Source organism: Lissotriton vulgaris, chromosome 11 (assembly GCF_964263255.1).
Source record: "Lissotriton vulgaris chromosome 11, aLisVul1.2, whole genome shotgun sequence".
In the NCBI taxonomy this organism is placed as follows: Eukaryota; Metazoa; Chordata; class Amphibia; order Caudata; family Salamandridae; genus Lissotriton; species Lissotriton vulgaris.
The window spans coordinates 475,404,807-475,548,985 of NC_141699.1; positions in this window are offsets into that span (position 1 = coordinate 475,404,807).

A 144,179-nucleotide genomic window follows, 5' to 3' on the forward strand; every position below is an offset into this window, starting at 1 on the left:
GTTTAGTGGAAAAGATTTGGTCTATAGTGTGTCCTCTGATATGCGTAGCAGAAAAAAGAAAAGGCGTGAGGGCAAGTAGATTCATGACATCACACAATTTTACCGAGTCTGCATCCTCCTCTACATCCATATGAATGTTGAAGTCGCCAAGGAGCAGACAATGTTTGTATTTTAAAGAAAAAGGAGAAATGACGCTATGAAGATCTTCGAAGAAAGTGCCGCTAGAGCCCGGTGGTCTGTAGACCAGAAGACCAGCACAGAAATGGTGAGGTGAAAGAGAAAGAAGGAAAGCAAGTGTTTCCGGTCCCGATACCTCATCTGTAGGAATGATGGAACAGGAGTAGCGTGCGTCTACCACAATCGCTATTCCTCCTCCCCTGCCCATGGCCCGGTCCTTCCTGAAAATAAGATAATTTGGGGGAATGGCGACTGATACATCAGGGACAGAGGAATCGCCCAGCCATGCCTCAGTCCAGAACATACACGTGGGTTTTCGCTCTGTGATCAAATTAAAAAGATCAGGAGCATGTTTGCTCATCCAACGTGCGTTAAGTAGCAAACAGGGGAAATCTAAGCGCTTGGCTGTACCTAGCATCGTGGTAGTAGGCGGCTCTAAAGTGAAAGGAATTCTGGAGACGGAGCTAGAGAATGTTACCGGAGGTTTCCAGCCACAGCGTGTGCAGGCAGCAAGGCTGGCCGCGTCATTGTTGATGTCAGGGATGAGAGGGCAGCGACAGCAATCTCCTCTTTCCAAAGATCTAAGAAAGCCTGTATTGTAGCAAATCACCTGAGGAGTGAGGCCCCTAGCATTAGAACCAGCAGCGATGCCGGCGCCGGAAGCCTCCGGGACGCTGACGGGCGCAGATGGGCTTGCCTCTGGCTGCGCGCTTGCTTTGCCAAGTTTAAATAGGCAAGCAGGTACGGTAAACCCCAATCGAACACTAGCCCACCTTCCAGTAAAATGCCCTCTAGAAAGCCCGAGGTCCCCCACGCCCCAGATGGCGATGCAGTGGAACCCGGGGAGGATAAGAGTCTCACTCAAGTAGCGAGTGAAATGGCAAAATGTTTAAAGTGCGGGTAAGCAGAGTACGAAAACCTATACTAAGTGCAAATGAGCAAAAAAATATAACACACAACAACAAAATACAATTACAATTTTTAAAAGAGAGAACACAGCTCAGAAAAAGGCTAAAATCAACAATGTTAAAAGCAAGAGAAAGGTGTCAGTGCAAATATTGAACAGGGTCTTACACACAGCCTACTATTTCACTTGCGCGCTTGCTTTGCAGAGTTTAAATAGGCAGATTAGGCAAGCAGGTGCGGTAAACCCCCATTCGAACACTAGCCCACCTTCCAGTAAAACGCCCTCTAGAAAGCCCGAGGTCAACCACACCCACGATGGCGATGCGGTGGTACCCGGGTGTCGTGATCGTGACGAGCTGGAAGGCTCGAGTAAGGAAATATCGCGGCAGCACTACATCTCCCAGAAAGCTCCAGGGCGAGACGAAACAGTCTCCGCCCCCAGAGAGAGTATAAAAACACTTCCGTCACAATCCCAAATTGCTTGTCAATCCTTCCGGTTACCTGATCGTGTATGGACCTAGCCTTCGGAGAACTGTGAATGCGCGGACGCTTGCCTTCCCGCTTTGGACGCCGAGAGCAACGGGTGCGCGGACGCTTGCCTTCCCGCTTTGGACGCCGAGAGCAACGGGTGCGCGGACGCTTGCCTTCCCGCTTTGGACGCCGATATACTTTGGATATTCTCGTAAGTAGAGATCTGGTCTCCTTATTATTTAGCACGGCCGTGCTGTCTGAGAGTAGGTAATTGATGCCACCGAGTATTGTCTGGTATATCTCTCTTCACCTCTCTCTTCCGAACGATATCCTTTTCGATAGTGACTATAACTACTCGAAGGGGAAATCGCCTTTCTACACCGTTTGTGTAGCTAACTGTGACTTAAACAGAACCCGTTTACAGCTTGAGTCCGAGTCCTCGTCATTTCCCGACTTTGGGGACGAATCAAGCGGTAATCAACCGTAAGTGAATCCTTGTTTATACTTGTATATGTTTGCTTGTATCCCTTATCCTCAGAGCACTACTAACCCGTGTTCTTGCATTTACAGACATTGTTGTGCCTTGAAGTCCTCCGTTGCCATAGACCAGATCTTGAGGGGTGTCTTCACAACAACCTTCCCGGCTCAACTCCCCTTCCCTTTACCTGGAGGACTACCTGTCTCCGGTGCGTACCTCCACCGGAGAGGGTCAGTGTTATCGGGTATAGGGAAGACTATCTTCTCTCCGTGGTCCCTGCTGGCTAGACCCCTAAAGGTTAGTGGCTTGTGTTTTGTTCTCTTGGGTTGTTTATCTGCCGCTAACCTTGACAGATTGACAAGCCCAAGGAAAAAGACCAGCCTGGGCCATGGATACTAATGCTGCCTTGACCTCGTTGCTTGAGGGATTTAGTGTACTCCAACAAGAAGTACATGCTTCCCGAGTGGAAAATCAAGAGCTCAGAAAAGACATGAATACCATGCGTAGAGAAGTCGCTGGTATGTCCCGCAGAAATCCCGGGGGTGGGTCATATATTAGAGAAGCTACGCTTCCTCCTCCTGGGCAAACCCTATCCCAGCCATCGACCCCAATAGCTTCAGGGGGGGGGTTCTTTAATCCCCATGCCGTACCTTCATCCTCCACAGACCACAATCCTACAGTGCACATCATCCAGAATACAGGAATACCTTTGGCTGCCCCAGAGAGGTTTTACGGAGATCCTAAGAAGTTTGAGACCTTTTTAAACCAGTGTCGTCTCCACTTCTTATGCAAACCAGCCGTGTTTCAAGATGATGCCGCAAAGACCGCATTTATGATGTCTTACATGGGAGGGAATGCGGCGAGCTGGACTATTCCGTTGATGGAAAAGAACGATCCCGTTCTACATCGATTCCCAGACTTTTGTACAGCCTTAAGGAAACTCTTTGATCGCAAAACTCATATGTTGTCGTTAGACAAAGAACTCCTGACGTTGCGACAAGGGTCACAAGATCTACTGGCGTACATCACCTCATTTAATCGACTCTTAGCCGAAACTGACTGGCCGCAAGAAAAAAGGACCTCGTTGTTCTACCAGGGCCTTCGGAGCGAACTGAAAGATGTCCTGTCACAGGTAGTCCAATTACCCGCTACATGCGAAGAACTCATCGACCTCACTGTACAATTGGACCATCGGCTCCTGGAGAGGAAAGGAGATCGAAACAGAGGTGATGGACGCGGATGGTATCCGAGATTCAAGCTCCCCTCCGAAGATCACACCAAAAGCGCCGATAACGTGGAACCCATGCAGATTGGGGGTATTCGAGGTCCTCTAACGTCTGAGGAAAGAGAGCGACGAAGAAAGATGAAACTATGTATGTATTGTGGGAAAGGGGGCCATTTTGTACGAGAATGTCGAGCCCGGACCCCACTTACGGACAAAACCCTGGGACCAAAGACTACTGCAGCCAGTGGATCCCGTGAGACGGCGGAAAACTAGAACGTCCAACCCCGACTGAGATCTCTGGGATGGACCAACAACCAACAAGGATCTCCAACTTACTCGCCAATACGATGATGCCTGCTGTGGCACACATGAATTTGCCTATCTCTCTGTGGACTACCCAAGATAACTACATTCGGATGGATGCATTATTGGATTCCGGGGCCACAGGAAACTACATGGATATTGACTACGCCGATTCCTTGGGGATACCATGGGAAAAGAAGACAGAACCTGAACAAGTAAAGGCAGTGGATGGCTCCATTTTGTCTTCTGGGCCGGTGGTTAAACATACTCTCCCTTTGAGAATGCAGCACGGAGAACATAGGGAGTTTATACAATTCGATTTGATAGCCGCTCCTCAGTTTCGTATGATCCTAGGCATGCCCTGGCTTACGTTACATGATCCAGTAGTGTGTTGGTCAGCTCGTACCGTCACCTTAAACTCCCCCTATTGCATGGAACATTGCTATACCCCTGTCGAAGAAGAAGACCATGAAGAACGACCCAGTCTTAGACACTTGGCTGTGGCTTGCTCAGAAACACCTCTCTGCAGTACGACAAAACTACCAGAAATATATAACGAATATCGTTCTCTGTTCGACAAACACAAGGCCACCGGGTTGCCCCCGCACAGGGTATATGATTGTTGCATCGAACTCCTCCCCGGTGCCTCTATTCCTTGTAGCAGGGTGTATGCCCTGACGGAACATGAAAACATCTATTTACAGAACTACATTGAGGAGAATCTTGCTAAAGGATTCATCAGTCATTCCACTTCCCCTGCTTCGTCTCCCCTCTTCTTCATCCCGAAGAAAGACTGCGCAGAATTACGTCCCTGCATCGACTACAGAGCACTGAACAATATCACAGTGAAAAATAGATATCCCCTTCCCTTGATTCCTGTCATGATGGACCAAATAAAGGGAGCTCGTTACTTCACCAAATTAGATCTGAGAGGGGCCTACCATCTGGTGAGGGTGAAAAAGGGGGATGAATGGAAGACCGCGTTCCGCACGAAGTTCGGCCTATTTGAATACAGCCATGCGGCCTTCCAATTCTTTATGGACGAGGTGCTCAGGGGCCTACTGGATACCATCTGTATGGTATACATAGATGATATCCTGATATATTCCAGTACTCTCCAGGAACACGAACACCATGTCAAAGAAGTGTTGAGTCGTCTACACCAAAACCAGTTGTTCGCAAAACTAGAAAAATGCCTCTTCCATGCCACAGAAGTCTCATTTTTGGGGTATGTGATAAACGCCAATGGGTTTCAGATGGAGAGTGGAAAGGTGGAAGCCATCACAAGTTGGAAAACTCCTCAAGACGTGAAGTCGGTGCAAAGCTTCCTTGGTTTTGCAAATTATTACCGGCGTTTCATCAAAGACTTTTCTAAAATCATCCACCCCATTTCCCATCTATTAAAGAAAAACGTTCCCTTCAAGTGGGGAGAGGAGGCAGAACACTCTTTCTGCATTCTAAAGGATAGCTTTACCAAGGCCCCTATCTTGAGACATCCTGATGCACAACTTCCTTTCATCTTAGAAACAGATGCTTCGCAGTACGCATTGGGAGGGGTACTTTCGCAACGCCACCCGGAAACGGGACAAATCCATCCAGTAGCATTCTACTCCAAAAAACTCAGTCCAAGCGAAATCAACTATTCGATCACTGACAAAGAGTTGTTGGCAATTAAGAGAGGGTGTGAGGAATGGAGACATTACCTACTGGGGGCACGACATACCATCGAGATCTACACGGACCATCGGAACTTACTGTTCTTAAAGACTGCAAAAGCACTGACCCCCAGGCAGTTGAGATGGACTCTATTCTTCTCAGATTATGATTTCGTCATCAAATATCGGCCAGGCCCACAAAACGGAAAAGCCGATGCCCTCTCAAGGAATCAAGACACGCAAGAACCCCTTTTAGACATTTCTGTGGAACCAACAACCATCCTTCCTGAGAAATTCTTCCCAGAAAACACCATCGCCTTGCTCACATCTAGTGATTTCCTCGAGGATACCAGAGTGGCAGTAACAGAGATCGATGTCCAGGCTTGGTTAACGGAAGATCCTCAAATGAGAACACAAAAAGACGACCTCCTGTACTACCGACATGCCTTATATGTGCCGGACCCTGGGTTGCAAATGCAGGTGCTCAATTGGGCACATGACTCTGTGTTGGGGGGACATTGGGGAGTGTATAAAACTATAGCTACCATAGAACGTTCATTTTGGTGGCCGACCTTACGAAACGATGTTAAGAAATACATACGGAACTGTTCAGTATGCACGCAAGGAAAAGCAAAACACAACAAACCTTCGGGGCTGTTACGCTCCATTCCCATTCCTCCTGCACCCTGGCATACGGTCTCGATGGATTTTATAGTCGAGATGCCCTTATGTCAGGGAAAAACTACGGTACTGGTGATAGTAGATCACTTGACTAAAATGGGACACTTTGTACCGCTGGAGGGTCTGCCAACATCAGCCGAACTAGCCATGATTATCTTGCAGCACCTCATCCGAGCCCATGGCATCCCCAGAGTATTCATCACCGACAGAGGGTCTCAGTTTACTTCACGTTTTTGGAAGGCCCTTTGCGATTCCTTGGCCATAGACGCAAGACTCTCCACGAGTTATCACCCTCAGACAGATGGCAAGACAGAAAGGCTCAACCACACTCTCGAACAATACCTACGTTGTTTTACATTGCAGAACTCAACGGATTGGGTTACCCTCTTGTGGTTAGCTGAATTCACCTACAACAACTCTGACCACACTACACTGGGATGTTCTCCCTTTTTCTGTCTGCTTGGGTATCATCCGAACATTCTCCCCTTCGAATGGCCTGTTACGACCAATCTACCCAGCATCCAGGAACATCATGCTCATCTCCAGGCCATTCAAATTGACGCTAAACATCACTTGGCTGAAGCTCAAGCGACGCAGAAGCGGTATGCCGACAAGAAACGCACTCCTGAACCGGTCTACAAGGTGGGGGATAAGGTATGGCTTTCCACAAAAAACATTCATCTCCGGGGAATTAACAAACTCAAACCTAGATATATAGGTCCCTATAGTGTTGAGAAGGTTATCAACCCTGTGGCCTTAAAACTATCCATTCCCCAGAACTGGAGGATACATCCGGTGTTTCACGTCTCACTACTCCTACCCTGTCATCTGGACACTAGATTGCCCGTCCATCCTGCCCCAGTATTGGTAGAAGGTCTGGAGGAGTATGAGGTGGAAGAGTTGTTGGATTCTCGGATCCATAGGGGTAGAGTGCAGTATCTGGTGAGCTGGAAGGGATTTGGGGTAGAGGAGAGAACATGGGAACCAGAGCAGAATTTGCACTGCCCTGACTTGATCTCGCAATTTCATCAGCTGTATCCAGGAAAACCGGGTCGACCGCCGGGTCGGCGATCCTCGAGAGGGGGTTCTGTTGTGATCGTGACGAGCTGGAAGGCTCGAGTAAGGAAATATCGCGGCAGCACTACATCTCCCAGAAAGCTCCAGGGCGAGACGAAACAGTCTCCGCCCCCAGAGAGAGTATAAAAACACTTCCGTCACAATCCCAAATTGCTTGTCAATCCTTCCGGTTACCTGATCGTGTATGGACCTAGCCTTCGGAGAACTGTGAATGCGCGGACGCTTGCCTTCCCGCTTTGGACGCCGAGAGCAACGGGTGCGCGGACGCTTGCCTTCCCGCTTTGGACGCCGATATACTTTGGATATTCTCGTAAGTAGAGATCTGGTCTCCTTATTATTTAGCACGGCCGTGCTGTCTGAGAGTAGGTAATTGATGCCACCGAGTATTGTCTGGTATATCTCTCTTCACCTCTCTCTTCCGAACGATATCCTTTTCGATAGTGACTATAACTACTCGAAGGGGAAATCGCCTTTCTACACCGTTTGTGTAGCTAACTGTGACTTAAACAGAACCCGTTTACAGCTTGAGTCCGAGTCCTCGTCATTTCCCGACTTTGGGGACGAATCAAGCGGTAATCAACCGTAAGTGAATCCTTGTTTATACTTGTATATGTTTGCTTGTATCCCTTATCCTCAGAGCACTACTAACCCGTGTTCTTGCATTTACAGACATTGTTGTGCCTTGAAGTCCTCCGTTGCCATAGACCAGATCTTGAGGGGTGTCTTCACAACAACCTTCCCGGCTCAACTCCCCTTCCCTTTACCTGGAGGACTACCTGTCTCCGGTGCGTACCTCCACCGGAGAGGGTCAGTGTTATCGGGTATAGGGAAGACTATCTTCTCTCCGTGGTCCCTGCTGGCTAGACCCCTAAAGGTTAGTGGCTTGTGTTTTGTTCTCTTGTGTTGTTTATCTGCCGCTAACCTTGACACCGGGGAGGATAAGAGTCTCGCTCAAGTAGAGAGTGAAATGGCAACATTTTTAAAGTGCGGGTAAGCGGAGTACGAAAAGCTATACTAAGTGCAAATGAGCAAAAAATATAAATACAATTACAATTTTTAAAAGAGAGAACACGGCTCAGAAAAAGGCTAAAATCAACAATGTTAAAAGCAAGAGAAAGGTGTCAGTGCAAATATCGAACGGGCTCTCACACAACAGTCTACAAGTTTTTATTGTTTGATTAGTTAAAACCATTACAAACCCCCCTCATAGAAAAATGGAATAAATCTGCATAGGTGAATAGCATTATAATGCAATAATACAAAAAGTACATGGCAATAAAATTCAATTATTAAAAGTATTACTTTAAAGATTTTAAAACTCGAGTATAAAAAACATTTTTTAAAAATATACCCCTTAAAAAGGGTGTGGGGGTGATTTAACATGAATTTGTATTTAGTCTTCATCAGCTTGCAATAGGAGACTATTGACAAGTTTCATGAATTTAACTCCTCGGCAAGCCAGGATACACGACGAGCCCTCCAACCAGTGTATAACTGCTTGTCTGCTGGACCGGATGTTCAGTTTATTAAAGATGGTTTTCAGATACTGTCTCCTTTGGATTTGGATGGCTGGACAGGCGCATAGTGGATGGATTAATGTTTCTTTTTTAAATCCACATAGCCGACAGGATTCTGAATTGAAAGCTGCTTTCCATGAGGGGTATAGGTCCTTAGAGTCATGCACGCCCATTCTAAACTTTAAGAAGCTCGTTTTTCGATAAGAGCTGAAATGGGCAGATAAATAAGCTTGTGGCTTTGCGAACCTGTATGAATTTATAACTCTCCATCCATGCCGCCTCTTGAGAGGTGCCATTTTGTCCTCCAGTAGAGATTTCTTTTTGGCTGCGACATTTATTATTTTGTTGAAAGTTCCTCTATCCATCCCTTTGTTAGTTCCATCTTAACCAGAGAGATGCTGGAGACCAAATTCCAGTCTGACCTGGGCGGGCGAGGCACATTTCAGCAGATCAAAAACAGCTTTGTACATTTTTGACTGCAACTCGTTCTGTAGGTGCGAGTCTTTGCCACACCAAGGGACCAAGCCATAGGACAAACTGGGTTGGATTTGGGCTGCCATTACTTTTAGCAAGTGGGAATAGTTCGGGCAGTCCATTTTTTTACGTATTAATCTATAAGCATAGGTCAGTGATTGTGCCTTAGCTTTGAGTGCCAATTTATGTTCTTTATGACTTGTACCCTGCCCGATTGTTACGCCCAAGTATTTGTATGAACTTTTCTCTTCAACATTAGCCCCATTGACCATCCATTCGAACTTTAATTTTTTGCTATCAACTCGGCGGACGATTTTTGTTTTCTCTTTATTTAGCTCCAGCTGTTCCTTGTCCAAGTAGGATGCCAGATTATTTATTGATCTCTGTAACCCAAATGGGGTTTGGTTCAGCAAGACTATGTCGTCCGCCTATTGTAGGATTGCAACCAGTTCGTTAGCTAATTTCGGGGGGTGACAGTCTGGTTTTTCTATGTATGGAGCTATGTCAGATAAGTACAGGTTGAAATGGCTGGGGGCCAGGACTCAGCCTTGTTTCAGGCCGCTTTGTGTGTAGATACTTGCGGTGGTACTGAACCCATTTCCCAGCTTGACTCTTGCCCAGGTGTCAGTATACAAAGAGATAATAGAATTAAGCAGTATGTTCGGCAAGCCCCATCTGTTGAGTTTTTTCCATAGATGACTCCTGCTCACTCTGTCGAATGCGGATTTGATGTCCACAAAGCAGGCGAACAGGCGGAGTTTCCCTTTTTGAGCTTTTTGAGTGCTAGAGTGGCAAGGTTGGATAGAGTACCCATGCCTTGCCTAAATCCTGTCTGGAATTTGGGAATGATGTTTTTTTCCTCCATCCAACCTTGCAACTAGATTAGCAGGCACAAAGCATACAGTTTTGCTTCAACGTCAATCAGTGAGATTAGTCTATAGTTTCCCGACTTACGATGATCTCCCTTTTTAAAAATGGGGTGGATGATGGTCACCCTCCAGGAAGCCGGGATATTGGACTGCATATAAATCTCATTGAAGACTGGGGTGAGGATGGAAGACCACAGTTTTGGTTTATTCTTCAAAATTGCTTTCAGTATACCGTTTGGCCTGGCCACTCCCTTAGACTTTAGTTTCACTATGAGGCCAGTTAGCTCCTTCACGTTTGTCAGGGAGTTTGGCTCGTTGATAAGTGAATTTGATTGAGATGTGATGCCTTTTGCCAAGGCCGGAGTAGATGAGGCTTGGATTTCCTTCTGTTCGTGGTCTGGCCCATGAAGTAATTGTACGGGACCTGTCGCAGATTTGTTAAAGAGGGTTTTCACGTGTGCAATCCATATATCAGCACCAATTCCTGCCTCTTGCTGAAGTATTGGTCCGGATGTTAATGTATTTACTATGCCCCAGAAATTGCTACTGTTGGATTTTTTACTGCCATATAATAGTTGCAGCCAGATGGACCCTTTATGCGCTGTTTTTGCTCTTTCCAGGATCCTCCTGTACATGCACCTTAATACGTGCAACTTTGTTTTTTCTTGTTTTGGACCCTTTTTTCCTGATCGAGATAGATGTTGCACTTCTCTCGCGATCTCTCTTTTTTGCATTCTGAGGTCTTGATTGAACCACGGATCCCTTTGGGTAACTTTTGTTAAAATCCATCCTGTGGAAACTGAAAAATTGAAGACCAAAAACTCGGCCAGTCGCTCCCAGAGGCTTACGTGATCGTGCTCTAGTACTGGGCATTGGTTTTCTTGGAAAGCCTTACCTTTCTCCTGAATGGATTGGGGGGCCACTCCTTGCCATTTCAGCTTACGAAGATTGAACGTTTCAGGTGGCTGCATGATGGTATTGCACTTTTGGGCGATTTTTGTTTTGTTCTTCAAGTTCAGAGTCAACGGGAGGTGGTCACTTTCGGTTCGTGGGATAATTCTAAAATTGTTAATTTGTGAAAGCAGGTTATTGCTGATAATTATGAAGTCTATTGTTGAGGCGACTTTTCCACTCAGATATGTTGCGGCGGCAGGCAAATCCCCCGGAGCTTTACGGTTCATGATTGTCATGTCGAGGGCTGCTAGTTTACACACAAGCTCGGTAGCACCCTGGGAGGATTTACTATTTCTTCCCCGTTAGATCGTTAGAAGGTTGCTGTTCAAGTCGCCTAAAATCACTATTTAGGTATTCACGTGGCTTTTCTGCAATGATTTTAATAACTTTATTAGGGTTAGATGTTTGCCGTTCTGCTTTTTTTCTCTCCGGATGGATGTAAACGTTGATTAATAGAAGTTGTCTGGTTGATTCCTTGCTGCTTACCTTGATCACTTTGATCCAGTTTGCCCCCGTGTCTAGTTCTTCCGTTGCCCAGTTCAATTTTTGAGTGATGAAGATTGATAAGCCCCCTCTCGGATGGCCGTAATTTGAATGTCTTTCTGCCAGGCAGTGATGGTCAATGAAACCAGGAATTGAGCTTGCCCCCATGTTCCAAGTTTCTTGGAGCAGGATTATTTGTTGTTGCATAAGGAATGATACGGTTTCATGGTCTTGTCCCATGTTCCTGAAGCCCTGCACATTCCACGAACAGAGCGAGATGTTGGCTATTTGGGCATCTTCCGTTGCTAATGTTATACTTTTTCTTACTTGGTTAGGAATGCTTATTGTTCAGCGTTCTTGGGATCTAGGACCAGTCCTTGAGTTCCAATAGGCTTCCCCGGTATTACCAGGATATTCGATTTTGGGGTGCCTATTCTTGAAGAGGGAGGTACCGGTGAATTGGAACACACACCATGTAATCATGTGGGCTGGTGTTTTCCTGGGCTTTTCACTTCGTTTGGTTTTTTAAGAAAGGGCTGTGGAGGGGAGGAGGCAAGATGGCGACCGGGTCGGACGTGTAGTCCCTCGGCTCCGAGGACCATCTCCTTCTTTGTGACTATCCTGCCGGCGATCCTGCATTAAGGAGGCACATTGCGGAAGCCGATATTCTCCGACGGCCTGCGGGGAAATCTTGAGGCTTGCGCTTCCTTGCAAGCGGGTGAAACGTCTGACTGAAGTTTGTGGCCCGCAGCGGCCCTGAGACCGGGGCCTCGAGTGGACGCCGGGGCCGGCTGCGGGGCGAACAACATTGGGCGTCAGCAGCTGTGTGGAACCGGTCGGATCATTTCTACGAGACGCGGCCGAATCTGGAACGCGCGCCCCACTGGACTGCAGGTACAGAGTTGAATGTGCCTGGCGATTTGTCTGGAGGTATTGCACGAATGCAGGAACCTGTACTGTGGGCTGCCGAGAGACTGCCTGATCACTGCCCCGCTAATAGCGGGAGGTTCCCGAATTCTCCACCCCTTCGACATCGAGCAGGGCGGCTTGTTTAAGGGACAATGCCTACGGCCACTTCTCGGATCTGTTTGCCGCTCTTTCCTAAAGCGTAGACCTGATGCCCATTGTGAGCAGCTTGGCCCGACTAGGAGTGTTTCCATTGGAGACAGCGAAGCGCATAATGGAGTGCAGCCTTGAGGAGCCTGGGCCATGGAGTGGTCGCGGACGTGTGGTGCAAGGGGACATGATCAGAAGGGAGCGTGGAAGTGATCAGGGCTATGGCGATCTATTGGCGGCTATTGTCTCCCTTCATCACGATATGGTGTACTCTGTGCGAACCCTGATCAGCAAGGTGGACGATATAATATGTGCACAGGGATGCTTGAAAATGGCCGACTCGCCGGACCACAGTGGTATTCCTTGTTCCACGTCTGTCTATGACAAAATGGCGGCCTCACGCAACAGTGACGGCTCTGAGACTTCAGGCCCCGAGGCTGCTCTTGCTGCGGATGATGTTTGCCCGGGCCGAAGTGAAAACCACGGACTGCAATCACGACAGGAGTTTTCTCCCCATGCCATGCTCCCCACTACCCGGGGATCATTCCAGAAGGGGCTGGACATTGAGACTTTCCTCCCTGGCTCGGTTTCGCTCTATACTATGAGGGTGGTGTACTCTTGGCCCAGCATGGGATCATTGGACCTGCGTGTACATGATATGGTTGAGTGCTTGAATCAAAGTGCCCCTTTTGGACTACAGTTCACGCCTTCCTGGGTTACCTTTGTTAGTAGTGGTGGGAAAGAGAAGACGGGACAGGGATGAACGCTTCTTATCGCAGACTGGTAGTTTCCTTGTTGCTGACCGAAACAGATGTGGGGCGTGCTGATTTCTTGGATAACGCAATGTGCCGACTTCGTGCTTTGTAAATTGTTTGTTAGTAATGCTATTTGTCACCGGACTGTACATTTTGTGCTAATATCGAAACTATGGGAGGATGATGCCGGGGGACTGGTTGTGGGCTCCTCCCCGCTTCTCATTACTTCATTATAGTTATAGGTTAGGACCCTTTTCTTACTTTCTATATTTCGGGACTCCTTTTAGTGGGGCGACAGGCACACTGCTAGGGGGGGTAGGCCGTAGCCAGCTGCAGGGGTGCAGGGTGGGGGGTGGGAGGTAGGGTTTTTGTTTATTTCTTTTTTGTTCTATGGGCCTTCTATCGCTTTTTCTTTTTCTTCTGGGTTCAAATGTTTTTCTTTAGTGTGGAAAGTGGTGATTCTGGTACTTTTAGTGCATTGTATGCTTGTCTCTCCTGATCCTATAATGCCGGAACCATTGTGCTGTCCTACGATATCCTGACACCGTTTATCCTTCAGAACTTAACTTTGAAAACTAGACCTCAGTACCTCTGTAATAGATTCTTTGCGCATTGCCGTATTGCCGTGTATTACATTTGTGAGCCTTCGGGCGTTTTGTTTTGGCTATGTGTACGACTTACTATCAATAAAGGTCTTCCAAAAATAAAAATAAAAATAAAAGAAAGGGGTGTGGATACCTTGGGCGTTGTTGTGCCTTTAGCCTGATGCCCCATGCTCCAAATCTTCCACTCATAGCTACTATTTTGTCCACCAAGTCCTTGGACGACCAAGTTGTCAGAGACTCCTCCACTCCCCTGCCAGTTGTTTCCTTAAATTCCACCAAAGTTAGGTCACAGGAACTGATTCCTTTTAATTCGGGGATTTTGTAAAAGAGCCTCAAAAGGTTTCCCCTATTTAATATATCTTGGGTGCCTTTTGATGAATATTCGGCATGAAAGACAGTTTCAGTTCACACTCATCTGATTCTACTTGTTTTTTGTATGAAGAGGGTACGAGTTCCTTTCTTCCACCTTTTGGTGTTGAGATTAATGGGATGTTTTGACCACTTTCTTGTTCACACTCGGCCATGTATGTGGTTGGCACCTCTAACCGGGCGTTAGGTGTTCACAATGATATTTGGGCCACTTTCCCTGTTCGTGGCTCTACTTGAACCTGGTTAAGGAGCTTACTGTGGCGATCCTTTCCCCTGATTGTCACGGCGATAAATTTGGGGAGGTTTTCAGGGTTGAATGACGTTGGGACATCCAACATATTTACTGAAGGTTGAATATACTTTTCTATGTCAGGCCCCTTGTTTGTTGCTGGTTGTTAAAATGCACATGGTTTTATACTTGCGCCATTGCTGCTCTGTGTGCTTCTGTTTCCCACTGTTTGCCTGTTTTTCTGTGTTCTGCTTCACCCTCTTCAGTTTTTTTACCTTGTTGCTGCACGGGTGGGGTTGCATTTTCGATGACTTTGTCCTCTAGAGGTTTGGCAGGAAGTTTGAGGTTTGGCGATATGTCTAAGGCCCTGATTCTTTGAGAAGGAGAACTGAATAGATTGGGCTTGGTCACTTTCAAGGGTTCCTGCCTCGGGCAAGCGGGGGGAGTGTTTTTTTCTTTTCCCTGGGTGTTTTTGCTGCAAAAAGTGGAAGAGATAACTTTTACTTGGAGTTTCTGTGGGAGCCAGAGGCTCAATGGTGATTACTGTGGCGATGAAGACAAGGACTCGGAGTAATGAAGATTACCGGTAAGTATCAAGGGCATTCCCATATCTGTCCACTACCATATCGTCAATATTTTCTGGGCTGCGATAATTTAAGTAACTCAATACACCCAATACCATAGATGTATTTACCAAGCACAATTTAGACCCTCAGTACGACTGTCCTATTAAATTCTGGTATATTCGGTAGTTCCTGCTTAAATCTAGCAGGGAACAAATTCCAAGTAATTACTGGGACAGAAGGATTTTGGTGCAGTAAACATCAAACTCCGTTTATTTTGCCCTATATGTTATGGTGTACTGTTTGTTCGAGAGTGATAGTTATCGAATCTGAGATTGAGCCACTCACAATAGCTGAATGGTTAATATTAATTACACTGATTCTGCTCGTCCCAAGATCATACTATTTACGTGATGTGGCGCCTACTCATATTAGCATTCCTAAGCACTTTTCTATATCCATGATCCCCTTAGCTGAACTACCCCCAGTCTTATAATTTTAATTCCAACCCTTCTACTTCCTGAGCAGTAAAAAACACTTTTAACAGATTGCTTTATGGAAGACCTCTCGGAAGGGAGAGAGGCAGGGACGCATGTACAAGGATGAGAATGGAAGAATCAGAGTAACAAAGTTTGCTGGTAAGTAATCTAGATACTGCTTCATCAGCTGCTTCCTCGTCCTATTCCCTAGTGCCTGAGGATATACACAAGTAGTATTCATTCATCAAAGGCTGAATAACTAATCCCAAAAGACATACTGTGGTATGCTGTTTTATGATTATCTAGGGCAGAATATAGAAAGTAGGAATTAGAACAGATAAAGTAGAATATTGAATGTAGTGGAGAAGCTAAGTGATGTTGGTAGCAGGCAGTTGCTCCTGATTCCTGATGGGTGGGGTGCCTTAATAAATAATGATCTTTTACTCACCGTAACCTGGAACTCGCCAGGGTTATTACTTCTTTACACTGATGACGAGCGAGGGATGTCAAAAGAACTGAAGTTCTCTTCAGGATCGGGAAGGTTTGGTCGGGAAGTTGGTTTTCCCTAACGTCATGGATAAGTACAAAGCATTGGCATTTGTGGAAGTTTCGATGTGGTACTGTCGTTGGGGGTGAAAGTGTGGAGCAGAAGATTTTAAAGAAAAACACAGTCTGTGATAATAAGTATGAGCAGACAGCACTGTGCCCATAATTCATCAGCGGTGCGGACAGGGAGATTTCCAGGGAAAGCACATGAGGCAGTTTGCCTCCATTTTGCATGATTATGTTGTGCTGACTCCATTGCTATCATAGAGATGCTGTGGTCTTCAAAGAAGAAAACAAGGGAGATTTTCCAGAGAAAGCACGCACAATTTTGTGTGTGCCGCCATTTTAGGTGGTTGGGTCCTCTGACACACCAGTGCTGTAAATGTATGGTACTAAAAGCATGTAAATAATGAATAAAGAAATTGCAATGGGTGCACATCGGGAGAGAACACGTTTTTGTCAGGCACACATCCCAAGTGAACACATTTTGTCTGTCACAGTGTCAGGCATGCCTCATTTTCAGAGTGTGCTTGTTGGTCCTACGGGCAGGCACACCTTGCTTTGGGCTAAGCAGTGCATTTAATAAGGTGTGTGCTTTGACAGTTAAGGTGACAGACACACCTGTTGGCAGTGGAGATTTAACTATAATCTGAGTGGTGTGGAAGTTGTGTGCACTTCGGCTGGAGCGTACTCTGCCTGTTATGGTGACAGGCACACCTGTGGAGTCAGAGAACAGAGTGAAACGTACTTTGCCTGTTACAGTGACGGGCATATCTGTGGAGATTGAGTCCAGATTCTTGTTTGAAGGAACTTTGTGCATATCAAGAGTGAAACTGTCTTTTTTGTTGGAAATTATACAAGACTTCTGGATGTATGTATAACATTGACAGGCACACTATATTATATAAGCCTTAACATCAATGTAAAGGTTTTGTTTAGGAGACCTAACATCACTAATAATAAAGTATTTAATTAGTTAATCGGTATCTTGCTAGGCTCAAAGGTTGAATATTAATGTAAAGTAAATAACTGTTTAGTAACAGAAGTAATTTTGGTATGAAAGTACAGAGCATATACTTCCAATATATAGATTTATTTTCGTAGGGCTAATGTAGAAGGTAATGCTATCAGCTCTCTTTCTGAGTAGCCCAGGAGAACCGATTGTAAGATGGAGCAAATGTAAAAAAATGCTTGGGCATTATGTGAAGGTGTGCGGAAACACTTTAATTGAGGAACACAAATGTGCTTTGTTGATACATTGTCATGATGGGGAAGGACTATATACGTTTTAGAGAATTTATCAGAAATAAATGATGAAGAACAAACAGATCTGCATGAGTATGAAATGGGTATATTGACACTACTTATCACACACTAGTACCATTCTTGAGAGATACCATTTTAGTCTGAGAAAGCAGGGCAGGGATGGATCTATTAAATAATTTGTAACAGCTTTCATGAAATTGACATCTACAAGTAAAGTTTGGGGGTCCACTGAAGAATGATAACAGACCAACTAGTGTTACGGTGCAGAAGTGATAACAATCATGGAATTGCTTTGGTTCAAGGATGAGCTACCCTTAGAGGAGGTCATATTAGTGGCAGAGAGAGTTGGACACATGATGAACTGTGTCTCTGAACTAACAGTTGAAAAGAGTAAAGTGTAAGAGTCAGTGCCACCAGAAAAATTAGATGAGATTGTCTGTGAGGTGAAAAGCAAACTTTGAGAAGATTGTGTGAAATTAATGGGGGGTGCTATAGCTGTGGCAGGAGTGGTAACAACGTTTATACAAAAAATTGCTCAGCTGTGAATGTGGTGTATCATAGCTGTGGGAAAAGAGGACATTTTATAAATTGTTGAAAGTTTACCTTCGGGAAGGATCAAGGTAAAGAGGTTAAAACTATCACACGCGAAGTAGTGTTTCAGATCAAGGATGCTGAGAAGGAGCATCTGAGTGGTATGGTGAAAATTGATGGATTGAATATGACATTTGATTCATCTTCCCACTTAGGGGCGATTCCGATTCGGTAAAATCCCGTACGAATAGCCGTACGGATCATTTTTCCCGTACTAATCGTATCCTCGAACGTCCACATACGTACGAAAGTAGTACGATGCGTACCCAAAGCAGTTCTCCGTCCGAATCGTACCAAAGCCCGTATGACTCAACAATCCATACGAATCGCATTCGGAACGCGCAGTACGCAATGTCCATACGGATTGAAGCATCATTTTCCGACCCAGCAAGTACGATTCGTCCAATCAATAATCCTTACGACTTTTTTTCAGAGAGCTCAAAATGTCTGGAAAAGCAGAATTCGACTTGAAGTGCGTGCAAAACAGACCCCCGGTATGGTTCATACACCCCATGATCGTAGGGGTACGGTTCTTACACCCCATGATCGTAGGTGTATGAACCGTACCCCATGATCGTAGGTGTACAAACCGTACCCCTACGATCATGGGGTGTACGAATCATACCTCATGATCGAAGGTGTACAAACCATACCCCTATGATCATGGGGTGTACGAACCGTACCCTATGTGATTGTTTGGCTCTCTGTATGAATTGCTCATACGCAACGTTTACCGTATGAATGGTGTACTCATTCCCGGTCCGAATCATACTTGTCGGGTTGTACGGCATGTTTACGATTCGTAAGGTTCACTTTCAGGGTCCATATCGTATGGATTTTTTCTTGCTTTTCATACGGTTCGCAACGATTCGGATGTATTTTTTTACTACGGATCGTACTACGCAATTCAGATGGATTTCTACGATTCATATGGAAACGGCTACGAATTCGAATCGTCGTACGGATTTGCTTCTCGAATCCGACTCGACCCCTTAACACCTTGGGTGCTAAAACTATTTCCCTCCTGTGCTGAGATTTACGGAATCCCATGGTTCATGACGAGCTCAGCTCGTCATGAGCACACGAGAGGCGTACCTCATGACGAGCTGAGGTCGTCATGAGCATCGAAGGGGTTAATGATTATTTCAAATGATATGTACAGGCAATGGTTTGAAGGGAAAAAAAAGTTACAATTGACAAATGGATTTACAGGAGGATATGGGGGACAACCAAGTAGTATGTGTAGTTATTTAAATGAATGCATTGAACTGAAGGACAGATATATTCTTGGAATTTTTTATGTCTCGAATAAAGGAGATCATTTATTTGAGTTGTCTCATTAGTGTTTACTTGGGGTACCACTCAATCCTAATGCTGAGCCTCAGATACATATAGAAGAAGTGGAATCACGTACAGTGAATTTTTTGTTAGAATTTGAACACTTGTTTAGAAAAGAATTAGGATGCTTGAATGGGTACAAGCATCAAAAAAGATTGAAAAAAGGGGCTGTACTGATAGTAGCTAATTTGAGACATATTTTGGTGATAGTTCAGAAGAAAGTTGAGCAAGAACTAAATACATTAATTGATCAAAAAATAATAACACCCATTGAAGCAACTGAATGCTTGACTCCAATAGATGTAGCTAAGAAGAGTAATGGTGATATTAGTCTTTGTGTGGATTTAACAACATTAACCAAAGAGGTCACTGTTGACAAATGTCCACTACTGAATATTGATGAAATTGCATTGACACTGTTAATGCAAGATAAATTACAACTCTGGATCTTACTTCAGTGTATCATCAGGTGGAATTGGTTCAAACATCTCAAGAACTAACATCATTTAGTACACCAATGGGAGCATTTAAATTTAGGTGTATGCCTTTTGGACTGGTGTCAGCAACATCCTTTTTTCAGAGGGTGTTGGCAACAGTCCTTAAAGGAATAAAGGGTGAGAAATGTTATCAGGGTAACCTATGGGTGTATGGCAATAACATTTCTGAACATAATGTGAGGGTAAGGCAAGCATTACAGAGGCTTGTTCAGGCTGGAAGTAAATTATTTAGGCCATTTAATTTCAGGAGAAGATGTATCATCTAAAAAGGAGCTCGTGGACATTATTGTAAGGTTGACAAACCCCATTTCAAAAGAAGAAGTTTGATCTTTCCTTGGGATGGAATAGTAGTATCACTGACATAATATCGAACACAAAAATATAGACTTTCCAAAATATCGATAACAAAAGATAGAATGCAAACATATTGAATTCCAATCTACAAACAGGTAAGTACAAAAATATTGAATCAAACATATCGTTGTAAAAAATATAGTTAGTCAAAATACCGAATTTTTTTAAATGTCTTAAAAGTAAGTTAAAATTAATGAAATAACAAATACAATTAACTAAATCATACTTAAAAATACTTAAATAACCTTAAAATTATTAAATATTTAATTTAAGTTATTAAAAAACATACAATTTTATTGTTTAATACATATATATATTAACGCATTAATAATAAAAAATATGCAATATTTTTACCGTAGGATAGCGGGAGGGTAAAATTTACTATTACCACTCCAGTGAATGCAACAGTAGGGAAAGCATTGGATAGCGGGAGGGTAAAAATTTACTATTCCCACTCCAGAGAGTGCAACAGTAGGGAAAGCGTTGGATAGCAGGAGGATAAAAATTACTATTCCCACTCCAGAGAGTGCAACAGTAGGGAAAGCGTTGGATAGCGTAGGGGTAAAAATTACTATTCCCACTCCAGAGAGTGCAAGATTGGGGAAAGCGTTGGATAGCGTAGGCGTAAAAATTACTTTTCCCACTCCAGAGAGTACAACAGTATGGAAAGCGTTGGATAGCGTAGGGGTAAAAAATACTATTCCCACTCCAGAGAGTGCAACAATACGGAAAGTGTTGGATAGTGTAGGGGTAAAAATTACTATTCCCACTCAATAGAGTGCAACAGTAGGGAAAGCAATGGATAGCGTAGGGGTAAAAAAAAACTATTCCCACTCCAGAGAGTGCAATAGTAGGGAAAGCGTTGGATAGCGGGAGGGTAAAAATTACAATTCCCACTCCAGAGAGTCCAAATGTAGGGAAAGCGTTGGATAGAGTAGGGGTAAAAATTACTATTCCCACTCTAGTGAGTTTAACAGTAGGGAAAGTAATGATTTAATATATTAATAAAAATAAATTATGTATCAATACCAATGAAAAATTAATTAAAATGAATTACCAATTTAATGTTATGTAATAATTAAATAATTAGAAATACAAATAAATATTAGTTATTTAAATTAATTACCTATTTATAATTAATCAACTAATTATTTTCAATAACAAAAACGAAGAAATAATAACAATTAATACTAATTAATAATAAATTAACAGTAAATTAATTATCATTACACAAAACTTATTTTTAATATGTAATTAATTACAAATAAATCACTTCCCACCCTATTCCCCTATAAACCCACAATCCGCTACAGAAAATAAATTAATACAATTATGGTAATTGTCAATTAATCAATTAATACAAATAAATGACCAATTAATAAAAATTAATTTCCTTTTTTTTAAAAAAAATGTATTCCACAGTTGGAGCAAATTGACAACACTGGGAAAAAAGAATTTAACATATCATTTAGTTATGAGTCAACAGAAGTCACACTTATAACACATCGCTATTTCATGTCTCTAAATATTCAATAATTACCCCCCAAATCAACATGCAAAGTCTCTGTTTTTTTACCCCTTTTATAGCATAGAAACTCCATTCTAATTCATATAAATTATATAATTTGGCACGCCAAAATTCAAATGCTGGAGCTTCCACTTGTAACCAATCTGATGCGATACACAAACGTGCAGCAGTCATCGCAAATAAAAAATGCCGATATTTATATAAAGGAGTTCCATTTCCCACATTTTGCCCTACACCTAATAACATAAGTGCTGGGGAAATCTTGACAGTAGTATGCATAATCATAGTAAGAAACTTTTCTATGTTAGACAAAAATTGATGTAGTCAACTAAAAAATATATGCAAGCTATCGGCACTATCACTCCCACATCGAAAACATTTACCATCATATTGTGGCCCCCATTTAATCATCGACTCTGGAGTATAATGTAGTCTAAATACGGTTTTGAAGAATTGAGCTTTTAAATTAGAGGACAGATAAGCTTCTTTAGACATCATAATCGCATCTTCTATTGACAAATCCGGTTCCCCCAGCTGAGTCTGCCAATATGTGTTATGTTTCTGTAAATCGTCGGGTCTATAGTCCATCAATATGTTATATAAAGTACCAATTTTTTCCGAGACCGGATAGCCTCGACTAGGGCATTAGAGACTAGTTGAATAGGCTTTCGGGTTAAAAAATCCCGAACTTGAAGGTATTTAAAAAAGAAAGTATTGGTCAATTGGTATTTTAGTACCAAATTTTCATATGTTAATATGAGCCCAGTTGGTTCAAACAAATCCCCAGTTTGTGTAATGCCCTTATACGACCAATCTCTTGCCACCCGATCCCAAAATATAAAGGGAAGTATTTTATCTGCATTAAAGGGTTTATAATATGCAATCTTTCCTAGCTTTATTATTCTGGATACCTTCCTCCAAACTTGAAAAGCTGATTCCAAAACTTTAAATCGGGTTCTTTTATAGTAGTTACCTTCAATTTTTTTAAATAAACAGCTCCTGGCTTGATTCCCTAGTAGTAAATAATATATAGATGGTGCTTTATCCACTTCCTCTACCTGCTCCCCAGTAAATGGCAGGCGCAATCTTTGCAAAAAGCATACATAAAAATATAACAAAAAGTCAGGAATAGCTCGACCTCCTCTGTCAACAGGAAGTGTCATCAGTCTCATCGCCCGGCGAGATTTCCCCGAAGCCCAAAAAAATCTCGCACACAGAGATTGTAGTTGTTGCAAGTAGTTTAAAGAAATCTCAAGAGGGATGGCTCTAAATAAATATAATGCTTTTGATAAAATACTCATCTTAATGATATTACCTCTTCCAATTATTGTTAACTGAAGACGTCCCCATCTATCTAAAGATTTTTTTATATGTTGTAGTGTGGTAGCCCAGTTAACATCTACTATACCTTGCATAGATATCTTAATTTTTATACCCAAGTATGTTACTTCCGAAACAACTCTAGGATCCGTAATTTGTATGTTGTCAGTACATAAAACTTGAGTTTTTGAGGAATTTAATTTGTATCCTGAGACTGTACCGAATTCATAGGCCGCCGTTCTATCTCTACTAAAACCTCAACCGGATTCACTGTCGCAACCGCAATATCATCCGCATATGTGAATACTCAGTGCAAAATATTTTGCACATTGAATGGTTTGATGTACGGACTGTTAGATAGTTTATTTAAAAAGGGATTTATAAATAAGGAAAAGAGCAATGGGGAACAAGGACATCCTTGCCTAGTCCCTCTTGTATTTTTAATCATTGATGATTTCATACCCATACCGTCTATTCATGAGTTTGGAGCAGAGTATAACACCTGAATTGCTGTTAAAAATTTAGCTCCAAACCCTGCTCTATGCATAACCTCCCATAAATAGTGCCACTCTACGCGATCAAACGCTTTCTCAGCGTCTAATAAAATAAGTCCTCGTTCTCGTTTTTCTGCTTGAGCTATATCAAATAAAGTGCTGGCTTTATTTATGTGTATAACAGTTCCTCTATTAGGAATGAATCCGTGTTGTTTTAATGAGACTAACAGAGTAATAACTTTGGAAATGCGATTAGCTAGAATTTTAAAATAAAGTTTACTATCACAGTTGAGTAAAGAAATTGGGTGATATGAACCAGGCATCTCTGGGGGCTTACCCTTTTTAATAAAAACAACAATGGTGACGTCATCCCATGATTTCGGTGCCTGGCCGAGTTGTGCTGCTCTAAAAGTGTCCAGCATAATATATTTTAGTTGGCCAAAAAAGAGTTTATAAACTTCTCCTGGAATATAGTCCGGGCCAGCAGCCTTCCCATTCGCCAAGCTTTTTATGGCGAGTTCTAATTCTTCCATAGTGAAAGAGCTATCCAACCATTCCTTATCACTTTCACTAAGTTGTTTAAAACTCCCTAGGTCTGGTAATAAATCTACTCCCGCAGCTTGCTGCTGCGTATATAGTTCTGTATAAAAATGGTGCAGAATATCAAGTATTTTCTCTGGGTCATGATGTAAGTTACCATTCTGCTCTTTTAAATTAACAACAGATCTTAAAGTTTCCTGCATCTTTAGTCGTAAAGCCAAGGATCTCCCGATTGCCTCCCCATACTCATGAGATTGTCGTTTATGTACCAAATGTTTTCTAGCAATCTCACTGCTCCAGATCCCCGATATCTTGGCGCGCCATCGGGCCACTATGTCCTCAGATTCTACAATGTTAACTTGATTATTCGTTTTTTGAATTTCCTTTATTAAATTCTCTTCTGCGATCTTTAATGCAGTGTAAAGATCTCGTATATTTCCCCTTCACTCTTTCTGATGAAAGTTCCCAAAACTCAGAACCTCGCCTCTGAGGCATGCTTTAAATGTCTCCCATACAATATCAACACTGGCAGAATGCAAGTTAAAATTGATGAATTCCATTATCCAGTTCGACATATGATTTTTAAATTGGTCGTCTAAGCATAGTTTTCTATCAAAGGTGAAGCCTCTACTTATATGATTAATCTTTAAATTAGGTATTTCTATTAAAATTGGAGCATGATCAGATAATATTCTGGGAAATAGTTGTACACTAGCCCTGATTAATAACGACAGAGGAGCAAAAAAATAATCTAGTCGGGCCATTTTCTGGTGGGGAAACGAATAATAAGTGTATCCCGGAAATGTTGGATAAAGATTACTCCAGGTATTAACTAAACCATGATCTGTTACAAGGCTATGGAGAGCTTTAAACACCCGGGGTTTACGTCCATTATAATTTTCAGGCGCTCCTATTAACTCCCGTGTATTCAAATTAATATTCATATCACCACATACTATTAAACGTGAAGCCCAAGTTGCCAGTTCAATATTCAACCCCTCCAAGACCTCCGCTTCATCCAAATTTGATCCATAAATTGAACATAGGGTAAATTGAGAGCCACCAATCTTTAATTCAGCAATAAACCATCTTCCCAATTTGTCAGTTAGGCTACAAGCAATTGTGCAAAATCGTGGTTTAGATAATATCATTACTCCCAGCGTCATAGTTGTTTGTTGTGAAGCGGCAATAAATGAATATCCTAAATCTGCTACTAAAAATCTATTGGACCAGGGTAAATGTGTCTCCTGGAGACATAAAATATCTAGTTGTATATACTGAACTTCTGATGCAACCCTCTTCCCTTTATTAAGACCTGACATGTTTAAGGAGCTAATTTTAATATTACGTGACATCATGATGTGTCATTCCATTCAAGTTGACAATACACAAATTACACATCCTTCCCGAGTATTCTGAGCCATTTATAATTGAGTTACAAATATTTTTTTTTGTTGTCTCTTGTATCCACCGTGGTTTTTACCCCTTTTATTCCCAACCAAACTACTCACACCTTCCTAACCCCCCCACCCTGAACACACTCCCCCCATCCCAAATCCCCCCTTCCCCCCCTTTACCGAGGCGATAGGACTCATGGTCCTGTGGATGAAAAGCTTCCCAAAACCCCCTGCCACTTAAAAAACAGTTAACAATAAATTAAAAATTCAATACCAATAAATAAATAAAAATGATTTACTTAATTACAATTAAATTACTTCCCACCCCATTCCCCTATAAACCCACAACCCACTATGAAAAATACATTAATAAAATTACCATAACTATCAATTAATCAAATAATAAAAATGAATTGCCAGTTAAAAATTAATTAACAATAAATTCAAAATAAATACCAATAAATAAATAAAAATATTAAATTCATTACAATTAAATTACTTCCCACCCTATTCCCCTATAAACCCACAATCCGCTACAGAACTAAAACACAAAATTAAATTAAAAATAATTAGTAATTTCTAAAAATGTATATTTAATTTAATATAATTAAATACTTCCCACCCTATTCCCCTATAAACCCACAACCCGCTACAGAATTAAATTACGCAAAAATAAATAACATAAAATTGATTACTTAAAATAAATTTAAAAAATAATATACACTTTTCACACATATACTAACATACAAAACATTTTAAAAACTCGATATTATTAAAAAATCGATATATTTTAATACCTATATCATATACTTCGATATTTTGACTTTCTATATTTTGTAAATCGATATTATATTACTTACCTTCAATTCGATATTTTTCACCACTATATTGTGTCCATTCGATATTTTGTCCATTCTATATTTTTTCTTCAATATTATGGCTATTCCATATTTTGAATTCGATATCATGTCTGGTTACCGGGAGAGTGCTATGGTAAATTCATAAAAAATGTGGCTGAGGAATCTGAACATTTGAGAGGTCTGGTAGAAAGAAATAAGGAATTTGTCTGGATTTTTGATTATCAAAAAGAATTTGATCATCTAAAAGATGAGTTAAGGAAGGCTCCTAATTTGCAAGCATATAGTGCAGGAGAAGAAACATTTATAGAAACATTTATAGGCATGGATGAGAGTTACAAAGGACTTGGTGCAATCTTGAAGCAAAGGAAAGATAGAAAGGAATGGTTGATTGCGTGTGCATCCAGATAATTACGGGGGCAAATAAAGCTATTCTGTGAGGGAGGCCTTGGCTACTTTTTGGTTGTTAAATAAGTTACAAAATCTTGTTTTGGGCACAAAATGTAATGTTTGCACAGATCATAAGTCGTTCCCGAAAAAAGGATTGGAATTGATATAATCTTGAATCAGATGATGGGTGATAGAGTTATAGGATATTGAATTTGATGTAGAACATGTACTGGATGTAAACAATTTATCAGCTAATTGCTTATCTAGATTGGTGTCTACACAGATGCAGATGAAGATTATTTGGAAGATAGTGTTAATGTATGTGAAATAACATTAGGACAGAACAGAATTGAAGGGAAGAGTGAGGGAAAGATGAAGAGTTAACTGAAATTATGAAGGTAATCCACTCTGATGAATTTAAAGGACTATCTTAATCTTGGTTTTCCATGAAATATGAGTTAACAATTGACAGAGGCTTACTGTTGAGAGGAACAAGGTTGATTCCTCCCTTAAATTCTTGGAAAGGGATAATAACTGAAGCACATCAGGTACATGTAGGAATTGTAAAAACAAAAGGAAGGCAGGGAACAAATATCTGGTGGCCAGGAATGGATTTAAGCGCTGAACTTGAAGAAAGATACTGTGTTAATTGTAAAAGTTGTGACAAAGTATTGACACATCAACAGATGCCTTTGGTGTTTCATTTGATTACCATATCATCCATCTCATGAAGTTTCAGTTGACATAGTTGACATAGTTGGTCCTTTGAGAGGAGAACAAAGTACACTGAACTCAATAGTACTGATGGATTTGTATTCTCCATGTGTGGAAGTCATGGATGTGCAAGATGTATTCATTACATTTACAGGAGAAATATTGAAATGGGAGAGTTATCCTTTCTCGCTTCTCTCTGATAATGGTCCTCAATTTATTTAAAAAACAATGGAGGAATTTTTAAGCTCCTGTTGTTTTGTGCATCGGAAATGCTCTATTTATCACCCAGGAGTGAATGGAGGTTTGGTGAGATTTAACAAAGTAACCAAAGAAAAGATACAACTATCCAGAGTGAATAGTTTGAATCGGAGAGATGAGTTACAAAACAGAACATCATATGGCACCACACACATCTACACGAAAGTCGCCTTTTGAGTTATTTGAAGGTAGAGCTCCTAACACTATTTTGTCTGTCTGGATAGGATGGATTGGATAAAGGGGTAAAGAACAATGGTGTTGGTGATTGGAGAGAAAGCGAACTGAGGTTGCAGAAAAAAAGGAAGGAGTATTTTGATAATAAGATAACTGTAAGAAAGAATACTGTACAAATAGGGGATTGGGTAAAGATAAGAGCACCAGTAGGTTGCATGCATTGGCCAAACTTCACATGACCATTTTGCTTAGTGATGTGATTATTGAGGGAAAAAGGAGGATCACAATGTCAAACTACAAAATAAGAAGTTAGAGCAAGTAAGCAAAACTGTCTCAGAGGAAAAAGAAACAGTAAGGAGGAGAAGTTTTCATAAATGTAAATATCCTAGCTATCTCAAAGAGTATATTAGTGATTTCCAAAAGTAATCTTAGGGTTGAAATGTTATTTCTTTTCTGTATATTAATAAAGTGAGTTTCTCTATTTTAAATTTAGTTAGGTATCTCTTTTATTTTAGATGTGTTAATATTTATTATTGTTCTATTTTTATTTTACTTTTATTGTTATTAATGGGGAAAAAAGTGCTGTATGCTGTTCTATGATTATCTAGGGTAGAATATAGAAAGTAGGAATTAGAATCGAGACTGTAGACTGTTGAGTGTAGTGGAGCAGCTAAGCCAGGGTTGGAGTAGGCTGTTGCTCCTGATTCCTGATGGCTGAGGTTAAGACACTTATCTTTTACTTACCGTAACCTGGAACTAAAAATGATTATTACTTTGTTACACATACCACAGAAAAATATGGTACTGCTGTTATCAAGAATCTTCATTATAACACTGCAAAAATGCATTCCAACTAAAACAGAAATTACGAGATAGCCACCATTGAATAAACTGTTGTGCCAAGTAAATAGATTAGTTTGCAGTGCTACAAATATCAATGGTGGAAACACTGCTCTTCCCATGATGCACACATCCCTCTGGAAGAGGGAGACTGAACTCTTACAGGACAATCACTGCCTGATTTCCGATATGCTCATGAGATTACTAATTGAATCCAATGAGTCATAACTTGATTTACAGCCACTCTTACGTGTGCCAAAAGTAATGAACAAAGTGACAGCCTGTATCATGCAAACCTGTGTAAGTAAATGGAGCTGTCCTTACCACATCCAATTGGTTAAGTTTAGCATCTGATTCTGCAGTGGAATTCGGACATGACACTGACCTGAAAGAAATACCTTTTTCTGTCAATGGAAATCCAAATTGATTTTATAGACAAACCTGGGCCCTAATTTCAGAATAATCCTGTCACCAAACATTCTTAAATACAGATGACACAAAGAAAAGAGCTCCACTCACCAATCCCTTTTGCCGTGGTGACAGACACTAAAAAGAAAGCTTTACGTTCAAAACATTTTCTGTGGCCTCATCCTAAGGCTGAAATGGTGTTTTCTATAAAAAGGTTGAAACCGCTTGAAATAATATGGTCCTTTAGAGTCAATTGCCATCAGGTCTCCCCAGGAAGCCCTTAAAGCCCTAATCACTGGCCAGTGCAGTTGCAACAATGGAAGGTACAGATGTTTTTCAATAATGATGAAATGAAATGAATGAAACTTATATAGCGCACGACTTACCCTGGGGCATCTCAGCGCTTGCTTAGGGAACCCGTCCTGGTATTCCCCTGTGGGATAACCCTGGCAGGGTATCTACAAGGTGAAAGCCAGGCATCCCACCGCGAGGGGCCGTTGTGGAGATTAAGCAAGCTATTGCCCAGAGTCGCAGAGTGTGAACCCGTGAGTTGAGAAGGCACCGGAGGGAGAATTATCGAGTCCATGGAATTTTGAGCCCAAGACCCGCCGAGGCGGGGAATTGAACCCTGGTCCCGGGCCGAATTCAAGCTCCAGGTCTGCCGCCTCTAACCCCTGAGCCACACTTCTCCACTCCACATAATGCCCGGTAAACACAGGAAAATATTATCAGGAGGACAGTTAACCAACGAAAAATGTTTTGCCTGACACCATTGGCTAAAAGAAGCTCAATGGTGATTGCAGGATTTCTCTTCTAGAAATTTGAACAGAAAGAGAGACTGGTAAAGAGAGGCCCAAATTTAAAACCCCACTCCTCTCAGTCACACTACAGATTGCAGTGGGCAGTAGGTTTCTAGAGGACAAACCAGCTGACATAATAAAACAGAGATTAAAGGAAGAAATCATTCTGTTATTATTGATAGAAGATGAAGCAGAGAACATAATTTTGTCCTTGTGCAGTACGTCTGCCAGAAGCACCACTGTGCTCTAGCTCGACTGATGCTTAAAGGAACTGCAATAAAACAATCAAGGAAAAGTGATTTTGCCATGTACGAAAATATTTTGCAAATATTATCAAGTCACACTTACAATGTGCCCTGTAACTACACAAGGCAACATGCCTAATACATAAAAAGTAACATACTTTGGGTCTGATTCACAAAGGTAACTTACACGTTTGAGTAAGTTTCACTTTTCAATAGGTTTATTCCTTTTCATATTTACTTGCTACTTTTTTTTAGTAGTAACTTTCACTCGGAGCTTGCGCAGAACTACATATGTTCAACCACTATAGGTGGTAGGGACCCTCCCATTGAAAATATTGGAGATAGGGACTTAAAATAAAACCCCATTGGAAATCATGTAAATTATTTGCATTATTGAAAATAGTTAAAAATCTAAATAAATATACATTTCAATTTTAAATTTTTTCTTTATTATAAAATATTTCAATAACCTATTTTGAATGTACATGAATAATGTAACTGTGTATTTTATTATAAAAATTACTAAACAATGTTTGATTACCTCTATACATCACTTTCAATACTTATTAATACTCAGTCTAAAAAAATCCTTAATGCCCCTTCCTGAGTCCAGTTCTGGGTTCATGTGGTTGAATCGAGGCTCTGCTTCCACACATCACAACCCACTACTCTTCAGTGATACATGCTCCTCTTAGTCATTGGCCCATTGTCTTCACCACAGCCTCACAGGGTTGTGGAAGTTATGCACTGGATGATGGCCCGCCAAGCCACAACACTGTATATGTGACCGCCCATTTCTGGTTAGGGTGATGCACCAGGATTACAGCCCTACATTTTCATGGTAGCCCCCAGTACCGGGGCCGCAAACAGCAGCACTCGGACAAATTGCCTGATTGGTGTTATGGTCCTCAATGCAACCCAAATCTCACACTCTGCTTCAGCGATCCACCCTACACGATCCCCACTGTACTTCGATCCCTCCAGGCACTCTCCTCCTCTTCCCAAGATTCTCCGGTCTTGCCAGGCAAGTAGACACTTTTGCTCCAGGTTTCAGGATGAGATGCCATGCAGCAGGGAGACTAGTAGAGTTTGTTCCCTAGTCCTGGACACAACACGCAGAAGTTGTGTTGAGTTTTTCCATGCTGAGGGCAGTTTTGGAAGACTCATGTTACTCTTTTACAATCTGTTTCTAGATATAGATGTGATAAAGTGTCCTTGAGGTTCATGCTATGGGGGTTCCCACTTTGAAGTGCCCACTACTCTGTCCTGTCCTTTGTCCCGGAAGCAGTCTGTCACAGCAAGAGCAACTCCACTTGTGGTAGACCAACAACACAGGCTATGGGGTGTACAGAGGATCACACCTGGATGTCAGCTGTTCTGCCATATGCGTTTCAAAAGGTTACTAAGGACCTCAGCCTCATTCTTTATGATTCCCTTATGAGTCCTATTTTCTTCCTGAGATGTGCCCAGGCCCCACTGGTGAGTGACTTTTTCAGAATAAAAAAAACACTTTTGAAGTGCACAAGCAAGCCTGGCTCTCTCTTCCTCCAATGTGTGTTTCTCACCCAGCTCCCAGGAATTCAGGAAATCCACAAACCTGTCTGGGAAAGCTCCTCAAAATTCACGTGCCTTGCTCAAGACCCTGGGCTTCCAATTTGGATTCCAGAGGCCTAAATTTCCTGTACCACTCACAGGCACACATACATCACACTATGCACAGTTAATGTAAATGTGATTTATAAAGTGCAAGCTCATGCCCTAGTGCATCTTTGCGCTGTTGAAGTCTGATTTTAGGCTGCAGCAATGCAATTGTCAGGTCAAGCAGGCACACACATATGTTCTACTCCTGTGTGAAAAGCCAGGTCTTTAAGGCTGTTCTGGAGGAGAGTGGAGAGGGGGCAGCTTTTAGTGTCAATAGGAGACTCTTCCAGATCATGGCAGTGGCATTAAAAAACCTCTTTCCATCCCAGGTAGCTTTCCTAAATGGGGGGATAATCAGATTCCTGGCATAGCCTGATCGAAGTCTCCTTGCTGGAATGTACCATTTATGTTTCTTCCTAAATTGAGCTGGCCCGAGTCCGTGCAGTGATTTAAATGCCAGACAGAGAGCCTTGACACTATAACGTTGCTTGACTGGCAACCAGTGTAATTTCCTAATGACTCCTCTGTCCGACTCCTATTTCCGAATTTTAAAAAGGAAACAAGCAACAGTGTTTTGCAATGTCTGAAGCCTCTTAAGGAGACCCTTTGCAAGAGTAAGATAAAGACTATTGCAGTAATCAATCCTTGTAAGAACCAATGCCATTGATACTATTTTCAGAAGCTCGGGGGCAGACATTTTTCTATCTTTTTTATAAGCCTTAAAGAGACCGATGTTATTTTGTTAACTTGGTCCTTAAACTTCAATACTTTGTCTACTAGGAAGCCTACGTTTTTTACTTTATTTGAGGGTGCAGGTAGTGAGTCCAGCTCTTGTGGCCACCAGTCCAGTGTCCAGAAAGACAGATTGTTGCCGAAGATGATGACCTCAGTTTTTTTGGCATTCAGTTTAGGGCAATTGCAATCCATCCAGTTGCTCACCTTACTCATCCATGAGCTGAATGCCGCACCCTGATTGCTTTCAGGATTTGCCAGTGATACCACAATGTGGGTGTCATCAGCATACAATGCCAAGGAGAAACCAGACTTTTTGATAGTTGGCGTAAGTGGGGTAGCATAAGGGTTAAACAGAGTTGGGCTCAATGCCGAGCCCTGGGGAACTCCGCATGGCAGGGAGAAAGACCTAGAGACAAACCTGCCTATTATTACAATCTTCTGTCTTTTTTCCAAGAAAGATTGCAGGAGGTCCAATGCTGTTCCCTCTATCCCCAGACTATGCATACGGTCAGCCAAGATCTCATGGCTGACCGTATCAAAAGCTGTGGAAAGATCCAGCAGGATCAACACTGCTGCCCCCCCCCCCCGCCCCCTCCCCTGTCGAGAGCTTCTTGTATGTCCCTTGGTGCTACCACCAGGGCAGACTCTGTGCTAAGGTTTTCCCGGAAACCATGGTGTGTATCATCCAGCAGAGAATTTTCCTCTAAGTATTCTGAAAGTTGTTCATTCATTATTTTTTCGATCAACTTCTCGGCAAAAGGGAGTTTCTTTAAAGGATGATAGTTATTTGGATCTTTGGTGTTCAGATTGTCTTTTTTAGATAGGGGGAAAATTGATGCCAGTTTCCACTGAGACTAAAAAAACCCTTCTGTAAACATATTGTCAAATATCTGCCCTAGGTATTGTGCTACTTGAGCAGTTGATCATGTGCATATTAGTAGGAGGGCAAAGGCCTTGAGGCGCACCTGATTTGATAAGTGGAATTAACTCTGTGAGCTGTTCTTCTGAAGAAATATTTAAACTGGAGAAAAATCTATTTTTTTGGGTGGGCCAGTGAGGACATGTTCATCCTGATGGTTAGCTGCTCTATTTGAAGGTTTTTCTTGGAAAAAAACAGCCAGTGTATCACAAAACTCTTGATATATTACAGCATGATTTGGGCTGGCTGGTGTTACCAATTACTTTATTACTGAGAAAAGGGTCTTCTTTGCATCGCAGGTGGCTTTTATCTGCCCTGAGTAATATGTAGTCTTAGCTGCTACAATACTTTTTTGTATTTGGATAGGTTAGTTTTGTCAATATATCTTTCTCCTCTACCTCATACCTCATAGTTTTTCCTCCAATTTTGTTCTTGTCTACGATAGTCCTGTCTTGATAGCCTAAGGTTTTCATTATACCAGGTCTGGGATATTTTCTTAACTGTGTTTGTTTGAATTCTTGGAGCTTCTTCATCCAGTGCAGAGTTGAGCCAGAGTTTTCAATGCTATGCTCCAGGTTATCCCCCGGTTGCCAAGGGCCCGGGGGCATGGCTGCTCCCAGTCGACCAGCAGCATTTTATGCCAGCCCCTGCTTAAGGTGTGTTAAGTAGTGTATCTAGACATGAAAGATTTCTTGGTCTTCTATCTGCCACTTGACCACCCAGTGGTCTGACTAAGTCAGGGGGAGAGATGTGAGTATCGTAATGCCAGAATAATTGGAGAAGATCACGTCTAGCATGTGTCCTGCCCTATGCTTTTGACCTTAGGTAATTAGGGACAGTCCAAACGTGTTCATTGTACCAATTGGTTTCAGTGAGTCTGGGTCTATTTCTTTTTCCAGGTGAAAATTAAAATCTCCCAACCCCCATGAGTTCTCGTTCATTATAGAGGATTCCATCATCATAATAAGCTTATCCGCAAAACCACACCTCGGTCCCGGGGGGGCGATAGACATGCACTCCCTTGATTGCCAGGGGGTCTGTTGGCTGCACAGAAAAGGCTAAGGCCTCAAAGCCGGGAGTGGTTAGGGGCTTGAATGTAGTTTTAAAGTGACTGCGATAGAACACCGCTAGTCCCTCTCCCTTTTTTTGTTTGTCGATCCAGCTGATATACGGCGTTGATGGGGGGGGGGGGGGGGCTGCAACAATATCTGGGCCCAAACTGGCATCAGCCCACGTTTCCTTTACAAATGCCATGTACGCGCATTGTGTTTGCACTAAGTCAGAAAACTCCAAATGATGTTTCACCAGGGATCTGTTGTTCAGTAGCATGCAGGATATCTTTTCAGAATTGACACTTGAACCTTTCCTGTGTGGCTGGTCAGTTGTCCCAGTGACTATTAGATTATTTACCAGGTAAGGTCTAGGGCCCCCAGTGCGACTAGAAGCAGGGGAGCTGCCGGGGGGTCGTGGAGGGATTAGTGCGTCCTGCAAGTACCTGATGGTAACTAAGGTATTTTGCACAAACTGGCCAGGGGAACCAGTGCTGGATGTACTCCAGACTCGGACTGGCGCAGACGAGCTTGCCTTTGGTGCGCCACCAGTGCGGCCGATGTGCGTCTGCACCACCACCCCTGTCTGTAGCCGGGAGCCAAAGATAGATGGAGGGAGACGAGTGTCTCACCTCCAAGATGGCGGCTATAGGAATGCCCAATGGAAGTGAGTGTTGGGCATTGTTTGCAGAAGAAACCTCCCTCCCTCCAATCAATCAGAAGACTATCTGCTGCGGTGTACCAAGAGAAGGCAAAATGATGCATATAACACAGTAGGCGTATGCTACTTGTCTTGTGCCAAATACTTCAGAAGCAGGTTTTAAATCAAAACGGACAGTTTTAAGAACGCAGATTCAATGTTAACACAGTTTCAAAAGCACAGGATGAATCATTTAGAAAAAAGTTAACAAAAGGTACAAGATATTAGGAACAGCTCTCACCGAGCAAACTACCTTGTTGCAGCATATGCCTACATGTGTGCTGCACAGCACCACATGCCAGCACCATGCAGACTAATGAGAGTTAAGCACACAGCAGCAGAACTTTACATGACCAGTAGGCTCCAGTCCAGTAACAAAAATAAAATGGCTATTCACTCTACTGATCATACTTACAGAAACATGGCATGCTGCCACCACTGCTCTCTTCCTATGTAACTCTTTGGTAAGGGCAGCAGCCTTTTCCCACTTACGATGGTAGCACTTTGGGAGACCTTTCGGGTCCAACAAGACCTCAATCCATAATACAGGCCTAGGACATTTAGCCCGCACATGATTCATGTTTGCCCATGACTTAAAAATCAGCACCCGGGATCTAGATATTGTTGCTACTGTGGCACTCAGGACCATGATACGCATCTGTCAGGGACTTTTTTATCCCAACAATGTGTGACAAGAGCACAGTTGTGCATTGGAAAGGCTCAAAGGGATGCAGTACTAAGAGCTTTATCAAAATCTAACTCTTCGGAACTGTGGGAATACTGAAACTTTTAGAATGTACATGTATGACTTCCAGAGTTCCAACCTAGGTGTTTTGAAGGAAAGGTTGACCATCAGATGGATAGTATCAGTTTACAAAACAAGTAGTAAAGATGCTGTTTTCTTTGCATACAAGGTTACCCAAAAGGTCACTACATTAAGCTCATTACAATAATAAGGAAATGAGAGCTGTTTGGTGCAAGTACTGTTATGAAATTGAAAACCAAATTATGCATACTTGTTTGAAATGCGATGCACCACTCCCATTCTTTGGAAAAGTTGTCAGAATGAAAGGAGTTTGCAAATATCAAAGAGTTTATTGCCAGCATTTAATCCATGTAGGAGGCATACACTCATAAAGACTGAGCAAACAAAGACATTTCTGTAGGCATTCAAGGACTACAGTAGCTAGAAGAATGATGGCAAGAAATACTTAATAAGAGGAACGCGTTTTATGCCTTTTGAAAAGAGGATAGGGAAATAATAGTGTTCATTGCAGGAGAGATAGAGTTCCAGACATTGGGTTTGAAGCAAGAGAACACTTTGTTAGAGGAACATTCTTCATTAAAGTTAGCTGTTCCAAGTATTTAAGTCCGAACTGCAGAATCAACAGAGATCATCTGTTTCAATGCTAACTAGTGCAACAAATCAGACTACATGACTTTATGAACTAGACCGGCAAGTTTGTAGATGGATCTACCATCAATCAGGTCCCAACTAAATAAATGCAAAGTTCGGTAATGTGGTCAGAACAGACATCATCTGAAATCAGATAGGCTGCAGCACCTGAGGTAGATTTATGAGAATCACCTTTGATATAATGGTGTTCTTATAATTTACTGGGGATAGAACCATAGTTTATTTTATAAAAGCAGTTTCATATTTTCAGAATATGTACACAAATATGCCAGTCAAACATAAAATGCACCTTTGTATTTCATCTTCGAGATATTTACAGATATCAACAAAAAGATTATATGATAAAACCTAGTTTGAGACCACTATATTTGAAGTTTCGGGACTATGGGTTATTCAATCAATCAATCATATCATTTGTAAAGCGCACTACTCACCCGTGAGGGTCTCAAGGCGCTGGTCTTGAGGAGTTTTCTGAAGGTCAACAGGTCTTGGGTCCGCCGTAGGTGGATGGGGAGGGTGTTCCAGGTCTTTGCGGCGAGGTGGGAGAACGATCTGCCGCCTGAGGTCGCTCTTCGAAAGTGGGGGACTGTAGCGAGGGCGAGGTCGCCGGAACGGAGCTGGCAGGTGGGGGTGTAGAAGCTGAGTCGTCTGTTGAGGTACGTTGGTCCGGTGTTGTGGAGTGCCTTGTGTGCGTTGGGGAGGAGCTTGAAGGTTATCCTCTTGTTGAGCGGGAGCCAGGGCAGGTCTCTCAGGTGGGGTGTGATGTGGCTGCGGTGAGGGATGTCGAGGATCAGATGTGCAGAGGCATTCTGGATGCGTTGGAGCCGTCTCATGAGTTTGGCCGAGGCTCCTGCGTAGAGGGTGTTTCCATAGTCCAACCTACTGCTGACAAGGGCCTGGGTGACTGTTCTACTCGTTTCAGTGGGGATCCACTTGTAGATCCTACGGAGCATGCGCAGGGTGTTGAAGCAGGAGGAGGAGACGGCGTTGACATGTTTAGTCATGGAGAGGGTGGAGTGGAGGATGACCCCTAGGTTGCCTATGTGGTCGGGGGGCATTGGAGTGGTTCCCAGTGCGGTTGGCCACCAGGAGTCGTCCCAGGCCGAAGGGTTGGATCCGAGGATGAGGACCTCCGTCTTGTCCGAGTTTAGCTTCAGTCAGCTGTTCCTCATCCATTCAGCAACGGCCTTCATTCCTTCGTGAAGGTTGGTTTTGGCGGTGTGGGGGTCCTTGGTGACGGAGAGTATCAGCTGGGTGTCATTGGCGTAGGAGAGGATGTTAAGGTCGTGCCAATGGGCGACGTGGGCGAGCGATGCCATGTTAAACAGAGTTGGGCTGAGGGATGAACCTTGGGGAACGCCACAAATGATCTTGGTGGCTTTGGAGCGGAAGGGGGAAGGCGAACGCTCTGTGTTCTGCCGGAGAGGAAGGAAGTGGTCCAGTCCAGGGCCTTCTCTTGGATCCCAGCGTTGTGGAGGCATGTTCGTAGTGTGTGGTGACAGACCGTGTCGAAGGCGGCTGACAGGTCCAGGAGGATGAGGTTTGCTGTTTCTCCGTTGTCCATCAGGGACTTAATGTCATCGGTCGCAGCGATGAGGGCAGTCTCGGTGCTGTGGTTGCTGCGGAACCCAGACTGGGAAGGGTCCAGGTTGTTGTTCTCCCCGAGGTAGCGGGTCAGTTGTTCATTGACGGTCTTCTCAATGACCTTTGCCGGGAACGGGATCAGGGAGATGTGCCGGAAGTTCTTGAGGTCCTTGGGGTCCGCCTTGGGTTTCTTGAGTAAGGCGTTGCTCTCAGCGTGCTTCCAGCTCTCCGGGAAGGTTGCTGTCTCGAAAGGAGGTGTTGATGACTTTCCGGAGATGGGGTGCGATGGATGTGCTGGCTTTGTTGAAGATGTGGTGTGGGCATGGATCTGACGGAGATCTGGAGTGGATGGTGTTCATGATTTTGATGGTGTAATCATTGCTGATGTTGGTCCAGTAGAGCAGACGGTTGGTGCAGATGGTGGTCAAGGGGGCGGAAGTCTCAGTGGTTGTCTGGGCGGTCGTGGCATTGAAACTGTTGTGGATGTCTGTGATCTTGCAGTGGAAGAAGGTGGCCAGCGAGTCGCACAGGTCTTGCGAGGGTGGTACGTCGTTGGTGTTGGAGCTGGGGTTGGAGAGTTCCTTCACAATGTTGAAGAGCTCTTTGCTGTTGTGCGTGTTGTTGTCTAGGCGGTCTTTGAAGGAGGCCCTTTTGGCGGATCTGATGAGGTGATGGTGTCTGCAGGTGGCATTCTTGTGGGCTGCATGGCTGTCCGGTATTTTTTCACGGAGCCACATCTTCTCCAACTTTTGGCAGGTTTGCTTGGAGGCCCGGAGGTCTTCAGTGAATCAGCTGGCTTTCTTGTTGGTATGATGTTGGTTATTGAGACACACAGCTCTTTGTCTCTAACATGTATCCCTTGTACAGCAGTTGAACCTCCCTCTCTTGCATTAGTGTTGATGAAACTCATTTTCAAACAGGGGGCCCTAGTTCCAGATCTTATCTGCAAATTACACAAACACATAGAATCACTGCACTCTCACTGCTTTTCCTAGATTACATGCTTTAATATAACTGTGAGAAAGTCATCCTTGTTGCCCTCATCACTGCCATTATTTATCTGATACTGGTGATTACTGTCTCAGATAGTGCCTGGGCTCTGCTAACCAGACCCAGGGCCAGTGTTCAGTGTAAAAGGTATATGGATATTAGTGTAATTTCAATTGGCATCACTACCTACCTGTAAGCCCCTAGTATATGGTAGGGCATGTAGGTTTAGAGGCCCAGTAGATTTAATTCACTTAAGTGTTAACTGCCATGTTGCCTGCTGTCGGTTTAAAGGCAGCCCTGCATTGCAGGCTTCTAGTAAAACACAATTATATGCAAATTAGACTTCAGAAATATAGGTACTTTCGAAGTCTTAAACTACCGTATGTTTGCATATATGTCACCCCTATGCTCTCCTCAAGATGCCCCTTGGGGCAGGATGCCTTTTAACTATAAGAAAGAACTTAAAGATATGCCCTGGTGAGTGAAAAACTGGCAATTTCATTTTTCCCCATTGTAGTACATTATCTACATAGGCTAATATGGGAAGTCTTTACTAAATATTAATAAAGTCTAACTATAGACAGGATTGAGTTAAAATGATACTTCAAAGCACCTAAATAATTGAATAAATTGAACAACTTTGGAAGGTTAGTTGTGTTATGGCTAGGAGAGAAAACACATTTACAGCTTGCTTTTTTTTGATGTGCGCAATCCAGCTCTAGTGTCTAGAGTAGCCTCTCCTGATGCCAGCCTTTGACAGGCTGAGTCAAGCTGCTCTAATGAGGTGTGAGATGGCCTGAAAGGAAATAAAGATACATCTGGTGGGAGGTGATCTGCAGTGGCAGAGCAAAAGGCGGAAATGGGTCTGGGTAGCCAAACTGGTTTTCAAAGAGGGAGACACATTTAGGACAGGGCACAGGCCCACCTCTGTTCTGGCACTTCCAGCCAGATGGGAGCCCCTGCAATTGAATTAGCAGCATGACTAGAGGGGGAGTATTACAGAAAGTTAGCCACATTAGTAGGTTGGGTTAACCAGACCGTAAGCTTTAGGAGAGATTTTCTCCATTGTTGATTTCAAAGAACAGTGCTTTCTGTGAGAAGAATATGCCACACTTTGGAGGAAGTTGTCATAACTGAGGGTGGCACCTTGCACTCCGTTGGTCAGGGGAGCCCCCCTGCTTTTCACCTCAGATACCAAGATAAATATGGAAGAGCTGCCTCAGCAACTCATAAACCTGTCTGAGGTAACAAGAAGAAGGACTGTCCTTCTGGAACCCTGGTTTGCACCAAGAGGACTGCACTCTGAATGACTGCACCTGCTGCACACTTTGGAACTACTGCACAAGAAGTACTTTGCCTTACACTGAAAGTTTAAGGAGTGTAGTCCCTGAAAGTAATAGATTAAAAGAGCTCCACCTGCATCATCTCTAGGGAAGCGAATTGAGATGACCACCTTCAGCTGGACATTAAAGAATTTGGCCAGGTACCTTGTGGGAACTGTGGTCCTGACATCCCAAGGAGTAGTTCAGAGATTCTGTAACCTTGGATTGGTATTGTGGACACAATGGAACCCTGAAAGGACCATCTGGAGACATCTTCAGAAGTTTGAGATCATTTGGAGTATTTTGACCCAAAAAATCCAAAAACTGACCAACCTATTGTTGCGAGTCAAGCTGGGGATGTCAAACCGCAAGCCAGCCTGAAATTCAGGTTTGCCCATTGAAGCTCCAGAGCTATTCATCATTAATGAGATTTCCAGGAATCGACCAAGGCATCCTGCTGAAGCAAGCTGTTGAGGAGATGTTTTCGACATTGAGAGAACAAGCGCAAAAACATTGACCAAGACAGAAGATACAACTTAACCAGGCCCTACTGCTCACTGTATCCAACCCGCTCTCCATTGCGGTCAGTCTGAAAACTTTGAATTTGTCCCAGTCAAGCATGACCAGATGTCCCAAGTTGGCGCTTTTGGCTTTTAAGCACTAGAAAATTTGTATTTTTTTTAAATTCATATCTCTGGTTCCCTACATTGGATTGTTATCATTTTGGTGTCATTTTAATAACAACTACATTTCCTATTGTTATATATTGGTGTTGGAGTTGTATTGTCTTTTGTGTCTTACTTATTTAATGCATTGGTGTTTTTAAAGGCTGTACACATCTGTCTCCTAAGATAAGCCTGTCTGCCAACAGCCAACTAACAAGGCTTGAGGAAGAGGATTATTTGTTGAGACCTTGACTGGACCTATATATTGTCATTGTGGCATTGTGGCCTTATTACTAGTGGTAGACCTACCTGCACCTACTAATAAACCACCCTCCAACAATAACAAAGGCATCTAGAGAGAGTGCAAAAGAGTACCTCACAGGAGGGCTTCACTGGGTCATGTGAGAGTACTGTCATACCTGCAGCACAAAAACATGTCCCTCTGACATATTGTAATCATGTAAGTGACTAAACGTCGCTTCAAAATGATTTTCCTTAGCGCATCCAGTTTATTAGGACAGTTCACATATAGAAAACGATAACATTCCCTTATATGAAATGATTTCTTTTTTCAGTCAGGCCTAGTAAATGACCACTGCTATTACAAAAACTGTGAATTATATTGTGATTGAGAAGAATGCGGCAAGAACTGTGATGCGCTTGCTTAGTTACATGTTTCCTCAGGAATTCATCACAGATGAAAAATAGGACTTTGAATGGAAAGACTGCAAGTGAAGGTTCAGTCACATTTTAAAGAATCTATTTAAAATCATACATTTTAATAGCAACATTGAAAAGACTATGATCTTCATTATGATTTCCCTGGAGGTTATAGGTAGAGAAACGGAGACCAGAATTGCCATTCATGACCAGTAGCTTCCACTGAGCCCCTATTTCTAGGCAGTTCAAGTTTTAGTTAATGGAATGACTGACCACCACATGATCCCTGGCCTCCAGGGTATTTTGCATACATTGTCCCCTATTCTTTTTTAAAACTTTTTTTGCCAAAGGTGTTTTTATTGATCATTTAATAGAAGAGAAAGAAAATAGAAGAAAAAAAAACATGCGACAATCCCGCAATTTAGCCCACGCAGGGGAAGCTAAACAAGCGTCCAAGGGTGACACACAGAGTTGTGGTGGGCCATCTGCGTTTAAGTCTTTGTAATCGGCCTAGCCCCCAGGGAGGTGCCATTCTCCCAACATACAGGGTAGTTGCCAGTAAGCCCTTAGGGTGGAGGCACTGAAAAGTCATAGGTGCACTGGAGTCCCCCAACGCGAAAACTTTAGTTAGCCCTCCATTAGATTGGCAAAATCGGTTTATAATAGTGCTAGAGGATCCTGAAGAGGGCATAGGGCTCTGTATGCCACAATGTGATGGAGCACTAGGCGGGATGTCATAACAAACAAAGAGAACACATTTAATCATCCCCCCTCCCTCCTCCGCCCTCCCTCCTCCCTTCTCAGTGGTGGTAGCAACTAGCGTAGGCAATGAACCCAATGGGTAGCGACAAGGATTTAGACCTGAAACAGATGTAGCCTGCGGGTGCTAGGTGGGCAGACTGCGGAAGGCAGACGCTTGGAGAGGAACGCTATCAGCGGGCCCCATCGAAATTCAAAGTTTTTAAAGTCGTCTACAAATATATCAGCCATCCTTTCCATACTAAGCAACTTCCACAATCTTAGCGCATCCAGTTTATTAGGACAGTTCACATATAGAAAACGATAACATTCCCTTATATAAAATGATTTCTTTTTTCAGTCAGGAAAGAGCATGCCTACTTAATGACCACTGCTATTACAAAAACTGTGAATTATATTGTGATTGAGAAGAATGCGGCAAGAACTGTGATGTGCTTGCTTAGTTACATGTTTCCTCAGGAATTCATCACTGATGAAAAATAGGACTTTGAATGGAAAGACTGCAAGTGAAGGTTCAGTCACATTTTAAAGAATTTATTTAAAATCATACATTTTAATGGCAACATTGAATAGACTATGATCTTCATTATGATTTCCCTGGAGGTTATAGGAAGAGAAACTTAGACCAGAATTGCCATTTATGACCAGTAGCCTCCTCTGAGCCCCAATTTCTAGGCAGTTCAAGTTTAAGTTAATGAAATGACTGACCGCCACATGGACCCCGGCCTCCAGGGTCCTTTGCATACATTGTCCCCTATTCTTTTTTAAAACAATATTTTTTGTCAAAGGTGTTTTTATTGATCATTTAATAGAAGAGAAAGAAAAAAGAAGAAAAAAACATGCAACAATCCCGCAATTTAGCCCACGCAGGGGCAGCTAAACAAGCGCCCAAGGGTGACACACAGAGTTGTGGTGGGCCATCTGTGTTTAAGTCTTTGTAATCGGCCTAGCGCCCAGGGAGGTGCCATTCTCCCAACATACGGGATAGTTGCCAGTAAGCCCTTAGGGTGGAGGCGCTGAAAAGTCATAGGTGCACTGGAGTCCCCCAACGCAAAAACTTTAGTTAGCCCTCCATTAGATTGGCAAAATCGGTTTATAAAAGTGCTAGAGGATCCTGAAGAGGGCATAGGGCTCTGTATGCAACAATGTGATGGAGCACTAGGCGGGATGTCATAACAAACAAAGAGAACACATTTAATCATCCCCCCTCCCTCCTCAGCCCTCCCTCCTCCCTTCCCAGTGGTAGTAGCAACTAGCGTAGGCAATGAACCCAATGGGTAGCAACAAGGATTTAGACCTGAAACGGATGTAGCCTGCGGGTGCTAGGTGGACAGACTGCGGAAGGCAGACGCTTGGAGAGGAACGCTATCAGCGGGCCCCATCGAAATTCAAAGTTTTTAAAGTTGTCTACAAATATATCAGCCATCCTTTCCATACTAAGCAACTTCCACAACCTCGAATGCCAGAGAGATGTGGCCGGAGCCTCATTCTTCTTCCAGGCTGCCGCCAGAGTAATTTTGGCTGCACCAATGCTGAGCCACAAGATTCTCTTATCTGCCCTGGTCTGGTGTTCGAGATCAGGATCCCGGAGGCCCAACAGGGTGGCAGCCATCGAGGTGGGGATAGGGTATCCCAAGATATCCTTAATTTGGGCCAGGATGTCTTCCCAGAAAGTGCGGATAATGGGGCAGTCCCACCAGATGTGTTGAAAGTCTCCTAAGAACCCACATCCCCTCCAACACCTATCAGAAGTACCAGGGAAGATCAGCTTCAATTTGGGGGGATGTAAGTACCAATCCATCATGGTTTTCATATGTGCCTCCCTAAGCTCCACCAAGTGATTAAACTTGGCAATATCGGACCATAGGTGAGACCACTCGGCATCAGAGATGTCACGTTGGAGGATCCCTTCCCACATATGCATATACCTGGGTCTAGGGGAGGTAGCAGTGGTGAGGAGGTACCCATAGATGAAAGTGATTGCCCCCTTCATGGTTGCAATCTTGGACAGAAAGGCCTCGAATGGCGTGAGGGGTCGATTGGCCGCCTCACGCACCTGGGGCAACAGCGCTCAATGTAGTAGTTGAGCGTGATGGTATTGCTCGGTCTCTAATATCCCGTAATCCCTCTTGCAATTCTCAAAGGTGAGTGGGTCATAATTGTGGAACAGGTGCATGAGAGCTAGGCACCCTCCGTCCTTCCAAGCACTGAAGGGTCCCCCAGGAGATGCCGGGAGGAAGGCAGGATTGAAGTGTATGGCGGTGAAGGGGGTAGGAAAGGTGGTTCATCTCTCATCTTTAGAGACAGAGTCCCAGACCTTCAGGACAGTGCTAGTGGGGGTGCTAAGGTAGACATTCTTTGGTCGGTCACATTTGGGTCGCCAAGCCAAATCCCAGATCGACCTCCCCGCCGCGCTTTTATCCATATGCAGCCAGTGTTTTTCTGATTCTCGCTGTGACCACTCGACCAGCATGCGGAGTTGCGCCGCTTTATAATACATATGCATGTCTGGCAGTCCCACACCTCCCTCCCTCCTCGGTTTGCGCAGGATGGTGAAAGAGAAGCGCGCGCGGCCCCCTGGCCAAATGAAGTGCAGCATCATTGACCGCACCCTCTGAAAGAATTCTGCGTCAAGGTCTATAGGAAGGGCCTGGAACAGGAATAAGAGCTTTGGAAGGAGGGTCATTTTTATTGCATGGATCCTCCTAAGCCAGGAGATGAACATGGGTTTCCATCTGGCCAGATCTGACTGGATCTTAGTAAGTAGCGGGGGCAAGTTAGCAGAGTACAGTTTAACCAGTGTGAGGGTCAAGTGGATGTCCAAATATTGAATGGAGGAGTTTGTCCACGGCAGGGGGTTGAGAGACCTAAGATGGGGGATGTCCGAATGAGGGATCGTAAGGTTGAGGACATAGGATTTGTCGTAGTTGACCTTGAAACCGGCTACTGCTTCAAAGCGCGTCAAAGCCACCTGAACATGAGGGAGAGAGTGAGCCGGGTCTGACAGGGATAGGAGAACATCGTCCGCAAAGAGAGTGATCTTGTGCGATTCCCCAGTGAAGGGTATCCCATGGATTTTAGGGTTAGCTCTCACCGACACTGTCAGTAGTTCGATACTAAGGGCGAATAGCAGCGGTGACAAGGGGCACCCCTGCCTAGTGCCTCTGGTATGGTCAAAGAATGGAGAGAGCTGGCCGTTCACCGCTACTCGAGAATGAGGGGGAGAGATAGTTCGCTCGTATCATTGTTATGAATTTGGAGGAGAAGCCGAATGCTGCCAGGGTGCTGAACAGGAATCCCCAGTCCACCCTGTCGAATGCTTTCTCGGCGTCGAGGCCCACCAGGACTGCTGGGATTCTAAATTTAGTTGCTGTGAGAAGGTGGCCTGATATGCAGTGCTCACTATTCTAGTGAACACTATGTATCAGTCCAGCAACCCTTATTGATGATTGGTTGTAAGTCAACCTTATAGACCAGCTATCCTAGTAGCGTGGATACGAGCAGTCTAAGGCTAAAGACTCGAGAGGGCGTGTTAAGCCAGCTGTTATACCACACATATACCCCTTGAATACCAAGTGAAAGGACACCACACAAGTGTTATGAAAATAAACAGTATATTTATTAAGATTCACAACAGCCCTGTACTCTTTATGAGGACAGGGTACTAAGCACAAAACAAAACTCTTACGAAAATACTTAAGTTAGCACAGTATATACAAATGCCCGAGGGGCACGGAAAACCATATACTCTGAAAGTGGAATGCGAAATTACTAGCAGGTAAGTACAGTACTAATAGGCTTTGGAATCGCTAGATCTTGACTATAGAATCTTCAGATTACTTCTAGGAGACCCAGGGGACTTGGGTGCAGAGTGTGCACTCTCACGCGTGATGCGGGACAAAGTCTATGGTAGCTAGAAATTGCAAAGTTAGTGTTCTCGGGCAAACCCGACCTGGTAGGAGGAAAACGAAAGTGGATTCTGACCCTTGGATAGTGAGGCTATGCTGGGGCATCGAAATGCCGAAGTTACCTAGCCCAGGGGCTGCAGCTGCATAGGTCTCAAAAGACGTTGGGAATCCTCGTAGACGGACCAGGAGCCTGGAAGAAAGAAGTTGCTGGCAGGCGACCAGTGAAGAAAGTTCGATGGATCCAAGCCTGGATCGAAGGAAGATGACACCTGAAAGCAGAGTGGACCAAGTTCGAGACTACTAGCCAGTAGTCAGGTGGCACCAGGAGGGCACCGGATGGTAGTCACCTCGACTAGGTGAGTGGGTGACGCTGTGCTCGCAGATCTCACGGACCAGGAGGCGTTGTCGGCGACCAGGATGGAGGAGCGAGCTGTCCCACGAAGATTGAAGCTGTTGGCGTCGCTGGACCCAGGATTGGGCAACAAAGCCTTGGCAAATTCAAGCCCACGCGGTGGACTCAAAATGGCGTCTGGAGTGGACCAGGAGGGTCCGGGGTGCCTCTCTTGAAGAAGGAAGCAAGGGCCAGTCTGGAGCAACCAGACCAGCAGCAGTGATGTCGTCGGGCGTCGTGTAGAAGGCCACAAGCCAGCCGGCTAGTAGCCACACAGCGCGGCGAGCACGCAAAAGCAGAAGGGCCCCACGCAGATCGTGGAGATGCTGGAGGGCTGATCTTCGGTGCTGGAGCTGCTCAGGGTTGGGGCTTCTCGGACCCCAAAGCACTTACCAGTGGAGCACACGGTGGGCTTGTTGCAAAGAAGTCGTGCAGTCTTGGCGATCGTCGGTCCCTCGAGGTCTCGTCGCACTCACAGTTCTCAGCTTGGCTGTAGAGGTGAGTAGAGGTCAGAGGTGCCAGGGAAGCCGGGTCTCGTCGAGCTGGGTCCTCGGATTCGTGGAGAAGGACTTGCTGCAGACCGCAGTGTTCTTAGGATGGTGCCCGCTTGATGCAGGGTGACTACTCCTTAGCCACAAGGGAGAATCTTGAAGAAGGAAATCTTGATGTCTTTCGCAGAAAGTCGTGTCTTGATTCCAAAGATGATCTAATTTGAACAGGGGGCCCGCTCCTATCTTTATACTAAAAAAAGGGGCTGACCCGGTGACTAGGTCCTGACTATGGGTGGGGCTAGGAGGGGGGTGGTTACACCCCTCTGCCATGCCGGACTTTCCCCAGGCCAGGGGCTGGTGTGCCCCTGGAACTGGTTCTGACCGGCCTATGCGTAGTGAGCACCGGGGTGCCACTCAGCAGTCACCTTCCTGTAAAGCCCTGCCTACCCAGGATACACAAAACCATTTCTGGGATGGTGCTAGCACCGCCCCGGACAGGAAACTCTTTGTCCAAGCCTCCCTCGCTGGAAGGACTCCCAGCAGCAGGTCAGACTCGTGTCTGTGGTGGCAGCATCCATTTTGTGGAGCTGAGGCTTCGTTTAACTTTAACCGGGGTTCACATTTACATACATGTCGTGTCCCTCTAGAAGGGTGGAATGCTAACCCCGTCGCCAAAATTGGCGAGGGGTTAGTATTCCAATTCGTATGACACCTTACTCGACATGTTTTGATAAAGCAATACCAAAGTTAGCATTTAACCGCGAGGATTATAATGCACTTAAGAGTATATGGTATGCAATATCATGGAACAGCTATTAGGACTTGGTTCCGCAAGCTGCAGACAGGCTCAGCTCATGCCAGAGCACCATCTCACACGATTCCAAGCACTCTGCCTTCAGGATTGTTAAGGCCTGCCATAGGAGTGACTGATAGGAATCTGTGTGTCCATTTTAGGGTTAGATATAGGTATACTATATCTACAGCAAAGGGTGATTACACGACTTTGCCCCAGCTGTCATGCAGCCAGTTGTGTCAAATTTAGGAGGCCAGCCAGGGGTGGCATAATACATTCTGCAGCCCCTGGCAGCCCTGGGTACACCCATGCCCTGAGTTACAGGGTCTGATAGGGTGGCCCAGTACCAATTGGAAATGCACCTAGGGTACATGGAATCCATTTTAAAGAGAGAGCAGTAGGCCTGGGGTCCTGATTGGCAGGGTCCCAGGTCGACTATGTCCAAAACCAGCTAAAACACATAGTCAGGAGGTACCTTCCTACACAACCCCCCCCCCCCACCCCCAAACGAAAGGAGATAAGGCTATCCTTGTCCAGGTAAGCCTCTATTACCTAAGTGGCCATATAAGGAAGGACCAGCTCTGGCTTGGTTTCCCCCTGTGTCATGGTCCACTAGGCAACCCCTCACCCTAAGGGTATCTGAGGGTCTCCTCCATAGGGAATCTCTGTCTCTGGTGTGTCTTGGGAAAGAAGAAGGCTGATGCTGGGATGGAGTACTGAAGTGAGGCTCCTCTACCTTTGGGCTCAACTTCCTCCAATCACCATTCATCATGTGTGCCTTTCTTTCTTTAGCTGAGAGGCACTGAGCTCTCAGGGTCAGCCTCTGGCTACCTAAAGCTGGAGGCTGAGTCCCTCTGTTTGGCTTACTGGAGGGACAGGTCAGGTCTGGGGTTTTTAGGCCCCATGTTTGGCTGTGCCCAACAGTGTCCAGCTGTGGGAGTTCCCTAACTACTTTTAAGGGGGATCCCTCAGGAGTCTGACTTATTTTCACTTGGCTAGGTTTATCAGCTTCAGTGATCCTAATCTGCTGATTAAGGAGTTCTTTTGGACAGAGGGCCCTTTGGGGTCCACCACTGGCCTCCCTGACCTCTTCAGCCCTGGGCTGACTGAGGCAGGGTAGAGAGGTGCAGGTTACCTGCTCCAGACTGGGTCCCACCTGGGAAGGGTCCACCGCCATCAGGGGCTCTGCCAGGCTAGGCCTGACTACCTCTGGGGCAGTTCCTTCAACAGGGGTAGAGTCAGTTCCCTGAGGAGGCTGGCTCTCACCTAGTGTCTGGGAGGGGGAAGACTCATCTTCCTCCTCAATACTCTCTGTTTGAGTGGAGTGATACATTGTTTCAGGCTTCACAACCTCACTATCTGTTTGAGTAGAGGCTGAGACCATTTCAACCTTGCCAACCTTTTCAGGAGGGCACTCAGTTTGTGTTTGGGCTGTGACTGTCACAGCCCTCCTATCCTGTTCTGGAAAGTCTGTCTGAGCCTGGGCAGTGGCTACCACTGCCCTTCCAACCTTTTCAGGGAGGAATGGTGCTTGGACTGGGGCTGTAGCTATTACTGCCCCACTAACCTGTCTGGATAGGCCTATCATTCTGGAGTGAGTTTCTTGCTCCACCTCAGCCCATGCTGAGAGTTCCAGGTCATTCCCCAGTAAGCAATCTACAGGTAGGTTATCTGCCACTGCCACTCTCATGGGCCCTGTGACATTACCCCAGCTGAGCTTGACTACTGCCATGGGATGCCTTCTCTTCACTCCATGAATGTCTGTCACCTGATAAGTAAAACCAGGGGTCAGTTGAGCAGAGGGGACCAGATGGTCAATCACCATGGTGATGCTGGCCCCTGTGTCTCTGAATGCCTCAACTTTCTGACCATTCACTATGACCTCTTGTCTATACTTTCCCAAAATGTGGGGTCCAGTAGTGAAGTTGGCAAACCCCATGCCAGTCTCACAGACAAGAGTGTGGTCAGGGGACCTGGCTAGGCCATAGTCCTCCTGATTTCCCAAAGTAATGCCCACCACATTCTTGGGGGCACTCCCACCACCTGGGGGATTACCACTAGTGGTAACAGGAGGTTTAGGAGTATTACCTGGGGGTATATTTCCCTTATTGCCATTTTTAGGGCAACTGGCATCACTTTTGTAATGGCCCACCTGTTTACAGGTATGACAATAAGGTTTCTTCTGTTCTGAAGGAGTGTTCTGGGACCCACCACCCTTGTTGGAGTTTTGGGGCCCTTGGGAAGTCTTCTCTGTGGATTTATCCCCACCCTTCTCTTGAGGCTTGGTTGATTCCTTCTTTTGGTCACCACCCTGGTTTTTAGGCCTAACCCTGGTTCTGACCCATTTGTCTGCCCTCTTACCCAATTCCTGTGGAGAGGTCAGATCAGAGTCTACCAGGTGCTGGTGTAATAACTGGTTCTGACAATTATTTAAGATTTGCTCCCTCATAATTAGATTGTACAATCCTTTAAAATCAGTCACCTTACTGCCCAGCAACCAGCCCTCAAAAGCCTTAGTGGCACAATCTACAAAGTCAGACCAGTCCTGAGACTGAGTTTACTGGGTATCCCTGAACAGCACCCTGTACTGCTCAGTGGTTAGGCCAAACCCATCAACCAGTGTATTTTTCAAGACTTGGTAATTGTTAGCATCCTCCACTCTTGTAGTGAGGAGCTTATCTCTACCTTTACCTTCAAAGGAGAGCCACAAGATAGCTGCCCACTGACTCTGGGGAACACCCTGCACAGTGCAGGCCCTCTCCAGAGCAGTAATTCATTTGTGGATGTCATCCCCTTGTTTAAAGGGGGGCACTATCTTACCCAGGTGTTTTGTATCAAAACTCCTTTCCCTATTGCTAGGTACAATGCTGCCACCAGTGGGGACTACCCCACTTAACTGTTGCTCTCTAGCAAAGGCAAGCCTCTCTTTGGCCAGGGCAAGTTCTTCCCTTGCAATCCTCAGATTGACTGCCCTTTCTTTAGCTTCATACACTCTCCTCTGAGGGGAAGTCATCCCTCTGTGAGAAGAGCTTTGAGAGCCATTGGTTTGAATAAATTTGCCAGAGCCTCTGGATAGAGATCTGGCTCGTCCATTCCCAATGTTAAGCTGACCTGAGAGTGGGCCCAGGGGCCCCCCAGTACCAAGCTCATGTCTGCTTAAGTTGGACCTGGTTAGTCTACTGACTTCTACCTGTCCCTTATCTGCCTCATCCCCAGAGGGATCCTCATCCTCCTCCCCCTCTTCAGTCTCAGCTGAGAGGTGGATTAGGTCAGGGTCTCCTCTGGTTCCCTCAAGGGGAGGCATGCTTCCATCTGGATTAGAAGAGCTAAGAAGTTTCTCAGCTTTTCTGGCATCATAAGTCTCTAAGAGACCAATCAGAAAGGAAGTTGTGGGGTTAGACCCCTGTTTGATCTTCCTAGAGGTACACACCTGTCGTAACTCATGGAAGCTCAGAACAGTATATCTGGAAGGGAGGACCTGTGGAGGGTCCACTGACACAAGGGGAGACTCAGAGTTTCCTCCTTTGTCTGACATACTGTTTCTAGTGTGGTGTAAGTGATGCAACTACCTACACTATGTGTTTGCCTACTGATCCCTTGCTAAGAGTTGCAGCCAAGGTGTGCTAAGCCTTGAGGAGCTACATCAGCTGGTTCAGTAGAACTCAGAGTATTCTAAGCTAAGTTATATGTACCTAACAGTACTTATGTGATCTTTCAACAAGATATTCTTAGGATACGTGTGGTAAAACAACAGCAAGCTCAAATCCCAACCGCTGCTCACCAATGTGAGAAGGTGGCCTGATATGCAGTGCTCACTATTCTAGTGAACACTATGTATCAGTCCAGCAACCCTTATTGATGATTGGTTGTAAGTCAACCTTATAGACCAGCTATCCTAGTAGCGTGGATACGAGCAGTCTAAGGCTAAAGACTCGAGAGGGCGTGTTAAGCCAGCTGTTATACCACACATATACCCCTTGAATACCAAGTGAAAGGACACCACACAAGTGTTATGAAAATAAACAGTATATTTATTAAGATTCACAACAGCCCTGTACTCTTTATGAGGACAGGGTACTAAGCACAAAACAAAACTCTTACGAAAATACTTAAGTTAGCACAGTATATACAAATGCCCGAGGGGCACGGAAAACCATATACTCTGAAAGTGGAATGTGAAATTACTAGCAGGTAAGTACAGTACTAATAGGCTTTGGAATCGCTAGATCTTGACTATAGAATCTTCAGATTACTTCTAGGAGACCCAGGGGACTCGGGTGCAGAGTGTGCACTCTCACGCGTGATGCGGGACAAAGTCTATGGTAGCTAGAAATTGCAAAGTTAGTGTTCTCGGGCAAACCCGACCTGGTAGGAGGAAAACGAAAGTGGATTCTGACCCTTGGATAGTGAGGCTATGCTGGGGCACCGAAATGCCGAAGTTACCTAGCCCAGGGGCTGCAGCTGCATAGGTCTCAAAAGACGTCGGGAATCCTCGTAGACGGACCAGGAGCCTGGAAGAAAGAAGTTGCTGGCAGGCGACCAGTGAAGAAAGTTCGATGGATCCAAGCCTGGATCGAAGGAAGATGGCACCTGAAAGCAGAGGGGACCAAGTTCGAGACTACTAGCCAGTAGTCAGGTGGCACCAGGAGGGCACCGGATGGTAGTCACCTCGACTAGGTGAGTGGGTGACGCTGTGCTCGCAGATCTCACGGACCAGGAGGCGTTGTCGGCGACCAGGATGGAGGAGCGAGCTGTCCCACGAAGATTGAAGCTGTCGGCGTCGCTGGACCCAGGATTGGGCAACAAAGCCTTGGCAAATTCAAGCCCACGCGGTGGACTCAAAATGGCGTCTGGAGTGGACCAGGAGGGTCCGGGGTGCCTCTCTTGAAGAAGGAAGCAAGGGCCAGTCTGGAGCAACCAGACCAGCAGCAGTGATGTCGTCGGGCGTCATGTAGAAGGCCACAAGCCAGCCGGCTAGTAGCCACACAGCGCGGTGAGCACGCAAAAGCAGAAGGGCCCCACGCAGATCGTGGAGATGCTGGAGGGCTGATCTTCGGTGCTGGAGCTGCTCAGGGTTGGGGCTTCTCGGACCCCAAAGCACTCACCAGTGGAGCACACGGTGGGCTTGTTGCAAAGAAGTCATGCAGTCTTGGCGATCGTCGGTCCCTCGAGGTCTCGTCGCACTCACAGTTCTCAGCTTGGCCTTAGAGGTGAGTAGAGGTCAGAGGTGCCAGGGAAGCCGGGTCTCGTCGAGCTGGGTCGTCGGATTCGTGGAGAAGGGCTTGCAGCAGACCGCAGTGTTCTTAGGATGGTGCCCGCTTGATGCAGGGTGACTACTCCTTAGCCACAAGGGAGAATCTTGAAGAAGGAAATCTTGATGTCTTTCGCAGAAAGTCGTGTCTTGATTCCAAAGATGATCTAATTTAAACAGGGGGCCCGCTCCTATCTTTATACTAAAAAAAGGGGCTGACCCGGTGACTAGGTCCTGCCTATGGGTGGGACTAGGAGGGGGGTGGTTACACCCCTCTGCCATGCCGGACTTTCCCCAGGCCAGGGGCTGGTGTGCCCCTGGAACTGGTTCTGACCGGCCTATGCGTAGTGAGCACCGGGGTGCCACTCAGCAGTCACCTTCCTGTAAAGCCCTGCCTACCCAGGATACACAAAACCATGTCTGGGATGGTGCTAGCACCGCCCCGGACAGGAAACCCTTTGTCCAAGCCTCCCTCGCTGGAAGGACTCCCAGCAGCAGGAGGTCAGACTCGTGTCTGTGGTGGCAGCATCCATTTTGTGGAGCTGAGGCTTCGTTTAACTTTAACCGGGGTTCACAGTTACATACATGTCGTGTCCCTCTAGAAGGGTGGAATGCTAACCCCGTTGCCAGAATTGGCGAGGGGTTAGTATTCCAATTCGTATGACACCTTACTCGACATGTTTTGATAAAGCAATACCAAAGTTAGCATTTAACCGCGAGGATTATAATGCACTTAAGAGTATATGGTATGCGATATCATGGAACAGCTATTAGGACTTGGTTCCGCAAGCTGCAGAGAGGCTCAGCTCATGCCAGAGCACCATCTCACACGATTCCAAGCACTCTGCCTTCAGGATTGTTAAGGCCTGCCATAGGAGTGACTGATAGGAATCTGTGTGTCCATTTTAGGGTTAGATATAGGTATACTATATCTACAGCAAAGGGTGATTACACGACTTTGCCCCAGCTGTCATGCAGCCAGTGGTGTCAAATTTAGGAGGCCAGCCAGGGGTGGCATAATACATGCTGCAGCCCCTGGCAGCCCTGGGTACACCCATGCCCTGAGTTACAGGGTCTGATAGGGTGGCCCAGTACCAATTGGAAATGCACCTAGGGTACATGGAATCCATTTTAAAGAGAGAGCAGTAGGCCTGGGGTCCTGATTGGCAGGGTCCCAGGTCGACTATGTCCAAAACCAGCTAAAACACAGGGAAAAAAGTTGGGGGCAACCATAGTCAGGAGGTACCTTCCTACAGTTGCTTTCTCAATAATGTGTACCACCCTCCTTGTATTATCGTGGGTCTGGCGCTCTTTAATAAACCCTGACTGATCTGGGTCTATAAGAGCCGGCATAAGATCATTGAGCCGTTGGGCGATGATGGAGGAATAGAGCTTTGCATCCAGATTCAGGAGGGAAATCGGCCTATAAGACGCGCATTGACTAGGGTTTTTGCAGGGCTTAGGGATGACGGAGATAAGTGCATCCGCCATGGTACGGGAGGTTCCGCCCTCTTCAGCCATATGATTAAATAGTTGTACCAAGTGCGGGCATAATTCAGAGGCAAAAGTTTTATAGAAGATGGCCGTGTACCCATCCGCTCCGGGTGCCTTGTGGGGCTTTAAGGCCTTAACGGCTGCCAGCACGTCGTCCCTGGAGAAAGGGGCGGTCATTGCTTCATTCCATTCTGCCGATGCCTGAGGCAACATCAGCCCCTGCAGATATTCGGCTTGGGCAGTAGCCTCCAGGCAATCCCCTGTATAAAGGGATTTGTAGACGGCCCAAAAGAGCTCCGCCTTCATCTCATCCTGATGTGTCACCTAACCCCGTGCAGTCTGAATGCCCCCAATGTACTCACGTTCCCTTTTATCCCTCAGCTGTCTGGCCAGGTGCCTCCCTATTTTGTTGCCCTGGGAGTAAGAGAGCCGCCACAGTTTCAGCAGGGTGTGTTCAGCTCTGTTGTCATAGTGGGCCCGGAGTTTACCCCTGACGGCCGTTAGTTGCCTGAGTCCCAACCTGGAGGGATTCTCCTTGTGCGCCTGTTCTAAGGATGTGAGTTCTGCCTCTAGGAGTTCCCGCTCCTGACCGCGCTGCAGATTAAGTGCGGCATTCAGCGCAATGCAGTGTCCACGAAGATACGCCTTGAATGCATCCCACGTGTTGTATATTGACGTGTCCCCTGGGGCATTGAGTATGAAGAATTCGTTAATGAGTCCCCGTAGGGAGGTGCATGAGGGTTTTTCCTGAACCAGGGAAGGTGGGAAGTACCATTTCGAGCTACCGTTATTCTGCACACCCCACTGGAGTTCTATCGCAAGTAAGCTGTGGTCAGAGACCCAAAGTGGGTAAATCTTGGCCTCCCTCAGATCTCCCCGCAGAGACTGGCTCACTAAGAAGTGATCGATCCGGGAATAGGTGCGGTGGACATGGGAGAAGAAGGTGAAATCTCTGGATTGGGGGTACAGGAAGCCCCAGGCGTCAACAAGACCCAGGTCAGAAATCCGTTGCAGCGTGTCGGGGGAGAACACGCCCGTAGCTGATCTTTGGGAGTGTGTGCTATCTAAGTCTGGTTGCCCTACCATGTTAAAGTCTCCCATAGCAATCACCGCCCCCTCTACAAATTCAACAACGTCCTTCAGCAGCGCATGTAGAAAGGCGTTTTGACCTGTGTTAGGTGCGTACAGGGCAAGGAATGTGCAGAGTCTACCTCTCAAGAGGCCCTTAACCATGACCCAGCACCCTTCTTTATCACTCTGTACCCTGGTAGGTTGGAAGTGTAGGGTGGAACGAAACATAAGGGCCACCCCCCTGTGTTTGGATGGCGGCAGAGGATCTGTAGATCAGTGGGAACCTCTTGGGGCATATTATCAAGGACAGGCAATACATTATCGCCGCTTTTATCGGCAAGAAACTGCCGATAAAGCGGCGATAATGGCCTTGATAATATGCTCTATGAATTTCAATCGAAGCTCATGTTAGATGTGTTCACATCTAACATGATCTTCGATTGGAATTCATAGAGCATATTATCAAGGCCATTATCGCCGCTTTATCGGCAGTTTCCTGCCGATAAAAGCGGCGATAATGTATCGCCTGTCCTTGATAATATGCCCTCTTGTGTTTAAGGCCGGAATCCTCCTTTTTGGGCAGGTGGGTCTCTTGGAGGCCCACTATATCGAGATGATGATCCATGATATACTTCCTTACCTTTTGGCGTTTTTGGGGGGAGTTAAGCCCTTACACATTCCATGTTCCTAAGGTTAAAGGTGACATTGGAAGGTCTTACAAGATAGCCCTACAAAGGTCGGTAGTCCCTGCCTACCGTGATGGGGAGCCAGATGAACAGTCCCCCCCCTCCCGACTCCTCCCCAGGGCCCCATTGCAGCATGCGACCTCCCGCCCACTACAAGATCATACCACTCCATAGGTCTCCCCCATCCCAAGCCACCCCCCCTCGTCCAATCCGCCTCGCCAGCATAGTCCACAAAATACGGGCTATGGGCCTACCCTCGCTACCACCACTGTCCCCCCAACCCACTCCGCCCACCCCCCCAACATCCTCAGATAAAGAACACAATACACTAAGCAAATTAGAGTTAATAACACAGTCCCCAACAATGTGACTGAACCCTCCCGCAAAACGGGCAAAAGGAGGGAACTATAGTCCATCACATAAGTCCATAGAGCAGGGGGCTAAGACTCCGCCCCGCCTACCACCCAGATCCTGATGCAGGACATCCCCCTAGGCGGGGGTGACACAACGTTACCCATCTGGCTCCAGACGACCGTCCCCTCCGGCATCAGCTGTCAGCCTGCAGAGTCAAGCATATGAAGGCAGTCCTCAGGATCCCTCTGGGGTCTCTGTCACCTTCGCCACAGAAGCCATGGCTGCTCCTCTCTCTCTAAAGCTGATGGACAAATCAGGTCCTACTGGTTTTACTGGTTTGCCCACCTTTTGCCACTCCGCGGAGCGGCATCGCTGGCGTGCAGGTGAGGATGCTACCCCAGTCGAGGTATCAGGCCGATCCAGCCCCAGAAGTTCGCGGGCCACCTCCAAAGACCGTACCTGGATCAGCTTGCCCTTCCATTTAAAGACCAGTCTGAATGGGTGTCCACAAGAATAGGGGACCCCCTGCTCCCGCAGAAAGGTGGTGACAGGCCGAAAGTCTCTCCGCTTGGCCAGAGTAGAGGCCGCCAAATCCTGGTATAACACCGGGCGATGATCACGGAACATGAGGGGGTTGTGTTCGCGTGCCTTCTGTAGAATCCTTTCTTTGAGCTGAAAATCGTGAACGCACACCAGGATGTCCAGAGGAGGAGCATTGGATCCTCGTGGCAGGCCGACTCTATGACCTCTATCCATCTGGATCTCACGCAGATCTTCCTCTTGCAGGACGTGGCGGAAGAGAGCTTCAACGTATTCCCGCAGATCTGTACCTTCTCCTTTCCACTGCACTGCTTGAATCCTGATATTATTGCGACGAGATCTGTTTTCTAGATCCTCCGTATGCGCCTGCAAATCCAGGTTCTGCTCTGTGAGGCGCAGGACATCTTGCTGGAGTTGATGGATGTCCTCGGCGGTCCCCAGGTCATGTTCTTCCAGGGTCGCTACCCTGTCTCCAATGGCATCAACGTCTCGTCGCACCTTTTCAGGTCCGATGCTAGCTGGGTCCGCAGCTCCTGAACGTCCTCTTTCATTGCTGCAAAGAGTTCACGCATAAAGGCCTTGGTGGAGGGGCCTCGCTGTCATCCGGGCATTGGGGCTTGCCGGCCACCAGCTGGGGTTGCAGTGGCAAGCTCTTTGGGGCGCCGTCCTTCGGGGGTTTATCTTTTTTAGGCCTGGTCGATGCCATGGTGCCTCTCCCACTTCGCTACACAGATGTAATGGCTGCCGCTCGGCACCCGCGAGTCGTTCTGTAGGGCCTCGTCGCCCGTCAGACCACCAAGAGTATAGGGCCCTCTGTCCGTCAGCGCGGCCCCACGCTTACTGACCCGGCACTGTAGAGACCCCGCCGAAGGTCCAGGGAGAGCGGCTGTGAGGTCGGGTCAGAGGAAGGCGGGCGCGGACCCCCGTGTCCTTAGTCACACCTGAACGGTCAAAGGCCCTTGGTAACTCTCCTTTCGGGGGGTGTGATTGCTCTGGCCAATGTCACTGCACCCCAGAGCACCAGGCTCCGTCTCCTGTGGCGCCGTTGGTAGAGTTCACCTTGCCAGTACTTCTTGGCGCTAAACACTGCGCCGGGACTCAACCCCGCCTCCGCAGCTCTCCAGGTCACCTTCACACCTCGTGGCTAGGCCTCCACACTGGGTCACGCGGGTCGTCAGCTTCCCATCCAGTCCCGCGGGGCAGTGGGAGTCTAGCGTGGCCCCCCTGCGGCTCGCCTTGTCATCTGCCGCGCTGCTCCTCACCTCCGGCCCATTAGGCCTGATGCGCCCAGGCCGGCTCTGAATGACGCCATCTGACACACCTCCAGGGGACCGGACAGGCTTCCTTGCGCTCCGGGTCCACCAGGCGGCTGCTCGCCGACACCCCCAACAGCGCGGCAGGGTCCGTGGGTCCTCTGCTTGGTCCGCGCCGACTGCGGCCTGCAACGCCGGGGTCTCGCATCTCTGCTTGCCGAGAGCGAGCTCCAGCAGCAAGGGGCCGCAACTCCCCAGTCTCGCGTCGTTCAGAGGCCGCACCCAGCCCGGTCGCGGCCCTGCCTCAGATCCGTAACTCGCTCCGCGGCGACGCTCAGGGCAGTGTTCAGACGCCGGGCAGCAGCTGTGGGCCCCCAGTAATGCTCTCTGCAGGGCTCAGAACAATGCTGAAACAAAAGCGGCGCTGGAGGGACCGATCAAGACATCTCACTCCGCCGCCATCGTGGCCACGCCCCCCCCCAATTTTTTTTGTTTAATAATCCATGATGATACAAAACTTTTACAGTACATAAACCCAATTATTCCCAAAAATCAATATCATACATAGAACACAGAAAAAAAACGCGAAACAGGAAAAAAAAAGACGTTCATTGATCCATATAGGCGGCCACCGGACCCCAAATCTCACAGCCTATTTCCTCTTTCCAATTACCTTTCAAAGCATATAAACTATATTTTATATTAAACATTGATAGAAATGGAGCCCTCCATATTTCAATAGATGGAGCATCCTTCTGTAGCCACATTGAGGTGATACATAGCCTAACAACAGCTGTAGCTAAAAAAATCTGATACCGAAACTTGTAGAGCAATTGGCCTGACTCCGCAAACTCAGCTACCCCCAGCAATACATGAGCAATGGAAAACCGAACAGGCCCCCCCCCCCCCATTATTTCCGTTAAGAACTTCTCTATATGGCTAAACATATTTAGATGCCTACAAGTATAAAAGATATGTACAATATCGGCATCCTCTGCCCCACAGTGAAAACATTTTCCATCGTTAGACCCCCCCATTTAGACAATTTAGCTGGGGTGTAATACAAGTTAAAAACAGTCTTATAGTGCTGTGCGCGGAGATCAGCAGACATAAATAATCTCCCTGCTAATTCAATAGAGGTTTTCGACCCGAGTACAGAGGCACCCCAGCCAGTTGTCCCACTTAAGATTTTGAGTCTCTAAGTCGCTAACCTTGGAGTCTAACAGTGGGGTGTAAAGTATACCAACACGTCCATTTTTCCTCACAGCCTCAATGAAAGGGTTTACTTCAATTTTCCATTGATGTTTAAATAAATAATCGTGGACTTGCAAATATTTGAAGAAATCAGAGCGAAGGAGATGAAATTTGGCTGTTAACATTTCAAAGGACATAAAATCCCCATTGATATAAAAATCTCCTATATATTGAACCCCCTTAGCCCGCCACCTTTCTATAATCCGGTCCCAAAATATCAATGGGAGGAGACTTGTATCAGTTAAAGGGGTATATCAAGATATCTTCTCTAATCTGTAGTTCTTTTTCACTGCCTTCCATACTTTAAAGGCAGTGTTTAGGACCTTAAACCTGGTTCTCTTGTAATAGGTCATCTCAAAATTAATGAACAATCGATTTTTTTTCATCACTGCCCAGCAGCATTTGATATATGGAGGGGGTTTTGGCCGTGGTAGTCGGTTCTGCCCCGGTTAACAAAATGTTCATATGCTGCAGTATAAACACATAATAATATAGGGTAAAATCCGGCACAGCCCAACCACCTTGCTCCTGAGACACAGTCATATATCGCATGACTCTCCGGGATTTACCCTAGGCCCACAGAAATCTAGCACAGATAGATTGTAACAGTGCCAAATTAGCACGAGAAATCAACAATGGCACAGATCTCAAAAAAATATAGGATCTTGGGGAGAATCAACATCCTAAGAATGTTACATTGTCCCCTATTCAAGGAGCTTTTTCATGCAGATTCACATATTTACTCTAAGCATGTGAATTACAATGTAGAGTTTCCACCCCTGCCCATTTTTCTACTCCCTTCCCCAGGTTGCTAGTCATTCAAACAACTTTAAAATAAAAGTCCTATGTAAACATTGAGGCAATGCAGAGCTCAAGTTTCATTCTTATGCCTATGTACTTATTCTGCACATATTTCACAGGTAGCAGAATACTTCAATACATAAATTCATAAATTTACAGATGTATCATTTGATATTAAGTGTCAACACAGTGAATAAAATGAAGATTTCCACCATCTTGTTGTGACAGCTTATATATGCATACATATAACGTATTATAACATTGTAGAGTACTTCTACATTGCTCACCCTAACCTATGTGTCTAGGGAGTGAATGTGTGATATGCCAATAAACCCCCTTTTGAATGATCTAACTCCTTTCTCTGGTGGGTCAGTGTAGGAACTTGTCATGGTCTTAAACTGGACAGCCCTCACAGAGATGTCAGTCAGCTGCTAGGCAAAAGCTTCAGCATGAAGAGACTTCTCGAATTCAACAAAAGTGTCTCCTCTGAATATGTTAGGAAACAAAGGCTATGTATAGAAAATTGCATCCTTGCTTAGGGCCGATATTGTGATCAGGTTACCATTGTTTGTGTTCTACAGATAGCTGCATCGCCATATAGAATTAATAGTAAACACATTTGTATCACACCTGTGAGAACATTGTACCTAATGCCGAGGCAGTGAGATAATGTTCTAATGAAGTGTTCCGTGTCAGCAAGGTCGGTGTTTCCAAGAAGCTAGTCCAAGTGTCACAAATACACATGTGTGTCAAAAGTCAAAGTGGCAAACAGAAGGCAACTTTAGGAAAAGATTGGGCACATGTAAGAATGCCACTAATTCTTACTGGCCCTAACTCGGACACATGAAATTCCAAGAACTTCAGTGTAAGAGAAGCAGAAAATAGAGCTTCAGATGGGGGGATTCAAGGGAATCTTCACATAAGCCTTACTTAAACGGTTCAAATTAAGTAAATTGTAGTCATGTGGAAATTAAAATTAGCAATTTGCCAATTCATAGAGCTAATGACAGACTGTACTACATTATGCAGTTATTCTTTTAGACTGAAGTAGACAAGCAACACATTTTATAAGCAGCCTTCGGTTGGCCAAGCAGTTTAAAAAAAAATACTTCCTACACATGGTGACAATATCAGGCGCTGGGGTACATTTCCTTTGGATAGGAAACAGTTTATGGATTTTTTGGAATACGAAGACTGAAGTGAGGTGCATGCATGATAAGGTAAAGAAGGGGTATAGAAAATGCACTTAAACGTTTAATTCCTTAGATAAAATCAGTCACTATAGCGCAAATTTTGCTTTTAAGCTTTGTAAAATTACTGAGTGGACCCTATAATACACTTTGATAACAATGGCCTCTGAAAACCCCCCAGCTCACTGTAAGACTGAGGAGACACCAAATGCAATCTCATCAATAGTAGTCAGTGCCAGTTTGACTCCATTTTGTGCCAGCGTGATTGCATTTTGTGGAGGCATGACTAAAAGAGCTGCAGCGCCAGCGGGTGTTAGTTGGATTAATGGTGTATGGTTGCAACCTTCACTCGCTTACGTGAGCGCATAGCCTTGCCAATAAGATTATTCTTAGAAGTAAAACACCACGTACATTCTTTGGAAATGAAAAAACAATGATTTATCTGATCCATAGTGAAATAGCATTTCTATCTTGTCCCATACCAGTGCCCCGAAGGACCAGTTTAACAAAATGTATTGTGACTGTTTACTGTTGTGCGTGGAAAACTGATACTGTTTCGGGTATTCATGTCTCAGTTAAAGCAATGAAAATAAATGAACCAAGAAGCATTGACAAAGGTAATGTGTATGGCTGGTCTTCTTTGCACATATTCTTTGTTGTAATGGCAGTATGGTGTTGTACATTCAGACAAAAGACACATGGGCACAGCAAGACACGGGTCAATGATTGTTTGGAGCATTGGTGGGTTGATACCTGTGTTTTTGTAATAATGAAATATGGCTGAGATACCCGCCACCCCCTCTCAACACAATCCCCAAGAATGGGAAGACGGAAACGGTTCTGAACTTTTGGAAGGCGGGAGGGAGTTACCCTCCCGGCCGTATTTATTAAAATATGTAACAAAATTAAAACATTAAAATAACAGTTTCATATCATGTACAATTTCATTTACACATTACGATGTTCTTGGCTGACCTTAACACATCTCTAATACAAAGGTTCTCCTAGCCGATACTAAACATCCTGTAAATGCATTTCTCAAAATTTAAATTGTACATCCTAACATTACGGGCCAACGGCAAGGTCGTAACCGGTGTCAGATCCCTAATACCAGAACTCCCCCCTCACTTGTGAGGGGCGGGCGCACAGAGGACTGTACCTCTGTGCCTACTTCCAATTTCCCTTGTCTTAGCGGGGGCCCCTGTTAACTCGACGCCATCTTAGTGGTCGTCCGAGGACTCGTGTGAGGTGTCTAGAAGGTAGCGTAGACCCCCCTCCCACCCCACACAACTTACCACATCTACCGTCGCAGATGTCCTGGCCCCGGGAAATTCCCAGGAGGGGCCCGTAGCCTCTCCTCCCCAGGGAGGGGCCTTTGACCGCCTTCCCTTTCGGCGTCCCCCTCCTTAGAGGGGACCGCTTCCCCGTTTGAGGGGCCAATGGCCGCCTCCCCCCCGGGCGCTCCCATCCATAATGGGTGACGCCCCACCTCTAGGGATCTTCCAATTACTGCTCACCGATCATGACCTTACCGCCCGACCAAAAATAAATACGACAATCTAAGACTAAAGAGGAGAAAAGACAATTATACTTAAGCAATTCAAAGTATAACCTCTACTGAGCATCACTGTTCAACTCTGGTGCAACTACCTTGCCTGAAAAAACATGCTGAAAAATTATCAACTTTATTACATACCAAATTATCAACTTTTATTCACAACAACCTGTAAAAGAAACAATATCACGTCACTCGACTTTATTCAAACAAATCGCTGTCATCAGGGGCTGGTGGGTGGGTCAAAATTGGCTCTTCGTTCCGTCTCGAGCTCACGTGCAAAGGGGAGGTGCAGCTTCAGAGCACAGGAACAAGAGGATGCTTCCTTGGCTTGTCGCTCCTTTTATCCTTCTTCGGGCGGGCATGGACCCACCTCCAATCCGCCTCCGGGGCGTGGCTAGCGGTGTCGGTGTCTAGGACAACCCTCTCTTGGGCGGGAAAAGGCGCGCCCCGGCTACGCCGCTTCGGGCATACTAGCCGAGACTCGCCTCCCGCCCAAAATGGCTTCCCGGGGGGATCGGGGTACTCCACCATACGTTCGGGGAGACCGAGTGGTCGCCCCTTTCCATAATGGATGGTTAAATGGCTGTTGATGCATGAATTCGTGGGTGGTTTGATGGATATGTAGCTTGACGGATGCAACTGTGGAGGTAAAAGTAGGAGAAAAAGTAGGAGTGAGTTAAGGTATGAGTAGGCAAACTAGCAGTAAGTAGACATTAGATTGGGATATACACGCAAGTAAGTAAGTAATAAGAGTGAGTTGTGAATGTGAAGTCCTGTGTACTTTCATGAGCTCAACTCTAAATCTGGCTCGGCATGGAACTGGGGGGCCAAATCCAGCCAGTCAATTTGGATTTTCACAATTAATGAGCATGACACTAACATTGGATTTAAACAAGCAATTGATTATACATAAAAAGACTGGCTTGTGATGTCCTTGGCAGCCACTGGCAAGTAGCATTATACCAGATTCTCATTTGAAAGTTAACTGACGAACACCCCTGCTTTTAATGCAATAAGGCAAACCAGCACAATGTGCTAAACTCATGGGGCCTTATTTACGAAGGCCTTGCGCCGCCGGTGCGTCACTTTTAACATGGGAAAAAGTGACGCACCAGTGGCGCAAGGCCTTCATAAATAAGGCCCATGGGGTTGCGATCTGTTTCTCTAAAGCTTTAACTATTAGCAAGGCATAGTTTGCCATTCATCAATTGAGAAGTTGCATTGGCCAATAGTAATCTATAAACGACACATCTACTACATACAGACATATCCCTTCCTCAATCATATTTTTGCATATTTATAGAGAGAAAACCCAGTACAGATTGATATGGGAGAAAATCGAAAGCTTCCCTGAGAAATAGTGGAGGTAGAGGTCCATGCATGCGCTGCCGGCACAGACTGAAGTCAACTTGGATCATGCAAAGGACTCACACAGACAGACTTACCCATGCAGAGATGTACATTTCATGGTGTTCATGCCAGCTGTGCTAGCCAATAAATAGTGCTATCCATTGAATGGTCTGTGAGTACATTTCTCCTGGTGCATCCAGCTTTGAGGCATATAAGAGATGTAGCATCATTGAGACACCCTTACTCTAGACTATAGCCTTACCTGTCTCTTTTTTAAAAAAAAATTTTTTTTTTATTCCTCATATACCAATTTGGGTGCTCTAGACGGAGATCCTCTCCCCTCCCCCTGGCATCACGATGTTACGCCCACAGAATTCGACGCCAGAGAGAGCCGGAAAAAGATACTCCCCTCTAGTGTTTACTGTTTGCTTTATCCACCTCAGCCTCTGTGACTTGGCGACCCTCGGATAGGTTGAGGACTAAGCACCAACAGTACCCAGGTGAAATCATCGGAATACTCTCATCTGTTCCGCCATGCCACAAGGAGCTCCCAGATCTTAGACTCTGAGGAATTATCACATGCTATATCAGACTCACTAATATAAATAATATACCTTAAACACTCAGAAAAGGTGGGAGCATCTTCAGATTTCCATACTTTACATATTTCTCGTCTAGCCAATAACATCACATAGAAAATAAATGTAGTCTGCTGGTTCGCAAGCTGGTAATCCGTCCCCAGACCGAACAGAATCATTGCCGGTGAAACCACGATCCGAGTTCCTAGTACATCCATCAAAAAACCCTCCATTTTTTTCCAAAGCAAGTTAAGGCTAGGGCATTCTACAAACATATGCAAATCATCTGCCTCTAAAGATTTACACCTTGGGCAGCTATATTGTATGTTTGTGATCCTTGTCAGTCTTTTTGGGGAGAAATACACCCTGTACAGTGTGAACAGATGGTTTCGTTTAAGAGGAGCGGATTTTACTATTCCGTTCACCAGACTAAAAGAGTCCCCCCACAAGTCTACCAGTTTGTTGCTATCCAGCCCCACAACATTTCCCCAGAGACTCTGAAGTTCCAAATCAGTAACTCCCTCTTTTTCCATCAAAGTCTCATACCAAAAAGCGAGTTCTTTATCCCAACGCCCCTTTCTATTTACAAAATCAAATTTCGGGTTAGATGTACAATCCCATATTTCCGTAGACCACCAGCTTGACAATTGGTAATATTTAAATCTTGTAAGGGTTCCTCCCGTCAACAGAGAGAGGGAGTCCCACCCCAATAGCTGTTGATCATTTTGTAAATCTCTCCACTGCATTAACCCTGCTAATTTGAGAGGGGTTGACAGTTGGTCTCTAAGGCATTCTGGGGTCCCTGGAGAGTCCCATATTGGGGCCTGGGAGGCGTAGTATGGAATTTGTAATTTTCTCCTGAAGAAAACCCAATTCTTCAGAGCCGTGACTAAAACCTTTAGCCTGACCTTTTTGTAGAATCTGGGGTCTCCAAACTTGAATAAAAAGTATTCGTGACCTTGGGGGATACCATGCAATATTGCTTGAAACAAACGTCCCAAAAAAGATGTATCTGCCTTACCTGCCATAACTCTAAAATTTTTAAAGTGGAAGGAATGGGCATAATGCAAGATGTCAAGTAGCGCCAGACCTCCCATTTTTAATTGTCTTCTTAACTTTTTAGCAGAGATTCTGGGCATTTTGGAATTCCAGATGAATGAGCCTATTTTTCCTTGTAGTTTTCCCACCGCCTTTGTGTCGAAAGATAAGGGTATTGAATTAAACAAGAAAGTTACCTTTGGTAGTATAATTATCTTTATAAGATTAACCCTCCCGAAGATGTTTAATGGGAGCCCGGACCAACGCTGTAATTGTCCACAGATTTCCTTATACACCTTGTCCAGATTAACTATCGATATCTGAGTAATGTCCTGGACTAATTGAATCCCAAGGTACCTCATCCTTATTTTTGTTTCAGGCAACACTGCCTCCTGGTTCCATTGCATGATTTCTGTTTTATCCTTATTTATTCTATAACCAGAGGTCTTTCCAAAAGCTTCTGCATGTTCAAAGAGTCTAGGTATTGCTACCTCAGGATTGGAAGTGAACATTAAGAGGTCATCTGCATATAGGGCGAATTTTAGATCCAGATCGTTTATTGAAAAGGGTTTTATTAAATGATCTGCCCTTAGTTTATTCACTAATGGCTCGATATATAAATTAAACAATAGGGGGGAAAGGGGGCACCCCTGCCTAGTGCCCCTTGATATTTGCACCCAATCTGAGAGCGTCCCATTTACAAAAATCCTTGCCTTTGGGTTCAAGTACAGTGCTTTTATAGAGGTGATGAAGTTAGTAGGTAAACCGAATGCGGACAATACATCCCAGAGATAATCCCAATTTACCTGATCGAATGCCTTTGCGGCATCTATTGCTACAATAGTCAGCGGAAGTTTCTTATCAGTAGCATAGTCTATTGCTGTGATGGCCTGAAAAGTCAGCTCGTTAATCTGCCTACCTGGCATGAAACCCCTCTGATCCTCATGTATAATAGTTTTAATCACTTTGGCTAGCCTCGCCGCCAATACTCCTGCAAAAATTTTGTAATCAGTGTTCAGCAGGGAGATCGGCCTATATGATTCAATAGTCAGGGGGTCCTTATTCGGCTTCAAGATTAAAGCAACTGAGGCCTCCAACCAGGTCTTTGGAATCGGTTCACCAGCCAAATATATTTTATTAAACAAAGAAGTGAGAACTGGGACGATTATCTCCGCACCAATTTGATATACCTCCACAGGGAGTCCATCCGGGCCCGCAGCTTTCCCTTTTGCCATCTTCTTCATCTGATTATGAACTTCCCCCTCTTTTATCTCAGATTTTACAAAATCAAAGTCGTCCTCCTGACACTGCGGAAGTCTGACCCCCTCCAACCATCCATCAACAACCAGATTAGATTTATCCTTGGTTTCAGAATATAAGGTCTGCATGTATCTTCTTGCCTCTTCCGATATTACTTCATTGGCATAGGAGACATCACCAGAGCTTTGCACTTTAAGGCCGTTGATTTGATTTCTTGCTCTATCAGACCTAGCCTTCCATACAAGGAGGCGGCCACATTTTTCCCCATATGAGAAGTTGCTAAGTTTACTTGAATCCCATTTCTCTTTAATGATCTTATCGAGATTCGCCTGATATTTCGATTTCAGATTTTCTATTTCTTGTTGTATGGTGTGTATATTGGCATGTTGTTCGAGTGAAGCCTTCTGCAATTGTTGCTCCTTTTGCTTAATCTCCTGTAGTGAATTCCTCTCTGTTTCCTTCCTATTCTTACTTCTCTTAATCATTATGGTTGTAAAAAAAACCCTTAAGTAGGTCTTGAAAGCTTCCCACACTATTTGTTCTGAAGCAGTTGCCTTGTTAAACATAAAATATTCCTCCATTTGTCTCCTCAGATCTCCCCTTATTTCCTCCTGTTGTAATAGCGATCTGTCTAATGTCCACCTTCTGGCCTGCCCTCCCTGTGGAAACTTTATAGACAGGGTTACTACTGAGTGGTCAGATAATATTGCTGGAACATAAGAAGTGGTCATGACTTTGGATAAAAGCTCTTGATCGATTAAGAAAAAATCTATACGTGAATGGTGTTTATGCCTGTGGCTGTAAAATGAGTAATCTCTATTTTTCTGGTTTTTGATTCTCCATACATCTAACAGACTAAATTCTTTCATAATAGTTTTAAGCTCTCTCTTCAATTTAGGTAGAGAAAAAGAAACAGCCCTAGAAGTACGATCAAGTTTTGATTCAAAAACTAAATTGAAATCCCCTCCTAAGATAATAGGTGTATCTTGCTCCAACAGACTGGTTTTTAAGCTAATTAATGCATCTGGACAGTCCTGGTTCGGACCATAGTAGACTCCACAAGTCAGCCTTATGTTATTTATAGTTATGAAGGCAGTCAACCATCTTCCCGATTCATCAGTATCGTACTTTTCCACCCTTACCCCACTATTCACTCTAACAATGATTGCCACACCCCTTATTTTGCTGCTTTGATTAGAGCAGAGGAGATCTTGCATCTATCTTTGATTTTTGAAGGCAATTTTACATTCCTTCTGGTCTAAATGTGTTTCTTCTAGCATAATGATATGAGCATCTGATTTTCTCAGAAACTCACAGATTCTTTTCAGCTTTTTATCCTCTCTAAGCCCGTTCACATTCCAGCTTATGAACTTTAAATTATCCCCCGCCATTGATCATATGGTCGTCGCTGTCATCATTATTTGATATAACTATAATTTCCAAAGCTATTTTAGATACCATTGATATATGAGGAAAATTTTCTTTTATATTTTTTAACCCTTCCCCCCCTCCCTTCCCTTGAGGAACCCCCCCTCTTGAACCTTGGCGATCTTATCGCCGTTGAGAGCCTTGTCCCTGGCCTAGTCTCTGCCTCACCTTAGTGTGTTTACATATTCTGTGTCAATGCCTCTATCTCCACCTCATATCTGTGTATTTTTAGTGCAAAAGAGAAAATTGTGATAAATAAAGTTTTTTTTTTTTTTTTTAGGGGTTTTCTTCTTTTTGTTCTATTTTTTATTAATTTCACTCCCAGACCCTTCTTCAAGTATTCTTTTTCTTTGTTATATTATTTTACAATGTGTTTTTTTTTTTTTTTACTTTTTTTTTTTTTACATATATTACATATATTTAGTTACGGGCCTCTCTTTGTGCTTGCTGAACTTCTTGATGATCCTTCATTGCTTCCAGAAAACGGTCTACTTCCTGTGGGGAGATAAAGTTATAAGTCTTGTTGTTCCAGACAACTCGTAATGATGCTGGGAATTTCATCATGACTTGGGCACCGAAACTTCTTAGTTCCTGCATACGTGATCCTAACTCCCACTGTCGCTGAGCGGTTACCTTGCCTACATCTGAACGGATTGAATATTTTACTGAGTTGATCTGCAATGATGTATCTGTGAGCGCCCTGCTCAGAATCAGCTCCTTCACCGAAAATGTTAGGAAGTTTACTAAGATTTTCCTTGGTGCATTCCGCTCAGGATGTTTCCGAAATGGATCTCTATGCGCTCTTTGGATTTCCTTTTCCAATTCAATGTCTGGTCTATCCTTCAATACACCTTCGCGCAGTAGTTTGCATACTAGAGTCTTCACGTCCCCATTCTCTATTCCCTCCGGAACCTTTAGAAACTTCAAATTATTTCTCCTGGAATTAATTTCCAATCGCTCCAAATCTAGTTGCAGAGACCTGTTCTGCTCTTTCAATTCCGTTATGGCCTTAGAGTGCGCCTCATACACTTTTGTGAGAGTAGCGACCTCTCCCTTTAAAGCCTCCGTTCTAGTACCTATTTCGTCCATTTTATTCTCCAAACTTGTGCATTTTCGGGGGCGTGGCTTGACGGGCGAGGATGGCGGTCGCAGCTTAGCAGAGCTCCCGCCGGCCTGAACTCACCTTCATCATTTCTCCTGGCCCCCGAGCCTGCAGGAGATTCATTGCTCTTGCCATCGTTCCAGGAGTGTGCACTGCTCTCTCCGGTGCCGTTGTCCTGCAGCTTAGTCTCCACAGGGACCCTGAGGCGCTGACAGCAGTTTGCGGCCCGGCGCCTGGCCGTGAGCCGCGGACCTCGATTTTGGGGACGCCGAGTGACACCTGCCGGAGTGCCGCCGGGGGTGACGTCAGCGGTGCGGACCCCGGACGGCCCTGAAACACTTGGACCCCGGGCCCGTGGGTGAAGCCTGGTGTACACCGTCGGTCCGGAGGTGGGCCCTGTCTTCTCCGGTGCCTGGATCTGGCGGCTCCGTCCCCTCTGGGACCCTGGGGCGCCGGCGGCGATCTGCGGCCTAGCGGCTGGTTGGAGGCCGGGGACCTTGATTTTGGGACCACTGAGGGGCGGCTGTGGGCCCACGGCTGTGTGGCATCGGCGGCACGGACCCTGGCCGAGCCTGGCAACACTGGACTGCTGGGGGAGTACGGAGGTGCCCCCCCCCTGCCCCCTCTGGTTCTGAGCACTTTGGTGGGTGACACGGCGTAGTGGGGGCCTGTCCGGTCCTGTGGAGCCGAGACCTCGAGCTTTGTCACGCCGGTACCTGCGAGGGACACAGTGCTGTGGGGGCCCGTCCAGGCGTGTGCAGCCGGGGGCCTTGAGTGTCGTGGCACCGGAATCACATTGGCCTGCCGCACTTTCTATACGGACACTGAACCCGACGCCCGGACGTGGGACCGGGAGCTCCCTGTGCCTGTTGGTGTGGACACGCTGCCCAGGACCTCCTGACCCTGCCTGCCCCGTCCGGTGTGACGCTCCGCTGTGTCAGTGAGCGGCCATGACCAGGGGTGGTGGCGGGGGCCCGCCTAAGCAGGGCCCCATGGACAAATTTGCCGGGCCCAGTGGTGGCGCCGGGGCGTCCGGCGGCGGTGGCGGTTCAGGGCCGGACAACGCTGCAATCCTGGCGGCCATTACACAATCCCGGGACATGCTTGATGCAAAAATTGGGGCTGTGGGAGCGGACGTTACGCTGCTTCGCCAGGACCTCCGAAATGCAGTGGCGCGGATTACCGAGACTGAATCACGAATCTCGGTGACTGAAACGGACATCGGCGCCCTTAAGAAAAGAATGGCAGAGGTGGAGTGTGTCCAGAAGACGCTTGCGGCCCGGGTGGAGGATGCCGAAGGGCGTGCACGGAGAAATAACCTCCGCTTTATTGGCTTTCCGGAGAGGTGCGAGAAAGATGGCATGGAGCGGTTCCTGACCCACTGGCTGGAGGGCTGGGTCCCTGAGGGGACGCTGTCGGCGTGCTTTGTGATTGAACGGGCACACAGGGCCCTGACTCAACGGCCGCCTGAGGGGGAGCGTCCGCGGCCGGTCATTGCTCGGCTGCTGAACTATCATGACCGCGATGCCATACTGCGGGAGGCGAGGAACAAGGGCTCGCTTATCACGCCATAATGATCTTCCCAGACTACACGAAAATGGTTCAGCAGCAGCGACAATCCTTTGTGGCCGCTAAGGCTAAATTGCGAGGCCTGAAGCTCCAATACTCTCTCCTGTACCCGGCCCGATTGCGGGTGGTACATCAGTCCCGAACGCACTTCTTCGATACACCTGAGGAGGTATTTCGTTGGACCGACGAGACGGTGCGACTTCGGCCACATGCCCAGCCGGGGCTGGACCCTGGCGGGTCCCAGAGATCATCGCCGGAGCGGACGGACCGTACTAGCCGGAGGGGACGACATCGGAGGTCCAGATCCAAGAAACGCTCAGCCTCCGCTAGTGCGACGCAGACTAACGGCGCTCCTGACTCTGAACACTCGGATGCTGGCAGCTGAATCCCGGCGGGGTCTGGACGTTGGTGTTGCCCTATGCCGGACCGGATCGGCTGGTGAGACTGTTCCATGTGACATTATTTGTGCACGTTTATATGCTCCTGAGACACTCTGAGGCTCTGGGATGAGCCACTGCGGGGCTTGGGTGGCGGCTTCTATGGGCCTTAGACCCTCACGAGTAGTGGGTGTTGGTGGGGGGTGGGTGAGTGTGTGCTGATGGGGGTGTTGGGATCCATTGGTATGGTGGGCCCTGGGTTCTCTGTTCTGGACCCGGGTCTCTCCATGCCGCGACAGATACTTCACTGTTTTCTGAGGTATTGGGGTGGGGGGTGTGGGGTGCTGGGGGGGGTTGCCTGGTTGTTGGAGTTTGGGGAGGTTTGGGTTAGGGGGGCCTGGGAGGTGTTGGGGTACTGAGTGTTTGGGTTGGGAGGGTGGGACCACACGTGTCTATAGATCTTGATTTTGTTACTTCAGGGGGTGCGCCAGGGTGGGACGGAGGGCTGGATAATGGACACTGTCTTGATCATGGCTGATACTGCGAATATGCCTCCTCAACAGACCCTGCGTGTTGTGACGTGGAATGTGAGGGGTTTCCTGGACAAAATCAAGTGTGGGGCGGTGCTGCGTTGGGGGAAAAGAGAGATGGTGGATGTGCTGCTGCTTCAGGAGACCCATATGCTGGGCTCCAAGGCCCTTAGCCTCCAGAGGTTCGGATTTCAGCAGGTGTACCATGCGGGCTTCACGAGGGGCTCGCGGGGGGTGGCCATCTTGGTTCACCGCAGGGTGGCCTATGTGCATGAAAAGCAATGGATTGATTCCCAGGGCCGGTACATTTTCATTAGAGGTCAGTTGGGCACCGAACAGGTGGTTTTTGGCAGAGTGTACGCCCCCCCCCCCTTTACAGTGGGCCTTGTCTGAGCGGCTGTTCGCGCTTTGGGATGAGATTCCGGAGGCCCTGACCATAGTGGGAGGCGATTGGAACGAGGTTATGGATGTGGGCCTGGATCGTCTGAGGCGGGTGCCTGTTGTGTTGGATCCCCCCCCTGCTGCTGCTCCCACCAAATTATGTGCGACTGCGAGTGGCCTGGGCTGGGTCGATGTGTGGCGACACTTTCATCCTGCTGTGCGTGAGTTCACGTATGTGTCGGCGGTGCATGGGTCCTTTTCGAGACTAGACTATTTGTTTGTGCCGGGTGCCTGTCTGAGCCGAGTCCGAGATGCGGTGATCCTCCCCAGAGGCCTATCGGATCATTCCCCTGTTCTGGCCACCGTGACCCTCCCCGCCGCGAGACAGCCGTTTCGGTGGCGGATGTCATCTTGGCAGCTGCAGCGGCCTGAGTATGTGCATCACCTGCATGAGGCGATTGATCATTTCTGGCGCGAGAATTTAGTTGGGGATGTGGATGCAATGGTGGTGTGGGAGGCGCTGAAACCCACGATACGGGGCATTGACATTGCTTGGTGCGTGGCTGCTCGGCGGAAACATCGAGAGGCCATTGCGACCGCCGCGGCCCGTGTGGAGGGGCTGGGCAGCGGGGCCGGCTCGGGGGTGATGAAGGCATAGTGAGGCAGCTCTTGCAGGCCCAACAGTTGTACGCCTCCGTCCTTTACGAGGAAGCCCGACAGGCGTGGCTCGCCACGCGTAGCAGGGTCTATCAATGGGGCGACAAGTCCTGTACTATGTTGCATAGGCTGTGCCAGGCGACCTTCCAGCCCCTGGTGTTGCCGGGTCTGACGGCAGATGACGGCTCGGTTGTAACCGACCCGGATGTGCTGGCGACTAGCTTTGCCCGTTATTACGAGTCACTGTACGCTCCCCGGGATCACTTGGAGGCGGGCGGGATATCAGCATATCTTGACGACCTGCTGCCACAGGCCGTCCCTGATGAGACCAGGACCGTATTGGACGCCCCACTTACGGCTGAGGAGCTCGGAGAAGCCCTAGGTCAACTGAATACCGGTAAGGCGCCAGGCCCGAGTGGCCCGAGTGGCTTCCCAAGCGAGTTCTACAAAAAGTTTCACGTCCAGTTGGGGCCCCACTACCGCCGCGCCCTGGAGGCGGCACGGGCCCAGGGGGAGCTGCCACCAGATTGGCGTCATGCTGAAATAGTGGTATTTCTGAAGCCGGGCAGGGCGCCGGACAGGCATGACTCTTACAGGCCGATTTCCCTTCTTAACATAGAGGCAAAGGTCCTGGCTAAGGCGTTGGCAAACCGTCTTTTACCTCACATTGCTGGCCTGGTCCACCCCGACCAGGCTGGTTTCATGCCTCGCAGGGCCACCCGGCACAATATTCGACGAGCGCAGGCAGCGGTGGACACCATGGGCGCTAGAAGTGAACAAGCGGCACTCCTCCTGGCGGACATGGACCGAGCCTTTGATTCGGTGAGCTGGGCATATCTGTTCGCACTGTTGGCCCGCCTCAACCTGGGGCCGGTCTTCTTGTCGTACATTCGTCTCCTTTACACTAACGTGACGGCCTCGGTTCGAGTGGCCGGTGCTACCTCTGGGCGCTTCCGTATAGGTCGCGGTACTCGGCAGGGTTGCCCGCTGTCCCCATACCTGTTCGCCCTCGCCATGGAGCCCCTGGCGTCGCGGATACGAGCAGATGCCCGGTTGCGCGGTTTCGTCTGGAGTGAGGATCTTGTAGATAGAATTGCACTGTACGCGGATGACGTCCTCCTCTTCCTCACGGATCTGCGGCAATCGGGTCCCCGGGTCCTGGAGATCATGCGGGAGTTTGGCGGGGTCTCGGGTCTTCATCTCAACCTGAATAAATCAACCCTGTGGGTGCTGGGTGGTGGGGTGGTTGCCGACCCCTGGGCTGCGGAGTTGCGAGTGGCATTGGATGGCCTCAAATATCTGGGCGTCTTCCTTTCAGAGTCGAGGGCCGTGGCCTGGGCGCGTGGAGTCTTGCCGGTGTGGGAACGGGTCCAGGCTGATGTTAAGACATGGTCCAGAATGCCACTCACTATTTTTGGTAGATCGGCCATCTTCAAGATGGTGGCGCTTCCGCGGCTCCTGTACCAACTCCAGAATTTCCCGCACCCCATTGGCCTGGAGTGGTTCCGGCAGGTCAATTCGGTGTTGGGCCGCTTCCTGTGGAGTGGCGGTGCGGCCAGGGTGGCTTTGAGGACGTGCTTTCTGTCCACATATTGTGGTGGCTTGGCCACCCCGGACCTCCTTTCCTACTACCAAGCTTCCCAACTGCTTGTCCTTAATGAATGGTGGTATGGTGATAGGAGGGATCCGGCTTATGCCCTGGAACGGTTGCTCATGGGTGACCGCACGCTCCACACCATTCTTTATTCCGCTCGCCTACGCCGTGGGTTGCCATCGGTCACCGGAGTGGTCTTTGCGGTGTGGAGGCAGTCACTGCGTCGCATGGGGTGGTGGGGCAAACTGACAGCTGAGACGCCGCTTTGGCATAATGGTCTGCTCCCGGAGCTGGCGGCCCTGACCGGGTTTGAGGGTTGGGAGGCCATCGGGATTGCACAACTGGGCCAGGTCGTATCCGGCACCACCCTCAAATCCTTCGAGGAGCTTCGTACAGAGTTCCAGATGCCTCAGTCCCAGTTCTTCCGCTACCTCCAATTGCGGCATGCCCTCGCCCCGAGCGTCGCGGGTCTCGACTCCCTGCCGGAATTTAGCCCAGTCGAGGCCAAAGTGTTTATGGGGGACCTGGGGGACAAGAAAGTCTCTAGGATCTACCAGACGCTTGTTATTCACTGCTCCTCCACCCTACACTCCCTTCGGGAGGCATGGGAGGTAGACGTGGGCCCCCTGGATGAGGACGATTGGAGGGAGGCGCTGGAATCCCCACGTGGAACCGCCATTGCAGTCCGGCTCCGGCTAATCCAATTCAAATATTTGCATCGTGCTTATTACACGCGTGAACGATTGTGGAAGGCTGGGTTGATTGCATCCTCGGAATGTCTGCGCTGTGGGGCGGTGCCCGGCTCCCTGGTACACACGGTGTGGTCGTGTGGCCGACTGACTGGGTTCTGGAGGGGTGTGTGGAGTTGCCTGGCAGAGGTTCTGGGCTGGGACCTTCCCCGTACTCACCGGCTGGGCCTTTTACATATTATGGAAGGGATTGGAGGCAATGTTTATAAGCGCCATTTGTTGCTCTTGGGGTTGGTGGTGGCTAAGCGGGACCTGGCTCGGGCGTGGAAGTCAGTGAGGGCTCCCCCCCTGTCTGCATGGAAGGCTGGGCTGGATTATTTTATGGGTCTGGAGAGGCCGATCTTTGAAGCGAGGGGATGCCCGCGCAAACACTACAAAATCTGGAAGCGTTGGGCCGACTACCGTGGTCTGTCCTTGGACCCCCCGGCGGAGCTGGAGGAAGACATTTGATCGCAGAGACAATCTTGGCCTGAAGACGCAAAGCCCTGGTGGCATTACACCCGCCTGTTTTTATTTTCTTCTTTTTTGTTCTCTATGTTGCTTTCTATACACGTGTGGTAGGGGGGGTTGGGGGGGGTGTTTGGAGCGGGAGGGGGGTAGTGTTGCGGGTTAGGGTAGGGTGCGGGGGAATTTCTATACTGAGCCTATTCTGAGTCTGCTCTATCACTTGCTGCCTATGTAATTACTATATTGATATTGTGGTGGTGTTTTTGGTGTATGGAGATGCCACATTCGTGATGCTCATTTGCTCAATAAAATTGGTTGTGAAAAAAAAACTTGTGCATTTTCGAGTGATCTCACTCTGGTTAGCTTCCGATGTTGCAAATTTAGGGAGCAAGCTTGCCAGGAGGTCTTCCCTCAGAGTAAGTAAGAGGCTCTCTAGGCTTTGATTTTCCTTTCGTGGTTCATCTGATGATGATGCTGCAGATGCTGATGCTGATGCTGACATGGACATGGACAAGGATGCCGATATAGGTATAGACATAGAGGAAGAAGATATAGCTATGGGTGTTGTCTCAAGCTCAAGTTCTTCTGGAGTCTCCCCTAGATCTCCCAGGTCAGTCTCAGGGTCCAACATCAAAGGGGCATATTTGTTCTGGAGCGTGACATTTAGTTGTGAAGGGTCTCCCAATGCATTAGCCGGGGGGGCCAGAGGGGCCTGTCCTGTACCTGTATCAGTACCTGCTTGCACTACTTGCTTTGTTTGCCCACCACTTCCTTTTGAACTGGGTCCAGTGTTTAACATAGGGCTGGAGACTGTCTTCTCCATTATCTTGAAATAGGATACCAAAGAGGGTGGAGGTTTAGTTGATTTGGCAATAATACAGCTTTTCTTCAGCTTTCTACAATCCCCTAGTTTACTTTTTTCTTTTTTCTTCTGTTTTGGGGTTAAAGGGGTTAATGTGGCTGGGCAGCCTGGTCCATTACCTCCTGAGAGTAGCAGCTCTTTGTCGTGTAAAGAGCGCAGGAGGTATCTATTTCTAGCTGCTGCTGGGGGGACAACAACCCCTGGAGTCTGCTTCAATATTAAGCCCACCCCTCCGTTTTTTTGGCTCTCCTGGCCCTTTTGATCCTGACTCCCCAGCAATAAACACACCCTCTCCTCAATGCTCGTTGTGGTTTTGGTTGATGCTGCCCCAATGTCCATTCCTTCGGGGCTCCTATACTCTGCTGGAGCCTGACCCTTGGTCCCCACCACTGACGCTGCACTAATCACTGCACTAATCCGCTCCCAGTGCTCCACACTCTCCTTAAATACCAAAGTGTCATTCAGTATCCCCCCTCTTTGCCTTTCATACGGGGGACTGATCACGCTCACCATGCTCACTGCTAGCCTTCCTCTACAGCTGCCATTCACATAAATCCTCGCCGCCGCCGCTCGTGTCCTGCACCAGACTTTTGCCAAACACCAGGCGCCGCGATGCTCTGCAGCCGCCCTTAGCGTCGTGTCTTCCGAGTAACTCTCCCGGGGACGTCCCATGCGTGCGCAGGTCCTAGCGCCCCTGGGTTCCCACTCGGCGACAGCTCGAAGAAAAAAAAATCAAATAACTCCGTCAGAAACCCGAGGCATTATTCTCGTAACAAAAATCCCCGCATATTCTCACCGCTTAGTTTCCTGCATCTCGCTGCTGCCGGCACTGACACCACTGTCTCACTCGGCAGTCTCTCCTAGGTCCAGGACGAGCTCTCGCAGCCGGCGTTAGCCTGCCGCCATCTTCCTCAAGAGGCTCTTGCTCTTGCCTTACCTGTCTCATGCAAGAAGTGAAAGCTATTGTTTTTGGACAGTCAGATGGTTATAATAAAGAAGGCGATGACCAACGGCATCTAGTGATCAAATCAAGTCAAGTCAAAACAGCTTTATTCGGTGACAACGAGGCCAACACCATAAAAGCACAGTAACACACATTTATCTAAGTGAACAATAAAAATACATTCTTAATATATCTCACGTATAGAAATTAATTGATAATATATGTGCAAATTTAGAGTACATGGGAATATCACAGATGAAATATAAAATCCATTATTCAAAAACTCCTTAAAATACAATCTACCACTAATTCGCCCAACAAAGTGCAAATGCATTCAGTGCAAAGGGATGCGGTCAAGAGAAGAACGGTGTTACTCATCACATTTTTTATACAACAGAGCATCCAGAAAGGCATATTCTTTTCTTTTCCTGATCGATAATTTTTATGTAACAGGTTACAGAACTTATGATTTTCATTGTATCCAAGCTGCATAAAAAATTAAACGCATCCTTATAATTAAAAAGCATATTTTTTAAAAATAACGGTTTCAATACGGTTTTTTGAATATCCATATAAAACGGGCAAAAAAGAATAAAATGCAAGGTAGACTGGGCGGTTTTGCCATCACATGTACAAGGGGGCAGGGTTCTTTACTGTTTCTCTGTACTTGGAAAGGCAAATAAATAATGGAGGGTACTCAGCCTTAGCTTGGTCAAATAAAAACGATGCTGGACATTCTGTACCAAGATGAGACATAACTGGGTACCGCTCATGCATGGGCGTTTACAATAAGCTACTACTGTTCTTTTTTTCTCAGCCATCCTTTCCCTATCAAGTTCTATAGCTGTAAGATATCTCAATTTCAAGTCATTTTTGCTGTATTCTTGTATGCTTATGGGATCGTCTATGCATATTTCACATTTGATCAGAAGTTTAGAAATGTGCCATAGCCATGGTATTTTCATACACTGATCTAGTGCTAGACAATCACCAATTAAGTCCTTTGAAAATGTTGCATCTTCCTTTGTCCATAAGCCATGCCACAATGTGAGTGCAGCTATATTGAGAATATCACTTAAATATGGGACGGACAATTCTTTGTGAACGATCATGTTTGCTGACGCACTGGGGACTGCCAACAGTCTTTTTAGGAACTTATTTTCATTCGTTTGGAGGATTGACGTATTTGCTCTCCCCCATATGGCAGCTCCATAATTAACTGCTGTAACGCACTTGCTTTTGTACAGACTTAAAATTTCTCGTAGGGGTTTGTTCCCAAGTTTTGCTGCGATCCTGAGAATTCCCTCAGTCGTTTAAAAAAACTTCATTTTACATAATTCAATGTGCGAATTCCAAGTACCGTTATTACAAAATAATAACCCCAAATATGAAAATATGATACATATCGGAATCCCACCCACGTGGTGCTGTCTACACTTTTGTCTCTTTCCCCCACATGACATTACAAATGTTTTTTTTTAATTCAACTGTAGGTCTAAGTTAGTCATGTATTGGGAGAAGTGTTCTATTAGGCATTGTAAGCCGTTTGCAGTTCTGGACATTAGGACAGCGTCATCCGCATATAATAGCACTGGGGTGGGGCTTGTTCCAACTTTTGGGGCATCTGCAACCAATACTTGTAAAAACTGATCCACATTGTTTATGAATAAGGAAAATAAAAGGGGGGCCAATACACATCCCTGTCTAATGCCACGCTTTACTGCAAAGTCGGGAGTGCATTCCCCGGATTTTCCATACCGTACCCCTGTTATTAAATAGGTGTAGATTTGGGATAAGAAAAGAATTATTTCTAGGGGGGCACCAAGCCCACTTAAAGTTTGCCATAGCTTTTGGTGATTAACTAAATCGAAGGCACTTGTTAAATCTACAAAACATAGATGGAGTGTACCTTCCTTGGCTAACATATACTTTCCTATTAACAAATCTAAATTTAAACATTGCTGCACGTCCCAATTCCCCTTCTGAAGTCGTACTGTGCCACTGTTAAGATGTCATTTTCACAGGCCCAGTCTTCTAGCCTTTCTAACATGATTCGACCCATAATCTTAGAGGAGGAATCGAGGAGGGATATTGAGCGGTAGCAATTTGCCTTTTCCCAGTCCCCTTTTTTAAATATGGGTACGATTATGCTTTCAACCCGTGTAGTTGGCAAAGCTCCACCCAGGGAGGCATTAAAAACTATCACTAGCATTGGCTTCCAAAAGTCCAGGTCATGCTTAAAAACGTCTATCGGCAAACCGTCAGGACCTGCTGCTTTCCCACTTGCACTTTTTCTGGCGAGCGAGTTTCACTTCCTCTGATCTGACTAACGGGGTATTAACTGGGTTGACCTTAATGCATTTTGTATTATTTTGGTCTAGGAGGTGTAGATCATCTGGTTTAAAAATAAAATGTGACACCCAATCTTCTGGTGGTACAATCTTAACTGCATTATTGTCTCTAAAATACGGGTGATTAACTATCTTCCAAAAGAGAGTTGGGTCTTTCAGCTCTGCTGCCCGGTTTAAGTTTTCCCATGCCTCATCTCGGATTTCCCTTTTTTTTATTTCCAACGTCTTTTTATAATCTCTCCTGGCGGCACTTATTTTTTGTAAATCTCTAGGTTTTTGTTTAAGCCAAAATTTCAATTCCCCATTTGTTCTCGGTACACTTGTGGTTAAACCATCTTTGTATTGGACTACATGGTTTATTCTCTCTTGTATTCCTTAAATCACCTGCTATTACTCCAGTAATGTTAGAAAAAGCATTAATAACTGCAATGTTTATAGATGAGCCGTCCAAACAAATTTATAATTCTTTTTGTATTTTTCCTTTAAGCATTTCCATAAATATGGAGGGGTTAACACCTGTCCATTTAATGGAGACACCATTATTACCTTGGGTGTCAATGTGAATGTTTCCATCTTTACCCCTTTGTTTAGATGGCAAATTTATTTTTAAAATCAAACTTATGGGATGATGATCACTAAGCAAACTAATGTTTAACACAACTTCCTTGACCGTTTTTTCACCATTTGACGATATTATAATATGATCTACATTTGAGGATGACCTTGTTCCCACAAAGGTATGTGGGTTTTGTTCACCCTTTGAGTTAGTTGATTCTAAAATTGATAGATCATATTTATGTATTACATTATTAATGGCTTTCCCGTATCTATCATGTTTGAAATGTACAATCCTTTCACCAGAGTTGTCACAATATCCACATACCTCACCAGCTTCTATGTCGCATGTGACATGATTAAAATCCCCTGCCCAAACTAAAACATAAAACCCTACAATTTCATTCGTAAAACAATCTAGGTCCCTTACTAATGAATCAATTACAGGGCTCTTCGAGTTGTCAAAGACATTGTTATAGAAGTTTATAATAACAAAAATATTTTTTCCATTGGCAGTTAACTTTAAAAACTGATAATAATGTGAATCAGTAAAAATATTCCCCACAGTCAGGGAGGAGGCGACTGGAATTAAAATCGCCAAGTCTCCCTTTGCCCTTCCCTTTCTACATGGTATTGCACTTGTACAAATGCTTTGATACCCATTTATGAAAAATGTTTCGGTGCACCATGTTTCCTGTAATAATACTGCCCCCAATCCCTCCAATGTATTTTGTCAATTTGCGTCAATTTTCTAATTTTTAATTCCAGCTATATTCCATGTCGTGATTTTTAGAGTATTACTCAAACATGGTTCGTGTTGTGCTATCGTGGGGTTAACTGGTCGGGCACTATAATCTTGCTCAGGTGCGTCCTCTTTCTCTCTCCCGCTATAATCAAACTCGGGTACTTCCTCTATCTCTCTTTCGCAGGTATCTATGGTATCGGCCTTTCTCACTTTTGATTTGGGTTGCCGTTTCCCGCATTGGCATTTATGCTGCAGTGATTATTGCCAAAGTCCGGCGCCCTACTGCCCCCATCTATAATACTAATATCAGATTTAGCAGACTCTGGATTATTTACTTCTGGATGTATCTTTATATGGCTTGCACCTTGCTTAGAAGCTATGGATCTGGCATTTAAATCACTTTGTGTTATGATATTTGGGAGAATAAAGACCCCCAATATCTGGCTGTCATAATTTGGGATTAGCTCCCCCTTGTCCCCTGTGACTAAGTATACGGGAGTAAGATGTCTGAGTTCCGAGCCCAGTCAGTCATTTTGCTCTAATGTGCTCAGTGCCTCATATTTATTGCAAATAGGAACATTGCTAATATTAGGGCGCAACGGCCAACCCTGGTTCCTTTGTGTTCCTTCTTTAGATAATACATTAGTTTGGTAAAAGAATCCCAAGGGGAGGACATTGATGACATCATTCCCTATTGTAAAGGGAGTTGCCCTTTCCAATATACATCTAACCAAGTTTGGTGACCTAAAACTTAAAACCACATTATCCCCGCCAAACCTTTTTTGGAGTTTCCCACCCAGGCGACCCTTCTGACCATCATGAAGTTGTTAAATAAATGGTTTCCAAGTCCAGTTTTTAGGTTTAAATAATAAAGGTCCTTGTTCTTTAGTGACGACCAATGTTCCTCCTCTTGTGCTTTCAGTCTCGGAACATTGGCCAATATTACAGTATGCGGTGTAGCATCTGGTGGGAGATCAAGAAAAACCCCGTTCAGTCTGTCCCCTTCCCTTCTTCTCACCGGGCCATTTGGTGCCTGCTTACATGTATGCAAAGCACTGGGCGCTGATATTACTGGCACCGGCTGAATCAATGGGCGCACAGGGTGGGGGATAATGGGTGCGTGTGTATTTCTGCTTGATGTTGTAGCCTGGGAGTATGTTCTTCCCTATTGGGCTCCCTTGATTTGGTTGGACATGTCCTGATGCAAATTGATGGATCAATCACCAAAAGGTCCTCCATCTTGGCTAGTCTCTGATCTATCACCTTTAGTCTTGACATAAGGGGATCAATTAAAGCCATGAGTTTTACTTCCATCTGGTTAAGGATCACATCATTGACCTCCGAGCTCCTGGAGTTTCACACACCAGTCGGATCACTGTCAATCCATCTAAACCCACCCTATCTTGTTTCTTCTTAATAGGCGTGACTGGAGTCCCTCCCCTCTCAGCGAGCACGCACTTGTTCTTAGCTACTTTTGCGGCCTGTAAACTGATTTTTGGGGCACCCCGCGCTTTCCTTTTTGTCTGACCATTATTTCCAGAAGCAACTGTTGATTTTTTCTGTCTAGTACAAACTGGAGGCTATCTATAGTGATTTGAGATTAATTTGAAGGTATAATGGGGCCAGTATTGTTGTTTAAAGGGGCGGTTAGTCCTATGAGTGGATTAAGGGGATCCAATGAAAGTTGCCTTTCCGTTAACTTTATTTTGTGCATAAGCACGAATTCGGCTCGGTTGAGAAAGGCATCTAGGGTCCCAACCACACCCGTCCCCCCCTTTGCGTGTATTTTTGCTCATACCCAAACAAAATGTATAACAATATAGGGGGCTATTTATGCCAGGTATCAGTGTTCTTTTACAGGTTACACAAGTTAACACCCCCCCCTCAGTCCAGAAAAAATTTAGTAGTAGCTTACTCAGAGTCCTGTGATAATGTTAGAGATAATGTTAGAGAGGGGGCCCAGCCCTGCCTCTTACTGGCCTGCCGAGAGTTTTAGGGGCCGAAAACCTACCCTCCTCCTCCTCCTCCACTCGCGAGACCGCGCTGCCTCCTGGGTAGTGTAGTCCGGCAGCACCGGTCCGTCCGACAGCCGATCACGAAGGTGGGAGTCTGGGGATGGCCAAGAAACTTCGCTCACAGGCAGCACAGGGCAGCAAAGAACCAGCGGCTGGAGCACAAAGCAGAATCCCACAGGTAAGGGCGTCCCAGACTCAAAAGATTAGGGACCACCGAGCCGCTTGCATGGGGGAAGGGGTGGAGAAAGAACGAAGATAGTTCAACGCTTTATTTCCCTCAGTGCCATGAAAAATGGCAACTCGTAGTATGAAAAGTAGAAACACGGCAAAAGTTGTTACTTGCTGACACATTAGAGATGTTTTACCTTGTTAGAAAGATCTTCGCGTTGCCTGGCAAATCATTTTTAGTGGCCCGTGTGCTGAGAGAGTCTTGTGGTGGTTCGACAGTGTTCAGTAGTGTTCAACAATATTTTTTTTTGCGGCTCCCGCTGCCACATTAAACAAGTAAATTACAGCCCCTACCTTACTTAAAGAGTTTTGCAGCTTTCAACCACGTTTAGCAATGGTTCTTACACCTCCTACCACCTAGAGGATATCGCAGTCAACCACCGCGTTCTACAATGGGGCTTGCGGCTCCCGCCATGTTGAGGATCTCGCGGCTTACTGCCCTGTCCAACAGTTTCTGCTCTCTGCTCGCGGCTGCTACAGCGTTGAGGATCTCGCGGCTCTCCACTGCGACCAACAATTCTGGTTGTGACTCCGCTCCTGCTGCGGCTCATGGGGGTTGTTTTGGGAGGCTCTTGCTGAGGCTTTACGGCTCCTGTGGCTCCCTGGAAAATAGCGCTCTCGCAGCCACGCACACAGTGGGCCGAATCGCAGTGATCTCTGGTGTCTGTCGTAACTTTCCCCTACAAGTCACAAAAAGGCCATTTCTATCAATTAGCACTCAGTAAAAGAGTCAAATCCCAGCAAAAATGCACAGCGGGCATCTTTCTTAGCCTCTTATCACATGGTCTAGTGATCAACCCGTGGCCTGTCCTGCTTGGGAAAATGGCAAAATCTTTGATTGACCAAGGTTAGAATTGCTGTTGAGGTATTAATGTTCAGCAGCCCAGCAAAATGTCCATTCCAACATAGGCTATACAGGTAAGGCTGTAGCTTGGTCAATACGATTTGTGGGATGGGTGCAGGGTAAGCTTCGGATGTCCACTAAATCAAGCTGGCATATAATGTTAAAATACATCATAGGGCAGGCAGGGTGCATGAAAGAGGCCTAAGGAGCAGTGGATGGAACAGGGATGCTGATTGGTAGTAGTACTGTTAGACCTAGCATCCTTAGGATAGGCTTCCCCTGGACTTTTTGCCTTTTTGCCTCCACATTTTGCTGATTCTTTTTGTTGGCCTTAGGACTCTGAGCATTTTACTACTGCTAACCAGTGCTAAAGGGCATGCACTTCTCCCCTAAACATGATGACATTGGTGTATACCTGATTGGCATATTTGTTGGACTGGAAAGTCCCTTGTAAAGAGGTATAAGATATACCCAGGACTGCACTTCAAATGCTACTAGTGGGCTGCAAAACTGAATGTGCCACCCAGTGAAGAAGCCTTTCAAACCTGTCTCAGGACTGCCACTACAATGCTTGTTTGTGCAGTTTACTGCCACGTCAACTTGGCATTTAAACTACTTACCAAGCCTTAAACTCCCCTTTTATTACATATGTCACCACTAAGGTGGGCCCTAAGCATAGGGTGCCATGTAAGTAAACGGTAGGACATGTACTTGTACGTTTTGCATGTCCTGGTAGTGACAAACAGCCTATTTTGTGTTTCCCTACTGTGACGCCTACCCCTCTACTAGGTCAGCATTGGGAATTCCTTAATGCACTTTTAAGCTGTAATTCCTGATCAGAGAAGAATAGCCTTTTCAAGTTTCATATTTTTGGAATGGTAATGATAAATCCTCCTTACTGGTTTAGTTGGATTTAGCATAACTATTTTAGAAATGCCACTTTTAGAAGGGGAAGACAACAACAATAACCAGAGTGCCAGTACCGATAGTAATCTTGAATAGCATTGTTTTTGTTATTGTGGTCATGGCTATGAATCAACGTGATCACATTTTATTATTTACAGTGATTCAAACATATTTTTGTTACTCATTTTAACATACTGTGAAACACATTAAGGCACAACAAAGAGATAACAGACTCATTTGAATGCATTTCTTCATGCACCCTACCTTGCACAACGGCAGGGGTATTATTTGGGCTATATGTGAGTACAGCAGAGAGTTTGGACACCGAGGAACAAAGGGCAAGTCAGGACTGGCAACCCATGACTCCATCATGTTGTTCCTACCAAGTGGTAGGGAAGTCATGCTCTTTTTTGTTTCCATTTATTTCATGGGCCATATTTCCTGGTAATTTGCATGAGAAGTGCAGCCTGGGGGCAGTGATAATATTTATTTTATATATTTTATTACTTTTGTTGATGTGTAACTTGCCGGAATTGCCGATTTCAGACGCAATGTAATCATGATAACGATCTTCTTTTAGATAGAAGGATCACTGGGGCGGCATCCAGTCTTCAACCGAGATGGAGCAACTTGCTCTGTAATGTGAGCTCTTTATCCAAACACTCTGTGGAGGTTTGGGATCTTATCTCCTCGCAACTACCTGATCTATATTTTTTTATTGAAACCTGGCTCAAGCACCACGCTGTTCCCGCTATTACAATGGGGATGCTAGAGGGGTATAAAATGGTTAGATTAGACCGCCCGATCAAGACAGGTGGTGGCATAGCCCTAGTCTATAAACGTGGCATTAATGTTTGTGTTTTGGAACAACACTGCACCTCGGAAATGAAACTGATGGTTTTTAAAATTAGTGCCTCTTCCAGGAACATTTGGAAGGGAGCTTTGGTATACCGCCCCCCTGGCCCATTTGCTAACTTCCCTGTGTCACTGATGGAAATATTGGCCCCGCATGTACTCCCAGGAAGGGATTTTTTACTTCTGGGTGATTTTAATATTCACAGCGAACAACAGGACATCGCTGAAGCCCAGACATTACTGGAAGATCTTAGTCTCTTGGGTCTTACCCAACAAAATGTAGGCCCAACCCATCGGGCCGGGCATACTTTGGACCTTATTTTTACCAATTCATCAAACGTTGCATGCCACCCCCCTAGGCAGGTTCATTGGACAGATCATTCTGTTTTGGAATTCGTTATGTCCCATTCGGACAAACCTTCTAGTTCAACAGTGACCCTCCCTTTGAGGCGGAGACAATGGCATAAAATTTCCCATGAGACTTTCAAGGAGGCGTTTGTAGAGCCAAACATTACATCCACTGCAATCATTGACCTTACCCTCTCCCAATATAATAACGACATCCAGAAGGCGGTGAACTCAATTTCCCCCTTAAAACTCTACAAACCACGTTCTGCATAAAGGCAGGAAATTTGGTTTTCAGAGCATTTGAGGTCCCTGAAACGGGCTTGTAGGAAACTGGAAAAAGTATGGAGATCATCTCACCTGGAGGCTGACAGAATAAGTTACTGGACAGCCTTGTCCTCTTATCATAAGTCTATAAGAGTTGCTCGCAAAAAGCATATTTCCCTTCAATTGGAGGCAGCAGGCAATGCCCCTAAGGTGTTTTATCAGATTTTGCAGACCTTCATTAAACCAGTGGCCTGTGAAAGTCCCAATCTCTCATCACAACAATTATGTGATGATATCTCTCATTACTTTTCCAACAAAATAGATAAAATTTATGAGAAAATTGCCGTCTCTAATTCTTCTACTGTCAGTATCACCAGGACGCTACCTCAGTACAAAAAGCCTGATAATTTCGCAACGCTCACTGGGTTCCCTGCCATCTCACTACTTGAGGTGGAGGACCTCATGGGTCAAATTAAGAGTGACTGTCCTTCAGACACTATTCCTGCTAGAGTTGTGCCAGTGGTTGGCAAGGTGCTCGGTCCTATGATCCAGTGCCTTGTCAACCTCTAGCTTAATTAGGGCCAAGTGCCAATGGAATGGAAGAAGGCAATAGTGAGGCCCATTCGGAAGAATTCAACCATCCCATGGTCAGATCTGTCCAACCTCAGGCCTATCTCTCTACTCCCGTACCTAAGCAAGCTTACGGAGAAGCACGTTAATAATCATCTTCCGAGCTTCATCGAATGTACGGATAGCTTAGACCACTCTCAGTCCGGTTTCAGGCCTCTTTACAGTACTGAATCGGCTCTGCTATCCGTAACAGACGATCTCCGTATGTACCAGGATAAAGGACACTCTGTAATCCTGGTACTATTGGACTTATCGGCAGCTTTCGATACCATATCCCATAACATCCTGCTCGAACGTCTTGCCGATATTGGGCTTACGAGTATGGCCTTGGCCTGGATTCGGAGCTTTTTATCTGATCGAACCCAAAATGTCAACATGGGTTCGTTTCACTCAGCAGAGGTAGAGATTACCAAGGGTGTGCCACAGGGCTCATGTCTGAGCTCCACTCTTTTTAACATATATGTGGCCCCCCTGGCTAGGATTATGAGAGCCTTTGGTTTCATCCTGGTGTCAAACGCTGATGACACTCAGCTCCTCTTTCTCTTTAAATCTCTGTCCCCTGAGACAATAAGATCATTGTCGGAAAGTATGAAGGCGGTCGCTCAATGGATGACCTCAAACTTCCTACAGTGCAATGTGGGGAAGACAGAGGTCATGCTGTTCGGTGACGCCAAAATACTATGGACCCCGGACTGGTGGCCTCACGATCTAGGCCCAGTCCCCCCGCCGAAGCAGGTGGTAAAGAACCTTGGGGTTCGATTGGACCAGAATCTGTCCTTTAAAGAGCACGTGAACAGTGTAGTGGGTACCTGTTTCCATGTTTTGGGGCTTCTCCGCAAAGTATTCCCTCTCCTTCCTGATTCAACAAGAAAAACTCTGGTGCAGGCCCTGGTGCTAAGCCGGTTAGATTATTGCAACGGGTTGCTTGCATCAGCCAGTGAGGGGATACTGGGCAATCTCCAAGTGGTGCAGAACACTGCAGCAAGACTGGTCCTAAATGCTCCCCCGAGATAGCCTTCAAAACCCTTATTAGTAAAATTACATTGGCTTTCCATCCGCCAAAGGGTCAAATTTAAGATCTGTTGTACTGTTCATAAAGGACTACATGATTTAGGACCTTTCTACTTGGCCGAAAAATGTATCCCCTATAATCCCTCCCGGAATCTGAGGTCCTCCAACCACCTCCTTCTTCAGGCACCCATTGTAAAGAAGTCCAGAAAATATGGTAGAGCCCTGTCCTCAGTTGGTCCAGCACTCTGGAACAAACTCCCCTTGGTGCTCAGGCAATGCAGTGACCACCTAGCATTTAGGAAGAAATTGAAAACCTTTTTATTCCAATGTTAATAGCCTCCAAACACACTGTCCTTTGTCTGTAGTCTACCCAACAAGGCATTTGGGGCAGAGATACTCCTTTGGGAGTCAGATTCCAGCGCGGTATAAACTCACAAATAAATAAATAAATAAAAGAAAGATATACAAATAGCATCATGCAGTAGCACAGTACAAGCCAAGCCTCGTTGTCCTTCTGTTATACCATTACATTCCACTGATAATAGCTGCCAAATGACATAAACTAACATTTCATAACATTTAGTAAAACCGATGAATGTATACCTTGGGATTACTGGAGAAGTTATACTATAATCGTCCTGAGCATTCTGAACAAGACATGGAAATGCAAGATTAATGCTGTGTCGGCACTTATGTGTCATGGGGATAAGCACCAGTTATTATACATAACAACAGAAATCATTTACTGTCCTAATGAAATTGTTTAGTCTGAGTGGTGTAGTTCCCCATCAGTGATGATCTGTACAGGTGAGATGAGAGATGCTCTTTTTGATTATTTCACTTGTGCTTAATTTATGTAAGTGAATTCAGGGTGGCAAATGAATTTATTATTGAGTAAGGATGATCGTAACTCATGTAATTCAGTGTAGTGTAATCACTCGAATACCTGGGAATTCCACAAGATTACACATAATTACGTGAGAAAATTAATTCTGCATATAAAGCTAATGTTCCTTACATCCAAAATGGAAGCGAGAATGCATTTTGCACTAAGAAATAGTGCTACATGCAACAGAATACAAATAGTGAGGATGCACAGTTCCCAACACTCGTTAAATGTGCTCTTGGGGTAGAATATTCCCTCAATTTACGTCCAGCATTTAGTGCTATTTTCTTAGCACAAAATGCCCCCTTACACATAAATGGGTGCAAGAATGCATTTTGCAATTAGAAGTAGCGCTAAATGCAGTAGGACATAAACAGCAAGCTGATCATGCTCCATAAATGTGATTTCACTGTAAGATTTTTTCATCCCCAAATTGTTCATAACTATGCGAGCAGGAGTAATCAAGTAATTATCAGTATTTCCAGATCAAAGAGTACCAAGGAATTATAGAAATCATTCTGATTACTCCTGTGTGACTGAAATTTCCCCCTGGCCTACTATTGAGTCATTTCCAAAAGAGAGATGTCAAAACCCCTACCTTCTCTGTGTATTATTGGTGCAATTTATTTTTCTTCTGTTGTACACTTTACTAAACCCTTCCGCCAATTAAATCTGTATGGCTCTGGTAGGGCACCATTGTGTAGCTGTCAGTCACTAAGCTAGCAACAGCTAAATATATGAATCTACGTGATGATTTGTCAGTTTGGGGTCATATAATTTGATCTAAAACAATTGTCTGTGGGATACATACTTTGTACTTATGCATCAGGGGTCAGGGTGACTTCTTTATCCATCAGATATAAAGTGCAGCGTTGAGGTGTCAAATAGGTGTGAGACATATTATTAAATTAGAGCAACTTTAATCTTGTGTTGCGGGAAATCTTGTCTGTAAGCAATGCTGCTAGATCCCATTCACAGTCTGTTAACTCCTTGTGAGGTCCGTCTCCCATTGCACTTTGCGCACGCTGCATCACCAAATGCGATGCAGCGTGCGCAACGAAATGCGTTTAATTTCTTTATATGTTTACTTACCTCTAATTGGCCGTAATCTGTAGTTTACTAACCCCCACACTGTCCCTCCCCCGCCCCACTTCAGCGCCCAGCAGCACTCCCACCACGGGCGGCTACTGATCATAAATAGTGTTACATTTCTCTATGTGTACATTGCACATTTAGATAATGTGCATGCAAACCTCTGTTAACTTAATATATCTGAATATATGTGTTACATTTCTGGGCATTTCTATAAAAAAGGGCCCACAAAAAATCACTATGAAGGCAAACAAAAGTAGCTGGCACAAATGTGATAATTTTTCTTCAGTGGCATTTGGCTTTTTAGCGGGCACATTTAATGGAACATTGAAAGGAAACGTGCACCTTTTCTCTTTCTACCCTGCCACCCTGCGCCAATCTGTTCCAGTTAAAGTAAAACACGTTGAATTGACAGCTACCAATTCCGTGGAATTAATTTATAGATCAATGGAATAATTTGAAAATATAACTTTGATTCTAAAATTAAGGGGACATCATTATTGAAACATAACAAGATGACATTTTAATGCATGCTTAACTGTTCCTCCATTAGCTACGTAATACATTTTTGTCAGCTTTTGTTCTATTTTCCTACAAGTTATGTGAAGTATTGTGGTATTGTACAGCAGCACGATTAGAATTGTCAGTTTGTGTGTGGATATTTCAATGGTTTTTTTTCCATATGTTTCTGCATGCTATTTTTAAGTGTTTGGTTTATGCAAGTTAATGTTAATATTTCCGGTTGTCTACATCTATATGTATTGTTTTACTTGTATTTTTATAAACTGTGCCTCTTGTTTGTTTGCGATGTGTGTCATTGTTTTGTAATAGTTTGCTTCCTGACACTGGTATGGCTCTGTTTTTTATTGAGCGTTTGGACAAATATAGAAGACACATATGGCAAGCATTTATATGTTGTTGAAATTAATGTGTTCATACTATCACTACATGATTTTGCATTAAGGTTAAGTGGGCACCTTAACATTTTAATATTTCAGACATTTTATATCTTACGTTTCTAAGTTTCATTTATTGATAACTCTAAGCATCAGTTTTCTCTGACTTCCCCTTTTATACAAAACAAATCCAATCAAATTCCTAGTAATACTTGAATATTAATATGTTTGTTCTTTGTATATATATTTTAAGAGTTGTATCTGTAAATAATGTGTGACATGCTGTGGAAAATTTGAAAAAGGGGCACAAAAGCTGCATTTTTAAAATGTAAACTTAGTGGTACTTCTGTGCATCAGTATGTGCATTTACTATAGATGGGCACTTTTTACTCAAACAAAATCAGCCGTTTCAGGGAATTCACTCCTAAACGGCAGACATCTTAGGTGGGAGGTGTGAGCTTCAACAGCGCTCTAGCCATTCCTACATAAGGAGCCCTTCAGAAAGGAACGCGAGATTCGTGTATCTGGCTAATTCACTGGACCCTCCTGAGGCGACAAGCCGGGAGGTAGACTGTTTACTGAACTGTGTTTGCTTGTTAACTTGCTGAATGCGAGCATTTTAAACGGCGATTTTAAAACATTTATTTTTATTTACTGCACCTACCAGAATTCTGCCCTCATCAGACCTTTACCCTGCACATTGACGGTAACAGCCGATTTGCGGGCAGAACACTGAGTCCAAGGGAATTCACTCCTAAACGGCAGACATCTTAGGTGGGAGGCATGAGCTTCAACAGCGCTCTAGCCATCCCTACATAAGGAGCCCTTTAGAAAGGAACGCGGGATTCGTGTATCTGGCTAATTCACTGGACCCCTCCTGAGGCGACAAGCCGGGAGGTAGACTGTTTACTGAACTGTGTTTGCTTGTTAACTTTCTGAATGCGAGCATTTTAAACAGCGATTTTAAAACATTTATTTTTATTTACTGCACCTACCAGAATTCTGCCCTCATCAGACCTTTACCCTGCACATTGACGGTAACAGCCGATTTGCGACCTGAACTTTGAGTCCAAGGGAATTCACTCCTAAACGGTAGACATCTTAGGTGGGAGGCGTGAGCTTCAACAGCGCTCTAGCCATCCCTACATAAGGAGCCCTTTAGAAAGGAACGCGAGATTCGTGTATCTGGCTAATTCACTGGACCCCTCCTGAGGTGACAAGCCGGGAGGTAGACTGTTTACTGAACTGTGTTTGCTTGTTAACTTGCTGAATGCGAGCATTTTAAACAGCGATTATAAAACATTTATTTTTATTTACTGCACCTACCAGAATTCTGCCCTCATCAGACCTTTACCCTGCACATTGACGGTAACAGACGATTTGCGGGCTGAACACCGAGTCCAAGGGAATTCACTCCTAAACGGCAGACATCTTAGGTGGGAGGCTTGAGCTTCAACAGCGCTCTAGCCATCCCTACATGAGGAAACGGCAATCCTCCGCGATAGCGGACGCGATTTGTGGACGCGCCTTCGTCCGAGGCGCGGAGTCATGCCAGAGTCAGCCCGTCTGCGCCCGTCCACGCCTCGGATGAGCTCAACGGCCATTGCTCAGAATCCTTTGCCTCCCAGATGCCCATCACAGGTGCTTACTAGTAGAGCTATAAATAGACCCAATATAACTCCTCGTCCTATAAAATATAGTTCTAAGCAATTAATAGCTTTGAAATCCCCTAGACAACCGCTCTGCTGTCTTTTTGAGTTAGACAGAGAGAATAATGTCTGCCACAACTGCACTCTTGCAATAAACTCTGTTGGGATAAATAAAACAGAGGATAGAACCAATAAAAAACATTCTAAACTTGATTCTGGACTATTCACATTTCTCAGCCTGAACTGCCGCTCCCTACCAAAACACAAGGCAGAAATATTTAACCTACTACTAGATGAGGCTCCTGACGCATTGTTTGTGACTGAAACATGGCTTCAGGCAAGCTCCGGACCTGATGTTGCCATGGCTCTTCCTGATTCATATGCGATTATACGCCTGGACAGGATAAACAAACTAGGAGGAGGCATAGCCATCATTTAAAAAATTCTCATGCGCCGGGTGCGAAGGTGCCATTTTTAAAATTATACTGGCCCCTAATTTTACCTTCTCAGGAGCACTTATCTATCGACCGCCTGGTGCGGCATCAAGCTGGTTGACCAATATGTCAGAACTTATTGGCCCCTTAGTAATGAAGGCTGCTAACTTCACAATTATTGGTGATTTGAATCTACACCTGGACAATGATCATTGTATAAATGCCACTGAACTTATTGCTGATCTTGCGTCTCTTAACCTAAACTTGAAGAACTCTGGCCCCACGCATATCGCTGGTCATCTATTGGACCCAATTTTTTCCAACATTACTAATTTGGACACTTTCCCTGCCTTGCCTATTCCTTGAGTGATGAGTTACAACGGGGTAGACCCTGAGAACTCCTTGACCTAGGTCAATTAAAGTAGGTACATATATAAAGGGTCGGAGTCTAATATAAACAAAATAGGAAGAAAAATCTCAAAGTAGTACTTGTTTTCTCAGAAAAAATGCTTTCATTATTATCAGAGGCATCAATGTAGCTCAACAAGCAGAGAAAAGATTCAGTACATTCGGTGCATGTTTATTTGGCACATCTTATGTTTATAAACTGCATGAATTTCAACCCAGAGGGTAGAAGATATTGCAATTAATGCATTGACAATATAAGTTAAAAATCAGCACATTTCTAAGTCCTTAAATCCACTCAAAAACATGTCAATGCGCTCAAGGTGCATAGAGGAAAAGGGTTAATTAGAAGGGATGGGTAAGTGGGGGTGAAGGTGGGGACCGGGTAAAGGTGGTGTGACTAAATAGAAATCACAGTGAAAAATGAAAAGCCTTTACAGCCTATATCGATCAGAAGGTTCCAAAAACAGTCTCAAACATAGGTTACGTAGTCATCCATTATTTAGTCCTATGTTTGGAAACATGAGGGGTAATGCTAGTCGACGTTTCGACCCCTGAAAGGTGCGGGTGATTCAGAACCTCAGGATGGGGTCTTCATCAGGACGTTGGGTTAGAACAGGAGCGCCTATAAATGATGCAAAAGCCATGAATGTATATTGTACTCCTATATATTAATTAGTGCACTCGAAATTAGACAAAAAGTTACCTACTTTGCATGAGGCCCATTTGGGCCTGCAGCCTGGGGACCTTCAAAGGTTCCTTAGTGATGCGTAAAATCTGTAATTAAGTGAAGGTGGTATCAGTAAAAATCGAGTTGATCCACCTGGGATGAAGCGGACTCACGCTACATCCACAATGAGAAAGGGTAGTAGGGGAAGAAACTTACTGGAAGCTTGTCTCAAAGTTGTTCAAACTTGTGGGGTTCCGTCGTTCACTAGACCAGCCGGTCCGTGGTGGAACACCGTGTGTCTCTGGAAGTAAAGGATCAAACTAAGTTGTGATAGTTGATCTATAGTTCCGCGCCAAAATGTCACAGGGGATTGTTACATCGGAAGCGCAGTTGTTAAAAACAGGGGCCATCTGTCTACACATGGATCCACGTTAACATGCTCAAAGTTATAAGAAAAAAGTGTCCGAGTCGGCATTAGCGCACCCGAGACAATAGGGAAGAATTTGCATGGTTTCGAGCGTAATTCGGGACAGGAGTCCCACTGATGAAAGACGGGAGAGAATCTCCATCAATTCCGCTATGTTTGTTATGCGCGCTACACTGAGGTAAAAGCCTGGAGTATGGCTCACCTGTCCGTAGCGCTAGTCTGTCTCCTGGCTCTCCTCTGGCTGACAGCAGTGAAATGAACCACCGCGAGGTGCCGGCGCTAGATGCTACCGGGAGGCTCGCCCTGCTCTGGCCAATCAGCTGCAGGTTGCTCGGGGAGTCTGGAAAACGATGTGTTTTTTTTTTAAAACTTAAGGGATCGTGATTGCGTTGTAAGCCTGTGACCCAAGGGAGGCCAGTGTGACACAGACTTAACCCATTGTTTGCCTAAACAGTATTAAAAGCATGGTTTGAAAACAAAATATCCACATGAAACACTAAGAATGGCTCGACTCGGTGTAAGCATTGAAGGAGCAGGAATGGTATACAGTCATGTACAAGATTGTTTATGCAATTAATTGGTGCTTCAAAAACACCAGAAGTAGACCATCAATTCACATAGTGTACATATCGATTAAAATGCATTTGCTTAAATTGCATGAGACCATTACATACATATGTCTTATTCCGATGTTGACACAGCGTGATACAGTGTACATGTCAATGCAATATAATACGTGTATTCAAAAGACAAACCTCTTTGCCACCTGTATTATGCATTCTGGTCAGTGGTTCAGTCTGGATCTAACAGGGCCATCTGGGAGAAAGTGGTTTCCAGTTCATTAAGGCCCGTTTGTACAGAGTCAAAAAATTGCATCCATTTGCATTCGCGCACATTTAGAATGGAGTTGAGATTACCCCCCCGTGGGCCCAGTGTAATTTTCTCAATCACCACCCACTTGATTGACTCAGGTGTGTGTGAATGCTCCTGGAAGTGTTCTACCAGGGGGGCTCCCACCGTTTTGCACCTGATCCTGCTGCAATGCTGTAACACACGGTTCTTAATCTTTTGTTTCGTCTGGCCTATGTATATCATCCCGCAGGGGCAGAAGATAGCATAGATCACTCCCTCAGTGTTACAGTTCGTGAAGGTTTTCAAGGATACAGACAATCCATTGTGTATTATTGTTCCAGTCTCTAGGCATAAGTGACAGGCCTTGCAGCTTCCGCATTTGTGGTTTCCCAAGATGGCAGGAAGGTTCCACATTGATTGTATTGTGGGGGCAGTCGGGTTGTCTAGCATAGAACATACTACAGTGTCTCTGATGCTCTTTGCTTTTTTGAAAGCATGCATTGGTGGGTTAGGCATCTGGAGGGTCTTTGATACAATGTTCCAGTATTTGTTCACTGCCCTGCGTACCGCATTACTCTTGCAGCAGTAGGTGGTCACGCAGATCATCCTGTCCTCCAACGGTTGGCGCGTCTTAGGTGTCAGCAATGATTCTCTGTCGCTGAACCATGCCCTCTTACGTGCTCTCTTCACCAATCTTTTCGGGTATCCTCTTTCAATGAGTCGGAGGATCAATTCATCAGATTCATGGAAGTAGTCATCTTTCTTCGTACAGTTCCTCCTGATCCTGAGGAATTGTCCGAACGGTAGATTGTCCCTGAGGGCCCGGGTGTGATGGCTAGAATATTGCAGTAGGGTGTTTCTTTCTGTCGGTTTTCTGTACAGAGTGGTGAAAAGGATTCCCTCACTTTCCTTGATAGTTATATCTAAAAAGTCAATGGATTCATTATTACAGGTGCTTGTGAACTGGATGTCACTTGATTGCGTATTGAGCCAGTATGTAAAAGCCTCCAATTCTTCTTTATTGCCTTCCCATATTATCAGTACATCGTCTATGTACCGACGGTACTCCAAAATTTTTCCACGGTATGGGTTGTTAGGACAAAGGATCCTGTGTTGTTCATACTCGTTCATGTAGAGTATTGCCAGATCTGGGGCGAAGGCCGCCCCCATGGCTACTCCTTTCATCTGCATGTAAAAATCATCTTGAAATAAAAAGAAGTTTTTGGTCATAGCAATTTCCAGTAAGTCAGAGATGAATTCAGTTGGCACTTCCGCTGGTTGAGGACGGGATTCCAAAGACCTTCGTATGGTTATCAAGGCTGGTTCTTGGGGGATGCTCGTGTATAAAGACACGATGTCCATAGTTACCAATAGATGTTTCTGTTTATCAAATGGCCGTTGGTCTATAAGGTTTATCACCTGCATCGTGTCTCTCAAATAGGTGTCGGTTGCTTCCGCCAGGGGCTTAAGGAACACATCTATATACTTACAGAGGGGTTCGAGAATGGACCCTCATCCCGATATAATCGGTCTTCCCGGTGGTTTGATGGGGTTCTTGTGAACTTTAGGCAGAACGTAGATAGTTGGTATGCGTGGTTGGTCCACATTGAGGTAGGCATGTTCTTTCTCAGACAGGAAACCGGCTTCTTTTGCTTTTGTTGTTAAAGCGACGATCTGTCGTCTGATCTCGTTGGTGGGGTTGGCTGTCAGGCGTCGATAGCTCACATTGTCTCTCAGTTGTGAATATATCTCCTGCTTGTAGTCCTCTGTCCCCATAATGACAATTGCTCCGCCTTTGTCCGCCGGCTTGATGACCAGCGATTTGTTGTTTTTGAGGGCCTCCAGCGCCGCCCTTTCATCCTTGGATATGTTGTGTCTTATGTACGGCCTTTCTTTCCACATCTTTAGTACGTCATTCATCACCAGGCTTTCGTATGTCAAAATACGGTGGTTGGTCATGGTAGTATACGGTGTGAAGGTGGAAGGCGGCCTTAGTTTGGTGAATGATCTTGATTGGGAGAATGGTTTATCCAAGAAGTAGCCCCGTAGGCGGACCTTACGGAAGAACCTAGTTAGTTCTGTCTTAATGGTGAAAAGGTTCCCTTGGGAGGTTGGTACGAAAGAGAGGCCCTTACTCAGGACTGCTATCTCTGCTGGGGATAATGTCTGTTGAGATAAATTCATAATGGGGCTGGGTCTGGTTACCAGCGGTACGTCTTCCTTCGTGTGTTGATTTCCCCGTGGTTGGCTTGTTGGAATCTCACCTGCTTGCAGGTGTTGTTGTAGCCCTGCTGCCTCGAATCGTCCCAGTTCTGATGGCCTTGCCCTCTGTTCGGTCGTCTGTTCCATCCACGGCCTCTCCCTCGGGGGGGTCTCCACGAGTCGTTCTCTAAAAAAGGTTGTTGTTGTCTGTTGGAGGGGTCTTGTGCGGGTTCGTACCATTCCTCCTGATTTTGATAGTTGCTTGGTCCTGCCGCCTCGCTGTCACTTCCTCCGCTGTACGAGGAGTCTGAAAAATTGGTATATCTTCTTCCTCCTCGCTGTCCACCTCGATAGCCCCCTCTGCCTCTGTAGAAAAAGCGCCCCTGGGTGTCTTGCTTGAAATAATCCTCAGCTAAGTAAGGGTAGGTCTTTTTCTTGTTATAATATTGTATGTCCTTTGCTAATTTTTCAAGTTTCTTGTTTTGAGTTTCAACATCAAAGTCTTTCAATGTCTTATTGAGGCGATCAAGTGTATCTTTCGCACTCGCATATGCTGAATGACTGGCAATTTCCTCCTTCAGTTCTGCAATTTCTTTACTTAGCTGTTCCATCTGGTTTTTTGCGGTCTCGACTCCTAGGACCATCCAGTGGCGGGAACAGTTGTTAGCCACAAAACTGAATCCCTCCTTGAATTTTGGATCGTCCACAAAGATTGCCGGCTCGTTGCGGACTTGCAATCCCGTGGGTATAACGTTTGCCCTGAGATATCCAGTGAGCAGGTGGCCATGTAGTTTGGTACGTACTAATTTCTTCTCGAGACGTTCGAGTTTATTGATTTTCTCATTGAGTGAGAAATCAACTGTGGTAGTGTTGGTTGAGAGAAAAGCTGAACCGGTGTCTTCCCCGATTAGTTCTCTGATGTGATCCTCAGTGTAAGAGAGGGTTTCAGATTGAAACATGATAATGCCCTCAATTGAAAATGGTACATGAATGTTAGGAATTTAAGAAAAGGAAAAAAACCCTCGCAAGACAGCTCTTGCACATAGAGTGATGAGTTACAACGGGGTAGACCCTGAGAACTCCTTGACCTAGGTCAATTAAAGTAGGTACATATATAAAGGGTCGGAGTCTAATATAAACAAAATAGGAAGAAAAATCTCAAAGTAGTACTTGTTTTCTCAGAAAAAATGCTTTCATTATTATCAGAGGCATCAATGTAGCTCAACAAGCAGAGAAAAGATTCAGTACATTCGGTGCATGTTTATTTGGCACATCTTATGTTTATAAACTGCATGAATTTCAACCCAGAGGGTAGAAGATATTGCAATTAATGCATTGACAATATAAGTTAAAAATCAGCACATTTCTAAGTCCTTAAATCCACTCAAAAACATGTCAATGCGCTCAAGGTGCATAGAGGAAAAGGGTTAATTAGAAGGGATGGGTAAGTGGGGGTGAAGGTGGGGACCGGGTAAAGGTGGTGTGACTAAATAGAAATCACAGTGAAAAATGAAAAGCCTTTACAGCCTATATCGATCAGAAGGTTCCAAAAACAGTCTCAAACATAGGTTACGTAGTCATCCATTATTTAGTCCTATGTTTGGAAACATGAGGGGTAATGCTAGTCGACGTTTCGACCCCTGAAAGGTGCGGGTGATTCAGAACCTCAGGATGGGGTCTTCATCAGGACGTTGGGTTAGAACAGGAGCGCCTATAAATGATGCAAAAGCCATGAATGTATATTGTACTCCTATATATTAATTAGTGCACTCGAAATTAGACAAAAAGTTACCTACTTTGCATGAGGCCCATTTGGGCCTGCAGCCTGGGGACCTTCAAAGGTTCCTTAGTGATGCGTAAAATCTGTAATTAAGTGAAGGTGGTATCAGTAAAAATCGAGTTGATCCACCTGGGATGAAGCGGACTCACGCTACATCCACAATGAGAAAGGGTAGTAGGGGAAGAAACTTACTGGAAGCTTGTCTCAAAGTTGTTCAAACTTGTGGGGTTCCGTCGTTCACTAGACCAGCCGGTCCGTGGTGGAACACCGTGTGTCTCTGGAAGTAAAGGATCAAACTAAGTTGTGATAGTTGATCTATAGTTCCGCGCCAAAATGTCACAGGGGATTGTTACATCGGAAGCGCAGTTGTTAAAAACAGGGGCCATCTGTCTACACATGGATCCACGTTAACATGCTCAAAGTTATAAGAAAAAAGTGTCCGAGTCGGCATTAGCGCACCCGAGACAATAGGGAAGAATTTGCATGGTTTCGAGCGTAATTCGGGACAGGAGTCCCACTGATGAAAGACGGGAGAGAATCTCCATCAATTCCGCTATGTTTGTTATGCGCGCTACACTGAGGTAAAAGCCTGGAGTATGGCTCACCTGTCCGTAGCGCTAGTCTGTCTCCTGGCTCTCCTCTGGCTGACAGCAGTGAAATGAACCACCGCGAGGTGCCGGCGCTAGATGCTACCGGGAGGCTCGCCCTGCTCTGGCCAATCAGCTGCAGGTTGCTCGGGGAGTCTGGAAAACGATGTGTTTTTTTTTTTAAACTTAAGGGATCGTGATTGCGTTGTAAGCCTGTGACCCAAGGGAGGCCAGTGTGACACAGACTTAACCCATTGTTTGCCTAAACAGTATTAAAAGCATGGTTTGAAAACAAAATATCCACATGAAACACTAAGAATGGCTCGACTCGGTGTAAGCATTGAAGGAGCAGGAATGGTATACAGTCATGTACAAGATTGTTTATGCAATTAATTGGTGCTTCAAAAACACCAGAAGTAGACCATCAATTCACATAGTGTACATATCGATTAAAATGCATTTGCTTAAATTGCATGAGACCATTACATACATATGTCTTATTCCGATGTTGACACAGCGTGATACAGTGTACATGTCAATGCAATATAATACGTGTATTCAAAAGACAAACCTCTTTGCCACCTGTATTATGCATTCTGGTCAGTGGTTCAGTCTGGATCTAACAGGGCCATCTGGGAGAAAGTGGTTTCCAGTTCATTAAGGCCCGTTTGTACAGAGTCAAAAAATTGCATCCATTTGCATTCGCGCACATTTAGAATGGAGTTGAGATTACCCCCCCGTGGGCCCAGTGTAATTTTCTCAATCACCACCCACTTGATTGACTCAGGTGTGTGTGAATGCTCCTGGAAGTGTTCTACCAGGGGGGCTCCCACCGTTTTGCACCTGATCCTGCTGCAATGCTGTAACACACGGTTCTTAATCTTTTGTTTCGTCTGGCCTATGTATATCATCCCGCAGGGGCAGAAGATAGCATAGATCACTCCCTCAGTGTTACAGTTCGTGAAGGTTTTCAAGGATACAGACAATCCATTGTGTATTATTGTTCCAGTCTCTAGGCATAAGTGACAGGCCTTGCAGCTTCCGCATTTGTGGTTTCCCAAGATGGCAGGAAGGTTCCACATTGATTGTATTGTGGGGGCAGTCGGGTTGTCTAGCATAGAACATACTACAGTGTCTCTGATGCTCTTTGCTTTTTTGAAAGCATGCATTGGTGGGTTAGGCATCTGGAGGGTCTTTGATACAATGTTCCAGTATTTGTTCACTGCCCTGCGTACCGCATTACTCTTGCAGCAGTAGGTGGTCACGCAGATCATCCTGTCCTCCAACGGTTGGCGCGTCTTAGGTGTCAGCAATGATTCTCTGTCGCTGAACCATGCCCTCTTACGTGCTCTCTTCACCAATCTTTTCGGGTATCCTCTTTCAATGAGTCGGAGGATCAATTCATCAGATTCATGGAAGTAGTCATCTTTCTTCGTACAGTTCCTCCTGATCCTGAGGAATTGTCCGAACGGTAGATTGTCCCTGAGGGCCCGGGTGTGATGGCTAGAATATTGCAGTAGGGTGTTTCTTTCTGTCGGTTTTCTGTACAGAGTGGTGAAAAGGATTCCCTCACTTTCCTTGATAGTTATATCTAAAAAGGCAATGGATTCATTATTACAGGTGCTTGTGAACTGGATGTCACTTGATTGCGTATTGAGCCAGTATGTAAAAGCCTCCAATTCTTCTTTATTGCCTTCCCATATTATCAGTACATCGTCTATGTACCGACGGTACTCCAAAATTTTTCCACGGTATGGGTTGTTAGGACAAAGGATCCTGTGTTGTTCATACTCGTTCATGTAGAGTATTGCCAGATCTGGGGCGAAGGCCGCCCCCATGGCTACTCCTTTCATCTGCATGTAAAAATCATCTTGAAATAAAAAGAAGTTTTTGGTCATAGCAATTTCCAGTAAGTCAGAGATGAATTCAGTTGGCACTTCCGCTGGTTGAGGACGGGATTCCAAAGACCTTCGTATGGTTATCAAGGCTGGTTCTTGGGGGATGCTCGTGTATAAAGACACGATGTCCATAGTTACCAATAGATGTTTCTGTTTATCAAATGGCCGTTGGTCTATAAGGTTTATCACCTGCATCGTGTCTCTCAAATAGGTGTCGGTTGCTTCCGCCAGGGGCTTAAGGAACACATCTATATACTTACAGAGGGGTTCGAGAATGGACCCGCATCCCGATATAATCGGTCTTCCCGGTGGTTTGATGGGGTTCTTGTGAACTTTAGGCAGAACGTAGATAGTTGGTATGCGTGGTTGGTCCACATTGAGGTAGGCATGTTCTTTCTCAGACAGGAAACCGGCTTCTTTTGCTTTTGTTGTTAAAGCGACGATCTGTCGTCTGATCTCGTTGGTGGGGTTGGCTGTCAGGCGTCGATAGCTCACATTGTCTCTCAGTTGTGAATATATCTCCTGCTTGTAGTCCTCTGTCCCCATAATGACAATTGCTCCGCCTTTGTCCGCCGGCTTGATGACCAGCGATTTGTTGTTTTTGAGGGCCTCCAGCGCCGCCCTTTCATCCTTGGATATGTTGTGTCTTATGTACGGCCTTTCTTTCCACATCTTTAGTACGTCATTCATCACCAGGCTTTCGTATGTCAAAATACGGTGGTTGGTCATGGTAGTATACGGTGTGAAGGTGGAAGGCGGCCTTAGTTTGGTGAATGATCTTGATTGGGAGAATGGTTTATCCAAGAAGTAGCCCCGTAGGCGGACCTTACGGAAGAACCTAGTTAGTTCTGTCTTAATGGTGAAAAGGTTCCCTTGGGAGGTTGGTACGAAAGAGAGGCCCTTACTCAGGACTGCTATCTCTGCTGGGGATAATGTCTGTTGAGATAAATTCATAATGGGGCTGGGTCTGGTTACCAGCGGTACGTCTTCCTTCGTGTGTTGATTTCCCCGTGGTTGGCTTGTTGGAATCTCACCTGCTTGCCGGTGTTGTTGTAGCCCTGCTGCCTCGAATCGTCCCAGTTCTGATGGCCTTGCCCTCTGTTCGGTCGTCTGTTCCATCCACGGCCTCTCCCTCGGGGGGGTCTCCACGAGTCGTTCTCTAAAAAAGGTTGTTGTTGTCTGTTGGAGGGGTCTTGTGCGGAAGAAGGAAGAAGGAAGACGTACCGCTGGTAACCAGACCCAGCCCCATTATGAATTTATCTCAACAGACATTATCCCCAGCAGAGATAGCAGTCCTGAGTAAGGGCCTCTCTTTCGTACCAACCTCCCAAGGGAACCTTTTCACCATTAAGACAGAACTAACTAGGTTCTTCCGTAAGGTCCGCCTACGGGGCTACTTCTTGGATAAACCATTCTCCCAATCAAGATCATTCACCAAACTAAGGCCGCCTTCCACCTTCACACCGTATACTACCATGACCAACCACCGTATTTTGACATACGAAAGCCTGGTGATGAATGACGTACTAAAGATGTGGAAAGAAAGGCCGTACATAAGACACAACATATCCAAGGATGAAAGGGCGGCGCTGGAGGCCCTCAAAAACAACAAATCGCTGGTCATCAAGCCGGCGGACAAAGGCGGAGCAATTGTCATTATGGGGACAGAGGACTACAAGCAGGAGATATATTCACAACTGAGAGACAATGTGAGCTATCGACGCCTGACAGCCAACCCCACCAACGAGATCAGACGACAGATCGTCGCTTTAACAACAAAAGCAAAAGAAGCCGGTTTCCTGTCTGAGAAAGAACATGCCTACCTCAATGTGGACCAACCACGCATACCAACTATCTACGTTCTGCCTAAAGTTCACAAGAACCCCATCAAACCACCGGGAAGACCGATTATATCGGGATGCGGGTCCATTCTCGAACCCCTCTGTAAGTATATAGATGTGTTCCTTAAGCCCCTGGCGGAAGCAACCGACACCTATTTGAGAGACACGATGCAGGTGATAAACCTTATAGACCAACGGCCATTTGATAAACAGAAACATCTATTGGTAACTATGGACATCGTGTCTTTATACACGAGCATCCCCCAAGAACCAGCCTTGATAACCATACGAAGGTCTTTGGAATCCCGTCCTCAACCAGCGGAAGTGCCAACTGAATTCATCTCTGACTTACTGGAAATTGCTATGACCAAAAACTTCTTTTTATTTCAAGATGATTTTTACATGCAGATGAAAGGAGTAGCCATGGGGGCGGCCTTCGCCCCAGATCTGGCAATACTCTACATGAACGAGTATGAACAACACAGGATCCTTTGTCCTAACAACCCATACCGTGGAAAAATTTTGGAGTACCGTCGGTACATAGACGATGTACTGATAATATGGGAAGGCAATAAAGAAGAATTGGAGGCTTTTACATACTGGCTCAATACGCAATCAAGTGACATCCAGTTCACAAGCACCTGTAATAATGAATCCATTGACTTTTTAGATATAACTATCAAGGAAAGTGAGGGAATCCTTTTCACCACTCTGTACAGAAAACCGACAGAAAGAAACACCCTACTGCAATATTCTAGCCATCACACCCGGGCCCTCAGGGACAATCTACCGTTCGGACAATTCCTCAGGATCAGGAGGAACTGTACGAAGAAAGATGACTACTTCCATGAATCTGATGAATTGATCCTCCGACTCATTGAAAGAGGATACCCGAAAAGATTGGTGAAGAGAGCACGTAAGAGGGCATGGTTCAGCGACAGAGAATCATTGCTGACACCTAAGACGCGCCAACCGTTGGAGGACAGGATGATCTGCGTGACCACCTACTGCTGCAAGAGTAATGCGGTACGCAGGGCAGTGAACAAATACTGGAACATTGTATCAAAGACCCTCCAGATGCCTAACCCACCAATGCATGCTTTCAAAAAAGCAAAGAGCATCAGAGACACTGTAGTATGTTCTATGCTAGACAACCCGACTGCCCCCACAATACAATCAATGTGGAACCTTCCTGCCATCTTGGGAAACCACAAATGCGGAAGCTGCAAGGCCTGTCACTTATGCCTAGAGACTGGAACAATAATACACAATGGATTGTCTGTATCCTTGAAAACCTTCACGAACTGTAACACTGAGGGAGTGATCTATGCTATCTTCTGCCCCTGCGGGATGATATACATAGGCCAGACGAAACAAAAGATTAAGAACCGTGTGTTACAGCATTGCAGCAGGATCAGGTGCAAAACGGTGGGAGCCCCCCTGGTAGAACACTTCCAGGAGCATTCACACACACCTGAGTCAATCAAGTGGGTGGTGATTGAGAAAATTACACTGGGCCCACGGGGGGGTAATCTCAACTCCATTCTAAATGTGCGCGAATGCAAATGGATGCAATTTTTTGACTCTGTACAAACGGGCCTTAATGAACTGGAAACCACTTTCTCCCAGATGGCCCTGTTAGATCCAGACTGAACCACTGACCAGAATGCATAATACAGGTGGCAAAGAGGTTTGTCTTTTGAATACACGTATTATATTGCATTGACATGTACACTGTATCACGCTGTGTCAACATCGGAATAAGACATATGTATGTAATGGTCTCATGCAATTTAAGCAAATGCATTTTAATCGATATGTACACTATGTGAATTGATGGTCTACTTCTGGTGTTTTTGAAGCACCAATTAATTGCATAAACAATCTTGTACATGACTGTATACCATTCCTGCTCCTTCAATGCTTACACCGAGTCGAGCCATTCTTAGTGTTTCATGTGGATATTTTGTTTTCAAACCATGCTTTTAATACTGTTTAGGCAAACAATGGGTTAAGTCTGTGTCACACTGGCCTCCCTTGGGTCACAGGCTTACAACGCAATCACGATCCCTTAAGTTTAAAAAAAATAAAATAAAAAAAAAAAAAAACACATCGTTTTCCAGACTCCCCGAGCAACCTGCAGCTGATTGGCCAGAGCAGGGCGAGCCTCCCGGTAGCATCTAGCGCCGGCACCTCGCGGTGGTTCATTTCACTGCTGTCAGCCAGAGGAGAGCCAGGAGACAGACTAGCGCTACGGACAGGTGAGCCATACTCCAGGCTTTTACCTCAGTGTAGCGCGCATAACAAACATAGCGGAATTGATGGAGATTCTCTCCCGTCTTTCATCAGTGGGACTCCTGTCCCGAATTACGCTCGAAACCATGCAAATTCTTCCCTATTGTCTCGGGTGCGCTAATGCCGACTCGGACACATTTTTTTTTTTTTTTTTTTTTTTTTTTTTTTCTTATAACTTTGAGCATGTTAACGTGGATCCATGTGTAGACAGATGGCCCCTGTTTTTAACAACTGCGCTTCCGATGTAACAATCCCCTGTGACATTTTGGCGCGGAACTATAGATCAACTATCACAACTTAGTTTGATCCTTTACTTCCAGAGACACACGGTGTTCCACCACGGACCGGCTGGTCTAGTGAACGACGGAACCCCACAAGTTTGAACAACTTTGAGACAAGCTTCCAGTAAGTTTCTTCCCCTACTACCCTTTCTCATTGTGGATGTAGCGTGAGTCCGCTTCATCCCAGGTGGATCAACTCGATTTTTACTGATACCACCTTCACTTAATTACAGATTTTACGCATCACTAAGGAACCTTTGAAGGTCCCCAGGCTGCAGGCCCAAATGGGCCTCATGCAAAGTAGGTAACTTTTTGTCTAATTTCGAGTGCACTAATTAATATATAGGAGTACAATATACATTCATGGCTTTTGCATCATTTATAGGCGCTCCTGTTCTAACCCAACGTCCTGATGAAGACCCCATCCTGAGGTTCTGAATCACCCGCACCTTTCAGGGGTCGAAACGTCGACTAGCATTACCCCTCATGTTTCCAAACATAGGACTAAATAATGGATGACTACGTAACCTATGTTTGAGACTGTTTTTGGAACCTTCTGATCGATATAGGCTGTAAAGGCTTTTCATTTTTCACTGTGATTTCTATTTAGTCACACCACCTTTACCCGGTCCCCACCTTCACCCCCACTTACCCATCCCTTCTAATTAACCCTTTTCCTCTATGCACCTTGAGCGCATTGACATGTTTTTGAGTGGATTTAAGGACTTAGAAATGTGCTGATTTTTAACTTATATTGTCAATGCATTAATTGCAATATCTTCTACCCTCTGGGTTGAAATTCATGCAGTTTATAAACATAAGATGTGCCAAATAAACATGCACCGAATGTACTGAATCTTTTCTCTGCTTGTTGAGCTACATTGATGCCTCTGATAATAATGAAAGCATTTTTTCTGAGAAAACAAGTACTACTTTGAGATTTTTCTTCCTATTTTGTTTATATTAGACTCCGACCCTTTATATATGTACTTGCCTATTCCTTGGTCAGACCACTTTCCCATTAAATTCTCATTTCGAGTACAACTGTCAAATAAGGACACATCGTTGGTTTCAACTTATGTTGTTAGAAAATGGAAAAGATTAGACATTAACATTCTGAATACTTTTCTAGAAGACACTACACCTTGCACTAAATCAAGAGTGCAAAATCTTTCGACATCTGTCCAAACTTGGCTTATGACAGCCATCGACTCATGTCTGCCCAAAACGAAGCTAAAGGGTCAAAATCAGCGCCCCCCTGCCCCATGGTTCAATGATTCTTTAAAGCAAGAAAAAACTAAATGTAAAAATGATGAACGTGAGTGGAGGAAGTCTTACTCAATAGAAATAAAGAAGGAATATAAAATAAAACTAACACACTATCAAAAGATATGTAGCAAAGCTAAAGCCGAATTTGTATGTACCAAAATTACTGAAGCCTTAAATCAATCTAAAACACTTTTTAAAATAGTGAAAGAGCTGGCTGGCTCAAATACTTCACAAACTTCACCTGACCTTAATAAAATACAATGTGACCAACTAGCTACCTTTTTTGTAAACAAAGTAGATAAAATATATCAGAGCATTGAACAAGAACAGAATGAACAAAACAAAGCTAATATGGATGTTCTAAACTCCTCCCTTGACAGACCGAGCAACCTTACTGACATCTTAGACCCTAGTGTCTGCGATACTCATACCGTCTTACTAGAGAATTGGCCCATGCTCAATATTGATACTGTCATTGACCTAATTAATACGATCAAATCAGGCTCACCAAGAGACCCACTACCATGCTCCATCCTAAAACTACTTAGTAGGAAAGCTATGTCCATTATCACCGACCTTTTAAATACATCCCTACAGGAAGAACATGTGCCAGATGAATGGAAACATGCAATGATCCATCCACTGCTAAAAAAAGCTGATGCTGATCCAAACTTGCCCTTTAACTTCCGGCCAATTTCTCTCCTCCCCATTTTTGCTAAGATTCTGGAGAAACACGTTCACCGATCCCTCACGGACTTTATGACCATGCATGACTTGTTGCCCTCCCATCAGTCAGACTTTCGGGCAGGCTTCTCAACTGAGACTACTTTATTAGGTGTTACAGAGAATATCCGCGCTATGATAGACAGAGGAGAAACGGTGGCACTTGTGCTTCTCGACCTCAGTGCCGCATTTGATACAGTGTCACATGCGGTACTAATGCAGACTCTCCATTCAATAGGCATATGTGGTGCTGCCTTAAATTGGATCAAATCATTGCTAGAGAATAGAACGTTCCAAGTCTTTTCTCAATCTGCCTGCTCTGATACCCTTACCTTCAAACACGGAGTACCACAAGGCTCGATTTTAAGCCCGTTACTTTTTAATCTGTATATGAGTCCGCTCGCAAAAGTAGTAGAAGAGACTGGTTTGCTGATATTCTCCTATGCTGATGATTCTCAGCTTCTCTTCTCTCTCTCCTCGTCGGAAAGTAATAATTCCTCCACATTAAATCTAGGATTGGGAAAAATTGCAGGGTGGATGCAAAAAAACGTCCTGAAATTAAACGGTGATAAAACCGAGTTAATTGTCCTGGGGAAAAATATAGAACTTTGGGGACCCCAACATTGGCCATCTGAAAAGGGTACTCCCCCTACTCCAACTACACAGGCCCGTAATCTAGGTTTCATTGTGGATGACTCGTTGAATATGCACCAGCAAGCTGTGAAAACATCGGCCACTTGTTTCGCTATTCTAAAATGGCTAAAAAAAATATGCTGGATGCTACCAGAACACACAAAAAAAGCGGTCATCAATGCCTTAATAACATCCAGGCTTGATTACGGCAATGTGTTATATCTGGGGGCAAAAAAAGGCTACGATCCGCAGACTGCAAACTGTGCAGAATGCAGCGGCGAGACTGTTAGGTAAAATTCCCATTTTCTCATCCACCGCCAAATTTATCCGTGAGCTGCATTGGCTGAGAATAGAGAACAGGATCAAATTCAAATCCCTATGCTTCACGCACAAGATTTCTACCAAAAAAGCCCCTAAGTACCTACAAAATCTGGTCCGCCGTTACCATCCCTCTCGGACTCTAAGATCTGAAACAGCCAACAATGTTGTTATCCCTAAAATAAAACTATCACGCATGGGTGGCAAATCCTTTGCTTTCCTTGGACCCTCACTGTGGAATGCTATGCCACAGGCTCTGCGCTCTGAGGTAAACTACATGAAATTCAGGAAAGCCTTAAAAACCTGGCTATTCAACATCTAAGTCGGTTGTCCTGTCAGTTACTACTGAATCATAGCACTGGGAAACCCTTTGTTGGGTAGCTGTTGCGCTATATAAGCTAAATAAATAAAAATAAATAAATTTACTCCCTTTGGTTTCCTTCTGCATTTGTAGTAAATGCGTGCTGCTTTAGGAATTTCACAAAGATTTCCAGGGGTAAGCCTGTAGAACTGAAGAAGTTCCATGATTCAAGAAGTACTCCTGGAACACTGTTGTTAATTCCTTTACTCTTGCATGTTCAATTATACTTAGGGGCCTATTTAAGAACTGTTTGAATCACATTTGCACCACGCAATGTGGTACATGCATGAAACAAACTTCAGGTAGATTCAGGAAGCCACACAAGGCCACTTTGTGCGGCCCTGAGTGGCTTCATAAATCTGGAGTTGCGTAATGCGGTGCAAAACACTGCATTGCCTTAATCGCGCAGGGGAATGTTCCATAGGTGTTGTGTGGGTGTTCCCATGCAACTTCCATGGTTTCTAATGCATTTCCAGATTTACCAAAACTGGTAGACCTGGGAATGTGTTAAAAAGATACGCATTCCCAGGAGAGGCGTAACCAGAAGAAATATCTTTATTTCTCCTTGTTACTTCATCTTTCTATGTGTGATGAATTCTGCAGTGCACATAGGAAGACAAATATGCCTCTCAGAATTGTTTTTGTGAAGGAAGGTGTACCTTCCAGCACAAAAACAATCCTGCATGCAACACATGCCCCTTGCACCTTGATGCACAGGGAAAAAAGCAGTCCTCGTGGACCTGTCAGCCGCCTTCGACACGGTCTATCACCACACACTACGAACACGCCTCTACAACGCTGGGATCCAAAAGAAGGCCCAGGACTGGACCACCGCCGTCCTCTCCGGCAGAACACAGAGCGTCCACCTTCCCCCCTTCCGCTCCAAAGCCACTGAGATCATCTGCGGCGTACCCCAGGGCTCATCCCTCAGTCCAACTCTGTTTAACATCTACGTGGCACCGCTTGCCCACGTCGCCCATCGACATGACCTCAACATCCTCTCCTACGCCGATGACACCCAACTGATACTCTCCCTCACCAAGGACCCCCACACCACCAAAACCAACCTTCACGAAGGAATGAAGGCCATTGCTGAATGGATGAGGAACAGCCGACTGAAGCTGAACTCGGACAAGACAGATGTCCTCATCTCGGATCCAACCCTTCGGCCTGGGACGACTCCTGGTGGCCGACCGCATTGGGAACCGCTCCAACACCCACCGACCACACACGCAACCAAGGGGTCATCCTCGACTCCACCCTCGACATGACTAAACAGGTCAACGCCATCTCCTCCTCCTGCTTCAACACCCTCTGCATGCTCCGTAGGATCTACAAGTGGATCCCCACTGAAACGAGAAGAGCAGTCACCCAGGCCCTTGTCAGCAGTAGGTTGGACTATGGAAACGCCCTCTACGCAGGAGCCTCGGCCAAACTCATGAGACGGCTCCAACGCATCCAGAATGCCTCTGCACGCCTGATCCTCGACATCCCTCGCCGCAGCCACATCACACCCCACCTGAGAGACCTGCACTGACTCCCGGTCAACAAGAGGATAAACTTCAAGCTCTTCACCCACGCACACAAGGCACTCCACAACACCGGACCAAGAGACAACTCAGCTTCTACACCCCCACCCGCCAGCTCCGCTCCGCTGACCTCGCCCTCGCTAAGGTCCCCCGCTTCCGAAGAGCGACCTCAGGCGGCAGATCGTTCTCCCACCTCGCCGCAAAGACCTGGAACACCCTCCCCATCCACCTACGGCAGACCCAAGACCTGCTGACCTTCAGATAACTCCTAAAGACCTGGCTTTTCGAGCAGTAGCAGCATTCCCCACCCCAGCGCCTTGAGACCCTCACGGGTGAGTAGTGCACTTTACAAATGATATGATTGATTGATTGATTGATTGTAATGTTTTTATTACCTTCAATATGGCATTCCTGTCAATTCCCTGTTAAGCAGTGCAGTGCAGCAAGGTAACTTGCTACGCTGCGTGACTTTTTCATAAATGAGCCCCTTAGTGTACAATTATGCATGCAACAATACATCGAATGAGTGCCTTTGCACTTTGTATTCATTATTTCCTCCACTGAGAAATCTGTTTCCTATGGACAGTCACCTTCCCCTAAATCTCAACCATTTCGGGGGTGCTTCCATCTCATTCCCACCCTGAACAAGAATTTACATCTGCCACTGTCTGGTGCAATACTCCCAACCATTTCCTATGATGAGAATAGGATGAGGAAAGGTTTTTGAATAAAAAGAACTTGTTTTTATAAATCTCATCATTAGGTATTACTGGTTGTGCGCATATCAATGGCAACAGTACAACCCATTGAGCCATTGATAATATGTGTGTGTTTGCGAAATTTGAGGCCATTTATCTCCTGGAATGCCCACTCCTGAGTCCTATGAAAAGATTTACTCACATGCAAAAACATGTGAGGCTAGGACATATCAAGGGCATAAATCCAGTTTCTGTAACTAGTCAAAGTGCTTTACACCGGTTAAAAAGGTGCCTTGAGCATGTAAGTTAAACATAAACGTGCAACGAACTTGGAATGAAAAATTCTGTTTTGCCCACAAAGAATGCTAAAGAGAGGCAAATTCGAGGGTTGACACTCTGAGGATGGCACGCTGCTTTCATACTGTGCATTCTCAAGTTATCAAACCAGCAGGTCCTAGACCGGGACAGCTAGACCTTTGCTTGGCTGGGCACAAGGTGATACAGCGGTGTTTTTAAGGTGCACACCTCACACACCGATGTAGGTACATCAGCGTGGTGGGTAAGCTGGCGTGGTGGGTGGGGGGGGTGTCCTTTGTGATAGAACTTTGACTTTAGGGCACAAGAGGTGGTGGAGGGGCGAGTAAGGTGCTAGAAAGGGCATATTTGTTCATTGTCCTGGATGCAACCCAAGGCATGTGGGAAACTGTGATGTAACTTATGTATGGGAGGATGCACAATGTCAAGGGTTAACAAAAAGTTGGCTTAGAAGTTGAAAAATTAGGTTGCTCTCACAGGTAGCGTGTCCGTCCACGACGCTAGTACGTCAAGTGTAAGTCGTGCATACATACAATTGAATGCATCCCTGGGTAAGGCACTCCTTAAGGTTCCAAAAAATGACTCCACAGGATATGGTATTTTCAAAGTTTATATATAGTGTTCAGTTTCAAATGAATATCTTAAACATATAAGCTTCTACAATGTAATGATGAAACTGTGATGTCTCACCAGGGGAGAGTTGTAGCAATGTTTACTTTTTTGAGGGAGTTTCGGGGGGAGGGTGATAATGCCGACTTTTGGAGAGGCCACTGGAAAGTTTTGAATGCAATGGAGTATTCCTCCTGCAGTGGTGTGATGGTTGAGGGGCCCCGGAACCTTGCACCTAGAGGCTGCAGTGGTCTTTTATGCCCCTGACCACCTGCCCTATTCAACATTAACGGCCTTATGTGGGGGGCAGTAGCAAAGTGAATTGCTGTTTGTTGGGAACCCCGCTCTTAATTCAGGCTATGATAAGTGTGCAGACACCAGCTGCCTATGATCACACCACAGGTCAGTGGTGAAAGCGTGACTGCGTCTTCAGGCTCTGTCTTCGGGTGGCTCGTCCCAGTCAATGTGTGCACAATGATGTCTCTAGTTTGTGGCGGGAGGTAAACTTCAAACAGCGAAGCGGTTTCTAAATAACAAAGGAACAGAATGTATTGTGATCTATGTGCACTAGTGTTTTCACTAATGAGCTGACTGAGGAGCACCTGATAACATGAGTATGAACATCACTCCGGTGAAGTTAAAGCTGAAGCATTAATATTCTGTCTTGAGTAACCTTAGTATGGAGGAATAGTGCCGACCACTGCACACCTACCCAACTCTGCCCCATTCTACCCAGAGCCTGTTGCCTTCCACTGTCCGCCTCCGCCCCATTCTTCCATCTTGGGCTGCAGTCTACATTAACCCCATTGTGGGCCACTGCCCACCAGCCCAGGTCTGCTCCACTCTTCTGGTTGCCTGATACTGCCCACCTTCATAACTCTGCCCAATTCTACCCAAGGATGCAGTCTAGCATAAGCCTTTTTGCCTGCCACTTCTCACCTGCCCAGCTCTGCCCCATTTTTCTATTGAGTAATGCAGTCTAGTGTGAGCCTGATTGCCTTCCACTGCCCAGATCTGCTTCATTCTACCAGGGCTGCAGTGTAGCGTCAGCCTTATTGTCTGGCACTGCTCTCCTGCCCAGCTCTGTCCCATTGCTCTACCCAGGGCTGCAGTCTAGCAAGAGACTGCCTGGCACTGCCCACCTCTGCCTCATTCTATCCAGGTCTGCAGTCTAGCATCCTGACTGCATGGCACTGCCCACCTCTGCCTCATTCTATCCAGGTCTGCAGTCTAGCATCCTGACTGCATGGCACTGCTCACCTCTGCCTCATTCTACCAGGTCTGCAGTCTAGTGTGAGCCTGACAACCTGGCACTTTCCTCATCTGTCTCATCCTACCAGGTCTACAGTCTAGCATCCTGGCCGCCTGGCACTGCCCACCCTGCCCCTTTCTACCAGGTCTGCAGTCTAGCATTCTATCATGTCTGCAGTCTGGTGTGAGCCTCGCCTCCTGCCACTGCCCACCTCTGCCTCATTCTACCCAGTCTGCAGTCTAGTGTGAGCATGACTGCCTGGCACTGCCCACCTCTACCTCATTCTATCTAGGGTTGCAGGCTAGCATCCTGGCCACCTGGCACTGCCCACCGCTGCCTCATTCTACCAAAGTCTGCAACTAGCATGAGCAAATCCACCTGGCACTGCCCACCTCTGCTCATTCTACCAGGGCTGCAGTCTAGCGTAAGCCTGTCCGCCTACCACTGGTCACCTCAGCCTCATTCTACCCAAGTCGGTAGTCTAGTGTAATCCTGTAGCCTGGCACTGCCAACCTACCCTCCTCTGCTCCTAAACCGGGCAGATGATGCCACCGTTATAACCCAGCTGCGTGCCTTCGTTCAGGGAGCCAAGCTGTGCACCGGAGAGGGTGGAAGATGTAAACACCTCAGGCGTGCTGCATTAGCATGTTAATGTGTGCCACCTCCCTGCTGTAGAAAGGGAACGCTCTGCTCGAACAGATGTACACGGGGAGAGCCATCCAGACATGCATCAATTGCTGCAGGGGCCCTTGGACGTCACTTAGGACTCAGGGCTCACAGCTTCTAACCATGGTACCTCTGGCCTGTCCTGATAGTCACAATCTAACAAGCGGTCGAGAAGGCCCTTTATTGCATTTGCGAGAACTTAAACTATTAATATTGTAAATGACAATGCCTTTTATTTATGTTTTAAAACCCAAAACATAAATAAAACGCATTGACATTTACAATGCCAATGGCTCAAACTAGCGTGAAAGCGAGACCTATTTCATTGCAAATGCTTGTTTTAACAACCATATAACATTCTCTTTTCATCTTAATGGAAATGTATGCTTGTATCACTTCCTAGGGGTCGGTGTAATAGGAAACGGTAAAGAAACCATTTTTTTGTTTTAATGCAAACACAGGAAGATATTAGTAGTACTGGTGGAAAAAAGGTATTATTGACCTTGAATTGCGATAACATAAAAAATAGGTCAAACACACAAGAATGAATACAAAAAACATGAAAGTATAAGGGATAGAAAGAAAAATGGACGGGAAGTATTAACACCAGCGTCCCTGGATTTGAAGTACATTTCTTTCCTGAGAATATACACAAGATTTCAGGCAAAATGGCATCACGCAGGAAACAGTAAAACCTTCAGATCTCTTTTATTGCAGTCTTCTGATGATTTATCTTTCAGATGAAAATGTCAGTCACTTCTTTCCAGGCTGATACCACACCTCCTTCCTCCCCGCCTCCCTCAGTGTCTTTAATTCATGTACTTATCTGTGTTTATGTAGATCTGTTTTAATTGGCTCATGGTTCGGAGACTACTTCCAACCTTGACCCACGAATCTCCCCATCTCAGTACCTTCAGCAACAATTGCCGGGTCACTTTTGGAAAAGCTTGTCAGCTCCCAAAGAACAGTAGACGAATTGAACAAATATGTAAACAAAAGAGGATCCTGAGGTGTAGTAGTGCCAAAGATTACAATTTAAGCTCCTCTTCTTTAGCCCGCTTGTCTCCCTTGTGTTGGCCATTCTCACAACATTAAGATAAAGGGATGGGTTGACCAGGAGGAAGTGCAAAGAAGGTCGTTGTTGCCCTCGTGCCTACGGAAACTTTCTGTAATGAAACCTCAAACTGACCATAGTTTTCAGTTCAGAACCAATTTCCAGATATAATCCTCACTCTCTCTGACAGCTGACAGATCCCATAACATCAATTTAAAAAAAATCTGTTGGGACGAACTGAAAATATTAGTATTGAAATAGATGACAACCCGAGCCTTTTTTTTTAAAATATATTTTTATTGGGAATGTGGTACATACAAGGACATAATTTATCAGTTATTACATACGCAATCAGAGCACAAGTCAAACAATCAATATATTTACACCCAAGCCTTAGAGAAAATAAATTGTATCCGTTTTCAAAATAAAATTCAAAATTTCCCATTCTCAAAATATCTATCGAAGCTGGTCCCAGACTGAACTATATGAAGGAGTTGTACTTTCTGACAGTAGAATACAGCAGTTTATTTGAGCAGGCCAAACACAGAGTAAAGCCAGCCTTCTATTGGCCAATCAACATCCACAATCAAAACGTCTTCTCCTAGATCGGTTACATGCGATTAAATCGCCTCCCAGACTGGTTTGTTCATTTGGAAAACAGGTATGCACAGTCGGTCAAAGTGAATGTGGAGTGAGATGTTACCAGATAAAGGTTAATCTCAGGGAAAGACCTGAGATGCATTCAAATATTAATTATTCGTTTGTATGTATGTTTTCACATATAGCATGTACAATTACTTTTATGCACTTTATATAGTTCATGGAACTGATCTTTGATCTGTGCAGTCTCCTATTTCAGTGTAGAAGGGAGGAGCGTACAGGCTTGCAATGAATAACATAATATGCTATGACGTTTATGCTGCCAATAACATAATTTAAAATGCCATTCATTGTAATTAGTAATATCGTGCTGTTTGTTCCGCTAGTGCAGTTCCTCATAAATGGAGTGTCATGCCCACAAGGGTGTTTGATGTGATCCTAGTTATATCAGTCTTTTACTTGAGGGCATATCATATTCAATAAAATTAAGTTCAGATGTGCAGTGTCAGTAACATTCTTTGGAAATCACAATGGTTCACCAGATCTGTTTGTAAAAAGCACCTTGGTGAAAGGCCATGGCTTTCATATGCTTCAGACATGCCTTGAGGGGAATTTCAACAGTGCAATGTAATAATTGCATATTGTGTGTAGTTAGATGACCCAGCTGGGATTTTTTGTTGCTGAATGTACTCCTTTGCTGTTTCTGGTGATCGAAGATATCGCATTTCTCCTACATACTTACTTCTGCATCTCCTTCCGTGTAAATCTACTATCATCATTTATGGATAAACAATAAGGACGGAGTGTACTACCCACCTCAAATTTTAAAGAACAAAACCAAATCTCTCAGATTACCACGTGTCAGGGTTCTAAATAAAGCTAAAACGACCTGACTGCCCACAACCAGGCCCACAAACAAAGAAGTGAAGTGGTGACTTGTGAAACCTGTATTCGTTTGTTGCAGTTTGGCAGAATAATGGTCAAGATCCCCCAACCCCAAGAGACCCTTTGTTGCAGTCTAATTAGTAGGGGAAAGCAGGACCTCCAAACGTGGAGTAACAGAGCAGAGAGAGAATGTGGCATATGGTTTGTTGTTTTGCTCAACACATGTGAAGCCCGAAAGGAAATGGATATGTCCCCTAAGCCTTAACTTAAGTTATGAACAGTATTACCAAGCCCTAAGAATACTGAAAAGTGACAGATCTAACCATATTATTTTTAGCCTGAGTCCTTTACTGCTGGCAGTCGGGCTACTGTGGAAACAGAGGGGGATTGGATGTGTAATTTATTTAATGAACGTGTAGCAGTTACCAACACTGACGTTTACAATAATCTAGAGATATGTGTCATGTGCAATGATTACCCCAAATGAATAGGATCAAGGAAGAGTTGGGCTTGTAAGAATCCCATTACAATGTGTTGTTTGGATGGATTATTTTTAACTTTAGAAATGCTTTATTGAGTAATTAACATATTTCAATATAGCAAAATATTGAAATCTACATAAAGATGACACATGTAACAGTTAGAACGCCATTGATTTTGAAAGAAGAAACAAGTAAATCAAGAAATACAATTACTTGACCAATGTAAAATAAGACATATCTCTCACACTAATAAGGAAACATATTTTGCATCATGGAACAAATAAAACGTTATGCGGTTTTATATTTTTTAATTAGAAGGGAAACAATGAAAGAGGAAAACTGCTCAAAACATATACGTTTTTGTAAGGAAATAAAAAGGAGAAGGGAATGGCAAATATATGGTGGTAGTAAATAACCAAGAGGTATACAGTGAGCTATGTACTGAGAATGAAGGAAGGATATGAAGTGTAATACAAGGAGGTTTGGAAACGTCACAATTTCGAATATTAATATCAGGCATTGATAAATAAGAAGTCAAAGGCAGCCATAATAAATCTCTCTTAATGGCTACCTATAGTTTGGATGAGTAAGCAGTATCCAATCTATAATTATGACAGTTTAATTTCCACCATTTTAAAAAAGAAACTTTATTAAGGGTTTTCCAATTAGATGTCCTAATCTAAAAGGGCACCGCCAGAACAATATCAACCAACTTGCCCATAACCTTGTCTCCGGACCATATGCTGGAATACCCACCAAGAAATAGATGGGAAATATAGTAGGGAGTCAAAATAGAAAAGAGTTGGGGAACTTTGTGCCATACCTGCTTCCAAAAGGAAGAAACCTTAAGACAATGAAAAAACATACAGATAAAGTCCCCATTAGAGGCATTGCAGGTCAAGCAGTTATTATTGTTCAAACATTTCATTTTGAAGAAGGAGTTAGAACCAACCTGTTGTAAAAGAAAAACATTGTCTGAGTGGTGCTGGCTGAGCAAGATGTATGATGTATTTTAAGCCATCATTTGATCCATAGCGAAATGGAGAACGTGGACTGTAGGTCCTCTTCCAAAGAGACGTCAATTTTAGTTTTTGCCCTACCTAAATCTGAAGTATAAAGTTATTTGTATAAAAAATAAGTTTTGACTTCAGTGGAGAAATCGTGAGGGGTTGTAGGATCACAGAGAGACTGCGAAGACGTGGAGGAAGGATCTTTAACATTTTGTCTAAGAGCGGGGCATGTTTGGGTCAATATCAGGCGGAATGTGAAAGTGATTGCATAATTCCTCAAAAGAGATAAACTGATTATTAGAGATGATCTGGTACATCAAAGTAATACCATTGGCCAACCAGGAAGACCACTTGAGAAATTTGTTGACTATGGTGATGCTAGGGTTGTACAAGATAGGAGATAAAAACACCTGAGAAGGTGTGTATATTTGAGAGATAACCATTTTAGCAATATGACTCGAATGACATATACCTGTGGGGTCCCGCAGCACCGGTAGTGCCGGTCAAGGAAGGAAGCAGTTTCTGCTCCTGGAGGAGCATTCCAACACCCGCCTGGAAGCCGCACGGAACTCCACTGTCCAGGAGCCCGTGCGCGACTGGTTAGAGGCACGCCCACCCGCAGCGCCGGTAGTGCCGGTCAAGGAAGGAAGCAGTTTCTGCTCCTGGAGGAGCATTCCAACACCCGCCTGAAAGCCGCACGGGACTCCACTGTCCAGGAGCCCGTGCGCGACTGGTCAGAGGCACGCCCACCTGCCCACCGGTGTTTATAACACCTCGCCGGACCCGCTGGCGCGGGTCCCGCAGCACCGGTAGTGCCGGTCAAGGAAGGAAGCAGTTTCTGCTCCTGGAGGAGCATTCCAACACCCGCCTGGAAGCCGCACGGGACTCCACTGTCCAGGAGCCCGTGCGCGACTGGTCAGAGGCACGCCCACCCGCCCACCGGTGTTCATAACAACTTTAGGTCAACGCAGCGCGGGACCAACGCCGGATGAAGCTGGACAAAGGGCGGACAGTCTGTGACAGTCCGGGACAGGCAGGGACTGGGCTGGGCCAAGTTCTCTGGATCTTCCCTAAAGGTACTTTGAGAGTCTTTTATCTTTAAAGTTTTGGCAATTGTTCCGGAGTTATGGGAAAACGGAAGCTGGCAGAAGAATCAAGTGACCTAGCAGGGGGTGCACCCAAGGGAGGGAAAAAAGCAAAAAAATGCAAAATCAAGCAATTGGCCAAACGAATGTCTAACGCTGGAGCCAACTGTGTCATGGACCGAATAGACGATCTGATACAAGACTGTGGAGACATACTGACCCAAGCACCTATAACTGTTGAGATACCTGATGAGGGGTCTATGCAAACAGGGTCTGGGTTGCACAAAAGGCTAGATAAGGGGGAGGTGAAAATTCCTGATATGTTTATGTGCAAATCCGCAAAGGGGTCAGAGGCTCACACCCTAACAAATGTTGAGAAAGATTCATGTGTAGATCAATTGAACCCACCCATAGTTCCAGATGGTAGTGTGGTGGACTTAGAACCGTTATTTAGTAGCAACAGGTTCTCTGTTTTGTCTCAGATAGGATGTGAGGACCCAGTAGGAGACTTGATGATGCCCACTGATAGTGAAAATCTTACATCTGTGCCTGGCCCTATTGGCGTGCCGATCTCCCCTGATCTTCCAACTGATCCCCTGTGGGTAATTATTAAACAACTGTGTGGGTTGGTGGAGGCATTGCAAGTAAAAGTTGATAACTTGACGGTCCTAGCTAATGCTAATAAGATTACTCCTGGACTTCACACGCTTATTCTAATAAAAGCGAAATTGACAGGCCCTATGAATAATACCACGGCTAGAGGGAAGAACTGTGTTCCACCTGCACCTCTAACAGCTATTCCACCAACACTTACCTTGACTATCAGGAACGAAAGGGGAAACATACAACCGGTAGGCAATTTGCACGCAAAGGGAAAAACTACGACAATCTTGCCTAAAAGCGTCCCCATAAAACCTAATGCCACACCCAGAATTTCTCAAGTAGATGGAAGCCGAAGGGGTGAGAATAGAAAGGAGGGTTGCATGCATGATCCTAGATTGAGTTCCCTTAAACCTTTTAGTCTTCACCATAATGACTACCCTAATCATACTAGGGCTGTTTACATGGTGAACGTTCCTAAAATATCTATGGGGCGAGACCATGAAACTCTGGACTCCTTAACAAATAAGACAATCCATTGGATTAGGTACATCAGGGGGTGTAGGTCTGTTATCAGGGAGGATATCTCCAAAACCACAAGATTCACAAGTCCCGGCGACACCTATGACTGCATTGAGGTAGTCTTAAAAAATCCAAAGATAGCAGAGGGCTTGATAGCCCTGGAATACAGGACCTGCTCCCCAGATAATTCCCGGATCCAAATGAGATCTCAACCCTTCCAAAGAATGCCACAAACTAGTGTAATGTCAGAGAGGATTACAGGTGATGCCTCTTCAGGATTGGATACTAACGATTGACTCCAGATTGAAGAAGTATCACCCAGGGAGATAAGTAGCGATGAGGCTCCAAATTTCGCACTTGTTGTAATGGACCCCACTTTCTCTAGCTCAGAAATACCGCCGGCAGGGATGTTAAATGCACAGAATAGAGTAGCAGGTACCATCCAGGACATTAACAATTCTGTAAATTCCCCTGTTACTACAGGGGCTCTTCTATCCTGGAACATTGCAGGTCTTGGAGCGAAAATGGAATCCCCAGAGTGGGTTTCCTTTATTAATTGACATGATATATGTCTATTCCAGGAAACCTGGGCTCTGGAGCAGTTACATTTCCCAGGGTACCTGAGCTATGGAATCCTGGCGGATAAGAAAGGGAAAGGTCGACCATCAGGTGGCCTGGCTATTTGGATTAGGCAAGATCTTGATGTAACAGTTAAGGTAACTCCTACTAGGCACAGGGACTTATAGGCGCACCTGCTTGAGTTTCCAAAGCGAGACCCTATTTATCCATAAAAATGTATATGTTAGAAGTACCGGGGGTAAGAACTCGAAAATGTTAGCACTTCTGGAGGAACTCCTAGAAAGCAATTCTCTCCAAACTAATAATATCATTATAGGAGGAGATTTTAATGTAAACTTTGAACCTCTCCTGAATGACAACTGGGACCTCTCAGATGAAGAAGATAGGCTATGAGGGGTCCCTAAACTGGATTTACCACCCATTAAAAGATGGACACAAATTGCTATCCAACTGAACTCTCTTTGTTTAAACAAGGGAGTCAGATCTGCCAATGGTAGAACAGTGGGTGACAAAAGTGGGGCAAATACCTTTAAGATCGGCGCCCGGCAGAGTAGAACAGATTACATTCTTGTTAGCTTGAGCCTGTGGAGGTATCTGCAGGATATGCAGGTTATGGATAGACTGGAGAGTGACCATAATCCTCTATCGGCCAAACTATCTTATTGGGAATCACCAGTAGCTTTAATTAGGACGACTGACGCTGTTACTCCATTGGACGTCGTTATCACTAATGATATGCGTCATGTCCGCTGGGCTAAAGTTGTTATCACTCAGGAGAATGTTGATTTTATAGCTGGTAAGCTTACACAGGCAACAAAAGATATGAAGGGGATACTGGTAGCGGAGTGTCCAACTGCTAATAATGAATATGCAACCGGGATACATGAGGCTTTTTTTAAGGACTTACGATCAGTGTTTGTAAAGCCTTCGTTAAAAAGCGGTCCTTGTAAACAAGTTTCCCCACGCTGGTATTCAGCAGACTGCATGCAGGCTTGCCTGGAGTTAGGTAGAGCCCTTAAAAATGGTTCGAGTTTAGATGTTTGTGTAGCCAGGGCAGCGTATAAATCAGCCATTTTTAAATCCAAGCGCCTGTGGGATGAGCAGGGGTGGGTAGACTTGCTGGAAGCAGGACATCATAAAGATCCACAAAAGTTCTGGAACACCTATAGGAGGGGCGTGGATAGCCACTCCGATAAACCGCAGAATTGGGTCCCACAGGATAAATGGGTATTCCACTTCAAACCGCAGTTCGCGATGGCAGCAGGGCAAGACTCTCCTGTTGAGGTGTCTTGTACACCCTTTTTGGAGGACCCCTTTACCCTGGGGGATGTCCAGCTGGCTTGGATAGTGTTGTTCCTGGTAGAGCGCCAGGAATTGACGCTATCCCAGCTGATCTATTCCTCCAAGATAGAGATTCGTAGAGAGCATACACATTATTATTGGCAAATGCAGTGGCAAGAGGAGTACCGGTCCCCAAATCATGGAAAGGGGCTGAAATAATCCCTATCAATAAGAAGGGGGATAAATCCCTGCCTGGAAACTATCGACCAATCAGTTTGATCGATACTACCCAGAAGATCATTGGTAGGCTTATTCTAAACAAGGTCCAGGTTTGGGAGAGGGAGCACAGCATTTTGTCCCATTTGCAGGCTGGCTTCAGAAGTTGCATTAGCACGGTCGACCAGATTTTGCATTTCACCATGCTATACTGGAAGACCGTTCTAATTGGTAAAGGCAGCCTCTATGCCGCCATTATAGATTTAAGGGCGGCATTTGATCTGGTCCCTCGCCATACACTATGGAGAGTACTCGCTGACATGGGAATGCCTAGGGATCTTTTGTCTCTGATAGTCAGGCTCCACCAGGAGAAATTTGCCCAGATCAGGTGGGGTAGTCCTAGCAATGTCGCACCTCAGTTCCCCGTAAAAACAGGAGTCCGTCAGGGATGTGTCCTGGCGCCAACATTATTTTCTTTGTATATAAACGATGTTGCAAAAATGTTAATTGATTCTAATGTTGACGCTCCTATTCTGGCTGGAGGTAAAATCCCCATATTAATGTTTGCAGACGATTGTCTTATAGTTTCAAAGACCCCGAGCGGGTTACAGAAGGCTCTGAAAATGTTTGAGGATTTCTGTGCCGCCCGTGGTTTGGAAGTTAATGTTCTTAAATCCAAGTACATTTCTTTTAATGCACCCAAAGTAAGTAGGGGCACTGTACACATGAGCACTGGCCCTCTTGAGAAGGTAGAGGCATTTAGTTATCTGGGTATCTGTATTCAACAGGATCTGTCCTGGAGACAACAGATTTATCTGGCCACCCTGAAACATCGCCAACTATCAGGGGCTTTGACTGTAGAGCATTCTAGGTCTCTGACTAGACCAGTAAGTCCGGTATTAGAGGTTTACAATGGTAAGGTAGTCAGCTCTACTCTGTATGGTGTGGAAATGTGGGGTAGTGAAAAGTTAAATAGAATGACTGTCTCAGAAAACACATTTCTTAGAAAGCTAATAAGGCTTCCCGAAAGCACTCCATTGTATCCTCTGTTCTATGATTTGGATATAACACCTTTAGCCCAAATTGCATCTTTGCGCCCAATACTATACTGGCGGCGAATTTGGACTACACCGGAACTGGAAACATACACTAGAGGGCTGATGGATGTGATTAAAAGTGATGGTTCCCGGAAAGTCAAATGGTTGGGACATATTCAAAATCTTTTAAATGAATTAGGATTAGGTGAATTGTGGAAGGATCCATTGCACGCCAGGTTCCCACCGAAGAAGACATTAAAGGCTTTGTATTGGAATATGGTGGCTTCAAAGATTTTTAGTACCACACCCTCACAATCCCTTGCTGGTTTATTTCTAGAAATCAAAGATTGTCCCAAGGAATTCTGGGATGTCATTTCAAAGCCCCTTGACCGAAAGCTCTATTTTCAGTTAAGTGTGAGAAGTCTACCCGTAAGGTCGTTCTCAAATAGATGGTCTAGTGGAGGCATGGTGGACTGTCCAGCTTGCCCAAGTGTATTTGAAACCATAGGCCACCTTCTATTTGAGTGCCCAATGTATGCAGCACCAAGGCGGAAGTGGCTAAAGCCGATGTGTAGGTCATTGGGAACAAGGGAAGGAATGACTGCAGTTAGACTTATCCGTACCAGTCCTAACATGTCTGTGTATATTGCGGTGGCAAAATACCTAGGTTAGGCATGGACAATCAGAGCCCGACTTCTGAAGGAATAGCACAGTACCTAACGTTGTAAGCTGGTTGCCTCTTGTAAGAACAATATTTTGCTCATTTGTACAGTTTTTAAGCTTTTTACGTTTAAAAAAAAAATATTTATTATCAAATAGGTATTTTGTTTTTAAAATGGTTTTACTACTAGAAGTTTATACATGTACTTTTATATGTGGAACATGCTTTTATGACAATTGTCGAAATAAAGCTTACTTGATGATGATAATGATTGATGATGAATCATATACCTGTGTATGTGAGCAGTAAGCAAAAAATGAAGAAATTAAAAAGGGGAGATTAAAGAAAGCTCAATGGAACGCCAAAGCGAGGGGGGAGAGGCAGAAGGTGATGTTCATAAAGAGGATCAAATCTGTTTGAGGGTAAAGGCAGAATGATATTGTGTAGTTAAGAAAAGTGTGCTACAATTTATTTTTGGCTTCTTGAGCTTTGCTATGGAAATCAGAGCCGGGCGCTTATTCCATAAGAACTTGGGGAGAGAATGTAGCCTAACAGTTAGGGCAGTCAACCTCAAATCTGGGGAACCGGGTTCAAGTCTCGGCAGCAACACTCAACATCCTGTTTTACTGGGCAAATCACTTAATCTCCCCGTGACTAACAAAAATGAATGTGTCTTTATGAAACGCAACTGGTGCTCCTGTAAAGCTCTCTGATACCTGATTTCGTGTCAAGTTCGCACTATATACAACTTCAGAAAAAAAGAAAAAAATTGGACAATACACAGTCAATGGATCTGAAGAAGGAGTGAGGTAAAAGAAGAGGAACCATCAGCAGGTAGATGTTAATAATTGGCAACAACATCATTTTAATTGGATCTAATCTGCCCCACCATGAATTATATAAAGGGACCATAGAGCAGTAAGGGTAGAAATCCTATATTTTAGAGCTTCTATGTTAGCCTTACTGGTTTCTCTTAATGGAAGGGGAGTACAAAATCCCTAAAATTTGATCTTAGAGGAATTCCTCAGGAAACCTGTATCCTTAAACATATCCTTGAGACAATGTTTTGAGATGCATTATTTTGGTTTTGTCTATGTTTAGTCGGCACCTGGAAACCAAAGATAAGCAAGATAACAGTCAAAGTCACATGAATGACATAAAGGGGACCATTGAGCAGTAAGGGTAGAAACCTAAGTCATAGAGCTTCTATATTAGCCTTAATGGTTTCTTTAATGGAATGGGAGTGCAAAATCCCTAAACATTTGATCTTAGAAGAATTCCAAAGGAAACCTGTATCCTTAAACATATCCTTGAGACAAAAATGTTGAGAGGAATTATTTTGGATTTGTTTATGTTTAGTCTCTATCCAGAAACCAGAGTAGAAAGATAAGAGTCAAAGAAACTCAGGCATGGAGGTATGGGGGTTGATAATATATCGTCTGCATAAGCAGTGAATTTAATATTTAATTTTCTATGAATTAAACCAGATTAATTCTGGGATATTGATATGGTTTCAAAGAACAGTTCCAAAGCACGTATAAAAAGTAATGGTGATAGGGGGCATCTCTGTCTGATGTCTTTAGTGAGGGGGAAGTACTGAGACTGAAGGCCATTAGAGTAAATCGATGTGGAAGGGGAGGGATAGATAATTTTGACATACTCCAGTAATCATGGGCCTAAAGCATTTTGTTTGAGTGCTTTGAACATGAATTCCCAATTTACGTGGTCAAAAGCTTTTTCAGCATCCAAGGTGACTGCCGCTATATGGATTTTTCTTCTAGTAGCATGATGAATAATATTTAGGAAGGTGTGTGAATTGTCAGAAATGTTTCAGCCTTTGACAAAACCAGACTGTTCAATACTGACGAGAGAAGGAATTAACACATTTGCACAGAGCACCAACAATTTTTAGAACATTTTGCAATCTATATTCAAAAGGGAAATTGGTCTATGGATTTTACACTCAGTCAGATCCTTATCTTTTTTGGGAATTAGACATATAACAGCCTTTGAAAAAACCAACTTTAGAGTAGCAGTCTAAAAGATGTTGAATAGGAAATTGGATTTTGGGTACCAGGACATTTGAAAATGTAGAGTAGAATTCGACCATAAAACTTTCTGGACCTGGTACTTTGTCCTTTGGGTGATTGGAAATGGCTGTACGTATCTCAGCACAGGAGATGTCTACCTTCAATGGAGACAAATAAATCGGTGGGACTTGTAATGTTGGATTTGTACGGAAAAATACATCTAGGGAATTGTGAGTGGAATCTGTCCTCTGTGGATAATCTGGAGTAAATCTCAGCAAAAGTAGTCATATTCACCTGATCTTCAAAAAATTGATTACCAGAGGCATCATGGATGATTTCTATTTTAAACGTTTGACTTTTGACTTTTAGATAATTGGTTAGCAACTTACCAGCCTTATTCGATCAGCCATAGTACTTAGCAGTAATTTTTTTAAAGTGCAGTACTAGCATTATTGATGGAAGTTCTGTTAAATCTAAGTTAGGCCTGAATGAGTTGATCTAGAACTTCTTTCTGTGACGATTAATAGCATTTGTTCTAGTTTCCTAATGTGCTGTAGGAGAGTAAAGGATTCCTTGGAAGTGGCCTTTTTAAAAAAAAATACTTAGTCAATAATTTAGCCTTGTGCTGTTGCTTTTAAAGAGTCCCAGACATGGTGAAACTTGACATTTGTACTAATATTATTGTCAACAAATTTGGTGATAAATTGCTCAAATCCTGTGACAAACTGCTGATCCTTTAGCAACAATTATTAAAACGACATCCAATAGTATCAGTAGGCTAATGGTTAGACTCCAGATTGATTATCACTGGGACGGGATCAGAGATAAGGATGGTGCTTAATTCAGCATGGATCTAACTTTGTGTGAGATTTGTATCTAAAAAAATAGTCTATTCTAAATAAGGAATGGTGGGGAGGAACAAAAAGGAATATTATAAAAGATCGGGATTGTAAATACAGCATGCATCAACTATACCTCTATTAGAGACTGTTCCAGGAAAAATGTTTTGCATACTATTAGGGCTCTATTTGAAAGCAGATGTTCTGTCTAGTAAGGGATAAAAATGTTGAATACAATTACCACCCATGACGAGATTGACATTCATGACCAACATTAGTTTATTTGAAATTGAATCACAGACAGTTTGTGTCAACCCCATTAGGTCCATAAGCATTAAAAAAGGAGTAAGAGCACCCATTATTCATTACATCTAAATGAAGCCATCTGCCATTCACATACATTTCTTGCTTTAAAATATTGACAGAAAGTTGTATGAAATGTGTGATAAACAGCAGAACAATAAGCAGAGCTAACTCCTTTTTTTCAGCAAAAGAATGTGTTTTTCAAGAAGATGCGTTTCTTGTAACAGTGCAACATGACAAGATATTTTAGAGAGATATGTGAGTACTCTTTGTCATTTGATAAGGATCCATAGGCCTTTGACATTCCAAGTAACTATTCTAAATGTATTCATAATGAAAACTTTTGAACAAGATACAAAACAGCAACCTCTTCAAAAATGGAAAACAATATTACAGCATAACTAAAGGCCTGCAAATTTGTCAAAACAGAACACAGAAACATGTTAATAAAAAAGAAAGGATGATGACAGGAAGGGAAGGGAAAAAAGAGCAGTGAACAATTCCAAAGAAGACCAGAAAGAATAAAAAAATAGAAATATGGCAAGAGTCAGAAGGACCTGAACCATCGAAGGATAATTCAAGAAAAATGAAAAATTGGAGATTGAAAGTAGAGGAGCGCCATGGAGAATAAACTATCCGGAACATCCAGTCCAGAAAATATGAAATTACTAAAGTAACTGATTGAAGATGACAAAGGAAAGTCATCCCAAAAAAAGAAAAGATAAGGAGGTGCGGACAAAAGCAAAATACAGCAATATAGGGCATGCATAAACCATAGAATGGGGGTCTTACCCATTTAGGGAGGTAGGCTTGGGATGGACATTCGATTGAAAGGGGACTAGACAACATCTGAATACTGAAAAATGTAAAGACATCAGTAGCAACAGACAAGGGACCTGGGGTAGAGAAGGAGAGAAGACTTGAATGAGAAAACAGAAGCATCAATTAAATATTATTAGCCCAATGAAAAATTTGAATCAGAAACGGAAGAAACAAAGTGTGAAAGGAACTTTATTTGCCACCAGTGTCCACAGCTTCTCTTTTGTGAAAATGAGTGAACTCCTGAATTTGGGCTGGAAAGTCAAAAGAGGTGGTACTATCCTTGTAGGTGACCTTGGAGATACATGCATGCAGTGAGGGGCGAAGGTCCAAGAATTCATTGAAGCAACTGTGGCAGGGGAAACATCTTGTGAAATGAAAATCCTGTGACCAGGCCACATCATCTGTTTCCTTTGCTTGAAGGCTAGAAGAACTTGCATTAAATCTGTATACTGGAGGAAAAGGATGATAATTCCGCTTGGTTTGGGAGTCGAATTTGTGCTTGAGGGTCTGGCCCAAGGCGATGGGCTCTTTCGAAGTTAATGAGAGAAGTGCTTGGGAGACTCACTATTTTGGGTGAATTTGTGTGAAGAAAGGCAATGATATCACCCCTTGAACTTCCTCTGGTATACTGTGACTACGAAGATTGTTGCGCCTGTTTCGATTTTCTAAATCTTTAGTTTGTATTTTGAGGGCATCAATCCCCCTGGCCATTATATTTACTTTTGAAATTATGTCCCAAATCTCTGCAATATGAAGTTCTATATCTGAAACCCTAGACTTGAGAGGATACCATTTGTCTCCAAGACGTTGAAAGGTGGTATTGATTTCCATCATGAAAGGTTTCAATATTTTGAGTTCATCCATTAAGTCCTCTATGGTAATTGGGAGGGGGGGATTCCTAAGGAGAAGTGAGTTATTTTTTAAGTCTTTTATTACCTCCACCAGGAATCTCCTTGCTTGTAACGGAAGTGGCATTGGTGACAGAATCATTCTTCCAACGAGTACTGCTGCCAACTGCCATATGGAAGGTGTAGTAGGCATTATGAAGAGGAGTGCAACCAACAGTGAACTTGGAAGAGAAAGTGACTGCCAATGTCTGTACTGAATGATCAATACTGCAAAAAGTAAGCCAATGGTAAAAAGGGTAATATTACAAAGTTGATTGATAGTAGCTATTCTAGCATATTTACTGGAATGAGGAGCCGTTAAAGGCAAGGATAAAAATCCTCAGGAAAAGAAACTACTGCATGTCAAAAGATTTGTTCATTATTTAGGTGGGCAGGACCCAGAAAGGAGCAACCTCGCAGGGAAGAAGCAAGCACTCAGATTCCTGTCAGTGGTGAAAAAAATTGGGAAAAGGCTGGCCATGGTCTGCTGAGAGTGAATGCAGGAGAGCGGGCTACATGAAGGTAGGTGCTCAATCATCAATATTGACTCACTACCGCAGACCCCGTGCACCTAAGCTGCATCCTCCTTCCATTGAGGGAGGCAAATGTGTCTCTGGTCAAAGATATTTGTTAAAATCTTGACTGGGGAGCAGAAGCTCTATCAGCTGGCAGCCTTCTTGTGAGCGCCTGAGCTGAGCCTATATTTGGATCCATTTTTTAAAACAAAAACCTGCTACTCTACACATTTTCTTGTTGGTTGCACTCTTTTCATCATGAATAAAATAAAAATTTGCAACCTAACAAATAATAAACTAAGTGTAATTCCGTGATAAGTGTTAGTAAATCTGGTGGACCCTTTAGTGGTTTTTGTGATCTAGACTTACATATGTCATTTTTCAACTTCATCCTTGCCTGTATTTTACACTTGAGTGGCAAACAGGCAATTAATGCACTTTCAATTTAATTCTTGTACTTTTAACTGCTTTTTAACAGAATCATTTTTATTAGTTGATCAATGCCGGGAGCCAAAATTGTTGAAATTCATCTATATATAACACTTTATATATTCTTTATATGCTGAAATTAATTTATTTTGTATTTAGTACTAAAATGTACTTTTATAGTTCTTCATTGAGCCAAATAAAGTTTGTACTAAACTGTAAAAAACCAGAGCAGAGTGTCCTCCTTAGCGCAGCATACGTGGTTCTCCTTGCCTTGCTTCCACTACCCAAGCATTTCCTCTCCCTCCTTTTAGGGGAAGCCTATAAGAGACCTCAGGATGGGATGCCCAAGCTATTCCATTTTGTAAGTGAGAACAATTCTGTAGGTGTGTAATGATTTTGTTAAATACTGACAGCACAGCATCTGAGACAGCCATAAATTCTGATAGCGCAATCATTTGTCGACCACTACTGGCAGATGTTGGCCAATGATCTAAAAAGTAAATCATAACTTCCATCCCCACACTTGTTGGAAAATGAGACATTTGTAAGCGCTCTGGAGCATAGTCCTCCTAAGGCTCTTGCACATGCAACCTACCATCATTGTTTTCTCCTCAGTTTGCAGAGTAATAGGAACCAGGTCTGATGAAGCAGCTGATTGGTAGCTACTAGATTCCTTTGGCATTCATGAGTTAATTCAATGTTTTGAATCTGCAGTGAGCGAAGGGCAATTAGATGAGTTCCCTTTAACTTTAGTGTGCTATGAGGTCTGGGAAGTTGCTTGTGAATATAATGAAATACCTTGAAGGCCTTGGGGTGAAAATTATGGTGTAGCTTACGAGTGGGCTCCAAACCCGTCTATCTCTGAATATGATGAAGGTCAGCCACAGCATTCAGAGTAAAGTCATTTTTCTAGGTGACATCTTTGTGAGTGGAGTACCCAATTTAAGCATTTAATCAATCAATCAATCAATCAATCATATCATTTGTAAAGCGCACTACTCACCTGTGAGGGTCTCAAGGCGCTAAGGTGGGGAATGATGCAACTGCCTTGAGGAGTTTTCTGAAGGTCAGCCGGTTTTGGGTCTGCCGTAGGTGGATGGGGAGGGTGTTCCAGGTCTTTGCGGCGAGGTGGGAGAACGATCTGCCGCCTGAGGTCGCTCTTCGGAAGCGGGGGACTGTAGCGAGAGCGAGGTCGGCGGAGCAGAGGTGGCGGGTGGGGGTGTAGAAGCTGAGTCGTCTGTTGAGGTACGTTGGTCCGGTGTTGTGGAGTGCCTTGTGTGGGTGGGTGAGGAGCTTGAAGGTTATCCTCTTGTTGACCGGGAGTCAGTGCAGGTCTCTCAGGTGGGGTGTGATGTGGCTGCGGCAAGGGATGTCGAGGATCAGGCGTGCAGAGGCGTTCTGGATGCGTTGGAGCCGTCTCATGAGTTTGGCCGTGGCTCCTGCGTAGAGGGCGTTTCCATAGTCCAACCTACTGCTGACAAGGGCCTGGGTGACTGTTCTTCTCGTTTCAGTGGGGATCCACTTGTAGATCCTACGGTGCATGCGTAGGGTGTTGAAGCAGGGGAGGAGACAGCGTTGACCTGTTTAGTCATGGAGAGGGTTGAGTCGAGGATGACCCCTAGGTTGCGTGCGTGGTTGGTGGATGTTGGAGCAGTTCCCAGTGCGGTCGGCCACCAGGAGTCGTCCCAGGCCAAAGGGTTGGATCCGAGGATGGGTACCTTCGTCTTGTCTGAGTTCAGCTTCAGTCGGCTGTTCCTCATCCATTCAGCAACAGCCTTCATTCCTTCGTGAAGGTTGGTTTTGGGGTTCTGGGGGTCCTTGGTGAGGGAGGGTATCAGCTGGGTGTCATCGGCGTAGGAGAGGATGTTGAGGTTGTGCCGATGGGCGCCGTGGGCGAGCGGTGCCATGTAGATGTTAAAAAGAGTTGGGCTGAGGGATGAGCCCTAGGGTGTGCCGCAGATGATCTCGGTGGCTTCGTAGTGGAAGGGGGTAAGGCGGATGCTCTGTGTTCTGCCAGAGAGGAAGGAGGTGGTCCAGTCTAGGGCCTTCTCTTGGATCCCAGCGTTGTGGGGGCGTGTTTGTAGTGTGTGGTGACAGACCGTGTCGAAGGCGGCTGACAGGTCCAGGAGGATGAAGGCCGCTGTTTCTCCATTGTCCAGCAGGGACTTGATGTCATTGGTGGCGGCGATGAGGGAAGTCTCGGTGCTGTGATTGCTGCTGAACCCGGACTGGGAAGGGTCCAGGATGTTGTTCTCCGCAAGGTAGCAGGTCAGTTGTTTGTTGACGGTCTTCTCAATGACTTTTGCCGGGAACGGGAGCAGGGAGATGGGCCGGAAGGTCTTGAGGTCCTTGGGGTCCGCCTTGGGTTTCTTGAGTAAGGCGTTGATCTCGGCGTGCTTCCAGCTCTCCGGGAAGGTTGCTGTCTCGAAGGAGGTGTTGATGACTTTCCGGAGATGGGGTGCGATGGATGTGCTGGCTGTTGGAGAGTTCCTTCACGATGTTGAGGGAGCTCTTGGCTGTTGTGCGTGTTGTTGTCTAGGCGGTCTTTGAAGGAGGCCCTTTTAGCGGATCTGATGAGGTGATGGTGGCTGCGGGTGGCATTCTTGTGGGCCGCATGGCTGTCTGGTGTTCGTTCATAGAGCCAGATCTTCTCCAGCTTTCGGCAGGTTTGCTTGGAGGCCCAGAGGTCTTCAGTAAACCAGCTGGCTTTCTTGTTGGTATGATTGTTGGAGCGTTTCTTGATCGGGCGAGGGTGTTGGCGCAGTCGTTGATCCACTGTCTGAGGTTGCGGGCGGCAGTGTCGAGGTCGGTATGGTTGGCGGGTGGGCTCTGGGCGAGGTTGGTGGTTAGCTGGTCTTTGGTGACTTTGCTCCAGCAGCAGTGAGGCATCTGTTGGGTGCAATGGTATGTTTATTGAAGGTGAAGTGGATGCAGCGGTGATCGGTCCAGTGGAGTTTGGGATATGGTTGAAGGAGACATGGGGCTTGCGGAGAAGATGGGATCAAGCGTGTGACCGATGGAGTGGGTGGGTGTTGTGACGAGTTGTCTGAGTCTAAGGTTGGCTAGGTTGTCGATCAGGGTGGTGGAGTTGGTGTTGTCGTTGTTCTCGAGGTGGAAGTACAGTTCCCCTAGGAGGATGTAGTCCCTGGAGGCGAGGGCGTTTGTACTGATGAAGTCGGCGATGGAGTCGCTGAACTGTGGTCGGGGTCCAGGCGGTCTGTAGATGAGGGTTCCTCTGAGGGTGGTGTTGGGGTCGGTGTGGATCTGGAAGTGCAGGTGTTTGGCGGTGCGGAGTGTGTCGTCTGTGTTGGTCGAGACTCTGAGAGTGTTCCTGTGGACGATGCCGATTCCTCCTCCCGCTGTGTTGGTGCGGTCCTTGCGGGTGATCTTGTAGCCTTCCGGGACGGCTATGGCTATGTTGGGTGCCGAGGCGGGGGTTTAGCCAGGTCTCCATCAGGAAGGCGACATCTGGGGAGGTTGAGTCGAGTAGGACCCAGAGTTCAACGGCATGTTTTCGGGCGGAGCACGTGTTGAGAAGGATGCATCTGAGGTGGTTGGGTTCTTTACTGGTCGGCAGCATGGTGGGGCAGATGCTTGTGAAGCTGCAGTTCCGGCAGGTGAAAGCTCCGTGGGTGCCCTTCGGGGTGGCCGGGAAGCAGGTGTGTGATCGTCCTGTGTTGAGTGTGTGGAGGGTTCTGGCATCGTAGCGGTGTGAGACATTGTGGCGTTCGTGGTGTCCAGGGGTCCTGGCTCTGGGCACGGTCCAGGCACGGACGGACACAGACGGGCTTGCCTTAGGTGCGCCAGCAGCCATCCCCGCTGAGCATGGCCGCGTAGTGGCTTCATATGAGGGGATGTGGGAGGGAGGAGCAGCTGGAAGCAATGCCTTAGATAGAAGGAATAGAGGGCCAGATGTACGACCCTTCCAATTTGTGAGTCGCAAATTGCATTGTTTTGCGTCTCGCAATTTGTGACTTGCAAATTGGAATTCACAACAGTGTCTCAGGTTCCTAATGTGGTCGCAAATAGCATGATTCATTAATATGCATGTGGCAGGGCCAATTTGCAACTCTATTAGGAATGGCTATCACTTCCAGGGATGGTGGCCTGCTGGGATCAGCAGACCAACATGTCTGTGACTGCTTTTTAAATAAAGTAGTTTATTTTAAAAATGCAGTCTTTTTTCCTTACAGTCAAATCGGATGCATTTAAAAAAGAATAATGAAACAGAAATATTTCATTTTTCTTTTTTAAATGCAGAGGTAACATGGAAGGTGTTGGTCCCTTGGATCCCTGCCTGCTTTTAAAAAATATTTTCGCATTCATTCACAAATGGGACGGGGTCCCCTGGAGACCCCTTCACATTTGCGAGTGGCTACAACCTACTTGAAGTAGGTGGTAAACTGTCAGTGTTTTGCAGCCACAATTGCTGTCAAAGAACAAATGTACATTCCTTTGTGCTTCACTTTTAGGAAGGGACGCCCCGTTCCTAATAGCGAGTTGCAAACGCTATTTTGAAAGTCACTGACTCGCAAAATAGTGTTTGTACATGCCAGGACCCTTTTTGGCAGTCGCAAACCTGCAGATTTCCCTTTGTGACCACAAAATATAGTTGTACATCTGGCCCACAGAATCTGGCTAGCTCTACAAAAGAGCGACAAGCATTTTAAAATACAGAGGCTAATATGAGAGCAGAGACTCTGCTTGGATAAGAGGGCATACCCTCTTGTTAAAAAATTGTGACCACTGAATTTTAAACATGTTTTTCCAAAGCAATGCTTCACTTTGTTGAGCGGGAGATTTGTTTATTTCAAATCCTGGCAGATTTATACTTGCTGAAGCACACAATGTTATTGCTGCAATATAGACAACTTGATATTCCTTGTATAGCATATTGAATTTCCACCTGAAAAATGTTGGTAGCAGAAGGCACACCAAAAGGTGCATATTTATACCTGAAAAAGTAACAACGAGCAGCAAGGGTGGTAATATAATGAGAACTTTCTTCAAATTCAGAGTGCATCTATCCTTCGGTGAAATCCAGGTTTGAAAAGAATTGAGCTCCATTCAGCCGATGGATCATCTCTAGCATTGCAGGTGTATGTCCCTCTCACATTAGATGACCAGACTTAGTTGAAACATATTGACACAAATATAGAGTTTTCCTACAGCATGATTCATTGGAAATGAAGTTATTGGGGAGTCCCAAGGAATCGCCCTTCCACTGGCTCTATGGAGTACTACTTGAGAAGGTGATTGATTTTCACTTTATCATATTTTGAATGCTGAAATGTATACAACTGAAATGTTGGGCAAAAAGGCTTAACTTTTTCAGCTCTTTGCAAGTGGAATCTTCTTTTTTTGAATAAACGAATTCTGCAAAACAGCTCTGTGAAATATTCATAATGTTGACCACCTTCTTCAGAGGTAACTTTGGATACTATTTAACATATGCCTCTTTCTGCACTCTTCTATCCTCTTTGTGCAAATCTCTTGCCTCTTTCTACTCTTCTCTTCCTTCTTTCTGCACCCCTCTTGCCCCTTTGTGCACCTCTGTTACTTTTTTCTGCACATCTCTTTCAAATTTCTGTACCCCTCTTGCCTCATTCTGCATCCCTCTACCCACTTTCCGCCCCTCTCTTGCCACTGTCTGCACCCCTGTTCTTTCTTTTTGTTCCTATTTTGTCTGTTTCTACAACTTCCTGCAGTTCTCTTGTCTCCTTCTGCACTTCTTTTGCTTCTTTCTGCAATTTATTGCCTCTTTCTGCACCTCCCTTGCTTCTTTATGTACTTTTTCTGCCATTTTCTGCACCTCTCTTGCCTCTTCCTGCACCTCACTGGTCTCTTTCTGCACTCCTCATGCTTCTTTCTACACCTCGGTTACTTCTTTCAGTAATCCTTTTGCCTCTTACTTCTTTCTGCCCCGCTCTTGCTTCTTTCTGTACCGCTCTTGCAAATGTATGTATCTCTCTTACCTCTTTTTGCACCCCTGTTCCATCTTTCTGCATATTGTATGCCTGTTTCTGTCCCGCTCTTGCCTTTTTTGGCATCTCTGTTGCTTCTTTCTGCACTTCTCTTACCTCTTTCTGTACACCTCTTGTCTCTTTCAGCACCACTGTTGCTTATTTCTGCACTTCTTCTCTTTCTGCACCCCTCTTGCCTCTTTTTTTACCTCTTTTGCTACTTTCTGTACCTCTGTTGTCTCTTTCTGCACTTGTTTTCCCTCTTTCTGTACCTCTCTTGCTTCTTTCTGCTCTGCTTCTTTCTGCACCCTTCTTCCCTTTTCCGCACTCGTCTTGGCTATTTCTGCAGTTCTCTTCTCATTTTCTGCACCTATCTTGCCTCTTTCTGCCCCTCACTTGCCTCTTTCTGCACTTCTCTTGCTTCTTTCTACACCTCTGTTGGTTCCTTCAGCAATTCTCTTGCCTCTTTCTGCATTTCTCTTGCTTGTTTCTGCACCCGACTTGTGTCTTTCTGCACCTCTGTTGCTTCTTTCTGCATTTCACTTGCTTCTTTCTGCACTTCTCTTGCTTTTTACTCCACCTCTGTTGGTTCATTCTGCACTTATCTTGCCTCTTGCTTCCCCCCTTCTTTCCTCTTTGTGCAACTATCTTGCCTCTCTCTATTCCTCTCTTCCCTCTTTCTGCAGCCACTGTGCCTCTTTGTGTTCCTTCTATCTGCACCTCTCTTTCAAATGTCTGCACCCCTCTGCCTCCTTCTGCAACCGCCTCCCCTTTTTCTGCCCCTCAGTTGCCTATGTCTGTACCCCTGATCTCTCTTTCTGCACCTCTTTTGTCTGTTTCTACAACTTTCTTGCCTCTTTGTACAGTTCACCTGTCTCCTTCTGCACATCTGTTGCTTCTTTCTGCACTTCTTTTGCCTCTCTCTGGACCTCTCCTGCTTCTTTCTGCACCCCTGTTTTCTCTTTCTACACTCATCTTCCCTCTTTCTGCACCACTCTTGCTTCTTTCTGCACTTCTCTTGCTTCTTTCTGTACCTCTCTTGCTTCTTTCTGCATTCTTCTTCCCTTTTTTGCATCTATCTTGCCTCTTTCTGCACCTCTCTTGCTTCTTCCTGCACTTCTCTTGCTTCTTTGTACACCTGTTACATCGTTCAGTAATCCTCTAGTTTCTGCACCTCTCTTGCAGCTTTCTGTACCTCTGTTGCCTCTTTCTGTACCTCACTTGCTTCTTTTTGCATCACTCTTGCCACTTTCCGCAACCCTCTTCCCTCTTCCTGCACCCCTCTTGCCTCTTTCTGCACACCTATTTCCTCTTTTTACTCCACCTCTGTTGGTTCATTCTGCACTTATCTTGCCTCTTGCTTCCCCCCTTCTTTCCTCTTCGTGCAACTATCTTGCCTCTCTCTATTCCTCTCTTCCCTCTTTCTGCAGCCACTGTGCCTCTTTGTGTTCCTTCTATCTGCACCTCTCTTTCAAATGTCTGCACCCCTCTGCCTCCTTCTGCAACCGCCTCCCCTTTTTCTGCCCCTCAGTTGCCTATGTCTGTACCCCTGATCTCTCTTTCTGCACCTCTTTTGTCTGTTTCTACAACTTTCTTGCCTCTTTGTACAGTTCACCTGTCTCCTTCTGCACATCTGTTGCTTCTTTCTGCACTTCTTTTGCCTCTCTCTGGACCTCTCCTGCTTCTTTCTGCACCCCTGTTTTCTCTTTCTACACTCATCTTCCCTCTTTCTGCACCACTCTTGCTTCTTTCGGCACTTCTCTTGCTTCTTTCTGTACCTCTCTTGCTTCTTTCTGCATTCTTCTTCCCTTTTTTGCATCTATCTTGCCTCTTTCTGCACCTCTCTTGCTTCTTCCTGCACTTCTCTTGCTTCTTTGTACACCTGTTACATCGTTCAGTAATCCTCTAGTTTCGGCACCTCTCTTGCATCTTTCTGTACCTCTGTTGCCTCTTTCTGTACCTCACTTGCTTCTTTTTGCATCCCTCTTGCCACTTTCTGCAACCCTCTTCCCTCTTCCTGCACCCCTCTTGCCTCTTTCTGCACACCTATTTCCTCTTTCTGTACTTTTCCTGCCTGTTTCTGCACCTCTCTTGCCTGTTTCTGTACCTCTATTGCTTCTTTGTGCACTTCTCTTGTCTATTTCTGCACTCTTTGTCCCCCTTTCAGCACCTATGTTGTTTCTTTGTGCACTTCTCTCCCTTCTTTCTGCATCCCTCCTGCACCCCTCTTGCCTCTTTGTGCACCTCTCCTACTTCTTTCTGTACCCCGCTTGCCTCTCTTTGTACCTCTGTTCATTCTTTCTGCACTGCTTTTGCTTCTTTCTGTACCTCTTTTACAAATGCATGCATACCTTTTGCCTCTTTCTGCACCGCTCTTCCATATTTCTCCACCCCTTGTGATTCTTTCTGTACTGCTCTTGCTTCTTTCTGTCACACTCTTGTAAATTTCTGTATCCCTCTTACCTCTTTTGGCATCCCTGTTCCCTCTATTTGCACCACTGTTGTCTCCTTCTGCACTCATCCTCCCTCTTTTTGTACCTCTCTTGCTTCTTTCTGCAGTTCTCTTGCTATTTTTTGCACCTCTCTTGCCTGTTTCTGTACCTCACTTGCCTCCTTCTGCCCTTCTCTTGTTTCTTTCTAAACCTCTATTGCTTTTTCAGCAATTCTCTTGCCTCTTTCTGCACTTATGTTGCTTGTTCCTGCACCTCTCAGGCGTCCTTGTGTACCTCTGTTGCCTCTTTCTGCAACTCACTTTCTCCTTTCTGCACCCCTCTTGCTTCTTTCTGCACCCCTCTTCCCTCTTTCTGTTTCTCTCTTGCATCTTTCTTTACCCCCATTCCCTCTTTCTAGATCCCTCCTGCCTCTTTCTGTACACCTCTTGCCTCTTTGTGTTCCTCTCCTACCTCTTTCTGAACGCCTCTAGCCTGTTTTTGTACCTCTCCTACCTCTTTCTGCACCCCTCTTGCCTTTTTTGCACCTCTATTGGTTCTTTCGGCAATGCTCTTGCTTCTTTCTGCACCTCTTTTGTAACTATCTGCTTCCCCTTGATTCTTTCTATACCCCTCTTACTTTACTTCTCTTGCTTCTTTATGCACTGTTCTTCCATCTTTCTGCACCTCGTTTGTGAAATTTCTGAATCCTTACCTCTTTCTGCACATCTGTTCCCTCTGTCTGTACCTTACGTGCCTGTTTCTGAACCTCTCTTGCCTGTTTCTGCATCTCTGATGCTTCTTTCCGTACTTCTTTTTTCCTCTTTCTGTACCTCTCTTGCCTCTTTTGGCACCTCTGTTGCTTCTTTCTGCACTTATATTGCTTCTTCCGGCACTCCCTTGCCTCTTTCTATACCCCTCTTGCCTCTTTGTGCACCTCTCCTGCCTCTTTCTGCACATCTCTTGCCTTTTTATGCAGTTCTTTTGCAAATTTCTGTATCCTCTTACTTCTTTCTGCACACCTGCTTCCTTTTTGTGTACCTTTCTTGCCTGTTTCTAAACCACTCTTGCCTCTTTTGGCACCTCTGTTACTTCTTTCTGTACTTCTTTTGCCTCTTTCTACACATCTCTTGCCTCTTCTGGCACATCTGTTGCTTCTTTCTGCACTTCTATTGCTTCTTTCTGCACTCCTTGCCTCTTTCTGTACCCCTCTTGCCTCTTTGTGCACATCTGCTGCCTCTTTCTGCACCCCTCTTGCCTTTTCCTGTAGTTCTCTTGCCTCTTTCTTCACCTCTTTTCATTCTTTCTGTACTTTTTTTGCCTCTTTCTGTATCCCTCTTCCTTTTTCTGCAAGTCTCTTGCCTCTGTCTGCACACCTGTTCCGTCTTTCTGCACCCCTTTTGGCTGTTTCTGTAACTCTCTTGCCTCTTTCTCCAGTTTTCTTGTCTACTTCTACTCCTCACTTGCTTCTTTCTGTACTTCTCTTGCTTCTTTCTGTGTCCTTATTCCCTTTTTTGTATCCCTCTTCCCTCTTTCTGCAGTTCTCTTGCCATTTGTTTACCTCTCTTGCCTCTTTCTGCACCCCACCTGCCTCTTTCTGTACCTCTTTCTTTTTTCTCCACCTCTGTTGCTTCTTTCAACAATGTCTTGCCTCTTTCTGCACTTCCCTTGTTTTTTTCTGCACCTCTCTTGCATCTTTCTGCTCCTCTGTTCTCTCTTTCTGCATCTCACTTGCTTTTTTCTGCAACCCTCTACCCTCTTTCTACACCTATCTTGCCTCTTGCTGTACCCTTGTTCCCTCTTTCTGCACCTTTCCTGTCTGTTTCTTCACCTCTCTTGCCTCTCCCTGCACTACTCTTCCTCATTTTTGCACCCCTTCTGCCTTTTTCTGTATCCCTCATTCTGTACCCCTATTGCCTCTTTTTGCACTTCTGTTGGTTCTTTCTGCACTACTCTTGTTACTTTCTGTACATCTTTTGGAAATTCCAGTAACTCTCTTGCTTCTTTATGACCCCTCCTGCTTATTTCTCCACCTTTCTACACTTCTCTTACTTTTTTTCTGCACTGCCCTTGCTTCTTTCTGTACCTCTCTTGCAAATGTCTGTGTCCCTCTTACCTCTTACTGGACCCCTGTTCCCTCTTTCTGCAACTTTATCTGTATATGCACCTCTCTTGCCTCTTTTGGCACCTCTGTTACTTCTTTCTGCACTTTTCTGGCTTCTTTCTGTACCCCTCTTGCCTGCTCCTGTATCCCTTTTGCTTCTTTGTGTACCACTTTTTCTGCAGTTCTCTTGCCTCTTTCTGCATCTCTGTTGGTTCTTTTTGCACTTCTCTTGCTTTTTTCGACACCTCTCTTGCTTCTTTTTGCATCCCACTTGCCTTTTTCTGCAGCCTTCTTCCCTCTTTGTGCACCTCTATTGAAGCTTTCTGCACTTATCTTGCCTCTTTCTGCACACTTCTAGCCTCTTTCCACATCTCTTTTGCTTATTTCTTCTCTGCTTTTGCCTCTTCCCTTACCCCTCTTGCCTCCTTCTGCCCCTCTGTTGTTTCTTACTGCACTGCACTTGCTTTTTTGCACCTCTCATGTAAATTTCTGTACCCTTCTTGCCTCTTTCGGTACCTCTCTTCTCTCTTTCTGCTGCCTCTTTGTGAACTTCTCTTGACTCTTTCTGCACCTCTGTTACTTCTTTCTATACTTCTCTTGCCTCTTTCTGCACCCCTTGCCCCTCTTTCAGCACCCCTGTTGCTTCTTTCTGCACCTCTCTTGCCTCTTTCTGTACCCTTCTTCCCTCTTTCTGCAACCCTCTTGCCCCTTTCTGTACATCTCTTGCCTCTTTCTGCATACGCAGGGCTACTTTTAAACTGACCTTAGGCTCAACAGTGCACAAATGTAAGTGCATAAAAAGGCTGGCCTCTAAACTGCCATGCCCTAGTATATGCTAGGGATTTAGAGGTAGATTTACCCCCCTGTTCTATTATGTACTAGGGCCTTACAGGGGAGGTCATGCCAATCCCAGGGGTACCCCAATCGATAGTACACCCTAGTGTATGTAGGTGTTTTCACTGTATTATGAGTGTCTTTCAGCATAGCACTGGCTCCTGGCCTGGTTAGGCGGAGCCCAGGGTCAGTCAGAATAAGTTACCATCAGTACCAGTCAGCAAAAATTTGGGGGTACCCAGGGCACAGGATGACTTTGCAACAACACCTCTTTCTGCACCTCTGTTTGTTTCTGTATATCTCTTGCTTCTTCGTGCACCTTTCCTGGTCTTTCTGGACTTCTATTGCCTCTTTCTGCATTTCTCTTGTGTTTTTCTGCACCTTTCTTCCTCTTTATGCACATGTCCTAACTATGTAGTCAAAGTTAGAAATTAGAATTTAAAAAACCTTAGAATTTCTCAAAAAAAACATAGGTTTCAGGGACATTACAGTTAGAAATTAGCATTTGAAAAAGCGTCAAAATTCACTGAAAAAACATAGGTTTCAAGGACATTATAGTTAGAAATTAGCATTTAAAAAACCTTATAAATTCACTGAAAAAAACAAGTTTCAGTGGCGTTGTAATTAGTTGGACATTTCATTCATACAAAACCAGAGAAATGTGGCTGTTATAGTTAGTTGAGCTAACTATAACTTGCGCCCTGCAATGCACTGCTGATGACATCACATATTACATCACTCATGACATGGTCAGTGACATCACTGATGCCATCACTGATAACATCTCAAAGGGCATCACTCATGACATCAGTCATGACATTATCCACATGATAATCTCATCCACCTCCTCACACCCTAATATAAACTTTGATACACCCACTATAAACTACAAAGAGCCACTCTCTAAACCATAGACACACCAATACAATTACTACATACCCACTCACTGATTCCTAGATCTACACACACATCCACTCACTCATCCACAGTCACTCATACATGCAGTCATTCATCAATACAGCCACTATCATATGCACTCATACACCCATACAGACACTCACACACCGCCACTCACCCATACAGTTACTCACACAGCTAGTCAGTCATGCAAATAATCAATCACAATACCAAAAACTGACGTACACAGTTATACACTGACCCTGGGCATTAAAATCCGCTCTGTTCACGGAGTTTGCGGATTACGGCAACACCACGTTCCACGTAGAACATGGAATTACCATAAACACCGCTATCCACATCAGAGCAGAGTTTTTTCTTGTTTGCGCTTTCAAAATGCATTTTTCGCACACCTGGTACCGACTTACTGTGATCCCTGCATTCACCGAGGAGATTTCCTATCCATTCCTGTGTGCCATGAGATTTTGGGATCCGGCAGAAGTTCCATGAAGATCACAATCCAGAATATGCAGAATTTGCAATCTGGAGAAGAATATCTCTCGAGCAGCAT